Below are 144,179 nucleotides of genomic sequence, written 5' to 3'. Positions count from 1 at the left end.
CGTGTCAAATTATGATTAAATTAAATTTAAAAAATTCAATACTCATTAATCGAATATTATTTAGTGTGGTTATTATTAATCGATTAATACTTCATGATTAATTGGTCTATTTTTATCAATAATTAATTGACTATATTGTTCTTTGAACTATGAATAGGTCTCTTGTGAGACGGTCTCACGAATCTTTATCTGTGAGAAGGATCAACCCTATTGATATTCACAATAAAAATTAATACTTTTAGCATAAAAAATAATATTTTTTCATGGATGACCCAAATAAGAGATTTGTCTCACAAAATACGACCCGTGAGACCGTCTCACACAAATTTTTGTCTTGAACTATTTGCCAAGTGTTCCGTGTGTTGCGTAATATCGGTTTCTATCCTCTCTTTTTTTTTTGTTTTTTTTTTTTTCCTTCGATTGCGGCAAGTCGGGTTTTGTCGCAAGGCATCTATTTTGATATTAGTTTGTTTTGTGAAAAAGTTTGTTTTTATGGGCTTTCTTGGTAATTTTCGTGTTTCTTCAAGGTTGTTAATGTCATCTTATGGGTTAGCTTAAATGAATAAATAATTTTCTCTCATTAATATCTTCAATTTAGTCCGCTAGAAATAGTCCAATAGTTAAGTTATTGGTGGTAGTCTGCTAGAAATATCCCAATAATGAGTGGTTTGAACATTGACAAAATTCATTATAATTTATTTTTATTTTTTTCATTTGTGATTGTCGTTATTAGTTTGCTATATCAAAATCTTATGATGTTCAAAACTGTGTAGATACAATGTCACATTCAATAAAGATTTATGATACATGTATATGATGTATTCAATGTGCTCAAACTTGCCCCACTGATGTATTAGAAATGATACGCTGGGACGAATGTAAAGCTAAACAAATCGCTTCCGCTCTAAGGATCAAAGACTGTGTTGGTTGTAAGCGATGTGAATCTGACCGATTTCTTGAGTGTTCGAGTTTATTTATCGTAAGAAACAGCCCATAGTGTCATATAGATATGATTTTATATCTTGTGTTTTGGTTTCTTTTGATTAACAAATATTATTAAAGATGATGTTATTCAAGTGTATTTAAATAGTATCTAAATTTGTAACCATATTTGCAATTGTTAGTCAAATGTTAGTTGCAAACGTGCACTTTTCTACTCACTATATATACACTAGAGTTGAACAAATCAGATATAATTTCACAAGGATATATTATGAGAAAATCATATTCTTTTCTTAAATAACAATATACAGCATAACTCTTTTCTAAAGAAATGTATAATATTCCTGTATGAATCTTCTGTACAACAGCCTGTATAAAATCAATCCTATGGGTACTAATGCCAGAGCAACAAAGTTTCAATCTAGTGCACAAAATACATCCACCTGAAGGCCGTAAATTTGTAATAGCAGGGAACTATGTCAAGAAAAGAAAGTTTTTAAAAAAAAATAGAGTTGCAGATAGTAAAAAGTACTTATCCAATATCATAAAAATGGTAGAACACCGAAGAATGCAACATGCAACAGTAAAGTTATGATGGCACTCGGTACTATCATCTTGTAAGGTTTGACGGATGCTGAATTATTGTCGTTAAATTGTCCGGCATTGAAAAATTCTGTTTTACCAGTACTGCCGGCGGTGGTAACGTTTACAGAAGACGAACCTGTTATAAGACGTGAAGTTCATTTAAAATGAGCTGTAAAGATGGTAAAGAGAGCTTCGAAAGTGTAGAGCAGAAAGAAACTTACAGTCATAATTCGCCCATCCAATCCTTTGGCCAGCCAAATCATATACAACAATCTTGTCTTTCAGGACCAAATCTGTACATGGGACCAAGAAAATTCATATAATGCATTATTTTTTGAAAGATTGGTAGGCAAACATACAAATGCAGAGTATTAGCGAGCAATAATTGTTCTTATCGTCCTGTGATGCAACGATCAAAATGTGGCAGTCACCTGCTATATGATTCAAAAACTAACCTGCAACTTTTGATGAATCAAAAGGCGTTTAACTGAACAATTGGTATCAAATCTGATATCATATGTTTTATTATCATGAATGGCAAAATCAAACAAAATTGTTGAGAATCAACAATTATCCTTATTTGTCATGTATCCTTCATCTACTGGCACACAATTGAGACATGACGCTTGATATGTAATACGATTTAAATTATTTGAGTTGCACAATTATCAATAACTAAAGTATTTAGTAATGCAACAATGGCATAGTGCTGTAGAGTGCATTGGTATTACACAAAATAATCGTTCAAGATGAATTTATACATATGTATTATATGCTTCATACCTCCTAAAATTGTCATTCCTTCACCCTGAAATTTCTGAACGCCAATGCACCACACTGCTGCACCACCCTGAACAAACAAGTATCACATCTAACAACATTAACAATCAAGAAACTCAGGTTCTTATTCGAGCAAGTAACTTGGGTGCGCAAGGTTTCTAGGAGCATGCAATGTTTACTTACAACAGAGTTCTGCTGCAAGAGGTAATCTTGAGGCCTTAGTATCATTGAGGCACCACCAGCGAAGTTTAAACTAACCAGAGGGAAAATATCTGAGATACTGGAATATAAACAAAAATTAGTTAGACTATGTGACAAGACAGACAAGCAAGGATTTTCATGTGAGAGAAACCTGGAGGTAGTTAGATAGCATTGGGTTCCCTTTGAAACAAGAGGGACGGACAGATTGTGATACAGTCTGTGTAATCTGCCAAGGAAAAATATGCCACATTTTGGACATCACATGGCGTATAAAATTTTGAAGATAATAATTACAAAAAGTGGTTTCTGAAACAGAAACTTACAGCAGTAACAAAAGGGTCATAAGCTTCTTTAGCAAGATAAGCCAGCGTTGTTCCTGAATCAATTATGGTTCCTCGGTTGGGTGATGATGCAAAAACGGAAGGATCGATGGGCAATGTTTGCCCATTTACTGAAATGCTTTGTAGATTTACATTGTAATGGGGCCTGAAATTTAAAACCACTTGAGAAATTGATTATTCTTAAATAAGAACCTACCCTTCACAAAAAAAGATATTTCAATGAGTCCAAAAAAAAAAGGTAAAATGAATCCATTATTTATAAACATGATTCCAGAATTGTCAGTCGTTTCAATTTTGACCTAAATCCCTTTTGATGAAGCTCTTTCAGTAAGTACCTATATGATATTGGAAGGTAGCAAAAATTGAATTTTTGAGATATTGACTATGAAATAAAGAAGCTAACCCTTCAAACATAAATCACGATGACTGATACTGATATAGGCAAAAGAATTAATAAAGTCTGCTGAAGATTCTTGGTAACTAACAGCCTCAAATGTTAGTAATAGAAATGTACATCAATCTAACAGTAGAATAAAATATGTAATTAATGCTTCATTTAAATGACATATTGGAAAAGGAAGAAGACCCTTAATAATTTATGAACAGGAAAAGTACTAACTGTGATGGAACTAGAGGAGTGTAAACAAGATTTGGCTCCACAATCTGCCCAAGCACCAAAATACCACCCCCACCGTTTTCTCCTTTTAAGCAATGGGAAAATGAATTTGGGGTAACTCCCTGTGATGAAAGTTGAGAGATTACGGATAAGCCATTTTGTCCAAAACCAAATATACCATCAACTGCCCTATCTGGCTTCGTAAGATCCCCGGTCTGTGATGTGCTACAGCTGAGTCGAAACATAACCGAGCAACACAACCATGTCAACCAAAAGTAATTTATATCCACCAAGAATGGTATATTGTAGATCAAAGAGAACTCACCCAAAAACAACAGCTGCTGAAGAATTCGACGTCAAAGAATCTCCAACTACTGTGTCCAAATATATTGAATCTGACACATAATATCCCGATGTGCCACTGCCAGTCACCATACTGGAATGTGTATCCACATTGGTTTTGGCCTGAACACCCGGAATCGGATGACTGTGCTCCTAAAGCACATCTTTGATCTGAACATGAGACTGGCGAAGCTGTGTTCGAGCTGGAAGGATCGAAAAACTCTAGCTGAATCTGTTAAAAAAGAAGTATTAGATTTCAATAAAATCATACACTATTTCTACACCTCCAAAAACAAAACAGAGAAATTTAAATTTAAAAAACGAAGATCAGCGTAAATGGAGGAAATATTTACTTGTAGTCCACTTGATGTGGGGCAACCAGCACACGGATTGCAACTGACCCATAGCACATCACTTCCAGTATCTATCTGTACATAGAATTCTTTTGGAGGAGTACCCAATTTAACTCTAGTAAAGTACAACCTAAAAACCAAGATTCACCAGCTCAATAAGTTCTTGAATCGTTAATTTTTCTCCAAATCAAATTCCTGAGTATCACCGAAGAGATTTAAAAAGAAAAGGCGAAAGAGAATGATCAAGAATTCAACAGAACCATAATCCAAGAAATTCTCGGAAACCAACGTCAATTCTTACACAATCATCATATAAACTAAACGGAATTAAATAACACGTATACTGTCGTAAGCAATAATGAAAACCCATCAATAAAAGATCAGAACTTTTACACAAATACATAAAAGAAGCAAATACTAAAACAATCTAGAAGAGGAAAAGGTATGTATATATGCATTTCAAAAGAAAGATAAAGGCAAGAATATAGATACATACCCCACAAGATAAGGATCATAGGTTCCTTCGACAGGGAAATCAACGACACCAAGAGGCTGTTGCTGCAAGAATCTGCCGTGTCTGACCCTGTCCCGGTTCCTGAGTTGACTCAGTTCAATTCCCTTGTGATTCGCTCTCTCAAGAGTCAACGTCACGCTCTTCCCTTCACCAACAACCGCCGCCGGCAACACAGCCACCGCCACCGCCACGGCCAACGCCAAAGGAAACCACGACAGCGTCATTCCCTATAAACACCCCTCCCCTTTCTGTTCTTTCTTTCTCGCCTTTTCTTTCACTTGAAGTAATACAACGGCTATATATGTACACGGATTTTTACGCAATTGTGTCGGGTGTGGCTATATAATCATGCATATGTATGTCTCTAAATACCTGTGTGTGTGTATATATATATATATATATGTATATGTGCGTGTTACGTGTATTGTGTGGATGCGTGTGAATCTTGGGAAAGAGAAGGAGAGGGAATGCGCGAGAGACGAAAGCCGATAGGAGAAGGTGTTAATTTGAAAATTAGATATATTTGCGCCAAACACGCGTTCTCGGGAAAATCCTCTGCTTTAAGTGATTGTGAGTTGTGCAGGAAGAGTTATACCTTGCTTTGACCAGATAAAATTTCGAAATTTTTTATAACAAAATAAAATCTATCTGGAGAAAGTAAAGAAAACTCTTTGAATATTAGTTGGATGTATTAAGTCGTTTTTGTGCTTCTAGATATTATATTAATATTCAAATTCAAAACTCCAGATATATAAGATTTTTCTAAAAATTAATTAAAATAATATTTAAATAATTATTTTAAATTTCTTTTACTTTTATAATAATTTTTTTAAGATAAGTTATATTGTCATTTAAGTTTATATAAGATTGGAACAAATATTACAGTTCAAATGGGATAAAATTAAAATAATTCTATATCTGAGTGAATTATCTAAATATATTTTTTTTATTAATACTAGCTATAAACAGCACACATATTGTGTGTGTTTAAATTAATATTATGTATTGAGTTTATATAATTTTTTTTAGTAATTTAAATTAAATGATTCAATGATTAAAAAATTTAAGGAAGATAATGAATTATAAAAAAAATATCAAGATATGGATAAAAAATTGGCAAAAAATTTGTGTTAGACGATCTCACGGGTAGTATTTTGTGAGACATATCTCTTATTTGGGTCATCCATGAAAAAGTATTACTTAAAAATATTACTTTTTATTGTCAATATCGGTAGGATTTACCCGTCTCACAGATAAAGATTCGTGAGACCGTCTCACAAAAAACTACTCTAAAAAATTTATGGTTTTGACCTCTTTGCTATTTAACAAAGAAAATGAACATATATTTTTCTATAATATATATGTAATTTGGTAATTTGACGCTGATATCATAATAACGAACAAAACGATTAGTATAAATATCTCAAGTTTGATATATAGTAATATGTCACGTCCCGGGACGGGGGTTGATCGACACTGGCGTTGCTCTCCAATTTACATTCGAAAACAACAAGCCTCAGAAGTACAAAATTCAGAAACCAATCTTTTATTCATAATACTGAATATTCATTGTCTGATACAAAGTCTAATAATAATGATTTACATCGGAAATGTAAAACCTATCAGAATAACGTCTTAACAGATGCAGCGGAAAACATAAACTAAAACTGAAAATAACATTCTTCTTCACCAGCCCCAGAATTGAGTCTGCTCTTCCACTTCTAGCAACTCTTCTTCGTTCTTATCTGATATGGGTTTGGTGGGTGAGTGATATGATTGTCACTCAGTAAGCGGGGGCGGGAATAACTCCCAGTTTTCGAAACCAATTATAAACAGAAACAGTAATCCGAATGATATACAGAAATTATTATTTTCAGAACAGAAATCAGTATTCAGAAATCAGCAATCAGAAATCAATATTCGGTAATCAGTAATCAGAAATTATCAAGCAAGCATTGAGCACGTTCGTGAATTTCATGATTAAACTGATATCAGTCCCCTATATGTTCTCTCCTCTAAGGGGTGAGGCCAGTAATCAGTAATCAGTAATGTTCAAACTATATATTCATACCATTAGTTCACTAAGTTTCAGTGCTTCAAAAATCAGATATCAGAAATCGAACATACAGAAAATTTGCTTTAAAACATAAATCATCAAGCTGGATTCAAGATATTTATACATAAGCCCACTTACCGTAATTTGCTGGAGAGTTTCGGTTGAAGTCTGGAAATATGCTTGCTCTCGCTACTGGTTTCTACTGCTCGAAAATAAGCAATCTCTTATCTCGAAAATTCAAGTGATAACTCAAGATTTGTGTAACACCAATTCAGAGGTTTGAGGTGTTATTTATAGGCAAAACTCTGACTGTTAGCCTCCCAATTAATAGCTATAATCTGTCATTAACAGCCTTTATTCCGTGTTAAATGCTTCAGTTACAAGTCATATGCTGAATTAGTAACTGTCTGATGGAATTCTATCTGCTGGAAAAATATCAACTTCTGAAATATTAGCTGATGCTGGAATTGTTAGCTTCTGCTGGAATTTCCCTTTGCTACTGAATATTGCTAGCTGCTGAAAAATACTAGCTGCTGTTAGAAATTCAGGTTCTCACATAATAGGTAAAAGCTTTTATGATAATTATGAAGGATGATAATGTTGCTAACCTAGAAAATTTATGTTATTAAAATTAAATAATTTACATATAAAATCTGCGAATCAGTAAATAAATATAAAAAAAATTGCTTATTTGAAAATAACAAAAATTATCATGTTTAAATAATTATTTCAACTTTATAAGCGTATAACACATGCAAAGTGGTACTTTTATTTTTATAAATTTTAATTTAGGACATGTTAAAATAATTTTTATTCAAATTTGTGTAGTATTTTTAGACAAAGTGTGTAGTCGACTATCAATAAATTATATGATTGTACGAAGCTCATTTGCTACAAGAAAAGACCTAAAATTTAAAAGGGTAAGCATAGTAAATCTATTATAATTTTTTAAAAGAAACCATGTATTATACTTTCATTGTAGGTAAGTCGTGACAATCGGATACTGAAATTTTTGTGCTGTGTTTATATTCCCCAAGGCCACAATTTAAGTCCCGTGTCTTCTAGCTTGCGGCCCCTTCCAACCTGATTGTCTCTTTTAAAGACTGTGAAACATGTCAATTCTGCGTATATTTATAATAAAAAGTAATAATTTTAACATAAAAATTAATATATTTTAATGAATGATCCAAATAAAATATACGTATCACAAAATTGATCTGTGATACATCTTACATGAGTTTTTATATTTCTTATAAATATATAAATTAATAATTTGTGCGACGTTAATTAAAAATATATAAGGCATTTTCACCAAATGCAGACTACAAAAAAAAAATTTTAACTAGTATGATTCATATGTAACAAAACATTTTATATTGCTTCTTAAAGAAATATATATAAAGATGATACCATTCCATATCAACAGAATTGCAGTGAATATTTTTCTCCCCCAATGTCATGACCAAAAATATGAAAGAAAACGTTATTTTTTACAACATGGCGTTGTATTTATTATGTCCTGTCAATTTATCTGGTTGGTTGTAATATTAGTTTAATGGTCATATATATTTTTTATGTCATGCGAATATTATCATTCGATATGTACTAAATAAATCCTCGAACTAAATAACGATATTACAAACCACGTTAATCAAGTAAATCACATTGACTAAACATTGTGTTTCAAAGTTGCCAAATGCTCAACTGGATATCATCGTTTTATATAATTCGTTTTTTTTTTTTTTGGTTTAGGTCATATGGCGTGAGCAACGAGATTTGCGACTGCAAATACCTAACTTGTTAGATTTGAATAATTAAAAGTCTTGTGCCTATTTTTACACCGTCGGACCTTTCAACTGGAGGCACTTCACATTCAAGGACCTATAATTAATTATTAATTAGATACTGATCATAAATTACGATCTATATATTGTTACGCACGCACTGCGTGACATAATTTAAAAGTGGATATATAAATTATTGATTTAGCTTAAATAAAATTGTTTTACATTCACATCTTTTCTTTTATATAAAAAAAATTGTTCATATTTCGTTTCCTTTTGAGAAGCTAATTAAAGCAGAACCCAACATTATTGATATGAGTAAAAACTTGTGTGAGACGGTCTCACATGTCGTATTTTGTGAGACGAATATCTTATTTGGGTCATCCATGAAAAAGTATTACTTTTTATCCTAAGAGTATTACTTTTTATTGTGAATATCGGTAGGGTTGACCCGTTTCACAGATAAAAATTCGTGAGATCGTCTCATAAGAAATCTATTCATAGACAGGAGAAGCCGTTCTTTTTAATTGTTTGGACTAGTAGATATTGTTGCTTTTTAAAAAAAATTTGCCCCGTGACTGCTGAGCACTTTAGCAAAACTTGGTGCCTGATCAATTATTCACGCTTTCACTTTTGATCCTGATACCCCATGGATGGGCCCATTACCCTTGGCCCATCCCTAGCTCAAAAGGAAGACAAGCCCATCAAGGGCCCATGTATTCTCCTATAAATACCAGGTTTGAGTGTTCAGTTATTGGATTCACTATATTATTTTCAGCAGCGCCCTTAGCTGCTCCCCAATATATCCTCAGTCTCTGACTTGAGCGTCGGAGGGGCTACGCCAGGATACCCTCCTGGCCCCTCCTAACGGTCTTATTTGTGATTTCAGGCCCAGGGTAATTTTGGAGCCCGTGTCTGGATTAGTGACGCTTGCGTGGATCGGACCCTAAATTTCCCGTAAGTATCACTTGGCGCCGTCTGTGGGAACTTTTGAGTTAAGACGTAGAGATGGTAGGGAGGAGAGGGAGTGGAAGAGCCACCTCAGCATCATCGCGTCCTCAGAGGGGACCCGAACCATCTCGCGCTGAGGCGGGACAGGAACAACCGCATCTTGAGACGAGACAAGAACAACCTCGTCAAGAGGCCAGAACTGAGCAGCCCATCCACGAGACGAGGGCCGAGCAAACCCGTCCCAATGAGAATGTGGGAAACTTGACCTTGGAACAGCTGGGCCAATTTATCACCCGAACAGTGGATGAGGCCATGAAGAGGAATCAAGAGTCTATGTTTGTAGAGGAACAAGCCGCCCATCAGGAGCGGGAGGAAAATGTTGAGGTCCATCATAGCAGGGTTGAAGAGACGCAACCCCTCCAGAGTGGGGAGATTAGTGAGATGGGAGAGATGTGGAAAGAGATAAGGAGGTTGAGGGAGCAGGTGGGAAGCAGGGCGCCGGTACCCAAGAGAGGAAGCCCTTTTTCACTAGCCATCTTGGAGGAAGGGCTTCCTCCGAATTTCCGACAATCAAACGTTGGAGAGTATGACGGACATACAGACCCTGAGGAACACTTGGGAAGATTTGAGAATGTGGCTCTGTTGCACCAATATTCGGACGGAGTCAGGTGCAGGGTGTTTCTGGGCACGTTGGTGAGGTCAGCCCAGCAATGGTTTAATACCCTGCAGCCCAACTCCATACAATCGTTCGAGGATTTCTCTGCAGCCTTCTTGCACCGATTTGCCAGCAGCAAGAGGCATCAAAAGAACTATTTGAGTTTGTTTGTGATGAAACAGCAAGAGGCTGAAACGTTGCGGGAGTTTGTCCAGCGCTTCAACACTGCAGCACTAGAAATACCATCGGCTACCCCTGACATCATGATAAGTGCCTTTACACAAGGACTAAGGGGAGGAGAGTTTTTTAAGTCGTTGGTCAAGAAGCCTCCGTTGAGCTATGATGATCTGTTGGCTCGAGCTGAGAAATATGTAAACTTGGAAGATGCCCAACGGTACAGAAGGATGGAGAGCCGGCCCGGAGGAAGTAGAGTTGAGGGAGCGGAGAAAGGAGGAAGGAAGAGGGGTGCGGGGGAAAGAGAGGAAGACAGAACTAGTAGTAGAAGACAATTCTCATCCCATGTTCCCCTAGATAGGAGTCGGGACGAGGTGATGGAGGTGAGGGAGCCCGCGGGGAGGTGGAAGAAGTCGCGAAGGGTTGGGTACAGTGCTAGATTATCTTCACGGGATAGACGAGAAGGATCCTCATTAAGGAGTCGACAAAGGTCTCTCTCGCCCCCTAGGCGTGGTCAAGGCCCTCCATGGATAAATCAGAGGATGGGTGAGCAGAGAGGGGAAGGTGGATGTCAAGATGTCCCTCAGGAGCTCGTGGAACCGAGGAGGGGAATGAATGAGGATAACCACCCTACGAGAGGAATGATTCATATGATCTCGGGGGGTGCTACTGATGGAGACTCTGGGCGAGCTCGGAAAGCACATGGGAGAAAATTGGAGAACTTTGAGATATATAGTGGTGCAGACTTACCACAAGACCCCGTCATCAGCTTTGGGCCTGAAGACCTCCGGGGCGTTGTGACTCCACATAACGATGCCTTGGTGGTGACGGCCACCATTGCCAATTATGATGTGGCAAGGATATTTATTGATAATGGAAGCTCCGTGAACGTCTTGTTCAAGAGCACGTTGGATCAAATGAAGATGAGAGGATTTGAGTTTGAGCCGGTATCCACCCCGCTGTATGGGTTTGCAGAACACGTCATCTTGCCTTTGGGTCAGATTGTTCTTCCCCTATCCTTGGGGACTGATCCTCGGCGGGTAACAAAGGTGATAGCCTTCACTGTAGTAGATACCCAGTCAGCGTATAGTGGAATTCTAGGACGACCAGCCCTGAAGGATTTTAGAGCAGTAGCTTCCAGTTATCATCAGAAGCTTAAGTTTCCTGTGGGAAGAGGAGTTGGAGTCCTGTGCGGGGACCAAAAAGTCGCACGTCGTTGTTATGAAAGAATCGTGAAGGAAGAAGAAAAGAGAAGTCACGAGCATTCGCATGGAAGCTTGAGCTCAGTCTTGCAGTTGTAGAGTCATTCGGAGAAGCTTCAAAATGGGTAACTTTGTCCTGTGGAGGTACAAGAGGAGCTGAGAGGAAAGTTGGAGAATGCGCTGGGTAAGGCTCTAAAGAGGCATGGGAACGCTTACCACCTTAGAGAACATCTTTACTTCATTTTTGATGTATTTCGTTCCTGAATTTGTCTTACGTTATCAGTTGATATTTAATAAAGCCAAGTTCTTATATTAAGTTCGTGGTTGTTCTTGTATTATGAGGATTATATGAATTTTATTTTACCTGCTTAGGCTGCGCCTAGTAGAGGAGAAGAGTGGGGGGGGAGAAAAGTTAAATTTTTCCTGCTAAGGCATCGCCTAGCAGAGGACTAGAGGCTGAGGTGGAGAATATTTATTTTCCTGCTAAGGCATCGCCTAGCAGAGGACTAGAGGCTGAGGTGGAGAATATTTATTTTCCTGCTAAGGCATCGCCTAGCAGAGGAGCAGAGTCGGCGATGAGAGGAGCAGAGTGGAAGAGAAGAATTTTTATTTTCCTGCTAAGGTATCTCCTAGCAGAGGAGTTAGAGGGTGGGGGCGTTGAATTTTATTTTCCTGCTAAGGCCCGGCTTAGCAGAGGAGTTAAAGGGTGGAGGTGTTGATTCTATTTTCCTGCTAAGGCCCGGCTTAGCAGAGGAGTTAGGAGATGATGAGGTGAGAGTTTGATTTTTCCTGCTAAGGCCCGGCTTAGCAGAGGAGTTAGAGGGTGGAGGTGTTGACTTTATTTTCCTGCTAAGGCATCGCCTAGCAGAGGAGTTAGATGGTGGAGGTGTTGATTTTATTTTCCTGCTAAGGCCCGGCTTAGCAGAGGAGTTATGAGATGATGAGGTGAGAGTTTGATTTTTCCTGCTAAGGCCCGGCTTAGCAGAGGAGTTAGAGGGTGGAGGTGTTGACTTTATTTTCCTGCTAAGGCATCGCCTAGCAGAGGAGTTAGAGGGTGGAGGTGTTGATTCTATTTTCCTGCTAAGGCCCGGTTTAGCAGAGGAGTTAGGAGATGATGAGGTGAGAGTTTGATTTTTCCTGCTAAGGCCCGGCTTAGCAGAGGAGTTAGAGGGTGGAGGTGTTGACTTTATTTTCCTGCTAAGGCATCGCCTAGCAGAGGAGTTAGAGGGTGGAGGTGTTGATTCTATTTTCCTGCTAAGGCCCGGTTTAGCAGAGGAGTTAGGAGATGATGAGGTGAGAGTTTGATTTTTCCTGCTAAGGCCCGACTTAGCAGAGGAGTTAGAGGGTGGAGGTGTTGACTTTATTTTCCTGCTAAGGCATCGCCTAGCAGAGGAGTTAGAGGGTGGAGGTGTTGATTCTATTTTCCTGCTAAGGCCCGGCTTAGCAGAGGAGTTAGGAGATGATGAGGTGAGAGTTTGATTTTTCCTGCTAAGGCCCGGCTTAGCAGAGGAGTTAGAGGGTGGAGGTGTTGACTTTATTTTCCTGCTAAGGCATCGCCTAGCAGAGGAGTTAGAGGATGGAGGTGTTGATTTTATTTTCCTGCTAAGGCCCGGCTTAGCTGGCTTAGCAGAGGAGTTAGAGGATGGAGGTGTTGATTTTATTTTCCTGCTAAGGTATCACCTAGCAGAGGAATTAGATGGAGGAGTTGAATTTTATTTTCCTGCTAGGGCCCGGCCTAGCAGAGGAGTTAGAGGGTGGAGGTGTTGAATTTAAATTTACCTGCTAAGGTATCACCTAGCAGAGGAGTTAGATGGAGGAGTTGAATTTTATTTTCCTTCTAAGACCCGGCTTAGCAGAGAAGCTAGAGGGTGGGGGTAGTGAATTTTTATTTTCCTGCTAAGGCATCACCTAGCAGAGGAGCGGAGTTTGAGAGGAGAAAAATGTTATTTTCCTGCTAAGGCATCGCCTAGCAGAGGAGAAGAGTGGATGAGGAGAATTAAATTTATTTTTCCTGCTAAGGTGTCACCTAGCAGAGGAGTTAGAGGGTGGAGATGTTGAGTTTTTATTTTCCTGCTAAGACATCGCCTAGCAGAGGAGCAAAGTTTGGGAAGAGAAAAATTTATTTGGTTAGTCGATAACAAAAGATGTTTGCGGGGAGCAGAGTTTACGGGGATCGACCTGCCCGGTCAGGTCGTGGGGGTGTGGGGGCAACGCCCCCATAATTTTTTCAGAAATCACACAACCATTCGCAAGGGAATATATCAAAATTCTCAACGTACTGGACGAGCGCTCGATGCGTTGGGCGAGCGTGAAGAGGCGAGCGAGTGGCGGCGGGCTGAGCGGGTGTGCGAGGCGAGATGGGGGGCGCTGGACGAGCAGGCGCACTTGGGCGAGGGTGGAGCGGCGTGAGGCGTGCTAGGGGCGCCGGGCGAGCGCTTGGCTGGGCGAGCGTGGCGCTCTGCGGGGGCGAGCGTGGCGCTCGGAGGGGACGAGCGCTTGGCTGGGTGAGCAGGCGTGCTGGGGGCGCCGGGCGAGAGCTTGGCTGGGCGAGCAGGCATGCTGGGGGCGCCGGGCGAGAGCTTGGCTGGGCGAGCGTGGCGCTCGACGAGGGCGAGTGCTTGGCTAGGCGAGCGTGGGCACTCGGCTGGGCGAGCTTAGGCGAGGGGGCGAGGTGGCGAGGGCGAAGCTTGGGCGAGGTGCTGGCAGGAGAGGGGGCGAGGGGCGAGCGTGGCGAGGAGCTGGCGCGTGGGCTTGGGCGAGCTCGGCTGGGCAGGGAGACGGCGAGGCGGGCGTGTGGGCCTGGGCGAGGGGCGAGCGTGGCACCCAGCAGGGCGCGAGCGGGAGGATGGCGAGGCGCGACGCGCGGGGCTGGGTGCCTGGGCGAGCGAGGGGCTCGGATGGGCGCTCGGCAGGAGACGAGGGGCAGGGGGCTCGGCTGGGCGAGCGGGAGGATGGCGAAGCGCGGCGCACGGGGCTGGGCGCTTGGATGCGTGGGGCTGGGCGAGCTTGAATGGGGTTTCGGCGAGGGTAGCGAGGCGAGGACTCGGGCATGGGGGGGAGAGCTGGTGAACGAATTGAAGAGAAAACTATAACAAGATTGCGATATGATTTAATTTGTTTCCAAATCTTTGGAGACTGACAAACGACCGGAAGAAAATACACAACTCGTACCCGGTGACCCGAGGACAACACATCTAATCGAACTTTGAACCTACGATTCAGTTCGACTCGGGAAGGGAGACTGGTGATACCCCATGGATGGGCCCATTACCCTTGGCCCATCCCTAGCTCAAAAGGAAGACAAGCCCATCAAGGGCCCATGTATTCTCCTATAAATACCAGGTTTGAGTGTTCAGTTATTGGATTCACTATATTATTTTCAGCAGCGCCCTTAGCTGCTCCCCAATATATCCTCAGTCTCTGACTTGAGCGTCGGAGGGGCTACGCCAGGATACCCTCCTGGCCCCTCCTAACGGTCTTATTTGTGATTTCAGGCCCAGGGTAATTTTGGAGCCCGTGTCTGGATTAGTGACGCTTGCGTGGATCGGACCCTAAATTTCCCGTAAGTATCAGATCCCTACTTTTGTTTCTCTCCGAAAGTAAAAGCGGAGACACGCCTTTTGTTTCGTATCATTCAGGAGCTGATCCATTGTTTCAGTTATAAAAAAATCACAATTTTTTTTCATAATTAGGCATGGACTTAATACATTCAGATCGTGCAACTTATAACTTAATAAAAAAAATTTTAAAATTAATTCATTTAACATACTATGAATTCACCATCGACCTAGCATTCATCATTGGAAATCTTCCATTTTTACGATGTCGTTGGGTTTTGCTTTCTAAAATGGTGGCAGCTGCTTTGACCCAAAAGGAAATAACAAGTGTCCTTAGTGTAGTACACAACATATTTTAAACACGACTATACATCCGGCCATGATCGATGGCAAAGACGCTATCTTCAAAAAAATATCGCTCACATTATGTCACTGCTGGAGTAATGATAATTTCTTTTTAGAAACTTCAAAAGAAAACATAAAATTTATAGACATCCAAATGTATAAAGTTTCATTCAACATATCAGAGAAATTTGTACTTCACAATTCAGAAATGAAATTATATTTTCAATGTTAAAACATCTTCTGCTAGAATATCTTATTGTCTGTCAAATGATGTTACAATATGAATAGACAGACATTTTTTTGTGAATAAGCACTTATTCATTTGAATCATAAATTGATTCAGTTCGAAATAATGCACTTGATCCGACCAAGTGTGTTGGACCAATTAAGTTTTTGTGATTTAATGAGCTAAACTGATAGCATTATAAGACAAATACGTTTAAAGCTTAACTGATATCTAAGCCTACCAAACTAATAACTGGAGACTAATTAGACTAAAAAATAGTTAAGTAAATGAAGAAACATTCTCTGAAAAATTAGTTAGACTACTCAGAGTCAAAAAGCTGAATTATTAGATAAAGTCTTACGTACCGATGGTATCTGAATTGTCAGAAATCTGCGAGCACTACTTACGACGTATGAATTGACAGAAGGGACAATGACGTGAAAAAGATGGGAGTAACGACTATCATATTTGGAACATAAATGATATTTCATTTTACTGACAGTTGGATCCAAGTCTATATATAGATAAACTTGTAAATCAGTTAGGCTCTCTAAAATCATCTCATAAGTTCAAATTATCAAGATTTCTATATCCCAAGTGCTTTCAAGATTTTTTAGTACACGCTTAAGTACTATATCAGATCATTGATGATCGATTTTTGCTTAATATTTCCATTTTGAAATACTTATAAGCTGACAGTTAGTGTATTATTTATTGTTGCTTAATTAAGTAAGCTAAACTTGGAGTTCAATTAGATAGTAATAAAACCTTACTGAATCGGGTTGTTACAAAAGTTGTAATATCCAAAATTTTTTAGTGAACATCATTCCCACAAGGAAGAAGGAGTTATATAGAAGTTATTCAAATATCCGAACATCTAAAAACATATTTGTGTTATTTACATTTTAGTCAACTTACTCTTAATAACTCATCAATTTTTCTTACTTAGCCATTTTTTAGTGTTCAGTCTGTCAGTTTAGCTTCCTTCAGCACAAAACTTATCTGATTAGCCAAGTGACATTGGCTGAGCGAGAATTACTAAATTCAAAATTGTTATCACAATCAAATTTTAGACAAACTAGTGTAATTATTTATTCAACCTCCGTTATAAACAATCACTTTATCCTAACAAATGGTATAAGAGCGAGGCTAGTTCTCGTTTCTGAACACTATCTATTTAATGGTCTCCTTCAGTAAGATTCCCATATTTTCCAAAGAGGATTTTGATGACTGAAAATTCAGAATGAATGCTCATTTAGTTGCACAAAACGATGATATGTGATACGTCATTACTGATAAATCAATGACTATAATGAAGGCTAATACAACCATAGCAATTACTGATGGTGCACCTCAGATGATTGAAAAGACCAGAACTGAATGGGCGAGTGAGGATAAAAAGAAAGAAAACTTGGACAATGTGGCTAAAGACACAATGTACAAAACTTTAGACATAAACACATTCAACAAGATCAAGATGTGCAAATCTGCCAAAGAAATATGGGAGAAACTATTCATGTGTATGAAGACAATGATCAAACTAAAGATAATAACTTTATGTCGTAATACAGAAGTTTGATAGTTTCAAGATGAAGCATAGAGAGTCTATGTTAGACTTTGATGAAAAAACAGCAGCGTTGTGATTGAACTAAGTGCTCTTTGAAAATAATAAAACAATCTAAAAATTGTATTAAAAGTGACGAGATGACTTCCAAAAGAATATGATGTCAAAACCATGTCAATTCGATAATCTAAATGTCTAAGCAAATTGGAACTACATGATCTGTTTTCAAATATCAAGGTTTATTAGTTTGAATTAGAATCAAGGGATGGTGAATAGTGTACCACCCAACTGAAAAAATCCTTGGCTACTACAATAATGGAGCCATCAGTTCCAAGGAAAAATCAGTTGAATAATGATGTCATGTCACATTTTGTAAAAAAAAAAGTTTGGAAAATTTTCGAGGAAAAATCAAGGAAAATTTCAAAGCTTTTACAGAAGATCGGATCACGAGAGATAATCTACTTATGAAGATAACTCATGTTTCACATGTGGAAAGGTTGGTCATTTCATAGTTGACTGCCCAAAGCCCAAAAAAGATGATCGTATACCAACTGATAAGGATAAGAGGTCTTTTGATAATAAGAAAAGATCCAAAGATGACAAGAGATCATTTAAGAATAAACATGATGAGAACGCTATGATGGCCGAAGAAAGTAAGGCCAAAGGGCAGATTCTGATTCTAATTCATCTGAGTCAGAGAGTTCAATAAATCGAAGTGATGAAGAAGAAGTTCAGTGCCTCATGGCTGATTTGGAGTAAGAATATATCAGTGAAGAGGTATTCAATTTTAGCTCAAACTGATTTTACACGAGATTATTTAATCACAACATTACTTGATATGGTAAACGAGTACAAAAGACTTACTGAATCATTCGAGAAAGTCAAGTCTCAAAGCAGAAATTGCAAAGTTAAAAACTGAGAATCAGTGAGTGCGAGTTAAATATCGACCGTTAAGTTCTGAAAATAAGAAGCTAATTGAAATGGTCAACCTCTAGAGCAAGTTATTAGTCAGTATAGTGGAAATACAAGAGTTGCAAAATCATTAGGAGACATGACTGATCTCGGTTTCAATAACAATGAACGCATGCCAGAGTCAAGTATCAAATCGAAACTGAATATGTGCAAAGGGAAATAGATTCACTTTGATATGTCCAATGCAATATATAACATCAGAAGCTTATCTATCAAATTGAAAAACATGTTGAACAGACGAACAAAGGCAAAAAGTTTGGTCGTGGTCACAAACCTGATAATACAAATGACAAGCCTAACTGGTCTGATAACAGATTCAGTTCAGTAAGACATAACTCTGTGAATGGTGAGTCATATCGATACTATAACTGTAAACATGTTCAGAAGAAATATATGCCGATCAATGAAGATAGAAAAAGTAAACAACATGTTGTATTTAAATCACACAGAACATTGCTTACACATGTTCTTGCACAACCCTTTCAGAACAAATAAAGAAGTCACTCTCTCAAACTGATCCAAGTGTGGCTTCTTTAAGTGATTACTCCCGTTTGGACCCAAGTAGGATTGGGTATCGGTTGAATTTTACTTGTGATTGCATATTAAAAGAGATAATTGAAGGAATCACTTTGAACCTTAACAGTGGATGTTTAAGACACATGACTGTAACGTAAATGTGAGATTACTCATGAAAACAGTTCATTCTCTCTTTTTCTTTTTCAAGACTTGTTTTATATAATTATCATTAACTATTTTCAACAAGGTCTCATTTTCTAACCGGGTCCAAGCTTTTTTTATCTATGACATATCAAATATTGAACTAGATCTTGGATATATTAATTGATCTTTTGGAAACAATTCTTTTTAAAAATAACATTTGACATATCGTGACGAGGTTTCACAGACCCCTACCTACTTTAGACACAGTTATGTGTGTTGAAAAGTGTCGTGAGTCGTGATTATTATATAATATTATATAAATCAATTTGTAGATTATGGTGTAAATTAAAAATAAAATACTAAGTAGTAGGATGGTCTTGATTAATTTTTTTTAACGTCACTGCATATGTTCACAACATTTTCTTTGATGAACGAATAAATGATGCTCCTATATATATAGTCCTATGTAACAAAATCGACCAATAAAGATAAAAAGTCAATCGACATTTATTGTTAATCGTTTGGTCGAACGATAAGATGATAACATATATATAATATATAAATAATATTATGTATTGATTTAAATCAATATATATATATATATATATATATATATATATAATATAATAATTTATTACTATTGTATTTCAGATAAAATATGTCACTATTAAAGTCTTATTTGAACTCGAGGTCGTATAACAGGTATAAATTATTTAAAAATATCATACGATGTGACAAAAAAATTGTTACGAAATTAAAGCTTTCTTTTAATGTTTCGATTTGATTTGTTTTATATTTTCGATTTACTTCTCAATGGTTAATATTAAAATGCAAAAATTTGTGTGAGACGGTCTCACAGGTCGTATTTTGTGAAACATATTTCTTATTTGAGTCATCCATGAAAAAGTATTACTTTTTATGCTAAGATTATTACTTTTTATTGTGAATATCGACAGGATTGATCCGTCTTACGGATAAAAATTCGTGAAATCATCTCACAAAAAACCTACTCATGTTAACAATCAACCCAAAACATGGAATGGAACCTTTTGCTGATGTTAGACATACGACAATTGCAAGAAGCTTCTCGCTCGTTTACACACGTCAAGACAAGAAAAGTGGAGCTAGATTATGGTTGAATAGGAATAAACGGTGCAGATCTATCCGGATATGTTAGAATATTCAACGCCAAAATAATTCAAGAGGGACTATGCTACCCCAAAGATTGGGTAGGCTCCAACTCTATTTTAATTTTTTTAAAAATTATTGTTTATATTATATATGTAATTTTAATACAGGTCAATTTTTTAATTATCTCAAGATTTGGTCCAGTTTATTTTTTGAAATATATTTATGATTTGTTTCAGCTCATTTTTTGAATTATATTTTCGGGATTTCCGTTGTTTGATTTTACAAAATTATTATTCAAAGAAATGAAAGAAGCAATCGTGATTTACGCACATAGCGTAATTTAGAAGAAAATTCACGTAAATAATATTAGTTGGTAGTTTCTCCGAAGCTAATATCACATTTAATTTTTTCAATTTGTTGGGTGTAATAATTGTCCTTACTTATAGAGCGATCGAATCGTGGTGCTAAAGCTGCTGTGGGGTTTAAAAGATTTGAATTGCACCATTACTGCTAGATATAGCTTTTGGTAAAGCGACAAGCGCTCGGTCCTACAATTGGTATTAGAGCCAATGTTACGGGTTCGATTCTCATTGATTGCGATGAGTGCAATAATTGAAAGGAAGATTGTTGGGTTCAATAATTGTCCCTGCTTGGTAGAACAATCGAATAGTGGTGCTTGAGCTGCCGTGTGGTTAAAAAGATTTGAGTTGCACCATTACTATTAGCTATAGCTTTTATTAAAGCGGCAAGTGCTCGGTCCTACATAATTTTATTAATGAATTTGTACACTCAAAAATTATAATGATAAATAGTAAACTCCCTACCAAATATTTTTTAAAAATGAAAAAATAAAAGGACTAGGAAAAAAATTTAAGAATGAGATACAAAACTCGTGTATATTTTTTCTCTGAACAAAAACTAATATTTCTATTAAATATAATACAAAAACAAAAAATAATTCATGTGATGAGATTAATAGTCTATAATCGCGAGTATTGAATATTGATTTTACCAAATAATGAAAAAAGCATCTTTCAATCAGGTGTCCGAGTTTGTAGAATGAGTGAACGTTTGGCTAACAATCAAGAGCTCGAGTTCTCGTACAATCACATTTTCAGACGAGCTTGTCACACATGTGTTGCTAGTGTCCGAAAAAATTCTTCATACTTCCCCAACCCTATCTTTATTTTATCTTATTTTGTCGTACTAAAATAGTGAAATTAAATACAAAATTCACCTCAACATATATTATTTTCGGGTAACAATAGTTTATATTTTTTCATGTCACTTGGAAATATTTGTAGTTATTATTAAAAAAAACATCTTTTTATTATAGTTTAATTTATATAATTTTATTTTGTCAATCGGATAAGTCAACCAGGATCAAAAAATTTCTGATTATGCCCCTGGTCAGATATATCTCAAAAGAGAGTTAGGAAGACATATGATTTATTTTACTATTTTATTTTTAAAAATTAAATCTATATATAATTCTTCAACAAATAAATTTTATCAACAAATATAAAAAATTAACCAAGTACTTCTCTAGTACATAATATTTACTATTTTACCGAAAATTATAGTTTGTGATAACGATACAACTCTAATATTTTATTTTATACATCAGTTTAAACACAATAATTCGATCGCTCTCTCAACAATGACAATTATTGCACTCTCATCCCTCTTGTCCCAGTAAATTATTGTTGATTCGACCCCAATAAGAAGAGCGGATTCTCTAAATCTGCTCATGAATTACAATTCTTACTTAAATCATAATTTATCATCAACAATTATCCTTAATAAGTGATGCATGTACATATTGAGTTTAGGCAAAAACTTGTGTGAGACGATTTCGCGGGTCATATTTGGGTCATTAATGAAAAAATATTATTTTTTATGCTAAGACTATTACTTTTTATTGTGAATACGGTAGGGTTGACCTGTCTCACAGATAAAGATTCGTGAGACCGTCTCACAAGAGACTTACTCTTGAGTTTAATATAAACCACACTGATTTTTTTTTTTTTTTTGGAAAAAAAATGGAATTATGTAAGAACTTTTTTCCACTCCAGTTATGTGGTGGTGTTTGAATATTTATTATGTTTTCCCTCACTTAAATTAAACGTTGTGGGGAAGACGTTTTTGAAAAAAAATAAAAATAAAATAAAAAGAGAGTATATTTTAGAGTTTAAAATTTAGTTAGCATACGAATTATATAATTTAACACAGTATAGATATTATCGCAACATTTATTATATAACCTATCACATTTTTAATTTGTAAAATAAAATGGGGATGTGATCGTTAGCAGGTACCGTACAGGTACTTAATACATGGCGGGCACACGTTTTGGGTATGGTACATAATAAATTCACAAAAAAAAATTATATCAATTTTTTGTAACGGATCTTATCTGATCCAACATATGAAAAAAATATTAATTTTTATTAAAAAAAATTACTTGTCATTATATATATATAAATCAGATCGACACATCTTATATTGTATAAATATGTGATACCTACTTTAATAAATTTAGAAAATGACAAAGTCTTATCCTTAAATCGACTTGTCATGGGGTTTGTTTCATCCTGCCTGCACGGGCAATGAACGGTCCGGATCACTCCACATGAGTGATCCAGGCCCACCTCCATGTAAAAAAAAAAAAAAAAATTGGCTCGAAAAAATCCGAGCCGTTGGATCGACCCCTGCAGGCAGTGCCCGCAGGGATAGGGTCGACCGAACCTTGTCATGGTTAGTAAGTCAAAACCTCGTCGGTGGGCTAACATCGATGAATAATTGCGGCGCCTACGAAATTATACACGTGTGCTGATTAGAAGCACCTATTTATTTTTCTCTTCTTTTATTTTTGACTTCTCCAATAATAATATATAATAATGCAATTTTTTAATGACAAAACATGTGTGAGACAGTCTCACAGATCGTATTTTGTGATACAGATATCTTATTTGGGTCATCCATGAAATTTTTTTTTACTTTTTATTGTGAATATAGGTAGATTTTACCCGTCTCACAGATAAAGATTCGTGAGACCATCTCACAAGATACCTACTCTTTTTTTAATATAAAGAATTACAAGATAGTTTTAATACGTTGCAATAGCCTGGATATTTCGCCCTTTTTAGTCCAAAAATGTTTTTTTAACATACTATTTTTTGTTAACAGGGCTATTATTGGAGAGTGAGTAATTATTTGGGCCATGAGGAGGGTTTATGATTTACCACATCGGCCCATTTAGGGTTGGGCTCAGCCACACGTGGTAATTTCTTACAAAAGCTAATAATGCAATATATTATATACTAAATTATTCTTACGACGTTATTAGAATTAGTTTCCATTCGTTTTACGCTTTTGTGACACTTTATTTACGTCATCAACTTTAAATTAATCTCTAAATTGATTAAGTTTATAAAAAAGTATTATTTGCATTAATATACAATAAAAATATGTGATACGGCTTCATACGCTGACGAGCATAACATATCGGTAAAACATTTGGAGGATAACGTGATGATCATGAGTTCAAATCTCATCTAAGATAAAAAGTAAATGTGAGTTAGATTCAAGTGTATATAAGTTATGATCATATCCAGAATATATATCAAAGGTAAAACCGTCATCTCCCAAGATTAATCGAGTGAAACCTAGATAACTAGGTTAAAAAAAAAAAAAAAAGAGAAACATATTGGGCGCCCGTGTGACAAACTTTACCAATTTTTGAAACTATATTGGTATTTTTGTCGATAATCCTTTCCAATGTCCAGCTATAGAATGCATTTTCTATTTTAATTTCATAAATCACACATCAATAGTAGCATTTGGTTATATGCTTCCGATATTTTCAAAAAATTGTTTGCTGGATGTATATTTTAATAGATGAATTGATAAAAATTGATTAAATCTCTCCCGAAACGGTTTCATTGAGCTCTATATCTACGAATAGGTCTACTCGATCTATATCTATAATAAAAAATAATAATTCTGATATAAAAAGTAATATTTTTCATAAGTCAGATCGAATCAGAATTTCGTCTCACAAAATTGATCCATGAAATAGTCTCATAAAAGTTTTATGATAAAAGTTAGGTTGTTGTTAGATCTAAGACCATATGCATAATTCAAAACAATGAGATAAGGAATTATTCTGGACAAATTAAGATGGAATTGTGTTGGGTTTGGCCCAACTTTTTCCAAGCTGATAACCCAGAGCCCATTTCCTTGCACCTTGGCCTACTAGGTTATTAATACCCATTTGGTTCCCAGCAGCAGATGAGGAGCGTGAGATTTCTGAAGAGGCAGTAGCTTGACATTGAGCGCCGTTCTCCTCATTCTTCTTCTAAGCGTAGTGTTCTTTGCTAGGTGCATGTGAGCTATTCTATTCATCTACTCTTCTCCTTTTCCTCTCTATTTCTCAAGTGATAAGGGAGAGTGTGTGTGAGATCGGAAACTCACTCGGTTCTTTGTGCTGTCTCGATCAGTGTCTTTTCGGCTCTTGTTTGAGTGTGCCTACTGTGTGCGGTGAGCTGTGTGCTTAGAGGCTATTTGCTTAGGGTTGAGTTGGTTATCAGTAACCGGGGTTTTGATCGGGAAACCTTTGTGGTCTTCGCCTTGGTTTACTGTGTATTAGGAGAGGCCAAAATCAGTTCGTCTGAGCCCGTTTTTATCCTAACATTATATTCTATTGTTTCCTGTTGTGCTGAAACTTGCAGGTTGTCCAGCCAATATAAAGAAGATACGGCATCACCGATGGGCAATCAACAGTGGTATCAGAGCCATTGGTTGCTGTCTGCCGCCGCCGTCGTCGTCGGTTTGTCGGAATCTGAAACTCTTACTTAGGGTTTCGCTCTGGTATATTGGCTGGAACCTCTTTTACTGCTTTAGAAGCGTAACCGCTTGCCGCGGATTTATGTGCTGAGATTTGCTGCTGGTAGAACGCTAGGTCTTATATGCTTGTTCTTTACTGTTGTGTTTTCATTTCCGTGGCTAAAAGATGATTCCGCTGTGTTCATTTTTATCTTGTGTGATTTAAATTTTTCTGTGTGAAAATTTGTTATTTTTTGATAAACTGTTGAGATTTTTTGAAAATGGCTAAGACTGGATATCATCTCAAACCTTTTAACGGAAAAACAGATTTTTCAATATGGCAGCAGAAAATGAAAGGTATTTTGGTACAACAAAGAGTTTTCAAAGCGATAGACTTGTCATATTCTGCTGCTGAAACTCCTGAAAAAAGAGCTGAAATGGATGAGTTTGCTTATTCGTCTATAATTTTGAACTTGTCTGACTCTGTGTTAAGAAAAGTTGGTAAATTAAAATCGGCTAAGGAACTTTGGGAAAAATTAGAAGAATTTTATACTGAAACTTTGCTGCCCAGTAAATTGTTTTTGCTTGAGAAATTTTTTCGGTTCAAACTTGATTTAAACAAGGACATTGATGAAAATCTTGATGTGTTTACCAAATTAGTTCAATATATTAAGCAAACAGGAGATAAGAATATTGATGATTACACCCCTATTGTTCTTTTAAATGCCATACCTGATTCTTACAGTGATGTTAAATCTGCTATTAAGTATGGTAGAGATCAGGTAAGTTTAGAAACTGTTGTGAACGGCCTGAAAAGCAAAGAGATAGATTTAAAAACCAATAAGGGTGATAATAATTCTGGTGATGTTATATTTGTTAGAGGAAGGTCTCAACATAGATTTCAGAATCAAAAACCTTCAAACAACCACAACCAATCTTTTGTTAAAAATAGAGGTAAGAGTAAGGCGAGATCCAAGTCAAGACCCAAGAATAGAAAATGCTATAATTGTGGTGAAACTGGTCATTACATTAAAGAGTGTTCTAGGCCTAAGCAAAACCAAAGCCAAAACTTTAAAAATCAGCATGATGACCATGCAAATATGGCTACTGGTAGTGAAAACATGGGTGATATTTTTATGGTGTCTGAGGTATGTGATGTGTCTGTGGTGAATTCTGTGCATTCAAGTTCTTTGTGAGAATGAATGACTAGTTGATTCTGCGTGCACTTTCCATATGTCCCCATTTAAAAATCTGTTTTCTAGTTATAAAGAAGTGAATCATGGGTCTGTTTCAATGGCAAATGAAAAATTGTGTCAAGTTGCTGGTCTTGGTGATGTATCGCTGAAATTTGATTATGGTTATGTGTTAACTTTGAAAGATGTGAGGCATGTTCCCGATTTGTGTCATAATTTGATTTCATGTGCTGCATTGGAAGATGATGGTTTCCAGGGTAGATGGGGAAATGTGGTTATGAAAATTATGAAAGGGTCTTTAGTGGTTTTTAAAGCTGCCAAAAAGAGAAACTTGTATGTTTGTCATGCTGCATCTGAACTTTGTGTGCAAAATTCTGTGAATGTTGTCTTAAGTGACAAAACTGATTTGTGGCACAAAAGATTAGGTCACATGAGTTCTAAAGGTCTTGAAATTTTGCACAAAGATGGTTATTTTGGTAGTGATAAATTGTCTTGTATGCCATTTTGTGATTCTTGTGTTCTGGGTAAACAGTCCAGAGTTAAGTTTCCAAATTCCCCTATTCCCAAACACTCTGTCACTTCTGAAATACTTGAGTATTTGCATGCTGATGTGTGGGGTCCTGCTAGTGTGCCAACGCATGGTGGAAACTAGTATTTTCTATCTGTTATTGATGATTTTTCAAGAAAAGTTTGGGTGTTCTTAATGAAAAACAAATATGATGTGTTTGAAAAGTTTAAAAACTCGAAAAACTTGATTGAAAATCAAACAGGTAAGAAAATTAAAATTCTAAGAACTGATAATGGTCTTGAATTTTGTAATCGATTGTTTGACAATTTGTGTGTTGAATATGGTATTCAAAGACATAGGACAGTCCCTTATACGCCTCAACAAAATGGTGTAGCTGAGCGTATGAATAGAACTTTACTTGAAAGGGTGAGGTGTATACTTGCAAGTTCTGATCTTTCAAAAAAGTTCTGGGGTGAAGCTATTTGTACTGCTGCTTATTTGATAAATAGGTCTCCTTCTGTGCCTTTGAATGGTAAGTGTCCAGAATCTGTGTGGTCTGGTACGCAAATTAATTTTTCAAACTTGAAAGTTTTTGGTTGTTCTGCTTTTGTGCATCAGAAAAATGACAAACTTGAACCTAGGTATGTGAAATGTGTTTTTCTTGGCTATCCTGATGGGGTTAAGGGTTATAGATTATGGGTAAGGGACCAACCTGGTTTTAAAGTGTTAATCAGTAGGGATGTTGTTTTCAATGAGTTTGAATTTCCCTGTTTATCTGTTCCTTTACCTACTCATGAACCTGCCATTGCTCCAAACAAGGTGGAGCATTTACTTGGTCCAAGTCATGATTCTGAAAATGTGCAGAATGCTCCTGATGTGAATGATTTACCTGAAAATCTGTCTGAAACTGTTTTTGATAATCAAATTGATGCTGATGTGCATGAAGAAATTGCTGAAAATATTCCTAAAACCGATCTTAGTGATTTGAATGATTATCAATTGGCTAGGGATAGATCTAAAAGAAATATTAGGTAGCCACAACATTTTGATGATTTTCATATGACTTCTCATGCATTTATTGTGTTTGAGTCAATTGATAATGTTGAACCAAAGTCATATGAAGAAGCTTTAAAATCTGAAAACTCTGTGCAATGGTTAAATGCGATGAATGAAGAAATTAACTCGCTGCATGTTAACAACACTTGGATTCTTGTACCTAAACTTGAAAATTGTTCTGTTGTGGACTGTAAATGGATATTTAAGGTCAAGAATGAATGTGAATCTGTTAGATTTAAACCTAGGTTAAGGGCTAAGGGCTTTACTCAAAAGGAAGGGATAGATTATACTGAAATATTTGCTCATGTCGTAAAGTTTACTACTGTGAGAATCATGGTTGCCCTTGTTGCTCGGTTTGATTGGGAATTGAAACAATTAGATGTTAAAACTGTTTTTTTACATGGTGAACTTGATGAAAAAAATTTTATGAGGCAACCTGATGGTTTTGTTGATTCTAAGTATCCTGATCATGTTTGTTTGCTAAAGAAATCTTTGTATGGATTGAAGCAATCTCTTAGGCAATGAAACAAAAAGTTTGATGAATGCATGCTCTCTATGGATTTTACTAGAAGTAATTATGATCATTGCTTGTATTTCAAACACAATGCTAAAATTCCTGTTTTCTTGCTTATCTATGTGGATGATATGCTATTGATTAGTCATTGTGTGAAAACTATTGATCATGTCAAAAATTGCTTGAGTGCTAAATTTGATATAAAATTCCTAGGAGATGCTAAACGTATTCTTGGCATGAACATTTATAGGGATAGAAAACGTTCAGTCATTTTCTTGAATCAGGATACATATGTTAAGAAAATTTTGAGTAAATTTTCCATGTCGAATGCAAAACCAGTCAACGTACCTTTAGCTGGTCATTTTGTTCTAAGTAAAGAGCAATCCCCTAAAACTGATTTTGATGTTAAAAACATGAAGAATGTGCCATATTCAAATGCTATAGGTTCTGTCATGTATTTAATGATTAGCACGAGGCCTGATATTGCATATTCTGTGAGTTGTTTGAGTCGATATATGTCTAATCCTGATGTTTACCATTGGCTAGCTGTCAAATGGCTTTTGAGATATCTGAATGGTTCTGTAAAGCATGGTTTAAAATTTTCAAAATCTGATGTTGGTGTTAAATTGGTTGGATATGTGGATTCTAATTATGCAAATGATAGGGACAATAAAAATCAACAACTTCTTATGTGTTTACATTGTGTGGTGCTTGTATTAGCTGGAAATCTCAATTACAACACATTGTTGCTCTTTCAACCACTGAATCTGAGTATGTTGCTGTCACTGAAGCTTTAAAAGAAGCTATTTGGTTGAAAGATCTTATTTCTGAAATTGGTTTTCTTGAAGGTGAAGTTGTAGTATTTTCTGATAGCCAGTCTGGTATACAACTGTGTAAGAATCCTGTTTTTCATGATAGAACTAAACATATTGATGTTAGATTCCGCTACATTCGTGATGTGGTTGCAAAAGGCATAGTCTATCTTGAAAAAATTCCTTCTCAATTCAATCCTGCTGATATGGGAACTAAGTGTTTGTCTGTTGAAAAATTCAGATCTTGTTTAAAAATTTAAATTTTGATACTTCTGACTGATGTGTTCGGTTTCTGTTCTTTTTTGTAGCTTACTTGGTGTTTGCTATAAATTGGTACTTGTACTAACTTTGTGTTTTCTGCAAGTGGGGCGATGATGATGGCTGTAGGTGACTCTCCTGTCCAGTGAACCGGTGTTGGGCCGAAAGGTGGAGAAATGTTGGGTTTGGCCCAACTTTTTTCAAGCCCATTCCCTTGCACCTTGGCCTACTAGGTTATTATGTCTTATTATATAATACCCATTTGGTTCCTAGCAGCAGATGAGGAGCGTGAGATTTCTGAAGAGGCAGTAGCTTGACATTGAGCGCCGTTCTCCTCATTCTTCTTCTAAGCGTAGTGTTCTTTGCTAGGTGCATGTGAGCTATTCTATTCATCTACTCTTCTCCTTTTCCTCTCTATTTCTCAAGTGATAAGGGAGAGTGTGTGTGAGATCGGAAACTCACTCGGTTCTTTGTGCTGTCTCGATCAGTGTCTTTTCGGCTCTTGTTTGAGTGTGCCTACTGTGTGTGGTGAGCTGTGTGCTTAGGGGCTATTTGCTTAGGGTTGAGTTGGTTATCAGTAACCGGGGTTTTGATCGGAAAATCTTTGTGGTCTTCGCCTTGGTTTACTGTGTATTTGGAGATGTCAAAATCAGTTCGTCTGAGCCCGTTTTTATCCTAAAACATTATATTCTATTGTTTCCTGTTGTGCTGAAACTTGCAGGTTGTCCAGCCAATATAAAGAAGATACGGCATCACCGATGGGCAACCAACAAATTGGAAGCACAACAGTACCATTGGTTGTAGACAATAGTGTGATATCTCCTCGACTAATATCAATACTATTTTAGAATTTTATTTTAATATAAACTATCGAATAAAAGAATTTTTAAAATTACTTTTTTAGTATAAAATAATTCATAATACTAAAAAAAATAAAAATAGGATACAATATCCTGATACACTTAAAACTGAGGTTTTTTTAAAAAAATAAATTTAAAAACATTTTTTTTTCCATAAAAAATGTATAAAATTTCTAGAAAGCTAGTTGTCCAATCTTGACCTGGGAAGTGGATAGGTTCTCCTCAATTCCTCGGAAATTCACATAATCAAATTCACGTCAACTTTATGAAAAGGCTTGAATAATGTCATTAACATTAATATGATTTTTAAATGTAAGACAAATAATATTTTAAAAAATCGATTACTTATTTGAAACAATTATTTTTTTAAAAAATGAAATATCCGATTAATCAGCAAACATGAAAAATCCGCTTAGTTTGAAGAAAGTTTCTACGGAAAAAAGTTTCAATTTTTATATTTTAAATTTTATAATATATATTGCAAAAAAAATATAATGTTAATATGGACTATCACTCGCCATCGCCATCCATACGTGTTTCTATAGGAGTAGTAATTGTCACGCTTCGAGATACACATCATGCACGTCAATAGTGTGATCAAAATTTAATACTTTTAAATTTTACCAAAGAAAAACACCAAGTCAAGTTAACTATAAATCTAACTATATTTATTTTAAATAAAATAAACAAGACAATTGTTTTACAACTCTAAAATAAAACAAAATCAACAGTTTAATTTGTTTCAAAATCAAACTAGTCTACTAGCTAGACTTGTTGAAAAAGCAATATCCAAGTTTAACATGAACACAAGGAAAAACAACTACATGATTCTAAGCCAAAACACCGGCTCCAAAACTCATTCGATTATTGATCTTCAAATTTATCATTTGAAAGGGATGTAAGCAATGAGTGATATAATTGTCACTCAGTAAAATGGAAGGAGCATGTTTTTATTATATTAGTTAAGTTTCGGTGAATTAACAAAAAACTATTGATTTAAAATGATAATTTAATAAGAGCACAGTCAAACTAAATTCATAAGAAAAACCTGAATATTCATGTGTAAAAATATTTTCCCAATCCAAACTGAACATTAAAGCTATTGAACTCAAATGCAACTGACTTTTGGAAGCCAACTGATTTACAAGGTCTACCAAATAATATTTCAGAACTGAATCAGTCAGGTATTCCGTCAGACATTTTCTGAAGTTTTCTAGAACATTCTCTTTAAGATCCAAAAACCAATTGGTGAAATCAGATATGATTTTCTCTGTATCATAACAATTATTTTATTTTTTTTTTGTCAGAGTCTATTCGCAATATTAGGATGTACGATTTGTCAGAAATGAAAGTGATGTGACCCCACGATTACTATATCTGGAATGTGTTTCAGATTCAAAAAGCCAACTGGTTGGATGGAAGCTTATAAATTAATCAATAAGTTGGATATCAGTGATTACAATCCACGATCTACAATCAAGCATTATCTATCTTATATATTATGCGATCAAAGCTTTCAAAGCCCAACTGACGAAGAGTTTATTTCAATAGAAACTTAATTATTCATATTCAATCATTGAGGATCACTTGTGCTAAGTGTATTTTTTGTCTAGAATATTTGTACTTAACAGTAAGAGTCTCACTGATCAGATTGATTGAGTTATGAGATAGCTATGAGTTTCGATAGACTAGTGATGAGCCCTCTTGAAGTGAATTATTGCAAGTTATTGTACATGTCAAAGTTTTCTAATGAAATCTTTCCTAAGTGGAAGAAGAAATGTTATAGGAGTTGTTCAAATCTCCGAACAACCATAAATAATTGTTTTTGCACTTACATTTACTTTCAGTTTTGTTAGCCTAACTGAACTTTAGCATAACCATTTATATTATTCAAACCGATTCAATGAGTCTATTTTCGCATAGTACTGTCCAACTATTGGTTTGCTGAATCCCAACCAACCAGAATTACAATCCCAACCAACAAGAATTACAATTCAATGTTGCTAAACCAATCTAATTAATTTGAGAATCTTGTGATATTATTTGTTCAACTCTCCTTCTAATCAATTTGTTGATCCTAACAATCATGGACTCTAAATGTGAATTGTTAGATATACATTTGAGGTAATATTCTAAGGGTAGGTTGCACTCAACCTTAGTTTTGTCACTCAGAATAAAAATCTCCACGAAGTCGCCCCGACAGGGAAAAAATGTCATTAGTTCAAATCCATTCATATTTGGGATCTGTCAATTTAAAAATAGTTATCAAATAGGCTATATATGTACACGATGTTCTATAAGCCAACAATTAATCAGGAAATAAATCTTGACAAAGGTGGAACTATTATTAGAACTTGGAAGCATACAGTTGGTAGTGGATACCGCTAGGATACTTGGTCATATCGATAATACCAAAAAAAATAGTGTATTCTTATATATGCTGTATGTAAATATAAACCAAAACTTCGAAGAACCATTTTTATTATCCTGCATAAATAATTAATGGATGATTAAAAAAGATTTGGATAAATATTTAAAAAAAAATTAGTAGTTTTAAAAATTTTGAAGTTAGATATGAAAGTGACACTACAATATATTTCTATAATATATTTTATTAAATGAAATAGAGTGATTATATAATTTTAAAAATATATTGTTGGTATTTTAAAAAATTCATCGTACTCGAGATATCTCAACTTAGTATTATACTAAAATATATAGATATATATGTACGTAGTTTGTACTTTGTAACTAATATCATCAATTTACACCACAGGTCCACAAATACAACATTATATATCCTCCAATTTCTTTCTTTCGGAATCAACGCCGAAAATTTGGTTAACCCGGCTGGTTTATAGCAATGGCGTGAATTAGCTCAAGGACTTTTGTTTATCCATTTAATTTTCATGTAAAATCTACATAAAATGATATTATATACTAATTTTTTTTGAAAAACCGAAAGATATAACCATTTAATTTCAAATTATAAATTTTGGGAAAATTTCAATGTTCATCCATTATGTTTGTTTCGTTGCAATTTTAGTTATCGACTGTTAAAATTAGATCTTAGTCATCCACACGTGAGCACCACATCAGAGTTAGATCAACGTCTCGTTGGCGTCACGTGGGAGGAAAGAACAAAACAGCCAACCTTTGATATGATGACCAACACATACATAATATAACCCTCTACCTTGCCCAGGCAAATCGTGGTTGTAAAATCTCACACAAAAATACAAAATAGAAGTTCAACCTGCAGCAGTAGTGCACAAGATGCAACGCATCTGGGCATCATCATATTCTACTTCATCATCAGCATCAGCATCATTTTCATACTTATAAAACGACAACTCATCTTGTGTAGGGGTTGGAGCAGGTTTCTTTTTGCTACCACTAAGTGAATTGATGGAATCCATCAAACACGTCTCGTGATACGCATGACAGCAGTAGAAAACATATATGGACACATTATGTATCGAAAATGGATCAAAACACATGCAACATCTTGCGCCACCTCTGATTTTTGGCTTCACCTCCATGCTTCTGATGCTCAGAGATCGGTCATATGACTGAGAGGACTGGTTTTTATCTGTTTTAGTGCGGGCCTCGTCTTCTTCGTTACTCAAGCATATAGCACGTCTGGCTTCCTTGTAATACTTGATTAACAAATTAACACAATCGGCCTACAAAATTTGCAAAATGATGATTATAAATCATTTCACTTTGACAAAGGCATGCAAGGAACTCTTGAGCAAGGATACCTTCAGGATATCATTACAGCCATGTCTGAGGGAAGTTTCTGTTCTATAGTCCGTGATGATTTTAACTAGACGATCACGCAGCCTGAAATGTTTTGATTTAGAATCGATGAGCTTCATATGTAGAAAAAAATTCTGAAAGGGAACAAGGGGGAGTCTGATGTTTTAGAAATTGGTGCTTCTGTAACCAAAAACAAAGGCAAGAATTTGGGTAAATGGGTTGACTGTTGAGTCATACGAGAAAGGGAAGACTTCACCAGGTTTCAGTGTACGGAAATTCTGGCGACAAGGACCCAGTAAACAGGTCCTATTGGCGGTACCAGAATACTCACAACACATCGTAAGGGATTCAAGATCACACTCTTGTAGCACCAAACTGAAATGAAGCTGAAGTATTATTTCTTACTAAATTTTACCCCAGTGACTACTCTTCCATGTAATAAATTCACCAAATACGCATATTTACTACAAGAGAAACCAAAAGGTCCAAACCATGGAATATTCTTACCGGGGTATCTCCAAACCATTGGGAACCCTATTTACAATATACAAGGGATCAAGATTACCAACGGTATGCTCCAAAAGTACCCCCCTAACTGCCAATTGGACAAATAATTTAATAAAATCAATCAAAGGGGAATTTCTAGAATAAAGTAAATGCAGTCTACGTGCATTCGGTCAGAGGCAGTTGACAACTTACCATCTCCGGTTTGTTTAAACATTGCTTAATAAGTTCTTCCCAGAGTTCATCATCATTCTGCATACTTGCAAATTCTATTGCCTGCAAATAATCAAGAGACGTAAATATCTTATCACAACAACGTTTCAAAACTAATCAATGGACAACGGAGAATTAAGATGGTCACCTCTTCTATATCCCCCAACTTATTGATAATTACAGCCAAGGCTTGCTTTGAGTTTCCCATTCTTCCAAGAATAAAGACTTGCTCTTTTAACAGATCTCGCTTGACACAAATTTCATATGCCTGTGATTGGTTTTCATAAGTCATCTATGGCCAAAAGATAATAGAATATTAGACACAAATAACACGCCCATGAAGCAAACCTTTTCCAGTGTATAATGCTGACTGTTTCGAAGAAAGGAAAGCAACATTTTTGGATCGTAGTCGGCATAGAGCTCAACCTGTTGAATGTGGTCCAAACATGGAAAAACTGTCATCGACACACCGTGCGAAAAATATATATCCATTAAATACATATTGAACAGCTTCTTCTCCAATTGGAAGGCTTTTCCTCATAATATAGGTGGTACTTATTAGCTCATACTGGAAACATATCTAACATCAATACAGAAAATGCTGTCTGAATGGATGTGATAATCATCAAAGACAAAGAAAATGATGTAGACATGTCAAAACATACATCTTCAATCTTCACCCTGAAAGCTACACATCACCTACAGTACTTACCAACACTCACGCACAGTCAACACCAACGGCATCATCACACCAGCCTCCACCATGGATACCATTGCCCATTCATGACACATCACATTGGATTATACCTCTTTCTTTTCACATCAGATTCAATTCACAATGTTTCATTTCTATTTTGGGTTAATTCAAATTTCACTACCCAGAGGGTTTGTAAACATGGCTTTAAATGAAAACTGTTCTTCACTTAGTTTACTTCATATATCGGAACTAATGGTGTTTGGCATATTTCTGATTATCCTTGGCCAATAAAACAAAGTGATTGAAAATTGTTGGCGTGAAGATCATTGGAAGATAAAGCACTAGCAGAGGGGATGTTCAATCTCCACAAACCTGCATGTCATGGAATTCCATTCCAGCATGTGGATTTGACACAAACAGAGAATGCAGATATAGTTGCAAAAAGTATCGGTAATCGCATTTATTCTTCGCAGCCATAAGTTGTGAAACAACATCAGATGGGCTTATGAGATCTCTCTGCTGGATAAAAAATGGAACTGCACGCTTGCAATCTATCATCATAAGCTGTGCAACCTAAAACGCATGTGAAGGAAACGAATGAGTCATAGAACTGTTAACTGTTTAAAAAAAGATTATGAATATGATGCAACATATTTATCCTGAAAATACTGCTCTACACGGTTAGACAGAAATGTGATTTACATTTAGTTCTCCGGTTATATTTCTTACAGCATGACATGAATTGGTGGAATATGCAGAGCCAAATATTTGACTTTGACAGTGGAGCAAAACTACATAAAGAAGTTTTCTGAAGTCTTTTTGGGAAAGAACTGTGGGGCAAAAGAATTTAAAGAAATGGAACCTGAGTTCAGGATCTCATAAAGGTAATGGGGGGATAAAATCTAGCAGGGAGTAACAATAGGTTATTATGATAACGACTCACTCTACCAATATAGGGCTGAAAATACCTTTTCCCGAATGCCATCATGCAAATCATGTTTCTCAATAAAATCAAATACACCTGGCTTCATAAGCTGAAACACATAGAAACTAATGTTAAATAAAGGACAAACAAGTGAATTTAAAGGAACAATAACTCCAATCCCATACTCCGCAATGGCACATTGCAACCATTTGAAAAGGGTTCTGAATGTATTTACTGACCAAACTTGAATCACTATGAAGCACTTACATCGGCATACAGACTGAAGGCTCTCTCATATTGCCCGTCAATTACATAAAGCTCAGCAAGAGCCTGACATGGAAGTAGCACCATATAAGATACATGAAGAAGCATGTGTCGAACAGAATTTCCTGAAACTAACCTCTTTGAGTTCATCAGTCATAGATGACGTATTCAGCTGAGGTTCGATAGCTGAGATAATGGGCAAAGCAGAATAAATTACAGGTGGCCAGGTTTTAACAGTTGATAGGAGATCCTTGTGAAATGAAGTATTTGTTGCCAAAGCAACAAGAGCAACCTAGTTAATCACAGAGATTCAGCCCCAGTTACCAATTTGAAATAATTCCAACACAGAAAAGATGGGAGGCGAACTGTATTAAACACTAGTAATTACACACTTCATAGGCAGTATCACGTAGCCTTGGATTTTCAGTAGGAATGTAGGGAACCAGCACGGGAAGTTGACGGAGATGAGCAAAATGGAAAACCCATCTGAATCAAGTGCCACACCACCAGTTAATGAAACAGACTGAGAAAATGCTTATCAACTAGATAACTATAGACAGATGAATGCATTTACTGTCTTGCCTTTCCCATGCAGAAGCCGATCCGCGCAATAATTTTGGACATAATGAAGCCGCTTCAGCATATTTGCGTTCCACAATTAGATGGTCAAGATATCCTGATCCCACCTGTATGGATTTGATAAATTATTGTATACGTTCTGTAAAAGATTATCCTTACAGTGCTCTGCCACATCACCATTATATCGTGGCTAGTTATTAAAGAGTCTTAACACTTGCATTATAATTATTTAAAATCTACAAGTACATTGCTTCACAAAATCAATTTAGAAAATCTAATTTACAATTCTATCTTTGCAAGAGCTCTACAGCTAAAACAACATATAAAACATTTCCATTCTGCATAAAAAGACTTCTTGCCATAATCAGCATATGAGGATCAACCCCATGCTTCACTGCAGGTTATTATTCTAGTTATTCTGAATATTGAAATTTGCCATACTTTTCCAGCCACATCACAGAGCTCCATGGCAGAAGAAGTAAAACCTCCAGGAAGTCGAACATTATAATTATAAATAATAAAAGAGAAAGCATTGGATATAGCAAGTGCCAAAAGGGCCAAAAGGAGCCACTTATTTACATTCTCAAACTTATAAACAATCATTAAAATTACGTGAATTGCTACAATTCTTGCATTCTGAAAATTTTCAGATTTACACCAATGCAAACCAGAAATACCTGTTCTGGTGTATGAAAATATTATCCATCTTATTATCAGTCATAAAAAGTACTTAAAATATATACACCATGAGTGTATTCAACCTTTTCATGCATTGCAATTATGAACAGCTGTGATACAGTATTACTTAGATGTAACAAAGATCATGATAAATATTCTACAGAGCAATTATTGTTAGCAATTTTATTTTTGTTGACCATTGAAAAACAACATTATAAGCTCCCTGAGAATTTATTCACACTCATCATATTTCACAATTGTATGGTTGAAATAACATATCGAATTTGTAGCCAATAACTTGTCGAATCCATGGTGAAAAACTTAAAATTAGCAGTCTAACTTCACTGCACTTGAAAGGAATAGGAAAAAGAATCTATAAGTATGGTGGTTTCTGTTAACTAAGTTTAGCATGTGTCCAACAGAAGCAAAAGTCACGATCGATGACAGTACGTAGCATCTCTAGCTAAAATAACTGACTAATCTTGGACAATGAGCAACAACAGATGCAATTCAAAAACCTAGCACGCCCAAATTTAAAAAAACTACCTCATCAAGAAGTTCACTCCGTGCCTGACTAGCTTCAACCGCTTCCAAGGCTTTCTCATGCCATCCATGTTGAACCAGCCACGCTATGTGATCTTCTGCATCCCTAACAGCCAAAAAGCAATTAAAGATTCATAGTTCAGAACCTTTGACTAACTTCAAACAAAATGTGAACAAGGTGTGACGACAATAATCAAGAGATAATGACTTCTTATTTTTTCCTTTTGGTAGAATATGGGGAGATTGATTTTCTATACATGCCAGATTTCTAGAAATATTAATCAGAAAACAAGATAAACATACTGTTATGGCTGTGAGTAATGGATTGCATTATGGGGCGATTTATGGGCTGATCATTAAGATCCGTGTTTATTTTAATCAGAGGCTCGTCAGAGAGAACCGTTCGATCTCTTGGTATTGAGGTTTGTTGGGAGAAAACCTTGGATCCCGTAATATAAGATCGTGAATAATGTTCATGATAATTTTATTAATGCAATTCATCTCTATATATAATAGAGTACAATAATTCAAATAAAGATAATTAAATTCTAAAAATAAAATATCATCATATCCTAACCAAAAACAAAAGATCATCATATCCTAAACATAAATAAAACAAGAAACCGGGCACACACGTCGTGTGTGTGTGTGTTTGTACACGTATTGTTTTGAAAGTTCTGATATAGTTAAGATATTCAAAAAAAAATTGAGTAAGATGATTTTTCTTACAATTATAAAATAATAAAATGAAGCATACTCTATAAAATAAAATATGTACTAGATTTAGCAGTTTTGGAATTAAGAAAAGGGCTTCGCCAAAGGTGGTTACTATTCAACCCTCTTGCTTTATTAGTAGCATAGATATCACCATATCCCAAAAAAAATTAAAGATAACGCAAATCCTATAAACAAAAGATGATAGCAGATCAATTTATTCTTTGGGTTCGACTTTTCACTTGCTGCAATTGAATATTACGTGTAAGGCCCATGACACATAATAATGATATAACAATAGCTGCAGCAGCAATATTGATAATAAGTTATAACAAGCCTCAAACGAAATATTATGACAAGACATAATGTTTTTCTAACTCTCTCTATAAAAATTAACCACTGTCAATGATGCTAATGAATAAGGACCAGAAGGAAACCAACTCCTAACTGGACTGACTTAAAATCTTTCCATGCATGTAAATCGCATGGAGTTTCAAGACTTCATACTCCTCCAAGTCACAACAGCCTACTAAAAATTAGTTCAAATTGGTGGAAGATACGAACATGATTGGTCAGCTGGATGGAGCTAATAGCCACATGGCTTTGCTATTCAAAACACATAAAATGACTGACTTGGTGTTAACATATATACATGAAATGTAGTTCCTTCCAACCAACAATGTTTTCACACCATATAAGTGTATCCTAAGTGTTCAAGACATTGCTACTTGGTTATCCTTGCTCCTTTATTCAATTATGGATCTTTGCAATTATACCAGGTGCAATTGTTACAAAAAGGAACAAAACTAAGATAATTAAGCAATATTCACGTTTGCACTAAGTAATAGGCTTTACAAAATAGCATGTCAAAGCTAAGTTATTTTCATGTTTCCAATGCGTCATCTGATATAAAAACAAAGATATCAGGAGAGTATTTGATGGAAAATAAGGAAAAGGCATCACTAACCTAGGTTTAGCAATTACAACATCCTTTGGGGACACAATGTAGTACAAGGGTTCATCTCCAGCAGCCCACTGACCACCAGCATAGCTGCTACCTAAAGCACAGGCACAATGGCATCTTCATCACATATATCATTTTAACTCACAACAAAATGAAGTAGCAAGGGGATAAAATCACTTGTATTTTGAAATTAGATTACATATAAAAACAAGCAAAACCTGAGAAAGGAGAATGAGCAAGGGAATAATCTTTGGCCTTGTAATGTTCGAAGCCAAGAATAGGTAGCGCATCAGTTGCCAGCTCATCATTAGTCCGAGTGACAACTCGCACTTCTGGTCTCTGAGCATTTCCCTATTGTTACAAGATTGACCCACTTAAGTGGTTCGTTCACTCAACTTCATAGAGAAACAATGGGAAGATCATTCTGTCAACATGCAATGTTTTCGTAAACAAGCCAACATATGGTTATGGTAAAGGTGGTCAAGGGCTCATACAAAAATCAACCTCCATTCCTAGAATGTGAAATATCCACAAGACCAATCATAGAAGACTTATAATCCAATCCAAAGACACTAAAACCATAAAAACAAGCCATTAATACTTTCTAAGACAACCAACTCTAACAATACGAGACTAGCATGGATTGACAGAACTATAGATCAGTACAACGAGCATCACACAGTTATTGTTGCACAAAGCAAGCATTACCGTTCCACGAAGTAAATACCTGGCGTAAAGGAACACTGCTGCTAAAGTCCTTCTCACCATCTTCTTTCCCAGGGATATACGCTAGAACTACCAAAGAATCCCCAAAGGGCGCAATTCCTGAAATGAAATAGCTGGTTTGAAAAGATGCCACAATATCCACCTGGTTCATGCTAGACATTGAAAAATGCTTAAATGTCCCCGCAGCACCATTATTTTGGTTGGTTCTAATTGATGCAATTTTAACAGATGTTCCCCATCCAATGACCAGCAGAGTATCATCCTAATGCCAGGATAAAACACGCAATATAAAACGAATCATTATCTGGAATATTGCTAAGCATTTATTTCAAACGGTATTCAAACCTGCCAGACTAAATGAGGGAGCAGAAGTTCAGGGCGTGGGATCCCTCGAGGTCTTTCGATGAACGTTACACGCTGATCATTAGAAGCATCATAAACTTTTACACCAGCATCATTAGCCCAAGCAATGAGACTAGTTCTCCATTTCACTGCATGAATTGGACCTTCACCAGAGTGCAAAATCTGGGAGAAAGATAATTATTCAACTGAGCGGCCATAGTTTCAGAGAGCTTCAGAAAATTTACACGTGAATAAAGCATGCCAGGAACCTAGATATACCTGGTCTCTATATCCTATCCATTTCTTCATGTTGAAGTATAAGTTACCAGCTAAACCTCCAGTAACAAATCTTCTTGACGATTTTCTTGAATAATCTGGGTCTAATGCAATGGCCTTCACGGGGCGATGGTACTCAAATGCCATTCTCTCCTCAGTAAAAAGACTATTTATTACAACAGAACCATCATCAGAGCAGCTTCCAATGTATTCACCTTCTACGTCAAAGGAAAGATCATTTACAGCAGAAGTGTGCGGATTGAATTCTTTAACCTGAAGAAAAAAAGTTATGTTATCCATGTGATTGTAAGGTGAGTTACTACTTCGTCAAATAACACAACCAGGTTATATCATCAACAACTACAGGATTCTAGTTTAAGAGACTCTGATATAATGTGTTCCCTTTACATTAGAGAACAAAGTCATTCGCCATGCTTTTAAATACGCTGAACACCAATCATTGCTGTTAACCTATGAGATTGTATATAGTTAAACAAGTTTTTTAGAATACAAAAGATTAAACTTTTACAACCAAAATACAAGAACCAGACTCACTTGATTACCAAGAAAATCAAGAATGTGAACGGAGCCACCATGAGTACCCAGCGCAATCATTCGTTCGGAAACGGCAATACACGAACCGGCGTCGCTTTGAAGAAGCGTGGGCACGCTACCGCCCATCCTCTGGTACTTGAGGCGAGGCTCATCTTCCTCCTCCTCGGCCTCCGAATTTTCTTCGTCCGAATCTTCCTCTCTTTCGTCGTCGCCCTCCATTCCGTTCTCCGACGGCTTCGGTGACATTCTGGTTTAGCGTGATGCGAAGATAACAGCTAGCTATTTATTTAATAAACGTTGTTATACTCGAAGGATCTGGACTTGGTGGATCCAGTTTATTTCATATACCATTAGACAAATAAAATAATTTGTCATACTTCATTATAATTGTTTACGGGATAATACATCATTACACACCTAAGCAGTATATCACCAAAATTTACATGGTAAAAATTTATGTGAGACGATCTCACGGATCGTGTTTTGTGAAATAGATATTTTTATTTAGAGAAATTATTATTTTTTGTGCCAATGATATTAATTTTTACTGTGAATATCGGTAGGGTTGACACGTTTCACATATGAGACCGTCTCACAAAAGACCTGCTCAGCTTACAATCCCCAACAATGATTTTTTACCAATTTTTTCAAAATTGTCGAAGGGTTGGCCTGCTTAATCTGCAAACCGTCACAGGCCAAGTTATCCTTTTCTTGCAGTAGGCGACTCGTTTGACAGCTCTAACAGACAAATCGGGATATACTAAGGTAACACTGGAAACCAAAGGTCAAAATTAGGAATGTGCCGAGACTATCAAGACATAATGATGTTTTATCACTGCTTCAAAATAATTTGTAAATTTTATGCTCAACAAATTAATAATTTCTATCGTATAATCAATTTTTTTGGTTCTAACTCAAGCTGAAATGATAACTGAGAGATTCTATTATTGAATAAAAAAAAAATTTAGATAACTTTACAATAACGGTTAAGAGTAGCAAAGTATTTGATACACAAATTATTGATAAATCAACAAATTAGTATATAAATTATTGTAAATGATTTAAATTATACACGATCTAATTAAAAACCAAAAATCAATTTTACTCATAATATAAAGTGTTGTTAAGTTCAATTATTATTTTTATTAAATTCAACTAAATACATGTTTTATTTTTTAAAATTATTTTATTCGTAAAATTATACAAACAAATTAAAAATATATTATAATAAATAAGTAGTATATTCTTTATATAAAAATGCTAGTTCATCAACTAATAAATATATTATATTATAAATTTAAAATATTTATAAATATAAAATAAAATGATATGTTTTTCTCTATATATATCTTATAAAAAAATGTGTAACTTATTTAATTTAATAATAATTTGACTTAAAAGCAGTTTAAAAAAATATAAGATAAAATTGATTATTTAACTGATTCATGTATCGATTAAGTCATTTATAATAGATCATATATTGGTTTATCAATTTAATAATAGTTTGTGTGCTAAACTATTTTTTATTCTAACGATTAATATCAGTAAAGTAAAGGTTTGTTAATTTTTTTCTAAAATATTCTGATATTAAAATTTTAAAATGTAAACCCATGCTGATTTTTTATTTGATTACTTGTGTTTTAAATTTTCCGACTCCAATTTTAAGTTCCTTCACAAAAAGTTTTGTTAGTTAATTTGTCACATTTTAGTAAAAGATTATAAAGCATTGGTAGCTAAGCAACGTTCAGACGCCCATTCCAGAAAACGACACTGTTTGGGATTAGAAATTGTCAAAATAGATCAGATCCATCGAATTGGCCATTCTATTTCCAAATAGATGAGTTGAGTTAATAATTTCCTAGTATTGCACAAATGGCAGGACAAGGCATAGTGAGCTATGACAGGTTGATCCTTAACCTGTCCTCACACTATATATAACTAAAAATTGACAAGTCAGCATGGCCCGCCAAGTCAGTTGACAATATTCCTACCCATCCAAACGACGGAACGATCCGAACCACCCAAATGATGGATTGTGGCATGTCGATCGGTTGAGTATCGGACGAGAGTATAAAAGTATTTTTATTTAGAATATTATTCTTAATTTTTATGGGAAAAAAATCATAACTCATCCTCCAAAAATACATATAAAAAAATTATTAATAAAAAAGAGGAAAAAGCCACCAAAAACAAATTGGTCGATATTAAAATGCTTGTGTGACATTTCTTTAAATCATCGTATGTTTTCAAATTCAATACAAATAACAAAATTGAGATCTATGCAACTGGAGACTGAGTGACGCCACGTATAATGTTCAGTGCCACACAGGGCTGGTCCACAGGAACCTGAAATTCAGACCAAATAATGTTAATTTATTATTTATTTGAAGAAATTAATTAATTAATAGTATATCTGTTTTTTATATATATATATTTGTGGAAATTAATAGGGTTGGGTTTCGATCACTGACGATTAATTGGTTTTCTTACACGAAAAATTATTTCGAGATTTTCTGACACATTTGGATACATACACAGAAAATGAGAGCACCAAGGACACGCTTAAGTTAGGGGAGTCAATTCATCCTGTCAATTCTAATGAAATTCGAATGAATTGAGTGTCGTTCAGTAATAATATTATTCAAAAATATTTAATTTGGACTTAATTTCAATCCGAGGTAACTCGAAAACTCTCAATCCCAGACTAGATCCAATCCGATCAACCTGATTAACCCGATTTTGAATTTCTTCAAATTTTTTGAAGAAAATTAAATAAAACTCAATAATTATAATAATAATATTTTAATTTAAACACATAAAAACAAAATATTCTTCTTGTATATTGTTTAAAATTTAAAAGTCTAATGGTAGAAAAAATAAAATATATTTACTAAATCAAATAAACAATTGTTTAAAAAATAAAAAATGTTCAAAATAAATATTAAATTATGAAAATTTATGATATAAATATACGATAAATATTTTTTCAGACATAAAATATATAAAAATGTAGACAATATTTATTAATTATATTTTTTAAAAAAAATTAAAATTTTCGGGACCTGGATTGACCCCAACCCAACCCGATCATTTTTTTCCGGATCAGTTATTGGGTCCAACCCGATCTGACCCGAACCTGAAAACCCACAAACCTAAACCTGATTTTTTTGGGTTAAACCATATCGAGTTGGTGAATCGTATCTGATTTTGACACATCTTGCTTAAGCTGAACATATACAAATTTTTTGTTTTAAAAAAGCTTGTTTTTAAATCCCTAATAATATAAATTCAAGTTTTTATCGTATCAAAAATTTTCACTGTAGTTTTTTATTCAAAAAAAATATTTTTAAACTCCCAGAGCTCATAATTATTATTAAATAAAATTCAATACAAAACATTAAAAATATAAAACATATATATGATATTTCAAAACAAAATAGTTTAGACTTGATACAAAAGATAAAATTTTGAATATAAAATTTATACAATTATATTACTATCAATATTTATTACATTTAGTTTGTGTAATCAAATATCATATATTAGTATTCAGTCCGAAAGAATTTATAATGAAATATCATATATTAGTACCATATTTAATATTTTGTAGCAATTTTCATCAGAAAAAATATTTGTTATTACTAACAAAATTTATTATACATGTTTGGATATTCAAAAATTATATATTAATGTCAAATCTGAAACATTTAATACTCAAATATAATATATTAATATCATATTTTCAAGGTTTTTTAGCTAGTCAGTGAGTTTAGGAAAAAATCGATCTAACTGGTCTGAACACACATTTAACTATTGAGACGAGGATTTACAGACGGCTAAAAAGCATTAAACTCAAAATTTTCATATTCGAGAGAAAACAATTGAAAAAAAAAAAGACTTACAAAGTGTCCAGCTCCAAGGATCCAGTAGAACTGTAAGTTCCTGTAAGATTTGAAATAACCCTTTGTCATCTTTTCCTGCCCACAATAAATTGGTGTTCTTTCCATGCTCAAGAAACTTCTCAGCCCATCCCATCTGCTTCATAAAACAATTACAAATTAGTGATATATATATATATATATATATATATATATATATAAAGAGGTTTCCTTCTAACATATATTTTAAAGATATATTTACTGGTATGTTCAACATACGCCTGGATAGTCTCTTCTCTAACTTACTTGAGCTTTGACACCCAATCTTCAGTTCCTTTTGTTGAGCAAATGACATCTAACTGCATCATCATGGTAACCAGTTCATATAATTTCATTTAATATTTTATTATTTATTTAAAATATATTAAGTCCATATTCTAGGTAACAAATATTACTATTTCCTCAACAAAAACCAATTTGTGTAGAATGAGAAAAAAAAATCAAGAATAGAATTCTTACCTGACCGCTGTAAATGGTCAAATTGACTCCTTTAGCTAGCAACTCACCAACCTGTGACGAATAGGTAAGATAGCATTTAAGCAAAAACAGAACCAAAGAAACCTCTATAACTTGGTGAAACTGGCTTCTGTCGGCTCAGAAGTGGAGTTAATGTAGCTCAAATATTCAGTGAACATACTCAAAAGTCAGAAATCTTGGGCGATCAAAGACTCTAACTAAGCAAGACAAGAACCAGAAAGAAATATTTTCTGCGTAGAGTCCCAAATTTTGTCAAGAAATTAACCGTCTCCTTTAAAAAATGAAAATTTTTGTAATATGAGATGAATCAAGAAGTCAGTTTCACAAAATACTTAAATCTGTCACCTCATCGATCCTTGGCTTCATGAAATCTGCTTCTAATGCAGAGAAAACAAGATCTGATTGCCCTCCCCATCTGCAAACACAACACAAGCCCATAATCAAAATGAAAAAAAAAAATTACTGAACTGCTGAAAATATTTCATCTACAAAAATATCACGTACTGAACATTTTTTGGTATAATCTTCAGTTTCTTTTTTATCACGCCATTCATTAAACTATCAATATCAACATCACCACCAGTGGTAGACCTCAACGAATTCAAATATCTCGAGTATCGCTTCATCGCTATGTGCTGAGATAGCTCCGAAGTTGTCAATGATACAGGGTCCATCCCTGAATCCAACAGAAAATTATAGAAATCCTGCAAATATTCCATCATGAGTAATTAAACCCTTCGAAAATTGAGTCGGTGGAAGGAATTTTAGGGATAGCCACTAGCAAAGAGTCGGAGGAAAAATTAAAGGGACATGGTGAATTTTTACCACTGAGTTACTGCTAGCAGTAATAACATTCTCGAGCTCGCTCCATGATTCGGTAGCCTCTTCGAACTTACCGGCATCAAGTTCTTGTTTAATTTGCTCAGCCAATCTGTTTTCTGAATGTAAATTTATCAGCATAACAACATATATTTTCTTCTGAGAACAAGAACATGAATGAAGCAGAAATAGACCTGTTTGATTTTTCTAGGCCATTGTTGTCTAGCCTGGAGACATCTTTGAGGAGAGGACCCCATGAAAACTGCATTAAACATGTGAAATCTTGGAACATTACTTGACTGAGTTGCAAAGCCAAATATCTACATTTAATTTAGAATGTTGAATTCATACCACAAAATCTTCTGGTGAAATCCAAGTGTCGCCCAATGCAATTCCTAGATACACGATGCATTATAAAAATCATAGAACTCAATGAATTTCAGGATTCAAACTTGGGTTTTTCTAAAACATTGAAATGTTTTATTTTTTCATTTTTGTTCATTAGAGAATAATGATCCACCTCCAAGTTTGAGCTTTAATTTTCCAGATTCTATAGCTTTGAGAACTGATATTCCAAGGGTAACAGCATATTTTCCTCCATAAGATTCTGCAACAAAATAAAGAGGGCTCTTTTGGAGGGTCTGGTTTCTATTAAAAACTTCGATCAAAAGTGTAGTTAAATCAGTCGCAGCTTCATAATCAGTTTTCACGAGAATTTTTGGATCTTCCACAAAACTATATCCAGTTCCAACAGGATTATCCTACACGAAAACAAAACAAATAAATACAACAAAAAATATAAAATTACTGAACAATGAACATTAAGCTCATTCAAAGGATACACAATTCTCACCACAAATAAGAGATCAGCAATGCTTAGCCATGTCGAATTCCTAGGCTTCAAATCTGTATCCAATGGCCCAATTTCTTCAAAATTCCCAATCCCAACTCCAGAAGCACCCTAATTAACCATATTCAGACAATAGTGTAAAATTTCAATCACAGGAAAATGGTATCATCCATTTGATAATGTGAATCACGATTTGTGCAATGATCTTTGAAAATCTAATAAGTAAAATACTATACTGACAGGTCCACCCTGCAGCCAAAGAATGATTGGCCATGGTTTGTTTGGATATTGATCCCTGTTTGGACTTCTGTAATACCACCAAAACATATGGGCTTCTGTTACATACACATACGCAATGCAGGCCAAACAAGACACGAAGTCAGAGCAATAAAATGAAAGCAATTCTCAGCCAAAACATGAGAAATAAGCGGTAAAAATTGAATCTTTTCTATAAAAAGCAGCTTACTGGGCCTGACTTCAACATATCCCCACGCCTCTGATCCATCTCCAGTTCCCGAAGCTTTGGCTGCTGATACTTGAAGAAAAAATGGAATCGAGAACACAAGATAAGCAAAATGAGGTGCAACAAAACGGGACTTTTTCATTACGAAAACAGTAAAAAGGTGAACTTTTCCACTTCACAGAATTTAAAAAATGAAGGAGTGGGCAGTGTAAGAAGTGACCAGTGGGAATGTGGAAGCGGGGTTTTATATGCAAAAAGGGGATCGTGATTGGACGGTGTCTTGAGTTTTTGTCTCGGCTTCAACGGAAATAAGCCAAAAAAGTGGGGGTGCAGATCAAGAGGAGAGGCCAAAGGTATTTGACTTCACGGTTTATTTCTATTGAAATTTTCAGCGCTCCATCCATGTCCCTTTTTTATGGATAAATTATTAAAATTATAAATCATTATTTAGTTTATATATATATATTAATTTATTATCTCAATTTTGTATATAATTTATAATTTCATTTCACAAGTAAAAATATAATGTTTTTGATACGTCGCCTAATAAATTTATTCGAATCATAACGTTTATTTTTTAAAACATAATTTTTTATACTATATTTTTAACTAAAAACTTTTATGTATTTTTGTCAATATAGTGGCATCATTAATTAAATTCATCGAAATAGCTTTTTTTATTATTATTATTATTATTATTATCTGGATGAAGAAGTTAAAGTTTCGATTTGATTTTTATAAGCTATCATTAGAAGTTATTAAAATAATTGCTGAAAAATATTAGTCCATTTTATCAGAGTAAAAGTAAGAGTATGTTTGGACAAATAAAAAAATTGGATTTAGATTTAGGTTTGGATTTTGAATCCATTGTTTTGGAATTCGATTTTGGTGTTTGGTAAAATTTTTAAATGTAATTTGGAATTTGTTTTAGCTATTAAAACTAATTCATTTTATATTAAAAATTCTTGTATTGCTATTTTTTAAAAATGCTTTGTTTATAACAATATTTATATAAATATTTCTATTTTTTTATCAAGGAAAAAATTATTTTCGAACATAAAAAAATTTATTGAACAATTTTTAAAATAAATGTAAAAATTATAAAGTTTATTATTAACAATAAATTTATCAAATTTGATAAATTAAGTTTTTACTATTAAAACAATTTTTTTATAAAAATATTTTATTTATAGAATTTTTTAATATAAAAATATTTAAAATTAGTTTTGAAATAATTTTCTCAATATGTTTATGGATTGATAATATGCATTTTTGGATAAATGCTACTTTATAAAATTTGAGAAGAATATTTAAAATTTATGAACGAGTTATAAAAATTTAGACAAAAACTTGTGTGAGACGGTCTCACGGGTCGTATTTGTGAGACGGATATCTTATTTGGATCATCCATGAAAAAGTACTACTTTTTATGTTAAGAGTATTATTTTTTATTGTGAATATCGGTAGAGTTGACTCATCTCAAAGATAAATATCCGTGAAACCGTCTCACAAAAAACCTACTCAAAAATTTATTAGTAAAATACTTTTATTTGACCCAGGTTCCATGAAATCTGACCTATTTTATAACAATTTCGGCTAGTTAAATAAAATGCCACCAGATTTCATCAAATATCAAGCCCATTTTGAAATTGCATCTTCCCAAACATTAAAAATAGTATTTTCAATTCTAAATCTCACCAAATCCTCTTAATTACGTAATTCCAAACATACTGTAAAGACAATAAAATAATTATGTTTTAGCACATGTATCTTATCCATTGAATTCGATAATATCAATAATTAACGTATATTATTATTTAATTCTATCAATCCACCGATGATACAGCTAGCTAGGATCACCAAAGTGAGATCGTGTATCGTAAGTTTATTATTGGAGTAAACATAATATTTTTTTTTAAAAAAAATTATATTAAATACGGTGAAAATTTACAAATAAATATTTTTATTTCTAATAAAAGAGGATGTGATTTGTTGATCTATAGACTTTACTATATTAAGAAGGCCGTTTTTGACTTTTCTTAGGCATAAAACGAATTTGAAAAAATAGGCTCTCTTAAACGATAAATTATGATATTTATTTAATCAATTAGTTTTTTATTTAAAAAAAACAAAATAAAATTTAAATAAAAAATATCTTACATATTATAAATTATGTCATTCGATAGCAAAAAAAAATCTCAATTTCTTTTACCAAAGTTGTCATTTGAGTAGAGCATAAAAAAAAATTAATAATGAATCATACTCCATCTTTTTCTTTAATACTTGAAGTGACAATTTCATAAACAGTTTTTCCTGAAATATTTCTCAAATAAGCAATCGATAGAATTGTTAATGTCATTCGCAGACTAAAACAAATTTATAAGTAAGTTTAATCCTTAATCATGATATTGAAATAACTTTCTAGAAATATTTTCAATGACTTCTTCGAATATTTCATATCAAAATTTATCAATAAAAATGAAATTAAAAATATTATGAATGAAAAACCAAGATTAAAAAAAAAATTGAAATTTGTTGGCTCTCAACTCTACGTCACATTGTCATCATAACACTACTATATTATATTGTCTACTGTTCTTAACGGATGCTGCTGGTTTTTATTTTCATCGCCACAATTAATTTAGGTTTATCATCTTATCTTATAGATATCATTGCAGAACAATAATTTTTTTTGTTAAATTACAAATCGAAACGTGACATTCGATCTTCTGTACGATATTTTAAAAAATCTGAGTTATATCGTCACAAAAAATACTGATAAGTGGAACATATAATTTTATAAATATTATCTATATTAGAAATTAGACTCTATATAAATATTATTGATTTACGTTAAGTGAGTGGAAAGTTTGCAGCCAATAACAAAAGCGACGGGTTGTGTGAAGTCAGCTCAAAAAATTGTTTGGTTGTGAAGTGCTTTAATATTTTGAAACAAAAAAATATTATATATTAATATATATATATATATATATATATTTAAACCAATTTTTTTAGAAAAACATTTATATTTGCTCACCTTTTGTTCGAGTCGGGGGACCATAAACCAAGTGGTTGCATACAAAGTGTTTTTGTGCCAAATATTCGCATGCTCTCTCACCCACGCCACTAACAAACATCAATGCCAAATCCGATTGAAAGCTTATTTTTATAGAAAGTGCGTGCCCAAAAATATTGACTAAATTGCATCCCATAAATATAAAGCTTGTCACATTTTATTTCTAGGCAAAAACTTGTGTGAGACAGTCTCACAGGTCGTATTTTATGAGACGAATATCTTATTTGAGTCATCAATGAAAAAATATTACTTTTTACGCTAAGAATATTACTTTTTATGGTGAATATCGGTAGGATTGACCCGTATCACAGATAAAGATTCGTTAGACCGTCTTACAAAAAACCTACTCTTATTTCTATTATATTAAAGTAGATATTGCTCTATCTCAACTAATAAATACTAGTTACTCTGCACACGCGATGCGTGTGTGTACAATTTTTTTTTATCATTATCGATAGACTAAAGTGAAATTTTACAAATTATGGAGGGATTAAATTGATATTTGAATTGTTGAAATAAAAAAAATAAAAATAAAAGTGTGTGTTGAAATTGAAAAAAAAAACAAAAGTGTAATATTAATATCATATAGAGGTAAAATTGGAAGAAAAAGTTGGTGTCATCTTTAGGTACTTATTATTATGTCATCACACTTAATAATATAGTATAGAAGTATAGATATTTTAGGAAATGGTAAACACAAATTTTAAAAAGAACATATAAAAAAACTAAACATGAAAATATATTAAAGTTACGTGGATATCTGAAAAAGAGTAAGTCTCTCGTGATACGATCTCACAGATCTTTATTCGTGATACAATAAAAAAACAATATTTTTTTGGGTGATCCAAATAGAATATATGTCCTACAAAATTAATCCCTAAGATTGTCGTACAGAAGTTTTTGTGTCTGAAAATTTTTATGACATTTAAACAAAAACTATTCGTTTTCAAAACAAAAATGTGCATATAAAACGAATGATTATTTTTTTGGTTCTCAATACACACACACACACATATATATATATATGTCATCTCTGTCGGATGGATTGATAGGCCCGGAAAAGAAATATATGGTTCATCTTAGGGATGGAAATGGGTAGCGTATGGGTCGGATTTCATACATCCATCCACATACACATTTATTAAATTCATCCCCATACCCATCCCCATACCCATCGGATATACATACCCTACCCAAATACCCTATTATTATATACAATTGAATTTTTTCAAATTTAAATTGTTTCAATGAAGTTATGAATATTTAAAAAATTATTTAAATGAACAATAAGAAAAATTATGAATGATAAAAATTTACAAAATAAATTTTATAGAAAAAATAACAAAATATTAAAAATAGCCCAAGCTAAAAAAAAAAAAAAAACCAAAACCAATAAAAAAAAATAACGTACATTCCAAACTCTCAAAATTAATTGGTTAGAAAACCCTAAAATGAATTAGGAAATATGCAAATAAAAAAGGAATACAATGAACCATAATCAAGAAATAAAATATTTTTCGATTTTTGAAGTGAAAGGGAAGAGAAAAGAAAAAAGTACCGATTACTTGGATTTGAGAAGATGAATATTTAATATAAATAAATATAATTATTATATATATATTTAAACGGATATTCGGGTCGGGTGTGGGTCGGATTATATCAAACCCACCTCCATACCCGAACCCGAAAATCTCCATACCCGATTACCTAATTATTTAATCGGATCTAAAAATCCCTCAATACCCTCTTTTACTCGGATCGAGTATCGGATCCTCCAACGGGTCTGGGTAATGCGCATACGAGGTCCAATTTATGTAACAGTTCAGCCCTTTAAATTGCAAAGAAAAGAAAAGGATGAAATTCAACTGCTGAACACTTTTTTTTTAACCCTAAAAATCTAATTGTATTTTAAAAAAGTAACGACAATAAATATGTGAACAAAACCTATATTATATAATAGTGAAATCATTTTGTGAGGTATAAAAATTGTTAAAGGTTGAGTAGGTTTTTTCTAGCACTGTTTATTTTTTGTCGACTTAATTCGATAAATCGGATCGACGAGAGGAGAATGAAGTTAATCTTGAAAATTCAAGATTCATTCAATCGCATACCAAGACAACTAAGGTTGCAAAATAATGATGTTTGTTTGGTATTTTTCTTGGCATTTGGTATGAATTAAGTGACTGTAATTAATAATAATTTGAGTTATTTGATTCATATAAGCTAAAGACAAATTTTATACCATTGACAGATTACCTTAACATATGCAAATAAATAACTAATCTATTCTATATTATTAATATTAATTAGATGAGGGATATTGAATGAGAGGACATGTTTAGCACTTTAAATTTATCTGATGAAATTGGTTTTAGGGTTTATCTGATGAAATTTACATATATATATATATATATGTAAATTATGAGTCGTAAATCAACTCATAATATAATTATATACATGTATATATGTAAATTATGAGTTGTAAATCAACTCATAATATAATTATAATTGGAACTGAAATTTGAAATTTTGGAAAATATAAAATTATGAGGGATGCGAGCGTGCTTATGGCCTCTATATAAAACAATTTATTTAATTTTAAAAATAGTGAATTATATTTTGAAAATAGATAATTAAATTAAGGTGACTATTGAGATTTTATTCTTTCAAAAACCGTGTATGATAATTAGTTTATGAAGTTTTCTTAATGGTTAAAATTCTAAAAATATTATTCAAATACCAATTATTCTTTGTTTGGATTTGATGGTTCCAAATCATATTTGTAGATAATTAGCAACCATGAAATATCAAAGATCAATTAATTCACGGTTGCCGTGTGTGTGTGTGTGTATTGTACTGAGCTAATTTTATATTGCAAAATAGTTTTATAGTTGCTTATTAGGTATACAAATTTAAGTTAACTAAGGAATAAAATGATAATTTGAAAATTCTATTCCAAATCAACTCCCTTTAGTTTGATTAATGGAGAATGGTCATAAAAGAAAAATATCGTTCCTTGAGGAAATAGTTGATTCAAGAAAACAACCAATAAATCATGTATTATTTGGTGTTACAATGTGGACTCTTGTATCGTGGTAGTTAACGTACAAAATGTATCGGTGTAATTTGATATATGATCGATTGATCTAAATGAAATTATATGTTTATGTGTCTTATTTGATTTAACGTGGCATACATGACATTAATGATTTATATATCGATATATAAAATTAATATTTTGTTAACACATATCATTTTATATATACATCGATGTATGACATGCACATTAAGCTGTGATCCTTAAATACCTTGATATAATTGGATTTGAGATTTATTATGAGGTTTGTGAAAACGATGTTATGTTTGACATTATGTGATCCATCAAAAATATGATTATTTGTTACCCCTACGTTTGATGGTTTAGATTAGAGATTTGTTGGAGCTTTGTTGATGCTCTCATATGAATATTCTTTTATACATGACTGAGGTCGGTATGCCTACTCGAGCTTTGATATTTGATAGCAATTTGTTTGATTCTGATACATACTTAGTAGATGGGCAATTGGCCTGATACCTCCACGACATGTATGTATTGCATATCATATATCCTTTTATAGACACATGTTGTATTTGTTATGTTTGTTCCATACGTGGTGTTTGCTCATCCCTAAGGGGGATGCTGTTGTCTTTGTGTGTGGACAATAACAGGTACCACATGTCATCAGGAGACAAAGATGATACTTCTGGAGGGACTCAATTTGAGTTGAGATTAAGTCATCTATCCTAGTGAATATATGTATCTATATCCTGAGCATGTCTCAGGGATATATACATTGTTTGTATGTATTTGGTTTCTCAAGATTTTCATATGAGTTCGAACGATACGATGTATCTTTGAATGATCATAGTGGCATCACATATGCAACTAAGAAATCATTTACCTTAAAATACGTCTCATACTCAGGCTAGAGATTTTTTGTACTATTAATTTATCAGATCACATAGAATATCAATACTCATAGGCGAATAGTGAATCTCCTGACTACAATGCTCTGACTCTTACATGTGTCGCCACTATATCTAATCTCTCCACTATGACCCTCACAGAGCCGATTAATGAGTCAAAGTATAACACCATCATGTAGAACCTCAATATTGTATCGGGTCAAAAGATTAATGGTGTACAACCATAATTGCAGAATCCACTCGTTAAATGATAACCATTTGAAAAATATAATGTATGGTTCTTCAATGAAATCATTATATGAGCACTCATTTATATGAATGAACATCTATATCTCACTGCCAAATGAAGCATGATACACAATATCACATACGCTAATCTCGAGCTGGAGCTGTCTTTATCCTTCTTTTAGATAACTGAATCGACTATGAACATATTTAGAATGTACAGTAACTACAATATGTTTTTCATGATAGCTATCATATGTATGACCTCATATTTACTGTATTATATTATATTTAAAGTTTTTATCTATGCAGTTTGTATGTACATATATATAAAATAAATATCAGAATAAGTATAATATAAAATATTATTAAAATAAAGATATTTTGTAACATAAGAGTTAACAAAACTCAACACAACATAGCTAGTTTGTAAGATATCTACTCTAACACACGCAACATGCAAACAACTCACCCCAGACAGAAACGCACGCGCACACACACAAGGTGCTTTCAAATTTGTTGTATGGTACACGCGTATATACTAACACACGCACAACCCCTAGGTTGTTAATTAACATCTCGCAATGCAACACAATAAAATTCATAAAAAAATTTCCATAAAAACCATTAACGATGACTCTCTAGGATTCCTTCAAATAAACGAGATCAAATTTCCTTGTTTTTGCGAAGAGATGATTCAAAGATGACATAGGTATTTTTTTTACTACAGATCCGGACATGCGTACATCTTGAAAACATCTTTAAAATCCAAGGTACATTATGGGATGAAATCGATGACTGAGATTTTTTTCAAAAGTGGGCCCAAAAACCCTTCATTTACTTTTATTTTATTTTATCGAACGTGTGTGCGCTGAATCCGATGATGATGCATATCGTTGAAATGAATGACAACAAAAGAAATAATGTTGTGTGTGAATACACGGAAAGTGGCCATGTGAGGGAGACAAACGGGGTTGGCGGGGAAAACTCCACGCCCATACATACTCCAATCATATGTCCTTTTTCACATATATATAATATAAAATAGAGAGCTAGAAATAATATGCGACGATTTCAAAACGGCATCCTATGCAAATAATTTGTATATTGAAAATTGCAAAAATAAATTTTGTGATGTGATTTATGAGACCCGGAGTATATACGTACGTTTTCAAAAATACTTTTTTGGATATAATTACACAATCTTACCAATATTATATTATAACACCTAAATATTACCCCAAAAAAAAAAAACCCCAAAAATACGTAATTAATTAACCTACCTAGCTAGAATCAAATTTACCCAACCAAACAAACTAGAATTAAAGGGAGCTGAGGGGCTGGTCAATTGGATACATCCCCGTCACTCTAAACTGTGAAAAAATCCAACGAAAACTCAAGCTAAATTTCTACGAGGGTAGGGCCAGCGCATTATTATAAGAGACGAATCAAAATTTTGGAAGAATAATATTATATATTTTATGAAACAAAGTTATATTTTTAATTTGTTTATTTATAAATCATATATTAAAATATCTATGCCTCAGCCTCCATTTCAGCTTCTCTTCCAATTATATGAAATATAAGTGTATTTTTGCCATAAATTTTTTTCTTTTTTAGCATTTAATGTGAACGGCACATGTAAATGTTTTTATCCTTCACTTCTATTTTTGTCATGATAATTTCTTTTTTTCGACTCACCTTGGTCCCTATTTTTTGATCATCTACATTTATATGATTTTACGTACAATAATGGAGTTTGCGAGGTTGACAAAACGTAGATAATTTCTAACTTTTTTGACTTCGAAGGCTGTTTTTATGCAAAAATTATTCTGATTTATTTTAGTATTTTTTATAAAAAAAATTTAAATTTTTTTAAGAATATTTTTAGTACATTGTCCTAATTCCAACAGTCTAATATGTAGGCTGAAAGATGTTCGACAAGCTCGTTTGTCTACTCTTCACTTATCCCATACAAAACTTACACCCGAAAGAGACTTCCATCTCTGCAAGTTTCCCAGCTTCTCTTCCATTTCCGATATCCATGTCTGAAGAAAATCACCCAACCACAAAACAAGATGCAGTTCACATACAAGAAGATGAACAAAAACAAGAAGATGTTGAGCAACCTAAGCCAAACGGCGGCGCTCGTGGCGGCGATGAAGGGTACAAAACTCCAGATGCCTCAAAACATAAAATCCCCGAGTTAAGCTCTAGCTGCAGCCCCCCTCCGCCGCCGAAGAAGAGGAAGAAGGTGTTTCTGCACAGGGAAAAATTGCCGAAACGTGAGTTGTTCGAAAATACAAGCGAGAGAAATAAAGCGGAATTAGAATTGTTCTTCCGATCACTTCCGGAGGATTCTAGAGTTTCTCCGGAGCCAGCAACGAAGAAGCGGAGGACAGACGATAAATGATTAAATTTTTTTAAGGTACTATTTAATTAAAATGCTGTGAAAAAATTTAGGGTTTTGGTAATAATACATATATATGTATATTTCTGTATTTATTTTTATATAATTTTTTGTAAAGATTGAAATTTAAACTAGATGTTGGTTAAATTTACACTATTATTTATGCTCCAAATATGCTCGTGAAGTTCTAATAATAAAAAATTCGTTTTTCTAGGCTTTATCTTCTATTAAATATCCAACCATGATTATTAATTTTCCAATTTTAATTCAGCCTTAAAAGGTATATATACTTTTAAATTATCATGAAAGTTATATATATAGACCACTCCTATATATTATCCTAGGATTCCATTTTATTCAAATTTGAGCCGCCCATTGTTTTTTGTTCCTATTGTCACAAAGCAATAAATGATAAGCATTGGGTACCAAAAAATGTATGTCGATAGAAATAAAATGAACATAAGGGTGCAAGATCCAAATTTTTGTCGTAACTGATAATATTAAAGGCATTTAATTAACTAGTTTTGCTAATTACTTAGTTGGTTCTCGATATTTCTTTTTAATTTCTTTTCACGTATACCACTACTATTTTCAGCTAAAAACATGCGTAAAAGCTATTTCTATGCCACAAGAAATCAGTATAACATGTTTAATCATTCAATATTTTATCATATAAGAATAAAACTTAATTTTTATGATTGACATTGAATGATTTTTCATTTTAAAAATATGATATTGTTATGATCGGTAATGTGTTTAGATGTGTTAATAAACATTAAGATTTTTTCGAGTGGTCTTGATATTTTAGCTGTGCAATACCTGTTTTTCTTAATTATAGGGGAACAGACGAACTAAAAAATAGTGTTGAAAAATGGTTCGATGAATCATTTGATTATTATATACTTAAATGTAGATAATCAACAAGATAAGTAAATGCGGTAGAATAAATGACGTATGGACGTTCGAAGACAAAATTTTTCAGTGTCTCTCCTTTTTCTATTTAGGAATGAATTAACTAGAAGATTTTGGTTTTACAAATCTTTTGTAATAACTCGCTTCAATCTTAGGTCTTATTCACCGCCTAAGTTGAAACATCTAATAACTTTTACAGCGGTTGAGGTGGTTGAGAATTTCAGTCAAACAACCAAAACACAACAGATATAACAAAGAATGAATCTTAAGATTCAAAATGCTTGCAACTTCTCAAATTGTCTCTAGCAGAAAACGGTCGAGTAGTTGTTTTGAAAATTTGAATAATCTTTGTAGATCTGATAAAATCTTGAAGAAGGAGCTGGTGAGCAGTGTATGATATATATGAGAAGTGTGCTCAGAAAATTTTGAGTATGCAAACTTTCTTTTTGAATTTGTTGCTTCAAATGCATCTCTTTTTCTTTCTTTTTATGTATCGAGTTCTCGCTTGCATTCTCTATATATAGTATTAGACTCTTTTTCCTCGTTCAACGACTATTTGTACTATAGTTCGACAATATAGACACATTATTGTCACGTGCTGCAACTTTCATTAAATGTTAATCTTTAATGTATTTCTTGCTTTTATGCTTTTAAAATTCTTTTTTGTACAAAAGCTATCAGACAACGGACTGATGAAATATCTCATGCAGATGAGAATTGGTAGGATGTGCAATATTTCTATATTAAGCTATCGACCGATCTGTTGACTTTCACAAATATCCTTAACTTTGTTCGCTCGACAGTTAATTTAGTATATCTCTAAGCGGTCCGATCGAGTGACAGATTAGTATAGTATAACTGATTGAGTAGCTTTATCGTAGAGAGACTAAATAGATTGCGACCATTTACCCAGCTTTTGAACACCGGTAGCATGTTGCTCTTTGTCTTTGGCAGAACGATCATGTACCTGAATACACGAATAGTAACAACTTATTCTAATACAATAAATTATTGTTTGTTATCACCAAAACTAAGGAATTTAACATATACATGCTTGCTTAATCTTCACAAAGTCTATATCTTGTTTATCTTGACCAGTAAACATTAAGAAGCTTGTGTAAGTCTAGTTCATGCCCCTATGTTGTTTTAGATGAATAAGATTTGATTTCAGAAACATTATTTACATGTAAAGTTCGAAAATGTTTCATTTAAATATTATTAGCCATCTTTACGAGAATAGTCTCTAATTTATATCGATATGTGAATTTAAGAAGCATGCTTAGTATCATCCATCTTAACTTTGCTTAATTATTTTCCTATAAAAATTATAATATAGGATCGAACATTTGTAGTTTTGTCAAAAATATAACTATGGTTATAGTTCAACTCTAATATTTTAAATTGTGCGTCAGTACAAACGTCACATGTCGATACTTCTTCTCCCAATAACAATTATTGCATTCCACGAAATCATCTCCCCAATAATTGCATTCATTTCTGTCAATGAAAATCAAACTTGTGATCATGTTGATTCTGATACCAATTGTAGAATCAAACGATTGTTATTTTACCAAAATGTATAAAAAATATTAACAATCAAACTCGAATATTTTAAAACGTAGAATAACTCAAGTGTCGATCACTCTTCTATCAAATATAATTATTATTAGATATAATAAAATGTATAACAAGTGATAACAATGTTTTAAAACATAAAATATCTCAAATATCATATTCGATCGTTCTCATACTACAGATAATTATTACCAGTATATAATATAATATATTTTAATTGGATAATTATAAATATGTGAGATCAATGTGAGGTTGGAATTATCAATGATATATGATGCATCCAATTATTCTTTGGACTACTATGGCAAAATCTTCGCGCATGAGGAATGAAGAAGCAATGTCACGTAGTGGCACGAGAAATGAGATACATATCGTTTTATTCGCATTTATTTAGGATTTTTTGTCTGTCCATTAAATATATCGAATATGATATGAACCGAGATATAAAAAAGACCGTAAAACCGCAAATAAACCGGACTAGTCCGGATGATCACCTAGGATTCCGTTACTTTGTTAACAGGAACACGCGTAGCCGCCGCCGAATTGTGTCAGTTGATCAATGTAACTCTATTATTTGGTCGACAAATAGTTTATTTACTTAAATTTAAAAATACAAATTTCGATGACATATATATATTTTTAAATAAAATGAGTAAGAAATTTTAAAATAATTAAATTGGCCATGATTTCGGCCCCAATAGTGGTGGAGAAATGTGAATTAATTAGATTAATTTTTTTTGAAGTTAAATATTCATAATATCAAGTCGATAAATCCCGAGTTGCAATATAAGAAAGCCAAGATGGAATATTTCATCTAGCCAAAGTAAATTAAAAGAGCTATTGAACGCTCTATGAGTAAAAAATGTGTCACGGTATTGATCAAACGATGCATATGTTTGATCGACATAAAATGATTAACTAGAACATATAATTAATTTCAATAGCCAATGCACCACAAGATCAGTGTTCAAAAAATCTGGGTTGAAAACTACACAAACCGTCTCTATGGAGTCAGAATAAATAAGAAACACCCACGTGACAGATTAGACATGTCATGTGAATTAATTAGATTAGACACACCATATTCACGTAAATTAAAGCTGGGAGATATATCGAAACATGTCATGTGACAAAAATGATCCATCATTAGGAAGTATGCACGCAACGTCGATAAAAAAAATTGACTAATATTATATATATAATTAAATTTGTATAATAATTTTTACAACACATAAACTTTAATACAAAATCCACTAATAATTTTAATACAAAATCTTATGAGATAATAGGAAAATTTCATGATATAATAAAAAAATTTCATATTATAATTGTTGTAAAATGTCGTTATACTATATTTTATTGTATTTGTAACATTATTATAAAAAAATTGAGAATATTAGGATTGTTAAGCATTTGTTTAGTTAAATGTTATTTCGAAATATAGTAGTTTTCTTGTAAGACGATCTCACGAATCTTTATTAATATTCACAATAAAAAGTAATACTCTTAACATAAAAAATAATATTTTTTCATAAATGACTCAAATAAAAAAACTGTCTCACAAAATACGATTCGTGAAATAGTGTCACACAAATTTGTCTTTGAAATAAATTCATTGTGAACACGTGGCCGTATTCGCACGTGACTGGCCCTCTCTGCCTGCCGGTCCAGCTCTTCAAGAGGGGAGAAGAAGTTCGTTTGGATAACTTAATCTCCTCCACTCCACATTCTAACCTGTTTATTTTTTAAAAATAATTTTAAATTTTAATTGTTCGATAACTCAATTTTACCAAATCAGCTGTTAGTTTCAGTATTATTTTATAAGTTATAATATTACTGCATTTTTTTAAAAATTTTAAATGACTATTGCTTAATTTTTTAATTATTGTGTCATTATTGATGAACATAAATAAATATTCTTGATTTAATATGATGAACACAATTCAGGATTTTTTTTTCTCAAAAAATAAAAGAATTCAATCTTGCTTACGCCATTGAGAAAACAAATAAATATTTGAATAAATATTTTGAAATTCAAATTTATCAAGTACAAAAAGGTAAATTAGATACAAATAAATAACGAAAAAGATTCGTTGTTATTTATACTCATCTTTAAGATTGAAGCTTTTGTAAGACCACACAAATCTGCACAACCCTTGCGTTTCTGCTCCTTTAACTATCTTGAGTTACTGTCCATAAATATGTAGAACGAGTCCCAGATGCCATCTGTAAGAAAAAAACATGTTAAATATGGTAGGGAATGGATGATAAGCTTCATAACCTAACACAATCCATAGGCTTTTTCAGTTGAAAAACGGTTTGATGACTCACAATTTACACATTACACAAACACCTAGAATGATCCGTTCCTGACGATGACTTGTGCCCCATCTGATACCGTAACTAAATTTCGGACTAGGTCTTGGATTCGAGATACAATCCTGAAACCTCTCCCCCAGATAAAAAAAATACTATCTAGGATTGGATCCCTTAATTTTGAGGAAGCAATGACAGCAAAACATGGATTGGGAAAATAGTGAGGAAAAAGAGGGTTAATATACCTGGTTGAAGGAGATGAATCAACTTTCTAGTTACAATTTGCGTGGTTCTACTCCAGCCATTTTCACCTATTTATATAATATATATATGCATCTATTCTGTTTTCCTTCTTCCGTTAGTGGATAAGATAGGCTCGAACAACCTCAACTATGGGGGCTTCACACATGGGACACTTCCCAGAGCCTTGGACCAAACCTTCTGCACATTTGGAACAGGTGCACATGTGCCCACATCTGTAAAAAAAATAAAAAACAGATGCTTGTTCTTAAAGAACCGAAGATGCAGCAAATGATACAAGCGAGTTAAGAATTTTTTTACCTATATAGTAAGGAATCAATGTTGCTATCACAACACAGGCAGCAAATTCCTTTTCTTACAAAATCCCATTTAGAATCGTTGTGTAAAATGTTGCTCTCCCATGAATCTGCCCCTGAGATAGAATCCAACGGGACTGTGAAGCATGGTCAAGATAAGGGGAAAACAAAACATTACTTGGCGATATCTAGTTCATAAACTCAGAAAACAAGGGCGGAGAATCATATCCAATAAATCTAATACGTTTTCATCTTTGCACCAAGGAAAAGACCCATGCCGGATAGAGTATGCTAAGTCTTAGAAGAAAAGGACAGTATAGCGGGCAACGCTCCTGAGGCAAAACCATATTAAAAATATCTTGACATTGTACCAGAAGATTCGTACAAACTAGACACAAAGTACTTGCGTATTAGTTTTTTTTTTGTTTTACATTTTCCATTTGAAAAAGATTTTTCACAGTTATCTGTGTATTTTCGTGATATTATTTTCCCTTCAATTTATTCATTGGTAGTCGCCAACAGTATCAGAACCAGATTAACCGAAACTCACCTCTCGAGAGGATTGACTGATTTAACGCTGCAGAAACCTCTTGATGAACACTACGCTGCAACTGTATTTGCAACTCCATGCATGCTTCCAGCATACTCTGCATGTTATTCATCCTTTGCTGAAGCCTAGCCATATCAATCCTCAAATCGTTGATCACGTCCCACTCCTGATGCACATAAGCATGAAGAGATGTTGAAAAGTGGGGACGAAGCAAGGCATAATTCTTCTTATTATCGAGAGAATCAAAGACACGACATCAGACTAAAGTTCAGAAATCCAGTTCTACAATAGAGGATGCTTGAACATACAGTTCCTATATGCTGATTCGAAGTGATGTGCGGCCAATTTGCACCCGGTAAGACCTCATCCCAAAGGGGCTGGGATGCAGTGATATGAATTGACGAATGATCAAATTCGTTAATTTCGGAGCCATCAGATGGAGCCAAAGTTTGCTCCCCATTTAGCCGTTCCTGGTCTGGCTCAATCAAAGCAGGAGAAGACGTGGTGTCCGGTTCCCAATCACCAGAAGCATGACCTTGCCTTTCCACATGGGATTGTAGCACCTGGTCTAAGCTCTCACGGAAACCACTTCGGAGAAGGTTAGAGACACGTCTCCTACAGCAGAAAGTAAAAGGAAACGTTAGATTTTTAAACAAAGATCGTGGACTGAGTGCAAGAAATCACTCACTCACCAGCTGAAAAGCTCCCTAAGCTCCACGGTTTGAACATTATCGTCATCAGCGAAATAAAATGTGTCCACTCTTCCAACAGATCCACTGACCTCTCCTGTCGGCACATCCAGCCAACTATCTACAGCTTCTTGAAAATTGTGATTTGGCCAGAATTCACGCGACCCTTGTATTTGATCTTGCTCATCATCAGACGTTTCCCGAAACCATTGATTACCAGTTGTATTTTCCCTGCTAGCATCTGTCCATTCCGTAAATGCAATGCCCATTAGCTGGTGCCATGAGTTGTTATCGATCCCGATTCCTGAGTCTTGAGCTTCTTCCTCTAGAGTTAAAGCATCTTGTCTATCAAATGCTTCATTAGTGTTTCCTTCCATATCAGCAGTGTCGCCAGCCACTCCATGAACACGACTTGCATCACTTGGTTCATAATGTTCATGCAAAACTTCAAGGGGTCCACTGTAATTTATTTCAACATATTCGAGTGACGCTTCATTATTGACAATGGCATCGCTCTGGTCAAAACGGATACTATGCTCGCTTGCCTCACTGTCAAATGTCGGCTGCTCAGCACCACGAGAACTTTCTATTCCCAGAGACACTTCTGCATTTCCATCATGATCCAGAGCTGAATCCCCTACTTCAGTTACTCTTGATACAAATTCATGCTGACTTCTGTTTTCGTCTGCATCTATTTCCGATACAGATGCTGTATGAGTCTCAGGAGTCACCCCTCTGATGCATATAGACTCCGCCTCACCGTTAGTTTCATCACTTAAAGAGGAACTAGCCTCAGCACTGTTCCCCGGAATGGAAGTTGAATTGTGCAATTTTGAGAGGAATCCGTCCCTACAGCAATAGATTATAAATAGAAACTTAGTATAGAAATTTGAATAAAGAAGTGTATCAAAAAGATAATAATTTTAATGGATTAAGAGATAAATTCCACTAACTGTGCTGGTTTAAAACCGAAGACATAACATTGGATAATGCAAGTATGCTTCAGCTATGAACTATTACCTAAAATTCGGCACCAAACTCCATGCAGCATCTCTCAACAAGATGATGCACTAAATATTTTTTTTATGAATCATTTAAATTGACGCCAGTGACAAGCAATCCAATTTATATTATAGAAATAGAACATGATACTGTGGTGCTAAAAGTTGGTAGAGAAGAAACTGATTCTAACCACATGGCCACCACTTGAAAAAGTATACAAAAAAGACAATGAAAAAGAGTAGATTCAATTTAGAGTTTTGTTCAAACCCCAATTAATTCCAAGCATAAATCTTTACAATATTTATATCTAAGCATGCGTAATGAGGGCATAGATAATGTGAGCATATCATGGATATTTGATGCTATCTCGATAAAAGATACAAACCTTTATGTAGGATAAAAATCTATATGGAAATAAGTCAAAATGAAACCTAAAATATAATGGTGGATCCTAATTGCCAATAACTGACTCAATAATCTCTCTCGATCTCGATCACATTCACTTTTTCAACATGAACAAGCATATAGCATTAAAATATGCATGTTCACAAATGGTTATCATCGTCTTATATGAAAACAATAACCGAGCATATTCATACAACGAAATTACGGGACAGAATGCAGACTAAAGCGAAAAAATCCATAACACTAAGTTAATTACCTGAGATCAGAAACTGTACTTCTTTGACAGAATGCAGACTAAAGCGAAAAAATCCATAACACTAAGTTAATTACCTGAGATCAGAAACTGTACTTCTTTGCCTTAGCAAACCCAGTTCAGTTGCAGCCATGGAAGAAGGTCTCTTATCTGTGATCAATATTTCATTTCTTAAAAACCTACCTCTAAGTAATGCCTGCAAAATGACGAAGATTAATGAGACAGAACTATAATTCTCGTTTTCAGACACAATCAAATCACCCCAAATAGTCGCATGATATAGCAGAAAATACAGGAAAATCAAATATGTGACGCTAAAGTTCACACATCAAATAACCTTAACCATCACACATATAAAGCGGGTTTTTGGTTGTTAACTAAATATCAGTCTCATGTACATCAAAAATACAAATCTAAAAAGACACAACAATGTAAATTCATAAGTTTTGTGAAATTATTAGCCTCTATTCGGAAAATATTTCACCTGAATGCGATTGCGGTGGGCAAAATCTGACACCGGCCTCTGTTCAGATAAATCCCGAAGTTCTCTATTCCTTTCGCTCTGAGCCTTCAGAAGAAGATCAAGAAGAGTCTGTCTACCGCATAATCTTTGAACAGGCCTTCGGGCACCAATCTCAGGACGAGTAATCCCGTGCCCGTCCCGCAACTGCTCAATTTGAGAACCAACTTCAGCAACTTCATCTCCAAGAGATCCATTATTGTTTCCATGCCGAGCAATGGTTTGCACCCATTCCTTGATGATTCTAACTCTTTCGCGAACATTCTCACCAAGGCATTGTTCTCCCGTATTATTGTTCAAAGGAAATCCATCTGGTGAATGACCCATAGCACCATTGTTCATCCATTCCCGAAAAACTTGCCTCACTCTTTCACGTTCTATATCTCCCAAATCACTAGATTGTCCTGATATAATACTGTCACTATCCTCAAGATTCGTCTCTGAACGTGTCAATATCCTCCCATGATTCTCACTCTCATCAGCACATTCAGAGGTATCATCCCCATTATCACTCCCTTGTCCAACAGAAGCTACAATACTTGTGCAGTCGGAATCTGAACCATTGCTTCTCCGGTGCCTTTGTCTATAGGAAGAACTCACCACATGCTCATCCTCAAGCTCCCGCCACATTTGTAATAGTGAGGATGCCCTAGTACTGGGCCTAATTTGTGGTTCCTCCCAGAGGCTCGACCCCGAAGACTGGGACTCCACAAATAAAGGGCCAAAAGCGGATACATTGTGCAATTCCGCGACAGCCATTTTTTGAGTTACACTGATTTTGACGAGAATTACAATCCCAATTGTGATGACGTCTTTTACGTTCTCGAGATTATAAATCAGAAGATAATTTATAAAAATATTTTAAGGTACACCAGACCTGAAAGCCATTTCATATCATCGTGTCCATGATTCCCATGACGCACAAGAATCAATATATCAAGACCAATCACTGCCTGCAGAAGATTTTTAAAACATAAATCAGTCAATATGAATGAGATCTCAAGGTAAAAGGTCAAACAATTCCTGCTGGTTATTTAGCAAGGAAATCTTATATACCCACAAAACTGAAACTTTATTAAAAGCAAAATAGAAAAGGTCGTGACTAGCAGATCTATCTTGTCCCTAACCAATGTCTATTCATCCAAAGCAAAAGGTGTACGAAAAGCAACTGCCAACACTTGAATTTCCGACAATCTCAAACTCGATATACCTTTAAAAATTCCAAATGGGTCAGAGGATTTAAATGGTAATAAATCAACTAACACAACCCAAATCCCACTTTCCAAGGAAAATCCCACCAAAATCAAAATCAAAATCAAACCAACGATTCATCATATATATATAAATGAAAAAAACTACAAAACAAACTGAAGCAAACGCATAAAATCTGCATCGACTGAATTGTAATAAACTCAGACAGCGGTAAAAAATTACGAAATTAAAATATAACAAGATTTTCGCCCATATCTGCAATCAAGAACAAGAAATTTAGTCATACCTTCCTGCAACTATCATCCGGGCCTGTTTCCTCCCACTCAATTGCAATCTAGAGAGAGATAATCAGTTGCGGAGCAAATTCATCAAGAGAGAAGAGTGTATTATTATTGAATAATAATGGCGAACATGGAAACGTTTCACGTCAGCGGCGTCATTTCCTGGATTTATCTAACCTCGGAAATTTTGCCGTAACTAAAACGGCTGTCTCCTTTGCACCCTTAAAGAAAATTTACTTTTTGTTTGCAGTCCAAATCTTTTTCAAAATTTCGAAATAACCCCTGAATTCTTTAATTAGTGGTCAGTAGAATTCATTTATTAATCTTTTTATGTTCATTAATGGATTTCAATTTTATTTCACGATCACATTTATTTCATTTGAAAAAAAGAAAGAAATTTGAAACAAAACAACAATTACCAACATTTACGTAACAGAAGAGATGGTTAGAAATTTCGTATTAATTGGATTAAATTATGGGAGTTATAGACGTGGATTCAGACAATGCTCCTTTTGAATTAGTTTTTGAGGTTGATTTAGGTTAAGTCTCAATCTTAACATGATATCAGAACTCAGATTCATCATTATTATACGTTGGACTGTCCTATGGACCACTCGATAATGTAAATTTCACACTCTAATTGTTTATTCTTGGAAGTAAGAGGTATGTTAAATATATCATTTCGACTAAATTAATTTTTTAGAGCTTTATATATTGACTTGGACAAATGTTCCAAGTCATATATAATGACTTGGACAATCCTCTCACTTGATCTACTTTTTGGGGTTTAGTTAAGTTAAAATCTCAATTTTAACCTAAAAAGTTTGGTTGAGTCTAAATCCTAATCGAAACAGCTATCAAATCAAATTAGATTTTATTTTAATTGTAGACAATAATTTAAAAAAATACATGAATTTCACCCCATTAATATTTTTTAAGCAAGCAACTATATATTATTTTAAGCATAAATGACTCCTCAAACTTGAACAAAGTTTAATTGTTTTTATAATTTACATGTATATTTTATGTTGGGGTAGACGCGATGATTAAGTCCCAGATAAGCTTATTACTAATATTATTTAATAATCATAAATCTTTTGTTTTTGGCAGAAGAAAAAAAAAAGATCTGCTTTATATATATTAGGGAACTCAAGTGATTTGAGGCTTAATTTTAGAATAAGAAACACATTCTTATTCAATAGTTACAGCAGATTTGTTTGCAAAAAAGTAATCTATGAATATTCATTCATTTATATATATATATATAATTTTGTTAGATTTTGGTCCATTGCATGCTAAATTCCAAACAATGCGTTGATATAAAAAGTAGCAGATTCTTGCTTATTTATTCCATCTAAATCGATGAGAAGTGGCTAATGTTTAAATATATAAACATTAGATTACTTGAAATGATTAAATAACCAAATTAATAATCTAACCTCATCACATTTGCAAAAGATTCAACGTTTTGTTCGAATCTTTAGGAGTCGATCTTTCTTGCATTATTACTAATTACTATCGTTGTTATTATCATCAGTCATCATGATTATGACCAGGACAAAAACGTAAGTGGGAGGAAATCGCTGGAGCATTAGGAGACATATCCATCTGTCACCATATCAGATCGACTTGAGGTCTGGTAGCTTAGGTCCACGCATTTATGAAGTAGTGGAGGATAGCTCTGATCCGCGTAATCACATAAATTTGCTCTGAAATGTGAAATCCATCCAGTTTATATGCTCAAGTTAAAGAGGATAATGACACTGGCCTTTTGACTCGGGTGATAGCAAATGCATCAGACATAATTTATATGTATTTTTGAGCTAACACAAAACATGAGAGAAACTGAAACAACGTTTGTAATTTTTAAAAAAAGTTACAGAGAATGTTTGTAACATCTAAAAATAAGTGTTTTTCGGCTTTCATGTATAAAATTTACAATTAAAAGCTGAATAATCATTTTTTAGAGGTTGCAAACACTATCTTAGTATAAGTTTTTCTTCTGATTTTCATGATGATGACGATGTATTTTCTTTAAATTTTACAAAAATAATATATAGTCGGACCCAAAAATGATCAAGCTCTCATAATTTTAAGCACAAAATTTAATAAACCTAGTGAGGATTGCTTATTCTATCTTACAGGGGGAAAAAATTAAGTATAAAATTTTCGAAAGTATTTATTTAATAAAAACGTATGTAAACTATATGTCTGTTCTTCAATAGTTCCATTCCCCTGCTTGCTCACTGCAAGTCTGCAGTGCTGGCCATGCATCATAGTTTAAATATATAACATTGATCGAAAAATCCTAAATAGGATCGAAGTAAAACATCGTTAAAAAGACGCTCTAATATATTGTAAATTCTTATACAAACTAGACTTATATCATTTGAGGAATATATATATATATATATATATATATATATATATATATATATATGTATATATATGATTAATTCAATAACGAAAGTTTCATGAGAAGAATATATATATAATAGATGTATAGAAAGAGATTAATCATTAAATTCCATGCATAAATATACAAACTGAGGGAACATGCAATCTGAAGAGAGGAAAGCACAACACGACAATATTATTAGTCAGATTATGTCCTCAAGCTTTCGCCTTTATTCAAATGTGTGATTATTATTTAAAGTCTTCATCTCTTGTAACTTGTAAGTAGCTCCCCATTTTTTGGCAAACATGAATCGTGTTTAAAGTCGCAATAAAGTGTGATATATGAAATAGTAAAGATAGGACTGAACATAAATGAGATTTATATATATATATATATATATATATATATATATATATATATTAGCAGGCATGAATCGTGCGTAAAAGCCATATGATAAGACCAAAAGAATTTTGGGAAATTGAAAAGGAGTTGCCGACACAATAACGTCCATTCTTATGAGTTGATTTGGAATTTTTGTTTACTTGAAAGCAATTTTAACTTTCAGAAAAATTGAAAGAAATATTTTCATATTTTAGATAAAATAAAATTTATAAACTGATTTTAGGGAATTATGCACGATGCATGCTGTAAAAGAAGAGATGATCAAATCATATCTTTCATTTCTCCTAAACTATATGCATTTATGACAAAAAAAATTAAGGAGATTGATACATTAATGCTACATCGGTTACATTTGAATATATATATTTATAATTTTGATGTGTTGCACACTTATGTGGTCATCGATATTGAAGTGACACTTACATGTTTGATGTACTATCATATCTAATATGTAAGTATTATCTCATCAGTACTCAAATAATTGTGCATGATGAGTGCATGTACAACACATATATATTATATATATGTATATATTTATATATTTTTCTGAAATTTTATATTTACTTTTTCTAAATATAAAGTATCGTCTCTCTTACTGGTTTCTCCCTCAATTTATCGAATCTGGAGTCTTTTATAACATAGATTAAGTATTGTAACGCGCACATATAATTAGTGGATATTTGGCATAGCAGGACTGTTTTCGTTAACATTTGATACGTGTATTTGGGTACTAAAAAAATATATTAGCGTTAAATCTGAAACAGTTGGTACTCATATATCATATATTAATATCATATTTTTTTATTTTTTATGTCGATTTTCATCCGAGAAAAGACATATAAATTCGAAGAGTGCAAACACATTTTGTCGTGGATCAAAGAGTGCAAACACATAATATTTCTGACAGAGACTCTATGCAAATTTAAGTTTGAACGTGGGGATTCAAAGAAAATTAACCGGAGTTTAAATATACTTTCCAATTACAAATTAACCCGAACTGAATAAATAAATTTATGAAGAAACACACAAAAATTATCACTTCCCAAATAAAATAAATAACACTCCAGAACAATAATTTATAAGATAATAACATATATTGGAGAATTAATCCACATCCACGTCACACTGAACCCTCTGAAACCCCTTGGAACTGGTAAACGGAACCCTCAAGGATTCACAAAGAACCTTAAGCTTGCGATGAATCTTGAAAACCCCAACCTTCAATCTGATTTTAGCCCTGATTTTCACATCCAAGTCCACATCACCAGAGGCCCGATCCACTTTCAAATCCCGGGCCACGGCCCCGTAAACCTTCTCATTCTTAGCTGCCAAATGCAAGTCCAAATGCGTCACATTTCTCCTTGGTTGATAAAACGGAGCAAAACCACCGACCGACAGAATCTGATCCTCGTACAACACCGAAACGTCGATCCTGTCGTAATACAACGAGACCCTTTTGTTAGGATTGTTCGCTCGGAGCACGAAGTGGAAGTTTGCGTTTAGGACGTCGTTTGTCAGGTTGTAGGCACTGATGGAGCCGTGCTCCATCGAATATTTCAATCTTCTTGGCTGGACAGATACCCAGATGATGATGACAGCTAGAATAGTTAAAATGATCAAGCCTAGAGCGGTAAGAGCGATGCATCGCATTAGCCAAGAATGTTGTGGTCGCCCCACCGGCTGCGGCTGCGGCTGCGGCTGCTGTGGTGGTGCCATGGGTGCCAAGGGGTTTGATGTATTAGTGTGATATAATTGTGTCGATGTTTAAGGATAGGGATATTGTTTTATACAAGTGAAATGGGAATTATACAGCTATATGTTATTCTATCCTGTTTGTAGTGGCAATATTTATTTATCACTTTAAGATTTCTTGTACGAAACTCAAGAGATCTACGAGTCTTGGAAGGGAAAAAGGGAGCTGGGTTTCGCATGTGAATATTCTTTTCTTGCAGAGTTTGAAGATTTCTTTGCTGTGGAAGTTTAGGAATCTAATTCTCAATTAATGAGTTGATGATGTTCTTCATTGCTTACGGCTCAAGGTATTCCCATTTGAAAGAAATTGTTACGTTTGCGATATACTATATATATTTGAATTGCTTACGACGACTCACGTAGAACTTTTTAGTATATTTTCAATTATTATATCTTATTAAAGATCTCACGGATCGTATTTTGTGAGACAGATATCTTATTTGGGTCATTCATGAAAAAATATTACTTTTTATGCTAATAGTACTACTTTTTATTGTGAATATCGGTAGGGTTGACTCGTGTCACATATAAAGATTCGTGAGACCGTCTCATAAGAGACCTACTCTATTAGGAAAATATTTTTTGGTATACTAGCTTATTCTATTTTAAAATTTGAAAATAACTTTTAATTTTCGATTATTTTGGTCCGACGTCAGAAAATGATGATGTGACTTTAAAATGATGATTTGTCGAGATGTCATGTTAGCAATAGAACCAAAATAGCCGAAAATTAAAAGTTAATGTAAGATGAACATATTAATGAACCAAAAAAATTATTTTCCCTCATGAAAAATTATTACCAGTTTTTTATATGCGGAAAACTAAACTGCAAACAAAAAAAATTATGGAATAAGTAGAAAATATAGTTCCTGCCACAAATGACATATATGGAGTTATTTAAGGTCATTTTAAATAAACCCGACTTCTATGTTTGACAGTTGTTCATGCAATTAGCTAAAAAAAGAGAGAAGAAAAATTGTTCTTGCACGGAGAGATCTTGAATATTGTTGAAAGATATATTAAATATACAAAAAATCGAACATTTAAAACATTTATTTACACACTAATATTACATAAAGATGGGGTGTTTTAGAAAACAAACGAGTCACGACTAAGAGACCAATATTTGGAGGTTGTTTTACTCTAAACCTGTAAAGTTTAATGGTGGGTTCGAGATCATAAGCATAGTGATCGCGCATATAAAATAAATTACTATCCAGTTTTGTGTTTATATTTATTATGGAAAGTAACAATTTTGGTTTTATGAAATTTTTTAAAAAAATTTGGGCAATAATTTTTTTTTTTTATTTTAGTCTTATTTTATTGGAATGCTAAAATGAAACCAAAAATACTTGCGACTCCAATCAACAATTGAACTACAACATTCTGAAATTAAAAGTAAGTAAATTAATTAAAATCGAAAAATGGACAAATTAGTCGACAAAACATCATTTTCCTATTTTTTTTTCTTTATATATTTCTTATAAAAAGAATAGTACTGATGGGGATTGAGGGGGATATGTATTTTCAGAGGTGGGGTCGGGGGGGGGGGGGATGGGATTTGGGTGTGCTTTGGATATCCTTATGAAATATAGATGGTAAATATTATAATATTTGCAGTTTAATTATATGTATTTTCTAAGAATAATTATGCGTTGTTTTTGACGCAATTTATCATATGTTATTGACAATTAGTTGGGTGCGGTACGTGTCAGTGATATGTAAAAGGATGTTGAGACTTAATGTAATACTAGTTTATTGATGTGCGTGTTGCGTGCTTGTATAATATTTTTATAATTCATTTGATTTATTTTTAAATGGAATCAAAATATATTTATAAAAAATAGTGAGAGTTACATGTAACTTACATTAAAATTTTAACAATTTATTAATATATATAATTATTAAAATAGATCATTATACCAAAAGTTAGTTATTCTAAATATCTCAAACTTAATTATATATATATATAATTTTTGTCATGTTTAAAAAGTTTTCGTCAAACATAATATACTATAAAAAATTATTTATTAATATTTATATATTTATTTACCGTATTCAATAATTAAATATGAATTTTTGCAAAAAAATACAAATTTGATGTCGTTTCAAAATATAAACTACATTTAAGTGTCTGTATTGATAATATCATTTTATTTTTGTTACTTTTATATATTTAATTTTCACTACTCTATATCATATTAAATAAAATATAATTTTTTATATAATATTATGCTTTCCACTTTTTAAAATAGTGTCGTGAATTTTGATATATTGATTGTCCGTAAATTATTATTATTATAAATATTTTTAACATGTCTTAAAATATAATTAAAATTTTTAACAAAAATTTATTTATCTAATAAATGACAAAAGTTTTTATTTTTGAAAAATATTTATTTATTATTTAAAATTTTGATAAACAAAAGATAAACAAAATAAGACATTATTTTAAAACATTGTTTGTATTATTTTTATTAGTAATAAATTCACTCATCTAAGATAAATAAGTCAATTTAACAACAAGATATTGGTATCCTCATTTAAGTGGAACTATTTTCACCCATGTACAACTAGAAAATGTCGAAGAAAGTTTGGCCTATGGGCATGATAAATTACGTGCCAGATGTCACGGCCGCTGTCGTAAAAAGCTGTTAGACTTGAGTATTATTTCGAGGTTGCTTCCTATGATTTTTATTCATTTGTGAGATCCAAAAAAAAAATCATAGACTTGATATATGTAAGAATAAATACGAATTGTTGGTGTACACTTGGGATGATACCCTAAGATCAGGTTGAACTCGACCCACCGCATGGAAAATAAATTATAGGTAAAACCATCGACAATTAGTCAATTAACTTGTAAAATTTTGATATTGGTGCATTTACTTTTAATTTTTTATTTTATTTTTTTTGGTCTAAGTGGTGACGTCATTACAAACATAACAACGTTTTCTGGTACCATTTCAGTAATTTATGGTTCCACGTAAATATTTTAAGACTGTCTGAATAGAGACTGGATTTTTCGTGTAGACTGCACTAGAAATCTTATACAAATTTACGTTGAGACTAGATCGCTGCAATTTCAGAAATCTGGCGGCCACGAGGCAGGATCTACATGGCCTTACAAAATATCTACATGGCCTTAATCACCTAGATCTATATATTATTTAAGCTAAACCACACTAGAAATAAATACTTAATTAGTAAAGTGATAGCATAAACATGTGAAGTAAACTGATACTGAAAGGTGTGTTAGAGGACAAGTGCAATAGTACTTTTTTCACCACAAAAAATTAGGTCAGATATGACTCTCCCAAATTTCTTGTGCCCTTTTAGTTTCACATGGATGTCGGAACTCTTTTGTCCTATTTTTTTTTACATGATATGGCCAAATCTATTCTCCTCGTAAATTTTTCAACATTAGTGAGGAGTACATATATTTTTTAAAAAAGTACATACTTGCATGTGAGACTCATGATGCTACGATAGAATAATACTTCAATTTGGATGCAGTCATCTGCGAAGATGATATAACAAAAATGGACTAAAAGGTGATATGTTATATATATATATAAAGGGAAAATTGCAATTTGGATTGTGTGTATTTTTTTCCCTATCTTTTAATATTTGGCAATTCTAACACTTTTTTCTTAGAGTACTATTGATGCGACGTTAAGTCAACATTATTCAGACGTTACCATTCACATTACATTGGTATCACATTAACAAAACATTGGAGTAAATGACTAAAATTGCAAAATAAACAATTGTAGATGACTTATAAGATTGAAAGTTAACTATACGTAAGACTAAAATCGTAAAGAAATAAAATAAGACATCAAAATTACAAATTTTCCTATGTTTAAATTTAAACTATTCAAAATGCCACGCATTTGCAAACATTTAAAAGGTGTAGTGAAAAGAAAAGGAATAAAGGTGTTGTGACTTGGGATCAATGGTGGATCTGGTCTCCCGCATATCCCTTGGAATTATGCCTTCTTTTACAAATCTATGGGATCGAGGACAAATCTTAGCTACCATATTATAAATTCAATATCCTTGAATCTACTGATAATATTCTCCGGCCATCAACTTATAAATAATCAACCCTCAGCCCTCCGCTGCATCCCTCTCAAAAAATACTTAAAACACCACCACCACCACCATCAACCACCTTCCAGGGATGATTGTGGTGGTGGTGGTGGTGGTGGTGGTGGTGGTGGATTTACACGAATCGGTCAAAATTCGAAAAAGACAACGAAATTCAGGAAAGAAATAAAGGATATTTATTGTTTCTTCAACAGGGCAACTTCAATGAATCCTTTGGCATACTTTCAAGGTTCACAGAGAATAGCTTAGCTAGCCAACTGCAAACTTCAGATGATCATCGGTACCCATTATTAGTTATGCAGTATTCATCTCGTTTTTAATGTTATGTTTCTGAATAGAATAATTAAGCAGAAGATTGACGACCCTGCGGATGCACTTTGCTCCTGAATATTGGAAAATTTGTATTGATTGCTGTCTATGTTTTAGCTTCATGCTTTGAGCTTGTACTTCCATTTCTTTTATCGTACATTTTCTTGAAATTTAATTAGATCGAAGGCTGACAACTATACTCTATATGTTATAGATAAAAAATATTGGCAGAAAAATAAATTACAGAGGCTGAACCAGAAACGTTGGCAGCAATTAATAATAATATATCTTTATTAAATGCTTTTTCACCATCCCTAACGTTGTATCTGTTCTTTCTCCTCTAATTAGTTCTCATTTTAAAGTGATGAATGATGGATATCCAATAAGCCGAGGGCTAATTTTTCATCGACGCGAACAATTATTAAAAAAAGTTGAATTTTTGTATAGATTAGTAAATGAAACCTAACAATTTTGAGAAAGATGATACAGTTAAACCCTGGAAAAAAAAAGCAAGATATAGATTTACTTTGAATTTTGTCTTCGTTCCACATCTTGTTTGAGTTTTGTTTCCTCCGGTACGATTCTTATCACCACTAGAAGATCTACGTTTTCAGGTATAAATTTATCAAAATATTTTCGTAAGACGGTCTCAAGAATCAATTTTGTTAGACAAATCTCCTATTTAGGTCAATCATGAGAAAATATTACTTTTTATGTTAAAAATATTAATTATTATTGTAAATATGAGCATTGTTGACCCGTCTCACGGATAAAAACATGTGAGACTGTCTCATAATAGACCTAAAAAAATTTATCATGTTTATGAGTTCATACATACCAGATAATGTGCATTGATCCATTTGTTACGGATAAATAAATGTTACAGATAAATTAATTATATGTTGGATTGAATTGAAATCTATTTCATTCAGTATTTATGACTAAGAAAAATTGATATACATGTACATTGTATAATTTATATTCTTGTAGAATTCAGTAATATTTTTGTGGAAATCAAACTGAACAAAGAAAGTATATAAACAATTGTATTAAGATCAAACACTTCCCTCTAAATGCGCAACTTTATTTCTCGGCACAACTTTATTTTTTTATACTTGTAACTTTGCAGAGTTAACCTATTTGACTTCTAATGAGTAGGGTTATCATGTCCATGAGTCCGAGGATGTGGGTGTTTATCTGATGGTGATGTATCATATTTCTTAGAGATTAGTTTTACATTTTGCATACCGACTGTCATATTCCATGTAGATATAATATTATTTCTTAAGATCTGACGTCACTTTTTACGGTCCACCTAGTTAACCAGATCAAGCAGTACAACGTCAACAACGTATTACTCTCACTTACGCATAATTTACGCAACATATTGATTTTACCCAAAATGGTTATTCAAAACTTGTATGGAAATGGAAATAAGATCTGGGAAATCATTTTGGGAAAATATGAAATAAATAATACATTAATTATTTCATTTATTTATAAAAACCTTAATATGTAATCATTTAAAAAACCAAACGAGAAAAATAAGTTATTAATTTTGTTGACCAGAAAAAACCTTAATAAATTCAAGTCTATAAAATAAATAAATTAAACATGGGTCAGGTTGGTACCCAAAAAAATAAAAATTAAAAGAATTCTAATGTTTTCACAAGAATTTGTTCCATTTTTTTATTTACTGTAAATTAATTGCGAAGGTAATAAGCCTGAACATGTACACATAATCTTAATGAAGTCAACAATTAATTTAAGCTATTAATCTTTTTTCATACCAAATGATATTATATTATTCTTCTATTGATGATCTATTTGATAAAATTCTGTTAATTATTTCACTTATTGAACAAATGAATGGATCAATTATATATGTCAATTATAATCCATAAACTATTTTCTTTATTATATATATGTGTCTCAGTGCACGTGCATCGCATGAGAATAAAAATTGCTTTACAAAATTATATATATAAATATGTGTGTGTATCAGAGCACGTACATCGCATGAAAATAAAAATGTCTCTACAAAATTAACTCAAATTAAACATATCTCGCACTTAAAATAAAATTAATTAATATCGAAGGTTTGACAAAAATTCGTGTGAGACGGTCTCACATGTCATATTTTGTGATACAGATTTCTTATTTGAGTCATCCATAAAAAATATAATTTTTTATGCTAAGAGTATTACTTTTTATTATGAATATCGGTAGGGTTGGCTCGTCTCACAGATAAAGATTCGTGAGACCGTCTCACAAGAGATCTACTCTGACGATTTTCTTGGGGACTCTGGTTTCTCTAAACTCTAACCAATTTATTATATATAATGTTGCATCCATCACTTTATTGTCTAGGTTTGTCGGATTTGAATAGGTATGATTTTAAATTTCTTCAAAAAAAATTAAAGTTCGCTATGCAAAATTATTTTTTTTAAAAAATTGTTACTTAAAGAAAATTTTAATTATATTAGCACTTTCTCAGCGACTCTTTGTTCCTCTTAACCTTAGTCAATTTGGTACATATATAGTATTTCTCACTGGACATGAATATGATACGACGCTTATATATTTATTGTTTTTTTTATTGAAATTGCGAAAAATTAAAATTGAAAGTTAACATATAATAGATCGAAATTTTAAAACATACCAAACCAAAAATTCAATTTTTAATTTTTTTTTTCCCAATTCACATCGCATGGGTATTTCCTTGTAATACTGGTTTGTAATTTAGTTATGCATGCATATAAAAGGATTTTGGACTGAAAAACTTTGCTCATTCAATATAATTTTCAGTCTTCAAGAGTTGGAAACTCTACCCACACGGGAATTTAGCTTTTAAACTTTGGGTGTAATCACATTTACAAGGAATGTCGTCGAAACAACATGCGACTTCTAATGAGTATCTCTAATAAGAATATATATGCTCATAATATTATTTTAATTATATCATCGGGAACCCTTCGCATTCTTTTTAGATTGTCTTTGATTTATTTTGAAGCGTTCCTTGGGTGTTATATAGATTAAAATATTCATAAGTTGTTTAGAATTGTTTATCTTTGCGAATTTAATGCTAGGCTCTGATTATTCCGGTTTTTAAGTTGATAGAACACTTCTTGTAAATCTCTTGGAACAGAGCTCCCTCGTTTGATCGTCTAACTTGGTTCATGATTAGAGACTTGATTTTTCGTGTAGGTTGCATTAGAAATCTTATATGAATTTGCGTTGAGACTAGATCGCTGCAATTTCAGAAATTTTGCGGTGACGAGGCGGACGGTGGAAGAAGAGGGCGGCCGAAAACTTTTTGAGGAGAGAGGAAGGAGAAAATTTCGGTGGTCAATATTTATGTACAAAACAGTCTTGTTTCAGATGATCCTCAATGAAATATTTATAGAGCTTGATTTTTTATAACACCACGAGTCTTTATCCTATTAGTATTCATAATCTACTCCCATCAGGATTTATTATTTTCATTAATTAAAATTCTTATGTTTAATATATAATGCAATTATACAAAGTCAACTCTTGATAATGTATGATACACACATATTTATATCTACATATATATATATATATATATATATATATATATATATATATAGCAAAACATCTATACATACATATACACAATCATATATAGACATATATGTAAAATTAAATAACTATTATTTAATTTAATAATTAATTTTCAATCAATTATAGATCATTCTAAAATTTTTTATGAGAATCATGCACGTATAGCAGTCAAAATTACTAACATTATTATTTAGTCATTAGATTCTAAATTTACTAAATTAATAATTGTAAACTCGTTATAATTCTGATCGGCGACCAGACAGTGATAATGTATTAAGGGTACAAATCTTGTTCATATAATGAAAATTGAAAATTTCTAAGATCAAAATTTTCACTGATCCATTTTTGGCAGCTGCCAGTTTTGTGAATTTTTTTTCATCAAAACAGACAGTTCCGCTATCTTTAATTAATTAACAGTTAAGCTAACTTCCTTAACTTTCAATAAATGGAATCAACTTATAAACACCTTTATAAGCAATCTGTTTGATCTCCATCAAACTACAGTCGTCAAATTCATCTCCTTGAACTTGACTATCTCAATGGGAATGCAAAATCCGAAACTGGTGTGACCCTTAACTGTTCATTGATACAGCTAGTCGTGAGTTCATAACTTCTTGTGATTCATAATAACATTTATTCTTATTCGGATTTACCCTAATTAGCCACATTCTTTTCATCAACCTCTTGATCAAGAATGTCTGAACTCAAGTCTGATTGTACCCATCAGATCATGGTAAGAGTGTCTCGTTCCCATGATCCCTATGTATCGTTGATAGTTTCTGCAAGAATTTTAGGTTATGGTTAGCGTATAATACTGTCCATTCAACTCATATATCCCGATCTAATCTGCAACCACTGATATATCGAGAGTTGCATGCATTTGAATTCGATAAAGATGTGACATATCTTTGAGTAATAATGGTGACATGGTATGTGCAACTAGGAAAACACATTTCCCTCAAGCACATGTTCTTCTTGCACTATTAATTCATCAGATCACATAGGATATCTTCACTCTTAGGCAAATGATGAATCCCCGACTACAATGCATTTACACCTACGTATTTCGAAACTACACCCAACCTCACCACCTAGTGACCCTCAGAAGAGTCGGTAAACAGATCAAACTATATGCTAGTATGTAGAGCCTCTACGTTGTCCCGGGTCTGAGGACTAATGGCTTGCACCCATAATTGTGAACTATTCCACTAGATAAATGATAAACACTTGGACCGTCCGAAGGAGTGTTGTTCAGTGCATCATCAAATGATCCCTTATCTGTATGAATGAACATCTTCAAATCCTTGCCAATGAAACATGACATTTACATCAGATATATTAGTCTCAAGCTCAAAAGACCTTTATCTTTAACAATAAAAATGTTGCGAGAATGTTTTGATCCAATTACAGTTTCCGGCAATAGCCGTCTTGATCTCATCCCGAACATGGTTTATGGATAAGATGTCATATGTGCTTCACATTTCATATGCCTTGTTTTTGTATGTCGTTTCTCTGAATCTGAATGGGTTAAATGTATGGCTGCTCCTCCAGGAGGGTGGTCAATAATCAAGATTTATGTGGCATGTATTGTGCCATTTTGACCACAAAGTGAGTACTTGTGCTAAAGATAGATTTATGCAGGATCAATACACACTGATTTCATTGGTCAATCAATGGCTTCTTTTATAATTAGAACTTAATTTTAATCCATTTTCCTTACTTTCAACAGCTCGGTCGCGGTGTCTACCGGAATCATTCAAATATTTGGTGCGGAAGTAGCAGAGCTTCTTTTGGTTGCAACAAGTCTTGGTCGCCAGGGCAAGGTGGAGCACATCCACCAAAATAATACCTAAAATATACCAACTTTGTGAATTCTATCGGCCTTGTCGTACTGTCAATCACTCTTCTTTTGCATTGAGAATGTTCTTGCACACCTCAATGTCCAAGATCTTGTGCTTCCTGCTGCCCATGAAGCAGAATCAATGTGGAAAAATAAATTTAGGTTTCAAAACCTTGGCCAAGAACTGGTTGGCTTTTAATGGGGTCTTCCAGAAATTTAAAATATTTTGCATGCTCCTTGTGTCTATTTAAATTTGCAGAAGAGACCCACCCCATGATGGCATTTGACGGGACATAGTCTCTTGCGACCACTAAATTTTTGATCTTGTATTAACAAGGTTTTGTCCGGCTCGTTTTATGGTTTGTGTATATTAAATTTGGCAACAACTTGTGTGAGACGGTCTCACGGGTCGTATTTTGTGAGACGGATCTCTTATTTGGGTCATCCATGAAAAAGTATTACTTTTTATGCTAAGAGTATTACTTTTTATTGTAAATATTGGTATAGTTGACTCGTCTCACAGATAAAGATTCGTGAGACTGTATCACAAAAGACCTATTCATTAAATTTTCTGTGTGTGTTGAATAGTTTAGAGAATTTTTTGAATGTATTAGTTATGAGTTGAGAAGAGAATTTGGGTAAAATTCAGATACATCCCTGACGTTTGAAAGTAATGTGAAAATCATCTCCAATCTTTCAGATTGCTTTAGTCTCATCTCTCATTATTTTTTTGGTGGCCAATTAATTATCCTTTTGAATTGTTTTACTTAAATACCATTTTGGTTAATTTATTTACATTATATTAATTTAAATATTTATTAATATAAAATTAAATTTTATTTTTGTCAACTTGTAATTATTAAATTAAAATTGCATTAATGACTTATGAGAAAAATGGTTTAAAAAAATAAGCATTCAATTGTTTTGCCACTTAAGCATGTATAAGAAAGGTTTTAAAAAGCACAAAGCGTATAGATCAAATTTCAACCTTCTCAAAATTAAGCGAGATTTGGATACGCCTAAACGCCAAAAAATTGTTTCTCATTTTCAATATTATTTAAATAATAAATAAAAAAAGTGTAAAATTACCGTAAATTTAAGATTAAATTAATATATTTTCAAGTTCTAAAAAATAAAAAAATATAAAAATTTCAATAATTAACGATTTCTCAAAAATCTACAAAATAATATAATAAAAATAAGTTAATGTATCTATTAGTGTGTCTATCTATTAGTGTGTCGTATTCATATTTATGAAGTTTCATTAGTTATTTATACATATATATTTATACAAATATATTCATTTTAAAATTTAAATTAAATTTATTTTTTTATAACAATGTGTATAAGTTTATCATTTTCTTACTTTAATGTAATAGTGTCAAAACCAAAATTTTTGATATATTACTTCATATTTTATATTTTTATTATTTTACTAATTTGGTGTATAATTAACAATTAAGTTTTACAATAAAATACTATTGTATCTACTTAATTTTCAATAAATTACAATACTTGAGTTTGCAAGAATAAAATTTTACTTTGAAAAAAAAAGATTTGAATTACTTTTATATAATATAACTGATTTTATTTTTTTACACAAACATTGCTTCATACCTGAAGGTGGTGGCCGGCGTTGATTTTGGAATCGGGGAATGCTGCTGAGCTTTTCATTGAGAACCATAACTGATGTTTGCCACCTTCAGTTTATAAGATCATCTCCAATCTAAAACTCTATTTTAAAATAATATAATTTTTGCACTAAATACAATATTCATCTTTAAAAAGAATATTCTCGAAATAATCTTTTTTATTTGATTATTTAAATTTTTTCTTATTAGTTATTAAATGTCTATTTTTAAATTCAGTGATATAATTATAAATATATTTTATATTTGATATAATTAATATTATATTATTAATAATTACGATAATATTACTAAAATAATTAATTTAATTAGTTTAAATATATTATTTAAATCTATATTATACGAATTGAAATAGAAATTATCAAAATTGGTGAAATAAAATTAATAGATGATATTAAATTAAATAACATATTACAAATACAATTTCAAATATTTGAACAACCATAATTCATCTCATAAATTATCAATTAAAGCATTTCGTAATACATAGTGAGCGTCTTGTCTTTTATTTTTTATATCGAGCGAGAAATTCTCGAAATCTGATATGCTCATTGACAACAGTTTCTACCATTGGAGTCGGTGCTTACCTTAACATATTGAATTGGTGCACTAAGATCACGTTCATCTTTGATTATCATATTGTATTATAGTACATACTTTCATTATATCATTCAAATGATTTTTCTTCCAACCACGTGCTGTAGATGCCACAATCGTAAACCGTGATTGAAAACGTCAAATGCACGCTCCACATCTTTCCTTTATGACTCTTGTTTCATCGCAAATACTGCTTCTTTGGACCACGTGGATTATGAATAGTTTGCACAATAGTTGACCATTTTGGATAAATACAATCAGCTAAATAATATCCAATGTAATTTTCTTTTGTTCCAATAGTATAATGAGCAAGAGAAGCAATTTCTTGTGCAAGATTGAAAAATAGACTGGAAGACTCTAAAATATTTATATCATTATTGGTTCCACGCATACCAAAATATGCATGACATATCCAAATATTGTAATCAGCTTATCGCTTCTAAAATGATTGTTGGAGAAGCACTATGACCTGCATATTGTCCCGCCCAAGCCGTGGGACAATTTTTCTACATCCAATGCATACAGTCGAGACTTCCCAACATTCCAGGAAAACCTCGATGTTTTCCAATATAGAGAAGTCTAACAACATCATTTGGCAGTAGGTTATCTCAAGTACTCCTACGCAAAAACTTCCACTATAGCTCGACAAAAGCATTGCATACACTGAATTGCATTAGATTCTCTTATTTGGATGTATTCATCGGTAGCATACGCAGGTAAGCCATATGCTCACATTCTCACTGAAGCAGTTGCTTTTTGATTATTCGATAGCCCGAGCCGTCCCTAACTATCACTTCTTTGTATGAAATAATCATTGTGATTCTTTACGACATCTACTATCCGAATGAAAAGTTTTCGAGACATTCGAAATCTTCGTCAGAACATTGCTTCATTATAGATTGGATTCTCAGCAAAATAGTCATTAAACAACTTATGATCAGCAATTTCACGTTCACGTCGGATGACTATGTGACCTGAAATTGACGCTTCGTGTGTGAATTTTTGTTCTTGTTGGATTATGTAGCCAGCAACTAAATCTTGTTATCGAGCTATAGTTGACAGAATTGCTCTTCTTCTATTTTCGAAGTTTTCAAAAAATTGAATATCGTCTTCATTGTCTGACAATGAAGACGAGCTAGATGAGTTTGCATCAAATAGATAATACGAATTCATTTTTAACTTAGAAAGAAGGTAAATTTTTTAAGTAATTATGATAATTTAGTTACATTATATAGATATGTCTTTGATTGGTAGATGAGTGTGATTTTGGTAGATGAGTTTGATAGATACATTTTGGACTGGTAGATGAGTTTAATAGATGTATTTTTGACTTGTGGATGAATTTGGACTGGTGGATATGTTTTTGACTAGTATATGAGTTTGGTAAATGTGTGTGATTTTGGTAGATGCATTTTGGACTGGTAGATGTGTTTTTGATTGGTAGATGAGTTTGGATTGATAGATACGTTTTTTACTAGTATATGAGTTTGGTAGATGTGTATGATTTTGATAGATTCATTTTTGATTGGTAGATGAGTTTGGTAGATGCATTTACACTTGTAGATGCGCTTTTGACTGGTAGATCATCTTTTCACTATAAATAAACTTCTTGTTGGTTGATTAAATCATAAATATTACATCTACAACCAAATAATCTCATTTTCAAAGAAATTCAATGGACTCCACTTTCCGAACAAATAATTACGCTATTGAAGAAGATAAAATCATGTGTAATGTTTATCTTGACGTTTCGCGATATCCTATCATCGGAATAAACCAATCCAAAGATCGATTTTGGAGTTGTATTAAAGAAGCTTTCAATGCCGGCAAATTGAATAACATGCAAGTACGCAATATCCGAGCATTGCAATGTCGCATGCAAGTTATCCTCTACGCTGTTAGAAAATTATGTGGATGTGTTATTATAACTGAAAAGCTGAAGCCGAGTGGCGCATCTGAAAAAGATATTGTAAGTATTTATTATTATATTTACATGAATACTCTAAGTCTATTTTTTATACGAGTTAGATATTTATGTGCAGTTGAACATGTCAAAAGATTTAATGATGTAAGATAAAAATTTCACTAAAGGATTCAAGTTTGATCATGTTTGACCTATAATGAAAGATATGGAGAAATTTTGGCCAATGACATTGCACCGATGCCAGTATCCAAACAACATGTCACAAATTTGGATTCATCACAGTCGGATATTCAAGAATCAGAATCTCCAATATCAGGTTCCCCGAATTAAATTCATTTTCAATTAATTTAAGCAGTAATGAGAATGCAGGTGGAACTTCATCTCAACGACCTCTTGGAGTGAAAAAATCCTAAATTAAAGAAAAAAAAAGAGAAGAAAATGTTTCGGAATTAATTTATACGATGAATGAATGACATCGCGAGCTTATCAATGTATTACAAAAAGAATCTATCGATGTGCAACAAAATTATGATATTAAGCTGTTAGCCTTGCAAAATGATCAAAAAAGATTAGAAATTCGTCAACAACAAATAGCATTGGCTAAAATTCAGGAGGAGAATAAAGTTTTGTACATAGATCTAAACACAATTGGTGATCCAGAAATGCATCAAATTGTTCAAAACGAACGAGCTAGAATTATGTAAAAAAGAGATGAAAACACCGTCAACATGATGGCAGCGCATTTGGAAAATATTTTGGTGATTTTGGAGGATCTGGATCTGGATCCGGATCCGATTTTTCAAATTATTAATGATTTAGTTTGTTTATATTTTACTATATTTGCATTTAAATTATCAGAATTCGAATTAATATTTTTATTTTAATTGTGCGTTTGAATGTTTAAATATTATTCAATAAATTCGTGTGTTTGATATTTAATTATAAAATTATTTAAAAATCTTTTTAATTAAATTTTTTAATTTTTATGATTAAATATCTAATTATTAAAATAATATAATAAATATTATACTATTATTTAAATAATATTTATAATTTTTAATACAAATATTTATAATAAATAAAAGAAAAATAATTTTTAAAAAAATAACGAGGAGCTCTACGCCAAATTTGGTGCAAGGAAATGGAGCTGCGCTATTTTGGTTGGAGAATGATTCTCAGCTTTGGTGTAAGGGTAAAGATGTTCTAAGTCAGATAATTTTGACATTTTTTTGAAAGGGTTAAAAAAAGTTATTACATGTGTATTCATTTTACGCTGTTTTTTTCAGATTTTTAATTTTTATTCACTGGTTTATTTTCTCTGTGGAGTTTGGAGTGCGAGTTTCCTCTAGTTATTTGAGAATTTTTTTTAAAAAAAGGATACAATTAGGGCATTCACAGTGGTGGATATAATTCAAGCAATGTCATCCAAATATAATCTCCATCTAAATATTCACAATTGCATACCATTGATTTGTATGACACAACAATACCCGGTTACAAATTTGTAACCAAGTATTGCAATTTTTTTTAATTTCTTCAAGCCAGCGTGATTGAGACGCGCTTGTTTTTTGTGTCGAGGTGGGTCGAGCTTTTTTTTATCGAGTTTTTTTTTTTATTTTTGGTCGAGCTCGACCCAAACTCAAGAGTCAAACTCTTCACTTTTTTAGTGAAGAGCTCCAAGCTCTTCACACTCTTTGAATGAAGAGCTTGGGTGGTGAATTCAGCTTGGGTCGAGCTTCTTTTTATTTTTTTTTCACTTTTTTTTAATATTTATTTAATTATATTTAATTATTATGTGAAATATAAATAGATGATTGAATGGAATCTGTATAACGTTTTTTTCTCAGATCAATTAAGAACGTTGGATTTTGATAAATAATAGATAAAAATAATTAAAGTAGTGAAATGATTTTATTTAAATAAAAATAAAATATTAATTAAAGTGACATTGTGACTCATAAATATTTGGTTGATGTGATATTTGATTGTAAAATATGATATATTTGAGTAGAGAAATATTTGATTGATGATGTGGATTAATGAGTCCACAAATATTTGAAGAAAATATCCTTCTTATTGTGGATGGCCTTAGACCAATGCAAAACTTGTGCCATAAATAAATTTTAAAATTGTCCAATTCTATTTTCAGTGCTATCATAAGCCAACTTTTGGATTTAAAGCATCTAATTATTGAGTATGTCTCTTACGAGACGGTCTCACGAATTTTTATCTGGGAGACGGGTCAATCCTACTGATATTCACAATAAAAAATAATATTCTTAGCATAAAAAATAATATTTTTTCATGGATGAACCAAATAAGATATTCATCTAACAAAATACAACCATAAAATCGTCTTACACAAATTTTTGCCCAAATTATTTGAGAGGAATGGCTCGTTTCAAAAGTTTACCAACTCATGACTTTCATAAATAAGCAATTCATATGTCTTTTTTTTTTTAATTAATGTTTGTAGCTGTCCATTTTTTTTTAAAAAAAAATGCAAAGTTGAAATTCTTAATATAGAAACTTCCAGCTCATGCACTTCCATAATATGTCCAACTTTGAAATTAAAACTGTAACTTCGTGGATAACTCTACTCCACACAACACGTGAACATATGAAAAATATCTCATTGTGTCACACTTTCGTCCAATTAACTGTCCCGTTTAAGCCCCAGCAGCCTGGATTTTTGGTGCAGCATTAAGACATAATTCCAAGAACATCTAATTCCAGTCTTGTACGCAAAGCTAACCTCCGTTCCCATTACACACAATCATTTTACAAAAGAAGAAAGAGGCAGGCGTGTTTCGAAATCATTACATGAAACTGCTTTGAGAATTTAAACTCACGCAATATGATACAGTTGTGTGCTGTGAAGAAAAATTAGTTGGTGGGATTAGAGATTCTTGAATTACCCCAACACATGGCGGTTTCATTTGCTTCAGTTACGCCCATATTCAGTGCCTCTTCGAATGCCGGTAGCAGTAGTCTACACCTCCAGCCCGTTCCATTGCCATTCATTTCTAAGATAACCACTTCACCAAAAAGAAGCAAACTTTTGAAAACTACGATTCATGTAGCTTCTCCGGCAATCGCTCCCGCTACAATACCGGAAGATGGCGCTGAAGACGCAGAACCTTTTATTGAGACAGCTGATTTTGAAGAGATCTCTTCGTCGAAGTTTTCTTGGAGAGATCATTGGTATCCAGTTTCACTTGTTGAAGATCTTGACCCTCGTAATCCCACTCCATTTCAGCTCCTGAATCGAGATCTTGTTATCTGGTTTGATAAATCGGCTGCTCAATGGGTTGCTTTGGATGATAAATGCCCCCACAGGCTTGCACCCTTATCGGTGAATTTTTCTTCATCCTTGTTTTTTCGATAGTTTTGCAAGTTCTTGGAACCCTTTCTTCCTCAAGATTCAATCTTTGTGGAGAAATCTTGTTGACCATCGAAACATGTTCTCAATTTTCTGTTTCGTGGTCATAATTAATTGTCTTGATCTTCAATTTGTTTCCAAATGTATCGCAGGAGGGGAGAATCGATGAGAACGGGCACTTGCAGTGTTCATACCACGGATGGTCATTTGACGGGTGCGGCTCATGTACTCGGATACCACAGGCAGCACCTGAAGGACCCGAGTCTCGTGCCTTTAAGTCTCCGAGGGCGTGTGCTACCAGGTTTCCCACCATGGTTTCTCAAGGCCTTCTCTTTGTTTGGCCTAGTGAGAATGACTGGGAAAGAGCTCAAGCCACGAAGCCTCCAATGTAAAAGTCTTTAAATTTCTGGTTTATTCTTTAATACGCAACCTTGGAGAAATATTATACGGACTATATGAACGATGTTTCCAGATACCTCGGTTGGTTTGGTTTTTTAAGCAATATTTTTTGTTGGAAAAAGAATATTTGACGTTCTCCTGATTGCGGGGAATTGTTTAGGTTGCCTGATGATTTTGATAAGCCCGAGTTTTCGTCGGTGACAATTCAACGTGATCTGTATTATGGCTATGATACTCTGATGGAAAATGTGTCTGATCCTTCACACATCGATTTTGCGCATCATAAGGTAAAATTGGTATATGATTGAAAGAGTTCGATCTTAGTACTATGATATTTTGTTGTTCTGTTGGTACAGCTTGTGTGGATATTAATTCAGTGTTTCAAATGTAGATTATCTCTAAATATCTTACAAGATCCAGAAACTTTTTTCTGTATATATTTGCAGGCTACCAGAAGTAACAAAATCACATGAATGGTTGAAGATGTAGAAGAATGAGTTGATGAAAGATTGATAAATCGAAATATTGAAATAAATTTAGTTTTTAAGAAATGTTTTTTTAAATCATTTGCTGGTGGAAATATTGCAAGTGTCGCAATTCAAAGTTCATGTTGAAATTATTTGGATGTGATTCCTTGCATGGTTGGTTAGTGGAGCTAGATGATTATCTATAACCAAATCTCAAGACATGACCCAAGTCTGTTGAGGAACATGCTGGGTGAGCTATGTTGATTGGATAACAAGTGTGTTGTCTTGAAATTAATACTGCATATATTTGATTTTTCTGCCATAGAGTTCGATTTACAAATATATTTTGCTACTGTTAAACATCGGTTACTGCAGAATTTATTTTGAGATTCCGCGAGTGTGGAAATGAGTTTGAATGTCCTGTACTCCTGTCAAGGCTCTATTTTCAAATAAGCTATATTTACCCCCACTTATGTCTTTTGAAAAACAAGCCCTTTTACGAGTCACTTAAAACAAATATGCATTGACAGGTTACAGGAAGAAGAGATAGAGCAAAGCCGTTACCATTCAAGATGCAATCAACTGGACCGTGGGGTTTTTCTGGCGCAAATGAGGGTAATCCAAGAATTAGCACCAAGTTTGTTGCGCCTTGCTACTATATAAACAAGTAAGTTTATCTGTGACATATCGTACTCGAATAACAATATGTGCAAATTATACTGTGGTAGGATAGGCTATCCCCCAAATCCTTGATTCCAGCGTAAGCTGCAAAATTGTCGCACAATTTTCAAGTGTCTCCAATATGTTCTAGTTTTGTTCCAATATATATGGTTGGCCCTGAGAGTTATTTTACTGTTATATGTTATGAATCAAATGAATAACAGAATTGATCACGGTCTAATTTCTTGAGATATTTGAGTTGCTTGCAGCTGTCTAGTCCTTACCTGCGGCTGTCTAGTCCTTACCTCTATAAAACCTCGTGGTTTTTTTTTTCCTAGCTTGTTAATGTCATTGTCATGTAAAACTGTTGGTGACCAAGTAATTCTAGTAAAATACATCCGTTTTAAGTATTGACAATTTATGGTTTACATGGCTAACGGTGTTTCTCTCTTTCGGTCATGTTTTTATTGTAAGTAGAGTAGCTGTGGAAACAAGACCTTCTGCGTTTTTATTTAGTATCTTTATAAGGATAGATTCATTTTACATGTAGATATGGATATGAGTTTGGTTTCCCTTATATTACCGTTCTGTTGATGCCAGAGTCGAGATAGACACCAAACTTCCGGTAGTAGGGGACCAAAAATGGGTCATATGGATTTGCTCCTTCAACGTTCCAATGGCGCCTGGAAAGACTCGCTCAATTGTTTGCAGTGCCCGTAACTTTTTCCAACTCACTATGCCAGGTCCCAAATGGTGGCAGGTAAGTCCTGCTCCTCTCATTTTCCAGCAACAATCTTAAAAATAATCTATTTTTACCCTTCAATTGATTTTTGACAATAGGTGGTTCCTCGATGGCACGAGCATTGGACATCGAACAAAGTATACGATGGAGATATGATAGTACTTCAAGGTCAAGAGAAGATCTTTCTTTCAAAATCGAAGGATGGCGTGGGAGATGTCAACAAAGAGTACACAAAGCTAACCTTTACCCCTACACAAGCGGATCGTTTTGTTTTGGCATTCAGGAATTGGCTTCGGCGACATGGCAACAGCCAGCCGGAGTGGTTTGGTGCTGCCAATGATCAACAGACATTACCTTCTATTACATTGTCCAAACGCCAGGTATTGGACTTCTTCAATCTATAAAGAATGGAAACATTTGAATCCTCACTCCATGAGACATCAAAAATATTGTTGATTCTGTGTTATGCAGATGTTGGATAGATTTGAGCAGCACACTCAGAAGTGCTCTTCGTGTAGAAGTGCTCATTCTAGTTTCCAGACATTGCAGAAATTCTTGATCGGTACTGCTGTTGTTTGCGCTGCAACGGCAGGGATTCCTCCAGACATGCAGTTTAGGATTGTTTTGGGGGCTGTTTCGATTTTGAGTGCTGGTTTGGCCTATGCTGTAAATGAACTGCAAAAGAACTTTGTGTTTGTTGATTATGTACATGCTGACATTGATTGATTATTAAAAAAAAAGTTCACTATAATCTAGTAAATGAGGTTTTAGGAACAATTATTTGCATCTGATGAACAAAAACCACCCGAATCACAAACCCCATGAAAGAAAACTTCGCAAAATCTAAGCACTTGGAAGATCCCGACCAAACAACTGTCTGACTTTGCCTTGAAGTAATGGTGTGCTTCTTGTTGTATAGTCAGCTAATGGTGACACTATCAGAATAGATGTGTTGGTGTGCTTTAATATTCGTAATCTGGTTTTATTAAATTTTCTCCGTGCGTTATGATGAAAATCCTTGGAAGGATTCAAAATTTGGATTTGAAATTGACATACTTGAAATGCATTACATTTGATTCAAAAGCTAAGCAGTGAAGAATTTCAAATCAAACGATAAATGAATTTATCTAATTAGAGATACTATTATAGATTTGAAATAATTAACTACAAATTCATGTACCTTTAAACTTCACATTGACTGCATTTGAAATGGTGTGATTTAATAAATTCGGACATCAACGTTGTAACTTGTATATATGTATGAAAATATAATGAAAATGGATGTTATTAGATACTATTAGATACAAAAACACACGTACACACCACACGTACACACCACACGTACACACACTAGAATAAACCCCTTCCCTTACTGTATAAAAACGCGACTTCTTCATTTAATGAGTAAGTTGATTTTCGATCAATCCATTTACTTGTAATATGGTATCAGAGCACTAGTAATTGTGGTCTCTTTACCACCAGGGAAAACACCAGTTGGTTGTCGATGGGTTTACAAAGCCAAGTTTTTAGCTAATGGCACTTTACATCGATACAAAGCACGTTTGGTAGCCAAAGGTTATACACAACAAGAAGGGTTGGATTACCTTGAAACATTCTCACCGGTTGCTTAAATGGTCTCTGTTAAAGTCTTGTTAGCTCTCAGTGCTATACACAATTGGACATTGCTGCAACTTGATGTAAATAATGCCTTTTTACACGGTGATTTAGATGAAGAGGTTTACATGTCTTTGCCTCTTGGTTATACAAAGCAGGGGGCGTCTTTACCATCTAATGTTGTCTGCAAGCTGCATAAGTCTCTGTATGGACTCAAGCAGGCGTCCAGGCAGTGGTTCTCTAAATTTTCCTCCACTCTATCAACTCTTGGTTTTGCTCAATCACAGGCTGATCATTCGCTGTTTATTCGGACGCGTGGCAATGTTTTTCTTGCATTGTTAGTTTATGTTGATGGCATTGTGGTGGCTACCAATGAACCTAAAGAGGCTGAAGATCTCAGGTGTTTGTTGCACAATCATTTTGCACTCAAGGATTTGGGTACCTTGAAATATTTCTAGGTATTGAAATTGCTAGATCTCCGCAAGGTATTTCCATGTGTCAACGACATTATACCCTTCAGTTACTGTCTGAGGCTGGTTATCTCGGGTGCAAACCACGCTCTACACCCATGGATCCTACCTTGAAATTAAGTCAGGAGGCTGGAGATCTTCTCCCTGATCCTTTGGTGTATCGAAGATTGGTTGGACGGCTGTTATATCTCACAATCACTCGTCCTGATTTGTCCTTCTCAGTCACCAAGTTGAGTCAATTTATGTCTAGTCCACGGACCACCCATTTGCAAGCAGCTTATTCAGTTCTTCAATATTTGAAAGGAACTCTCGGACAAGGTTTGCTCTATAGCTCAAATTCTGAAATCCGATTAAACCTATTCTGTGACGCGGATTGGGCAGCATGCTTGGATACTTGCCGTTCTACTAGTGGCTATTGTGTTTTTCTTGGTTCTTCGACGGTTTTCTGGAAGGCTAAGAAACAGCATGTTGTTTCCCGCTCCTCTGCTGAAGCAGAGTACCGTTCCATGGCAAATGTAACGTGTGAAGCAATCTGGATTATTTCCCTTCTACAAGACTTGGGAATTTGCATCAGCAAACCAACTACCTTGTTTTGTGACAGCCAAGCTGCCATTCACATTGTATCCAATCCGGTCTTTCATGAGCGTACGAAACTATATTGAACTGGATTGTCATCTTGTTCGTGAAAAGCTCCGAGTTGGTAGCCTCAAACTTCTGCATGTTTCCTCCAGCAACCAATTGGCCAATTTGTTCACAAAGCCTCTACTTCCAGCTCGTTTTCATTTGTTACTCTCCACGATGGGTGTCCATAATATTCACTCTCCATCTTGAGGAGGCGTATTAGATACTATTAGATACAAAAACACACGTACACACACTAGAATAAACCCCTTCCCCTACTGTATAAAAATGCGACTTCTTCGTTTAATGAGTCGGTTGATTTTCGATCAATTCATTTACTTGTAATAGATGTCAACACTACGTAAAAGATAATTTAATGCACAATGCCACATGTCATTAATATTTAACAACAATAAATGAAGAACAAATACAATTCACATTTAAAAGAAGAAAAAAATGAGAAGCGGAGACAATCGCTAATCACACTGGAATCTAGAAGTCTGCAGTCTTCTTTTTTCGGATCTTCTCTTGTGGGGGCTTACACGTTCTGCACTGGACCAATCTATTTTGGTCCAAATTCTCGACAGAAACCAGACTGCGGTGTCAGATAAGATGATGATAGTAGAGCCAACTGCGCACTGAATTGTAGAAAGCGTGTTTTCTGTCCACCAGTTTTTCGCGGGTTTCATCTTCATGGCTGCAAAATTCAACCTTGACAAAGACTGTGAATGCCGATACAACGAGAGTCTCCGACGGGGCGCCAGTTTTAAAGGTCGTGGCTCAGAAAAAAGCCAAGAAAGTTCGGAAGGTATGTTAATGCTTTCGTGTCATGTAATGGGTTCTTTAAGTTATCTTTGATCGTTTCCTGTATTTGAAGTTGCGTTTCTCTACAGTTTTTGTTTTCATTTTTAGGTATATTGAATGAAGGAGGCTGTGAATAAGTTGGGGAAAAAGGGGGAACTTTTAGAAAAAAAGCCAAGAAAGTTCGGAAGGGTATGTTAATGAAAATCAATGGAAGGATTTAAAATTTGAATTTGACGTCAATTGAAGATATAAATTATATTTAATTATCTATATTTATTATATCGTTTCATTTAATTTCATTTATTATTTTGAATTTTGTGTTGTTTTTATGTATTTAGTTATTAGTTATTATAACTATCATATTAAATATTTTTTTATATAATATTATGTTTTTCAACTTTTCAAAAAGTGTCTCGTGAATTTTAGTATATTGAATAATCGTAATTTGCTATTATTATGTTTCTTAATTATAATTTCAATATAAATGTTTTTAAACATGTTATAAAAAATAATTAAAATTTTTAGTCAAAATTTATTTATCCAATAAATGATAAAAAATTTGAATTTAAAAAAATATTTATTTATTGTTTGTAATTTTGATAGACAAAATATCATACGATTTTTTAGATATAATTTTTCTTTTATTTTTTTTATCAGTAACACATCCACTCAGCAAAAATAAGAAAACAATTTAACTCCAGAAGATTATTATCTCATTTAAGCATTATTATCTGGAATTATATAAATATTTTTGATATAATATTTAAAATTTATATATATTGTATTATATCAATAATTTTAATAAAATTTTAAATGCTAATACTTAAAAATTTTAAATATTTAACTTCAAATTACAAAACAAACTCACAAACTATTAAATTAAAAAAAATTATCATATTAAAATCAAATATTTTTTATAAAATTATTATATCATAAGTTCACAACACAACACAAATATTAATAAAAAACAACTCTGGAACCAAAAATGTGCCGACAGGTAGCTAGTATCATATAATTGGGTCAAATGTCTTCACCCGATTAACCAAAGCTAGGTTTAGCGGGTCAAAACCTTTTCGGATATGGAGCCCCAGTGGCCCGGAATTCTCCGGAGAAGCCCATAGAACCTCCAAACCTGCAACAGTGCGTGTTTCAATGGACACCCGTTTCCCCTCTATGCGGGTTCTTGTCCGTCCCGCCTCCACACCACCCCTCCCACCTTACCCACAGGCACAGCCATCTCTCACTCCGCCTGAACCATCGTCTACTTCCCCTCAGAATGGCGTCACCGTCGTAGGGTTTGTCGGGAAATGCCACGAGGATGTGGCTTATCTGATCAACAAAATCATTGACTCCAACGTCTTCGGCTCCGGAAATTTGGACCGGCCTTTCCCTTTTCAAGGCGACTATAGCAACCCGGAGATAGAGAAATGGTTGAGAAGCAGGAAATTAAGCTTCTATCAAAACAAGGGGATTTTGTACTTGCAGTTTTCGACGACTGGCTTCCCAGTGACTTCGAAAGGATTGTGGGAGAACCGGCCAGCGTCGGTCTCGGTTTTCGAGGACCATGAGCTCGAGGATCTTCAGGGTTTGCTTTTTATGTTTTCTGTAAGTTTAGTTTTGCTTATGGATTTCGATATTCACTGTTCGTCCAGTTTAAGTTCTGGTTTATTTGACTTTTGAGTTTGATTCAGTTATGCAAGTAGACTTCGGAGTTCAATTTTAACCGGAAAAAATAAGTATTTCTGGGATTTTTGCGCTTGCGAAATATTTGCATTCAATGCATACAACTGTTTGTGGATTTTAATTCCAATTTTTATGGTACCCTCGTTCTGTCCAAGCAGGCTATGCTGCATGTTGATTTTTCTTTTGTGAAATGAAGCTTCATATTGTTTTAAACATGAAAAGAGAAGTATATTGATGTTTGTTGCTGAAAGACACTTGGTTTTGCTATTCACTCAGATTTATAAAATATACTTAAAATAAATGAATGCTTCTTTCTGAATGAATTTTGAAATGATGTTTCACTTGCACCATGAGAACATTCAAGAATTAATTTGCATAACTTTGAGATTTACCTGATTGAATTCGGCTCCCAGTATTCCTGAAATCTTATTAATGTGTGAAATGATTTTAGGTTTCAGGATTTCGTGATAGGAAGATAACTCTTAAATGCTTTTTGTATTGTGAATGCACTATGTTTTTTCCTTTTTTTGGGCAAAATTGGTATTTTTTTCGGTTTTTCTCAAGGATGTATGAAGCATGAATTCCTTACTCTGATTTGACTCTTCTAATTCATCATTTGTGAATTCTTTAATAAGAGAATGCTTTTTCCTTCGTTCCTCATTTGTAAATTCTTTAATAAGAGAATGTGTTTTACTTCGTTCCTTGCCCTTTTATTTTTCTTGTTTTTGTAGTATGTGTGATATAAGTTTAATCACTAGATTAAAAAATCTGTACGTTGGACTCCATTTTTATAAATGTAATTAAATGAATGAGTACAAACTTTTTCTTTCATACTTTCTTTGTAATCTTCGAAGTTAGTTAAGTAATTTAATCTTTCCTTAGCATTTCAGGTCTGTCACGTACTTGTACTTATTGAAGAGGGGTCACGCTTTGATACTCAGTTGTTAAAAAAGTTTCGGCTTCTGCAAGCTGCTAAGCAATCAATTGCTCCATTTGTAAATGAGCTACCTGAGATGTCTAGGTCACATTCTTCAGCTTCTTCAACAATGAATGCTTTCAGAACTTCAATTAACAATCCCTCCCCTGGTAAAAGTCGAGGTATTCTAAAGCGTAATGCTTCAGCAAGCACACTAATGTCAGGTTTAGGTTCTTATACCTCTCTGTTACCTGGTCTATGTACCCCGGTTGTACTTTTTGTTTTTCTTGATGACTTCGATGATATTCAACACAGCAGCCACGGTAGCAAAATGGAAGAGCCTACAGAAGCCTCCTCACTAAATTTATCTAGTTCGAGCAATTCGGCTAAACCCAGCCTGCCCATGAAAGGATCTAGTTCTGTTGTTGTTCTTACTCGACCTGTGAACAAGTGTGAAGGTGGACTGAGAAAGAAAATGCAATCATCTCTCGAGGCACAAATTCGTTTCTCAATTAAAAAATGTCGTACACTTTCTGGTTCTGAAAGCGGTCATGCTGGTTCAAGGAGGGGGGATATTTTTACTTCAGCCCCTCTATTTTCCCTTGATGCATCAAAGGCTGTTTCACTTGTTGATTTCGGTTCATTCCAGAGTGGTGAATCGCTTGAGTTTGCTATCAGCCTGGTAGAAGAAGTATTAGATGGGAAAGAAACATCAGACTCTCTTCTGCTTGAAAACCATAAACAGTATGCAAACAAAGATGATATTCTTGCCTTGAAGGAGTTCATCTACAGACAGTGTGAGCTCCTACGAGGGAGAGGCAGTTTGGTTACTAGCACCAACGCTGGCTCTTCTGCTGGTGTTGGCATGGTTGCTGTTGCGGCAGCTGCGGCAGCTGCTGCAGCGGCTTCTGGAAAGACAGTAAATACTCCTGAGCTCCCTAGTTTGGACATCTGGTTGTCTTCTTCTCTGCTGATTCTTAATGGAATACTTTCTGCCAAACGATTGTGCATGTATGAAACTGAGATTAACCGAACTCGTGAACAGGAAGCAGGTTCATCTGATCCGTTAGAATCTGCCGTATCTCATCTAGAGAGTATTACTGGACTGAACTCTAGGTTTTCGAACATGTGGTGCCAAAAAGCCTTTCCGGTTGCCAAGAAGGTTTATTTAGATGAATTACCTCGTTGTTATCCAAGTTCTCAGCATGAGGACCATTTAAAGAAGGCCTTGCACGCCTTCTCCTTGATGGTGAAGGGACCTGTTGTGCAACTGTATATAGATAAATTGAAAGATGACTGTACATCTATCTGGAGTTCTGGAAGACAATTATGTGATGCTGTTAGTCTGACAGGAAAACCTTGTATGCATCAAAGACACGATCAAAAAACTCTTTCAGATGTTGTAAGCAAGCCTCATTCAAGTGGATTTGTGTACCTTCATGCATGTGCGTGTGGCCGTTCTAGGCGACTCTGGCCAGATCCCTTTGATTATGAAACTGCGAATGTTGCCTACAGTTTTCTTGCTGATTGCGACAAGTTTCTTCCTGCCATCCTGCTTCCAGAACAAAGCATTAAAGGACCCGTTCGACCCTCGTCATGGAATTTAGTCCGAATTGGAAGTGCCAAGTATTATGACCCTTCAAAAGGTTTACTTCAGAGTGGCTTTCATGCAACACAAAAGTTTCTTCTCGGATGGGCTATATTCCATGAGAATTTAATAGAAGCAAATTGTTCAGTGCTGAAAGACTTTCAGAAAGTTTGCTTAGATACAAACATCAAAGTTGAAAGTGCTACATATGGAAAGACTAAGACATCAGATGGTGCTGAGTCTCTGTTGAGTTCTGGTCAAGTAAAAAGTGAAGAAGAAATGCAAATAGGGCTCTCTTCTAACATGACGGATTCGGGGAGTAGGAACACAATTGTTGGTAGAGGATTGTTCAACTTTACAATGAAAAAGCCTTTTTCTGAAGTCGTTTCGGGATCAGTTGCTGCTCACTCTGGATTTCCTCCTCTTTTTCCTAGAAAGCAACCTATTCCATATGCTGATAAAGTTGTTAAGAAACATCATTCTAGATATAGGGATCTGAATAATATTAGTGAAAGTCTTTATAATGTAGAACCAGCAATTTCTGAAAATATTGATTCAGTTGACAAAACACTGAACTTTAATCGGATTGCTTCTGGTGGCCAGGAGTACGGTAATTCCTTTTCACATGTTGAAAGCAATGTTGGGCAGATTAGAAGTTCCAGTTCTATGGATCATGTTATGGCATATGTTGGATTTGAACACGAGTGTCCCCATGGCCACCGATTTATACTAACCCCAGATCATCTTACTGAGCCTGGTTCATCATGTACGGGGCCAGAAGAGAATGCCGTCCTATCTTCAGTGGTAAAATCAGGACAAAAACAAGATCATGTGAAACATGGTAAAATTGTTAACCATGGTAAAACACGACGGCAGACAAATGGCATAATTAGTGGTGGTGGTGGTGGTGGTGGTAAGGCCAAAAACGTAGAGAAGCCTCGAGAACAAGTAGCTAATGGAAACAAATACACAGGTAAAGCTGTGCAATCAACCAAGCCACATAAGGAACAGTTCAATGGGACAAATGTTTCTGAACCGATGAAAAATCTTGATACTTTAGTGCAATCTACTTCTGTAGATGGTGGTTGTGCCTTCTCCTTGATGAACAGAAGTTTGCCTATTTATATGAACTGTCCGTATTGTAGGGACTCTGAGACCCAGAACGATGCATTAAATATTAAATTTGCTAGCACAATTTCACAATTGCAAAGGATTTTCGTGGTACGAATCCTTCTTCTGTTAAGTTAAGTCTTGGGGCTGTGGTAGCTAAAATTATTAGCGACATGGTTCACCTGAAATTTCCTTTTTCTGTTCATTTCACCCTCACTTGTAAATCATTAAAAACTATAACCTTTTCTGTGTAATCACATGGTGAGCTACGTTTTGAGTGTTTACATGTCCTTTCTAAAAAGACTTGCCAACCGGTGGTGTTTTTGCTTCTTTAGTGTTATCATTACCTAGTTGTTATCCTCTCAGAGATAATTACGGGTCTAGTAATTTTGTCCTTTAAATGATGACTACAAGCAGATTCTATGGATTACAAAGCAAGTACAGCTGAGTATAATTTTGAGAAGTTCAACCCTCTACACTAATAAGCATTTTCTCATACTACTTATCTTTCAAGAATTTTCTGTGTACAGTCAATGTCTGTGCTACTTTACCAATTTCTTTCTTTCTTTTTTGTTTTTTGTATCTCAAATGTTTTGTGTTTTATGCTCTTTGAAAGTGTTTTACAAACAATTGTGTGTATTTTGCTGATTTTTTAAATACATAAATACCATATTATTTTTCTGAACTTAATATTTTTGTGAACAATTTACCATAATTTTTTTCGTGGATTCTAATGTGTGATTAGATTTTTCAACTTTGTCCTGAGCATTCCTCCCTAATAAAACCTGAATGTGAAATCTTGGGTTCAAATCCCACTTTTATGGGTTGTTTAGTTAGCTAGGAAATCTCCCACCCCCATTGTGTATGAAAAAAAATTATATACATGTGTGTGGTTGGCGTGAACATGTGCTGATTATTTTTTGTGTGCAGGTGACACCTTCCTTTCCTATCCTTTTAGCTGCAAACCCAATTATACAATTTGAGGTATGTGTCAGTTTATGAATTGCCATTTATTGTTATTAGTTTTGTATATAGTGCACAAAATACCAATGTTTTTTGGTAATGTTACGTGACTCTATGCACTCGTTTATATTAGTGAAGTAAGCTAGTAAAGTGAAAATCAAGAAGGTAAAAGCATTAGATGTTGAATTTCATTGATATTTTGGCCAAAATAAATCTTCTTCTTTTTTTAATGTAGCTGGGTACAATGAGGAAATACTTGTATTTCATGACTATCTTTATTAGCATCTCCAAAAATTTCACTTGGGAAACTTTTTCATGTTTCATTCATAACCTAATCAATAGAAGCCTTTTCTGGGAGTCCGTATAAAATTAAGGTGACCTCTTGTTTTCATCTGATTTTACTTCCCTTTTTCGCAGTTAGATGACAGTAACAAGATTAACCTTCTACTGCCTGATCTCTCAGAATGAATCATACCGTTCTGAAATCTAGATGTGTCTTTATTGGTGGAAATGTGTGATTTTTTATTCGTAATTTGATAACTTTGTTAAATGTTCTTACCCTCTTTATTTCTCACAAAGTGACTGTTGAGTAGTATTTTGCTTTTATCGTGAATTGTGGAAGTGCATTTAAATTTTTTATGGTTTAGATATGTTGAATTTTTGTTAGTTTTGTACAAGTGTTCTGTTTTCGACAACATTTGGCCTCCTTCAAGGAAGTATGGGGATTCCTGTGATAAAAATTTGGATGCTTTAATTTTGTCTAAACCGCAGGTGTCATGTCTACCTCCTTCTGTTCCTGACCGAGATCAAAAACTACAATTTAGCTTGGGTTGTCCAGTGGTTTTGCCGCCAGATAGCTTTCTCTCTTTAAGGCTTCCTTTTGTTTATGGGTTGGAACTTGAGGATGGAATTTTACATTCTCTTAAGCCTTCTGAAAATCAACCAGAACTCACAGCCTGGATTACAAAAGGAACTACATTGCTGGTTGTGTCAGCCAAAAAAACTTGATTTGGGATTAGTCACATAATCGAAGTGGGAGTTCTGCTTATATCGTGGAATGTTACTAGTTTCAAGTCAAGGCCTCAGCAGTGAAGAATTCCCCTGAGCCTATGGTATATTCCATTTATATTCGAGTATGGATTCATTTATTTTGGATTCTGAGAAGCCTCATATTTAGTTGAAATCTTTCTCCACCTTTCCAGTTGACACATTGCTCGGTCTGCCTTGACTTTTTTTACTTGGTATTTCTTGAAAAAAGGGATATACTAATTGTTAAGTCATTAAAAGACAACTATTACATTCATTGGAGTATATATGACATAGAAATTGAGTTTTGAGCCATTACCTAGTAATGGGAAACTATCAGGGAGTCTGACAGATACTTAGTCGTCATCACATGCATAAGGTTGCTGTGTTTATTCAAATGAAAATACGAGGTTATTGAATGGGTTGGAGAAGTGATTTTTTCCCTTACTGATCACGCAACCTTGAGTTTTCCCAAAGGGAATGCTGGGTGCTTTCCCTCCTCCATGTATATATATTTCCATCTCCATTTTACTGGATGTAATTTATGCTTGTTCCAGACTTAATACTATGCACTTGAGCTCTTTTGCGTCTTTTAGTGATGCAGAAGTATTTAAAGAATATTTTGTGGATCATGTAGTGGGAAGCGTTAGAGATCTTGGATCCATGTGGTGGTGCTTATTTATAACCATGCACACACCACCTATTGCTCCTTGGGTTATTTATGCAGCAATAATTGTTCGTTGATTTTTTTCTGTGGGTTGACTTCTGTGATCACAATTGTCAGATTGTTACATGGTCAATTTTAATGGGTAGACAGTTCGTGGAGAAGGCATAGTTTCTTATTCTATTTTTTATTTTGAATTTTGCCCCAGTTATTCTGCCTGACCATTTCATCTGAATGTTTATGAGTCTAGTTAAGCCTCCATTACTTTCAGGTTTTGTTATCGAGATACTTTACTGGGCTGCTGGGAAGGCTGAACTGGAATTTGTGGAGTTCATCATAATTCAATATGATGACAAGCAGCACGCCATCTTCAGAACTCGTTCAAATTGCTCGATCACTAAACGCTGCTGGTATTTACCGAACTAAAATGGTGTTCCCAAGAACCAATCCAGAGAAAGTTTGTCCAAAAGCAGCGACAATTTAAGCCCTCAACGAGGATTCAGAGTTCTATCTGTCGGTTCCTATGATTCCAGATAGTTAAGCTACCTAACATGTTGAGTATTCCTAAAATATTTAGTTTTATCGATGTTCTCTGGAATTTGTACGCGTGCTGCCTCTCATGTGAGTACCAGCATGAGATTAAAATCAGGTTTTTTTGTACCCCAATAAACCTGTTGGAATGTTTCTATGAAATGACGAGTTGTATTTGAAACTTTGATATATGATCCACGAATTCTGAATCTGCTTGCATCGACTGGTTGTTGAATTTTTTTTCAATGGTTCACTCGACTATAAGGATGAGTGTGCTTGTCGCGCTAAGATTCTGCAACTCGTCGACTCTCCAATATTTCAAGAAAGTGAGTGTCGAGGGGAATGGATTATTGTGTAGTATCGTATATATATTACATACAATGGGATGTAGTTAATTGTAATCAATAACCAAATATTTGAATTGGAGTATCAAACATGGAAGGATTTAGCAGTAGTTGGTAGGAAGACGATATGGCAAAGGTGCAAATATTGTGAGGAAATTGGAATTTTGAAATATGAACCCAACACTATAACAATTAGAAAGAGAAGTGAAACTTAACCCACCAATTCAAATGAAAACCGAGTTCTACTCTTGGATTTGACTACTTTAATCACTGTCCGAATGATTAAGTTAGGCGACAAAGGCCAGGCTGGAGATATAGACATTCACATGTACACCATCAATGCTTTTTGCCCTTTTAACTTCTCCAATTTCTGTCATTTTTTCTTCTCTGTTACTTTTTGGTTGTATATTCAAGAAAATGTGTAATTGCGACTCGACTTAACGTACAGCCGATCAATTTTTACCATCTTTCCGGATTAAGGCGATTCTAGTCTTTCAATATACAAGATTGCATTCAATTATTCTTATTCATTCTTATATATAAGGTCGATGGAAAATGTCATGAACCTCGAATGTAAAAATAAATTCGAATTTTTGGACACAAACTTAGATTTGGGACAACCGTATTTTACATGTTGTTAGAGATTTGGTTTTACGTTATTTATAATATTGATTGAAACAGGGAATAATTATGTTACAAGTTACAAATTGCAGACACCTGATTAACTACATCTGCTACAAAACGTACCAAACATGTGTTTTCTCGGTGTAAATGGTTTGTGGAAGATTCCAAGTATCTCCCAGTTTAATGATTTTTTATTCTTATTTTTTTTGAGAAAAGAGGAATTTTAATTCATATTGTTCAATCTATTTAATTTATTATAAAGTATAAAATGGATAGGTCACGTGGAAATATAAAAAGTTAATATACATTAACTAAAGCGTGGGTTTTTATTATTATATTATTTATAAACCAAGGTTTCAATGATTTGCCTTCTGATTGGAACAAAGATTCTAAACTGCTGTGCGAAGTCAAATTTGTCTAAAAAAAACGTTGTGTACAGTATATATATGAAAATTGTATACAACGATTTATGTGAGACGGATCTCTTATTTGGATCATTCATGAAAATATATTGTTTTTTATGCTAAGAGTATTACTTTTTATTGTGTGATATCGGTAGGGTTGACCCGTCTCACAGATAAAGATTCGTGAGATCGTCTCACAAGATATCTACTCAAAATTGTATGCTATGATATTTTATCAGTATGGATTGCAAATACAACTACTTCAGGAGGAAAATCAAAATGAGATTGTAATTTGTAAATCTGATTTCTTATTTGAAAAATATCTGATAAATAAAAATAAAATCTAAAAGCGTTTGTTTGTCCATATAAAACATACCCGTACTTTTGTCTAGTGATGGAAATTAAAATTGAGTTCAACAAATGCATAGGTCGAAGTGAATTTGATATGAAATAATTACTACAAATTTGGTTAAATATTATACTATTGAATGTTTGCTATTTTATCAAAAGTTATAACTGATGGTGATGATATAACTCTAGTTTTTTCAGTTGTACATCAGCTCAAGTATCACGTTTCGATTTTCCTAACCAGCAGATATAATAATTGTACCAAAAATGATCTTCCCGATATTGCACTTCTTGCAATGAATGAGAATCGAACATGGACATTGACTCTGTTAATATGTTGTAAGATCAAGTGTTTGTCATTTTATCAAAAACTATAGCTAGTAGTGATGATACAACTCTGATCTTTTTTAAACCATAAAATATTTGAGCATCAATGTAACAACGTTTTCATAACCATATTTTAATTGAATCGATCTATCTTAAAAAAAAATAGTTCTAACGGATTGATTGTATCGAAAAATATTTATATCATATAAAATAATAATATTTTTAAAATTCTAAAAATATTAAATATATAATAATATTAATAATAATAAATTTTAAATTCTAAATAATACATGTATAATCAAATATAATTATATCATATTTTGTAGACAAAAAATAAATCAAAATAAGCTCTAACACAAATAAAATAAAAATTTAAATATAATAAATAATTTTTAAAAAAAAAACATATACAAAAATAACAAAATTCTTAAAAAATAAATAAAAACAAAAGTGAACCAAGTCGAGCGGTTTTTAACCGCTTCACGACCGATTTTTTATTGATTTAATAGTAAAAACGGTAATTTATCTTGGTTCGAACGGGACTCGTGGTCGATTCTCAGCCGAACCGGTCAGTTCAATCTGATTAGATCCGATCGAGCACAACACAATAACAGTTTTCATTTAGTGAAGAAGGAAATTTAATTATAAAAATTAGCTCAAATTTGAAATTTTGATGTAGAATGATATATTCATGTGCAATATGGATGTCAAAATCAAACACGATCCACCAACTCGACACGATTCAACCCGAAAAAAATCATGTTTGGGTTTACGATTTTTGGGTTCCGGTCATATCGAGTTGGACCCGCCCGAAAAAAAATGATCGGGTTGTGTTGGGTTTAGTTAACCCGAAAATTTAAATATCTTTTAAAATATATAATTAACAAATATTGCCTACATTTTTATATATTGTATGTCTGAAAAAATATTTATTGTATTTTTATATTATAAATTTTTATAATTTTAATATTTACTTTGGACATTTTTTATTTTTTAAACAATTGTCTATTTAATTTAGTAAATATATTTTATTTTTCTACAATTAGACTTTCAAATTTAAATCATATATATGATACAGATTTTGTTATTATGTGTTTAACTTAAAATAATTTTTTTAAAATTTTATTTAAGTTTCTTTAAAAAAAAATCAAAATCGGGTTGATCGAATTGATTCATATTTAGGTTTGAGTTGAAAGTTTTCGGTTGGCTCGAGTTCAAGTTGAGCAATTTTTAAATAATATTACTGCTCAATCCGATCCAACTCATCTGAATCGACATCTTTCATGTGTCACAACAATTCAGAGATACAGATAGTATCATTTATTATCAATATACGAAGAAGACAAAGAAATATGAAGTGATTGAGGACTTTATCTTAAAAAGTCGGTTCATCCAAGGGACATCTCCATCCTTCACTAAAGCTCAATCCAATATCACTCTTCCGATAATTGGTGAGACAGCTCATTCATTCATTTTTTTTAATAATAAAAAAAATTCATTGACCATGATATCTTCCACTTATTTTTTCCCGAATATTTTTTGAATTCGCATAATGTCATTACCTAAATGAATTAATTTATTACATGGTTTTTGAATAAAAAAAATCGTAGTTCTGTTTCTGCAAAATTTCATGCAAACCTATTAGGTTTGTGGAAAAAAACCAAGAAAGCGAAAATTGAAATTGTCACAACAAAATACAAGCTTTGAAAAATTACACAAATTTAAAATTCGATACTCACACACATTTTTTTAAATTCGAAACAAATATTTGATACTCACTCCATTAAATATTCATGAAAATGCAACGGAACCAAACATTTTATGATGAGTATGTTTTTTTTAGACGGTATCACGAAAATATTTTTTGTGAGATGAGTCAATCTCATACTTAAAGTGAAAAATAAGTTTTTTTAACAGAAAAATAATAATTTTTCATAAATTGGGTTAAATTGGAGATTTATCTTACAAAATTGACTAATAGAGACCATGTTACATTAGTTTATGTATAAAACTAAACACCAATATATACTTCTTGTTTGATTAAAACAAAACCGACACCCGTAGATATAACTTTCTGAAAGGAAAAATAAGTATTGGTTTCCAAGATATAATTTATTCCTTAAAATAATATTTTCCTTAAATATTTTTTCACTATTAATAAAATTGTGTGATATAATCAATTAAGGGTTTTACATTTCTAGATCTTTGATGTTTATGCAAAAATTTTCATAATACGATCTGATTGTTTAAAAGTTTTTTCTTATAAAACTCTTGTTTTTCATATTTTGTAGGACTTTTTTTTAGATAAACTCTAAGAGAAAGTGGGTCTATTAAACAAGATAATGTAGTGGCTGTGAAAATTTTTTTGCACGACTAAAAATATTACCAGAGAGAATGATTAAGTCTCAGAGCGTAGCAAATTTGAAGATCGTCGTTGCTGCTACAATGTGTTGCCGTGATTGTTGGAGACATCTGAAGACAACACTTGTGAAATTGTTTATTGAAGATCGTGTTTTTGTTGTTCCAGTTTTCGGCACACTTTTTGCGATCCTTGAATAATTTTTGATCTGATTATTTGTTTTATGATACAATTTGATTCTTTAACATTTTAAGGAAGATGGTTTTCATAAAATCACTAATGTTGGTTTTTATAAAATCAAGTTGTTTTTATGGTGATTATATTGTCATGATCGCGTAAGTATTTATACTTATGCATAATGATCTCTATATTATTTTGTTTAAGTTATTTTTTTGTGTGATATATTATTATGTTGCGTGTTATCACAAGATGTTACAACTTTTAAGACAACATTCATATTTAATATACACAATTTTTTACCATTTATGTTAAACATAAATCTGGACACTTTCAAAATAAAACAAATTGAACACAGGCATGATTTTGTTGTTTTGAATCCAATACAAACAAATAAAAACAACATTAATACTGCACTTTCTTTTAATTTTCAGAAACTCAATTCCACGTCTCACAATTATAATAATAATTATTTTTTAACATACTATGTATTCTAAAATTTTAAAAGAAGCGCATTATTAGCATTTCAATTACTACACAAAAGTTTAAGTTCCAAATAAGAAAAAATATAAAAAAAAACCACCATTAAATTTTACATATAATTTTGTTTTAAAATGTAAGAAAATAAGGTTAAAAAATCAACAAGAAAAAAACAAAATATAATAATATTTTGAAACGAATCCAAATAAATATTTAAAAAAATAAACCAAAATTTTCCAGTCCTTTTTTTGTGTAAAGGGACAACACAGTAAAATCACATATAGAACATGACGTGGCCCATATCCAGTACGGTCACGACTCACGGGCTAGTCGACTCATTTGGATGAATCTGACACAGAGAGATTTTTTGAGTGACAATAATGATCTCTTCCTCCAAACATCTATTTTATTTCCAATGTTTTATTTAATCAATATTTTGATCAATAATTGACTTTAAAATAATTACAATTAAATAAATAACACATACGATAATTGAGGTATAATAACTGTTTTTCATATAAAATGCTTGATAATAACTGCTTGAGCTATGATACAGTTAAGAAGATGAAGAGTTATCTCGTACTATCAACTATACATTTTGATAAGTTGCAAGTGTTTGATCCTACAATTAATATAAAATTCAAAACTACATGTTTTATTATCATAAATTGCAACGATTACAATTATTATGAATAAGATTGTTGAAATACAATAATTTTTTCTACTAAAATAATATTCGACATGATAATTAAAATGTTATACTAGTTAAAAAATTTAAAATTGCATCGTTACTGCTAGTAAATTGATAAACTTTCCATCTAATAATAATACTTGAAAGAACAAATGTTTGTAAAATTCTCTCATGCACATAGTTTCTATTTTCCGGATTTCAAGAGTCAAAATTCAAATAAATTAAATTTGGAATCTACATTTTGGCAAAAGCTTATGTGAGATGGTCTCACGGGTCGTATTTTGTGAAATATATTTCTTATTTGGATTATCCATGAAAAAATATTACTTTTCATGCTACGAGTATTACTTTTTATTGTAAATTTCGGTAGAATTGACCTGTCTGCACAGATAAAAATCCGTAAGATCATCTCATAAAAAACCTAATATTACATTTTAAAACCATTAGTGTATATACAAAAGCTCCAACCGTATAATATATTTAAAGATAAAATCTAAATTTGTTAATAGAGAAAGGTATATCTTTGTTTTACATTATTATGGCAATTATTGTACAACAAACCACAAACCTACAACTGGCTAATCCGGTTACCCACTAAGAATTTTCCATTATAAGTACTGCGGTGCATCTCCACTCTCATTACACCATTTTCAAACTGTGACACCCTACACCGCCCCCATTTCAAGATTTTCCGACCATGCCGCGTCCGAACGAGTACTTCAACGTCCCTCTTCGCCGTCTAGCCGTTGGGCAACGTGATGAGTTCCAGAAACCTGGCGCCGTGAAGGCTGCTCTAGCAGAGTTCTTCAGCACACTCATCTTCGTGTTTGCTGGCTCTGGTTCAGGCATTGCGTATAACAAGCTTACTGGTGGCGGCTCCGCCTCCCCTCCAGGACTCATATCTGCCGCGATAGCCCACGGTTTCGCCCTGTTCGTGGCGGTTTCGATTTCCGCTAACATCTCAGGAGGCCACGTCAACCCCGCCGTCACTTTTGGATTGTTTGTTGGTGGAAACATCTCCCTTGTCCGCGGTATTCTCTACATCATTGCTCAACTGCTGGGGTCCGTCGCCGCTTGCGCTCTCCTACTCTTCACAACTGGTGGCTTGGTATGCTAGCTTAGACTACAACGACTCTTCTTCCAAGTATTTCTCATGCATTAACAATAACTATAGAATTCTATATATTTGATATCCATGTTTTCAATTTTTGTGAACCCAGGAGCCCCCCGGATTCTCCTTGAGCGGCGTGTCCGTATGGAGCGGTTTAGTATTCGAGATAGTGATGACTTTCGCGCTAGTTTACACCGTTTACGCTACGGCCGTTAACCCAAAGAAAGGTGAAATAGGAATCATCGCACCCATTGCTATAGGTTTCATCGTGGGAGCCAACATCCTCGCCGGCGGGCCGTTCACTGGAGCTTCGATGAACCCTGCGGTTTCATTTGGTCCAGCTTTGGTCGGCTGGTTCTGGGTTGACCATTGGGTTTACTGGGTGGGTCCTCTGATCGGGGCTGGGCTGGCCGGCATAGTTTACGAGGTGTTCTTCATCAGCCACACTCACGAGCCACTGCCCGTTGATTACTGAGAGACGTGTGTTCTCGTGCATTCTATATCCATATTTTTACTTGGTTTTATCGTCTTCTCTTTGATTTCTGCGTCGGATTTTAAATGCACTGCTTATTTTCTCGATCGGAATATGGCTTATTTTATTTTCCATCTCGATTTATTTTCTGGTTTTACTATTAGTAATCGTATGTATCGAATATGTGATTTCTAATTTTAAACCATAGTTTAGGAAGAAGAGTTTACATTTTACTTCTTTAATCGCGAACCACATTCTACACTAGATCAATAATGTTACGTCAGAATCATCTCCGACTCATTGCATACCATATAACATTCTCATAATATTATTTTTAATTTCATCATCAACATATGATACAATAATTTAAACAAAGCAATTATTGATGATTTATAAATAAAGAAATTAGCAACATTAATTAATTTGAAACTTAGGAAATCACATATTTCGAGTACATATCTTTGGCATATTTCATCAACGTGAGGATATGCTCGCAATCCTTTTCTTTGTGGGTACGTGGCCTTGTGTCTTCTGCGTACCAAAATTCCTACGAATAGATTTTCGTGAGACGGTCTCAAGAATTTTTATCTGTACCAAAATTCGAATGAATAGATATTTTGCGAGACGGTCTCAAAAATTTTTATCTGTGAGAAGAGGCATTCTTACTGATATTCACAATAAAAAGTAATATTCTTAATATAAAAAGCAACACTTTTATCATGGATGACTCAAATAAAAAATTTTGTCTCACAAAATATAATGCGTAAGACCGTTTCACACAAATTTTTACTAATTCGAATTATGTTCTTTATTTCGAAATAACGTTAACAAATACTAAAAACTGATATGATTTGTTTGGTTGATGTGATTAAATAAGTATAAATGAATAATCACATACTTATCTAATGTTTGGTTAAAATTTTAAGATATATTAATAATTATTTTGACCCGGTTTAAGACCTAATTTTATAATTAATTATTTGATTATTAATCTAACAAATTAAGTGAATAAGTTATAACACACCACAAATTACATTTTTATCTTCTTTTATCTCTTATGAAAATAAATATTTATTAAATTCTAATTTATTGTGGTTAATGATTACCGTAATATTTCCAAATATATTTTTAATAAATATATTTAAATTAATTTTAATAAATATAAATTATAATTATAAATATTTAATTATCTATTTAATTATTTTAAGAATATTTATAATTATTTAAAAAATAATAATATTATAATATCACTGAACTTTATTTAACATTAAAATTAATATTCAAAATATTACCACTATTTTAATTATAAATATTTAATTATCTATCAAATTATTTTAAGAATATTTATAATTATTTAAAAAAAAACAATAATATTGTAATTATTACGAAAAGTTTATTTAATATTAACGTTCAAAATATTATTTCTATTTTAATTATTAAACTAAATGCATATTTACAAATTTATTTCTAATAAATATATTTAAATTAATTTTAATAAATATAAATTATAATTATAAATATTTAATTATCTATCCAATTATTTTAAAAATATATATTTAATTAGCATTTAGGACATTACAATAAAATTTACAAAATTAATCTATCATTTTAAAATTATACCAAACACCATGTTATTTATCTCACCATACTATTACTCATATATATCATTTTTTTAATCACTTTAATTATTAATCATTTATTTATTCCGATCAGACGTACCAAATGAAGTATTTGAAATATGTGGTCCAAATTTATAAGTTCTTGAATTATTTGGATGCATTAAATTCAAGTTATTATCATCGAATTGATGGAGGGATTTGTTACTAGTTCGAAATATTAATTAAAATTTTAAATATATTATTTGTTAACCATACAATATGAAATTTGATGGTGACAAGTAGAAAAAGAATCCCAAGAAATCTTGGGATGAATGCGACCACATAAAAGAAAATATTGTGGCTCTGCTGGAAAGTGGAGGAGGTCCCCATTGTCACAATAATCAATTACAGAGTACAAAAATATGAAGGCTCCAAATTTTGGCATGCCTAATGTTTCACATGGCATGTAGGTCTATATTAAAATATTCAATTAAATTAAAATAATAAAAAACCACTGAAATAGGTACGAATATGAAGGGTTTTTTTTAAAAATAATATACTTTTAGAACTTATATATTAAAATATTACAAATTTTAAAACTTTGTGAAAGTATGACAATCCGGAGTTTCAAACTCCGGATTCATAATTTTTTTTAAATATTCAATTAAATTAAAATAATAAAAAACCATTGAAATAGGTACGAATGTGAAGGGTTTTTTTTTTTTTTTAAATAATATACTTTTAAAACTTATATATTAAAATATTACAAATTTTAAAACTTTATGAAACTATGACAATCCGGAGTTTCAAACTCCGGATTCTTAATTTTTTTTGAAAAAAAAAATAATTGTGTCACGGATTCAAAAGAATCCCCGTACACAATTACCTGTCTATAATTTGCACCGAGTATTTGGCGAATTCATCAATCCTTCGGCTTTAGTTTTCGGCATCGTAGCTCTTTTTTTTTTCTTCGTTCCGTGGAATTTTTTTGTTAGTTATAAAGAATCTGTGATTCTCCTTCCCTTATATATTGCGTCGATCGTGTGAATATCGGAATTCCTAATTCGATTTGATAGTTTTCTGTCGAATATCAGAATTTTAGATAATTGCGCCGAGTCTCGGTAATTTAGAATTTGATTTAGGAGAATTATGTTGAGTATCAGAATTTGGGAGAATTGTGCACAATCTAAGTCGAATCTCTTTTTTCTTTCTATATTGAATTGTTTTTTGTATATTATTTCTGATAATGCTTGTAATTTATTGCAGATATTAAACTCCGGTAACTGATTTATTTAAAATATTTAATTTACTTTTTAAAATACACGTTTTTGCGTTTAAAAATATTTAATTTACTTTTTAAAATACACGTTTTTTTAAAATACACTTTTTAAATTTTTAATGTACGTTTCCAATATATTTTACTTTTTAAAATATTTAATTTACTTATTTATGTAAAATATTTTTGTGTTATCGCTGTTTTTCTGCGACGATGTGAGAGCTTTTTTAAAAAAAATATTATAAATTAATAAAATCATTATAAAAATATTGTAAATTGAAAACGTTTATAAAATTAGTATATTCCGTCATTCATTGCATCGGAAAGCACGTTTTAACGTCTTCTTGCACAATCTTTGTACATGATACGCTGTCGGTCAAATTTATGTTATAAAATGTATTGATTGATAATTTGTATAAATGAAAGTCAAACTTTTTAATAATAGCTCGTAATAAATAATATACATTGCATATGAATAATACAATTTTTGTGTTATCACTGTTTTTCTGCGACGATGTGAGGGCTTTTTTAAAAAAATATTATAAATTAATAAAATCATTATAAAAATATTGTAAATTGAAATCGTTTATAAAATTAGTATATTCCGTCATTCACTGCACCGGAAAGCACGTTTTAACGTCTTCTTGCACAATCTTTTGTACATGATACGCTGTCGGGTCAAATTTATGTTATAAAATGTATTGATTGATAATTTGTATAAATGAAAGTCAAACTTTTTAATAATAGCTCGTAATAAATAATATACATTGCATATGAATAATACAATTTGTAGCAATTATTTTTTATATATTTTTGTAGGAAAAAGTACTGAACATTTACTGTCTGCACGTGTATCAATAATTTATACAACGTTTCTCCGACACGAAGATCCCAACTTACTCCATACTCTCATTTATTACTACTTTCTTATTAATATTCGTATTAGTAATTCTACAACATAATTAATATTAAAAATATAAAATATAACAAAATTATACAAAATAGTATAATGCAACCGAAAAAATTATAATTACATTAACACAACATAAATAATACAATTAAAATATAAGAAATTATTGAAATTACCTTTTCAAATGTGGTTGTACGGAATTTGTAAATAAATCAGCTACGGAATTTAAGATCTGCAATAAATTACAAACATTATCAGAAATAATATACAAAAAACAATTCAATATAGAAAGAAAAAAAGAGATTCAACTTAGACTCTGCACAATTCTCCCAAATTCTGATACTCAACATAATTCTCCCAAATCAAATTCTAAATTAATGAGACTCGGCGCAATTATCTAAAATTCTGATATTCAACAGAAAACTATCAAATCAAATTAGGAATTCAGATAATCACAATATCGATGCAATTTATAAGGGGAGGAGAATCACAGATTCTTTATAACTAACAAAAAAATTCCACGGAACGAAGAAAAAAAAGAGTTGCGATGCCGAAAACTAGAGCCGAAGGATTGATGAATTCGCCAAATAGTTGGTGAGGTCACGGATTCAAAAAAATCGGTGAATCCGGAGTTTCAAACTAAACTCCGGATTGTCATACTTTCACAGAGTTTTAAAATTTGTAATATTTTAATATATAAGTTTTAAAAGTATATTATTTTAAAAAAAAAAAACCCGAATGTGAAAGGAAACTGTTTGCAGAATACGGACAATGTGAGATGCTATAAACATGAATTTGAATTTAAAAAATAATAAAAATGTAACTTTTATATTCTAACTTTAAATTATTTAAATAAAATGAATCTTAAATTCGAAATTAGTTCAAACTAATATGTATAAAAATAAAAGAAAATTGATTGAAACGATATTGGGAATTGTAGAAAACGAACTTCCAAAGTGATTTTATTTTCATAAATCACTAGGAATCAATGGTTATGAAAGTTAAGATAAACGAGCTGAAATCTGGAATGGAAAATACGTCAAATATTTGGAATTAGACTAAAAAGTTTAATTGATTCAAGATGAAAACTAGAGATTTTGCCGAAATTGGTTTTTGAGTTCAGTTGTGTTTTTTGCTTCTGTCGTTGTTTTCCTTCTTCAATATGGTCTGGGTGGTTTTTCTATTCTTCCATCATTCATTCCATGACCTTCTGTTTACCTGCACGCAGTTTGATTTATTCAAATTATTTTTGAATTCCTTAGGGCTCCTTTATCTTATATGTCCGCTCAAATTATTTGGCTCTATCCATTTTGAACTAAGTTTATATTTTTTGTTGCAAAAAGAGATTGTGGCCCATGTCTTTACTACTCACATTCATTTCGATTATTATAATTTAATGCTCAATGCATAGGCCATCAATCACAGCCCGAGGGGGACTTTTTTTTACCGAGTTTATTATTTTTCAATGGTGATATTTGTTCTCTCTTTCTTTCTTTTGAATCGGACTATCTAGCTAACTTCGAAGACAAACATTTATATGGTACAAAGACATTATTTTATTTGATCTAGCATTACAACTCATTCCAAAGTATGGCATAAATTTGCTTTTGGAATCGATTCGGGACCCCAAAAAAAAAAAAAAACGAGTTGGAATATTCTTGCATAATCGAGTCGAACCCAATCAATCCAAAAGCATTCAATCTAAGAAGTTGATAATGATTCAGCTACCGAGGTCGAAGTCCATAAGTTTGTGTGTAACCATATTCAGTGTGACTCTTCCACTGGGCAGGGGCAAAGACACATGCTTGTTTACCCGGGCTGACCCTATTTTTTTTTTAAAAAAATATATATATATGTAAATTTTGTATAATTTTGGAATAATAAGATATTAACCATGTAGATAAAATTAAAATATTAAAAAAATTATAGAGTTTAAAATTTCAGCATGGACAGAGCCATATTTCTGGGTTTATTTTAAAAATAATATATTTTTAAAACTTATTTATTAAAATATAACAGATTCTAAAACATTATGAAAATATGACAATCCGGAGTTTGAAGTTCCGGATTCACTGTCCCGGTCAGAATCCGGGACAGACTGACACGGATTCTAAGAATACGATTTTAAATTTTTTTTTAAAAAAAAGAGAAATCGGCGACGGTTTAACCAAAAACCGTCGCTATGGCACGGATTTTCTGCCATTCTAACCGGAACGCGTCACATATTCATTTGAATGTGTGACACAATTTCATGCCTATAAATTGCACCGAGTATTTGGCGAATTCATCCTATCCTTCAGCTCAACTTTTCGGTTTCGGCATTCTTCTTGAGCAGTTTTTTTTCTTCGGTCCGTGTCTTTTTTTTTTTGTTATAAAAATTCAGTGATTCTCTTTCCCTTATACATTGCGTCGATCGTGTGCTTAACGGAATTCTTAATTTGATTTGATAGTTTTCTGTCGCATAACAGAATTTGAGGGAATTGCGCCGAGTCTCAGTAATTCCAAAAAGCATATGTATGGATATTGTAAGCTCGAATCAAACCGTCTCGATAAGCCACGTACTGGTACATGCGCAGAGAAGAATAAGCTCCATAAATTCTAGGAACTATATCATAGGTACCAGAACTAACAAAGCAATTTTATACGTCTAAATATCATCTTAATTTAAAAATCTTACCAAAGCTGGAAGGCGAGGATGACAAGCAAGATTAACAATGGGCTTCTTCAAATCAGTCTTTATTTTTGTCGGGGCCTTCCCACCTTCCACAGTGTTAGTATATGGGCTGAATTAATATATGTTGGGCAGCCCATATACTAAAGTTGGTGTCCAGCCCAAGTTGGTGTATCGCTGTTTTAGTTTTACGTATTTAGCTTTGGGAACACGTTTTCTCCCTCGTATTATAAATCCATGTACAGAACATTACACTGATTTTTTGAATTGAATCAATCTTTTCCCAATAGCGGTTAGCAGTTTAACATGGTATCAGAGCCAGGTCGGGAATTCTGGTCGTGATCCTCACCGAAGATTCCCCGTCCGTAGTTCAAGTTCACAGCTGAATTTGTGCTCAATCGGTTGAGGTCGATGAGTATTTCCTCTTCTCTTTGTAAATTCGAGTGATTTTCTTTCCTCCGTTCAGCTGTGTTCATGGCGAACAACACGAATTTCAATGATCCATTGTTCTTGCACCCGTCGGATGCTCCAGGTATGACTATTGTTACTGAGCAATTAACAGGGGTAGAAAATTATAGCATATGGAGTCGCGCTATGCTGATAGCACTCCGAGCTAAAAATAAGATAGCATTTATCGATGGTACTTGTAAACGTCCAGCTATCGGGCATGTTACATTACATCAGTGGGAAAGATGTAATGCATTGGTGTTGTCATGGATCATGAATTCGGTTTCAAAAGATATATTTGGTGGAATTGTGTACTCCAGTGATGCTTCTGTGGTTTGGTCTGATTTAAAAGAACAATTCGACAAAATTAATGGCTCCAGGATCTTTTCTCTTCATCGAGAACTTGGACGATTGACTCAAGGAAATAACACCATCTCGGTGTATTTTTGTAAGTTGAAACAGCTGTGGGATGAGTATAGCTCTTTGGTGACCTTACCATCACGTGAATGCGCTGCAGCACGACAGTACGTTGAGCATGATCAACAACAACGTTTATTGCAATTTTTGATGGGGCTTAATGATAGTTATATACATGTTCGAAGCCAAATTTTGATGATGGTGCCTCTACCAACAGTTGGCCATGCTTTTTCCTTGCTGTCTCAAGAAGAATCTCATCGCTTGCTATCTTCAATTGAACACCCTGCTGCCGTTTTCTACTCAAGACAGGGGCGGGGTGATGAGTGAAGGAGAGATGTGCTCACATGTGAACACTGTGGATGGAATGGTCATGTTAAAGCCAATTGCTTCAAATTGGTAGGATATCCACCAGGACACAGGTTACATAAACCACAGCAAGGGAAAGAAAATTTTAAGCGTCTTAATAGAGATTTCGATAGGCCCAAAGTTGGTGCCATGGCTCACAATGCTACTGGAAATGATAATGAATCACCACCACAAGCCACTGCAGAGGCTAAATCTAATTTTACACCAGCTTTTACACCAGCTCAATATGCTGAAATACTGAAGTTACTGGGCAGTACCAGCATGAATTCTTCAAACTCTAATGCTGCAAATAATCTGTCATCATTGAGCACCAATATTGCTAACATGGCCGGGCATGTCAATGAGGAAACTCAAGCAGATTGGATCATCGATACAGGAGCTAATGAGCATATGACTGGTAATTATTCCCTCTTACATGGTGTTAAGTCTTTGTGTGCTTCTCCTAGTTCCGTGAGGTTACCAAATGGTGATCAACTCCTCGTTAGTGATAAAGGATCTGTGGCTATTTCAGAAAACTTTTTTATCCATGACGTGCTATTTGTTCCTAACTTTCGATACAACCTCCTCTCCGTTTCCAAGTTTACTAAATCCTATAACTATTGTGTCACATTTTATCCCCATTGTTGCACATTTCAGGACCGCACAAGTGGGAAGATAATTTGGACTGGTAAGGAGAGCCATGGACTTTATTACTTATCTACAGCATTGTCCCAGCCTTCCTTCATCCACCGTAATACACCACAGTGTAACACCTTCATTTCTTGTACTTCTGTAAGTCATGATTTGTGGCATCAAAGACTAGGACACATGTCTTTATCTAGAATGCATTTGTTACCTTTTTTGTCGAAGCGATTAGATTTGTCTCACTGTGGGATTTGTCCAAAGTCGAAACAAACACGGTTAAGTTTTCCTAAGACTAGTTTGTCTAAATCGTTTGGTTTGTTCGAATTAGTCCATATGGACATTTGGGGTCCTTTTAGAACACCAACCTATAATGGAGAAAAATATTTCCTCACAATTGTGGATGATTTTTCTCGAGGAACATGGATTTATCTTATGCAATCTAAGATGGACATTCTTCGGGTCTTAAGCCAGTTTATTGCTATGGTTACCACACAATTTTCTTCCAAAATCAAAACAATTCGTACGGATAATGCTTCTGATTTCTTTAAGCATGAATGTGGTTCATTGTTTATGTCACTTGGGATTGTGCACCAAAGCTCATGTCCATATACTCCTCAACAAAATAGGGTGGTTGAAAGAAAGCATCGTCATATACTCGATTTAGCCCGAGCTTTATTTTTCCAATCATCCATTCCTCTTCGTTTCTGGGGAGATTGTGTTCTCACTGCGGTGTATCTTATAAACCGCACTCCCAGCCCACTTATTGCCAACAAAACTCCTTTTGAAGTCATTTTTAGCAAGCCTCCTTCCTATGATTTCTTAAGAGTATTTGGTTGCCTATGTTATGCGACGTCTCTACCTGTCAATCACAAATTCTCACCTCGAGCAAAGGCTTGCGTATTCTTAGGATATTCTGTTCTTCAAAAGGGATACAAGGTTATGGACCTTGACACCAAAAGATTCTTTATTTCCAGAGATGTTGTGTTTCATGAATCTTGTTTTCCATTTGCCACAACTTTTCAGCCCGGCTCCATTTTCCCTGAGTCCAGTCCGATTATTGAATGCTCTCCACTGGAAGACCTTAACTTGTCTAATATTACCGTCCCAGCTGATACATCTTTTCCTCCCTTACGAAGATCATCACGGTTTACTAAACCACCAAGCTGGACAAAGGATTTTTCTTGTCCTACTTTGTCTCAAGTCCCCACCACTTCCTGTACATACCCCATTTCCAACCATATCAATTACTCTCGATTTTCTTCATCCTATCAAAGTTTTCTCACAGAAATTTCTTCTATCACTGAGCCACGTTCTTATCACGAGGCAATCTCAGATCCTAGGTGGAAGCATGCAATGGATTTAGAATTCACAGCTCTTGACTATAACCATACATTGGATGTCGTTGATTTACCTCCTTATGCCAAGGCTATTGGGTGTCGATGGGTATACAAACTGAAATTTTTACCTAATGGGAAAGTTGATAAGTTTAAAGCGCGTCTTGTTGCTAAGGGCTATACACAACAAGCGGGACTTGACTTTCATGACACATTCTCTCCTACGGCTAAGATCACTACCATCCGTTGTTTGTTGAGTACAGCTGCCATCCGTGGTTGGAATTTGTTTCAAATGGATGTTGCCAATGCTTTTCTTCAAGGTGATTTGGATGAAGAGATTTTTATGCACCTTCCCCCTGGCTATCATGTTCAAGGGAAGAACCAGGTATGCCGTCTGCGCAAGTCACTCTATGGATTGAAGCAGGCCTCCCGCCAATGGAATCAAAAATTCGCTGCTGTAATGATCGAAGCTGGTTTTGCACAATCACACCATGATCATTCCTTATTCATCCATCATGATGATCATGCCACCACTCTTCTAGTGGTTTACATTGATGACATCGTCATTACGGGTAGTAGCATAGATGCCATTAATACTTTGAAGACTTTTTTACATTCTAAGCTTGAGCTTCGGGACCTTGAACCTTTGAAATATTTCTTGGGCATCGAAATAGCACGCTCAACCGCTGGGATATTTTTAAATCAGCGTAAGTATGCCTTGGATCTTATTGCTGCAGCTGGAATTCTGGAAGCTAAATCATTTGATACCCCTACTGAACAACATCTCAAACTTACTTCTCATGAGTTTGATCTTTTGTTCACTTCTCAATCAATCAATGCCTCGGATGACATGCTTGATGATCCCGACGCCTATAAGCACTTAGTTGGCAGATTGATTTATCTGACCATTACCAGGCCCGACATCTACTATGCTGTTCAACGGTTGAGTCAATTTATGCATGCCCCCAAACGATCTCATATGGACGCTGCCATCCGCGTTGTCAAGTATCTCAAAGGCACTCCTGGTATGGGCATTCTTTTGTCCGCTAACAGTTCATTACACTTATCTGCCTATTGTGACTCGGATTGGGCATCTTGTCCCATGTCTCGCCGTTCACTTACTGGCTTTTGCATTAAATTGGGCGATTCCCTGGTGTCATGGCGTACAAAGAAACAAAGTGTCGTTTCCAGATCCTCAGCTGAGGCAGAATATAGAGCCATGGCCACTACCTCATGTGAGATTATTTGGATCCAAGGTTTGCTATCTGATATGGGGGTGCTGTTCACTAGTCCTACTGTATTATACTGTGATAACAATGATGCTCTACACATTGCCGCTAATCGTATGTTCCATGAACGCACCAAGCATATTGACATCGATTGTCACCTCATCCGCGACAAGATCAAAGATGGGTGCTTCAAGACAGCATATACTGCCTCTTCGCAGCAACTCGCGGATATCTTCACCAAAGGCTTAAGTGCTGATCAACATCATTTTCTCTTATCCAAGCTTGGTGTCCACAACTTATTCCAAGCTTGAAGGGGGGTTGTTAGTATATGGGCTGAATTAATATATGTTGGGCAGCCCATATACTAAAGTTGGTGTCCAGCCCAAGTTGGTGTATCGCTGTTTTAGTTTTACGTATTTAGCTTTGGGAACACCTTTTCTCCCTCGTATTATAAATCCATGTACAGAACATTACACTGATTTTTTGAATTGAATCAATCTTTTCCCAATAGCGGTTATCAGTTTAACACACAGTTCCAACAACTAGGCAATAATAATGATAATAATAAATTCAATCAAGGGGCCTAACAGACTTCGAAATACTCGACATAGTAAATGTAATTAAAAGATATGTAGAGCTGCATAATACTTGAATTTTTATTAGGGCTAGACCAAACTCCGGATTCATAATTTTTTTAAAAAAAAAATAATTGTGTCACGGATTTTTTTGAATCCGTGACAGACTGTACCGGATTCTGAATCCGTGACATCTGAATCCGGGACAGTGTGTCACGGATTCAGAATCCGTCACCTCACCAACTATTTGTTTAGGAAAGAACATTTCTTAATTTTTGTTTCATGTAGATATGGTTGATTCTGACTTCCCAAATTCTATTCAAGATGTTCATACATGTAGAGATCAAATTATAATGGAAGAACAAGGCATTTCTTCTTTTTTCAGCTGCTTGACAACTTTTTCTGAATCGATTCCAAGTAAAATCATCCTGTATGTGTACAAAAATGTGTACCTTTGATTTTTTTTAAAATTTCCTTTTTTTCCCTCGTCTATTTGCTGCGAAGAACTATGCTACTGACACTTGTGGCATCTCTTTAGAGCTATTGGATTTAGTGGTGTTCAGAAATTGAACCAAATCAAATCAAATCAAACTGTAAAACGAAACCAATTATGGATCGAGTTTCAGGAAATTATAGTCTGAATTGTTTTTAAAATTAATCAAACCGTAAAAATTAGTTTGGTTCAAGTTTTCGATAAAAAAAGGTAATCAAATCAAACCGGTTACATTAATATAGAAAATCATGTCATAAATTTTGTTAATTTAATGTGATTTTTCTTGGATATACATACAAAATTTTTATTTGAATTTTAGTTTGAACTTTATTATCAGAGAGCCTTTTAACATTTCAATTACATTGATAATTTATTTATTGCAGATAGATTTCCGCCTAATTAAACTCAACTACAAACTTAAAAAAATTAGATTTTTCCGCGAGTTGAAAAATCATGTAATTTGCATAAGCATTCTGATATATTATTTTTACTTACAAATAAATTGTTCACTCAATTTATATCAAGTTTCAATTACTACTTTTCCCAAATAACAATATCACACGCATCAATTCACTGTAAAGCACAAAACGTAAAATTGGCCCTCCGAACCAGACCAAATTTAATGGTTTGATTTGGTTTTAAATTTCGTAAATTCTATAAAATACGGTTTTGTTCGAATTTATCTAAAATCGAACTAAACCATAGCTGAAAAACCTATGATCGGCCCTTAAAACGAATCCCATGCAACAATTCACACTCTCCATAGTGTTATGCTCAGATATTTTACTTGACTAGATGCTTGTTCTCAAGAAATGCTTTGTAAGAGAAGAGCCACACATTCATTTTCAAAGGAGATCGTGTTTATCTTTTTAAAAAAGGCAAGAACCCCGTTAGTTGGAACACACACGGGGGTTGTCATTTTTTCCCAACCTTTTGAATATACGGCGAACTACTTCTCCTTTAGTCCTAAAAAAATAAATAAAAATTTGGATAAAGAATAAGAGAAATAAACGTGTTAAAATATTTAACAAAAATTTATGTAAAATATTTTATACATTTCAATTTATTATTTTTAAAAATATGTTGTATAAGATTTTGTAAAACAACGGGCGTCGTGTGTCGGGGCAGAGTCGTTGTCTGATTAGTTGTATAGATATAAAATCGAGTCAGCAAATCCTTAAAAGTGGAGTGAAGATATTATTTATATTCTTTGCGAACTTCTAAGATATTAATGGAAGTAGTGACGTGGAATCTACTCACTCCACTTCTGATCCAACTTTTTCCCTTCGTCGCACTCACTAACTACACTCCCTCCACTATCGCTCTTTTTCTAATGGGTTTTATTTACATTTACACCATTTGCAACAGATAAAAAACGTCAATTTTAGTCTCGTATATACATTTGAAAATTTTTTTACGTGAGACGGTCTCACGGGTCGTATTTTGTGAGACGGATCTTTTATTTGAGTCATCCATGAAAAAATATTACTTTTTATGCTAAGAGTATTACTTTTTATTGTGAATATCGGTAGGGTTGACACGTCTCACAGATGAAGATTCGTGAAACCGTTTCACAAGAGACATACTTTATACATTTTGTATGTCACATTTCATTAAATCAATTATAGTCCTGTATTTAGTTAAATAAATTACTAATATCTTTGTTAAAATTTATACTTACGTTGTCGTAGTTTTTTCTGCTCTTTTTTTTATCCTTATCTTTTAAAAAATGTATGATGGTTAATATTTGGTGTTGTCACAGGAGAAATTTCAATTGTGGATATTTAATAATAAATGTAGAGTTTATTAAAAAATCAACAAACCTAATACATATTGATAAAAGATCATTTTTATATTGAAACTCTCGTTTTTTTTTTTCATTTTTTGATAGTGTCCCAATAGATATATCTCATCACCCGTCAGACAAAAATTTTCGTGAGATAGTCTCACGGGTCGTATTTTGTGAGACAGATCTCTTATTTGGGTCATCCATGAAAAATATTACTTTTTATGCTAAGAGTGCTTCACATATAAAAATTCATGAGATCGTATCACAAAAGACCTACTCTATCCGTCGTCAACGTCAAGTTATATAGCTGTTAATATTATAAATATATATTACTATATTAAAGTTGTTACGTGTAATAAAGACAATAGGTTGACATTATTTATTTGTTACCTGTCAAATCAACATTATTCAATTTGGTAACTATTATTTGGCCTCTTTGTCAATTTTAAGTAATTATCATTTTATAATTTCCATTTACACCTTTCTCAATTTTAACAATTTCCTATTTGGCAATTTTTCTGATTAGCTTATTCTCTATGTTCTAACATAACACTAATTTGGTTAGTTTGGATACACGAAATATTTTTATTTTTATAATATAATTATATATTAATTATTACATCATCAACTTATATATATATATATATATATATATATCAACTGACAACATTTTCTTAGCTCGTATGATCTGGTCACAGCCGGACCCTAAAAAGTGATGTTTTTAAAAAAGGGAGCTTCGCTTCCACTTTTGGTTTGAACTTTGAACTAGGCTGCTGTTTTTGATTCGTTTGGAACCTTCTGTTGGGTTCATCGACATAATCCATCCACGACCATTGTAAAATCTTCCTTTTTCCCGCCTTATAAAAACCTCGGGCTTCATTTTCTTGAATTTATATTCTGTACGTAACCAGCGTGTTGCTCCCTTTTGAAGAAATTCTGTAATTTCAGACGAGAATTCTGAGATGGAGGTTGTTTCTGGGAATCATGGGTACGTTAAAGCTTTTACCTTTTTCTTCTTTTGGGATTCTTCTTTTCTTCGTGTCCAGATGACGCCAATGCTTGAAAATGTGTTGATCGTGCTTTTTCCGATGTGATCTTCCTTTTAATTGTAAATCTCCAAATTTCAGATGCAAGCATTACAGAAGGAGATGCAAGATTAGGGCGCCTTGTTGTGATGAGATCTTTGACTGCAGGCATTGCCATAATGAAACTAAGGTTTGATTTGTTCAATATCGAGGTCTAGCCTTGATCTTATTTTCTACAAAAATATGCACTTGGATTTTTTTTGTTATACTATTTGGTGCTTCTGGGTTTGAATCCACCAACAATTTCCTCTCTTTATTTTCTTTGTTTTGTGGTTTTAATTTGACAGAATGCTCTTGAAATCGATCCCATTTATCGGCATGATGTTCCCCGACATGAAGTGAAAAGGGTAATTTTTTTTTTTAGTCCATGATTCTATTTGTAGTTGCTGTGCATTTGGTTACCAGTATTGGTTGTTAAAAAATTTCAATAATGAAATTTCATTGATTTATTTGCTCATCCCCCAATTTTGCTAGCAATTACTTTGCATTTATCAACGATATACAAAATATATGGTCAGGTGAATAATACGTCAATGTGGAATTCTGCTTGAACTCTTTCAATTCAATCCTAGTTTTATCTTGGTTTTGGGTTGAAGAAAGCACGTTAGAAGATTATATGAGCTCAAATCGTCCATGTTTCGACTTGTCTGACCCCGATTTTACTTTGTGCAGATTATATGTTCTGTTTGCGACGCAGAACAAGATGTAAGTTGAATGCATCTCTTGATCTGTATCAAAGATCAAATTTTGAGAAGTTTACCTTGTAATTTAATTTACTGGTGCTTTATAATTTCCACTTTCCAGGTTCAACAAAATTGTGAAAGTTGTGGAGTTTGCATGGGGAATTATTTCTGCCCAATATGCAAATTCTTTGATGATGACGTAAGATATTCCGTATACCCAGTCGAATTTACACTTGTTCTTCCTCATTCATAAATCTTGAATTCTTACACTTTGCATTTCATGGATTCAGGTTTCCAAGGAACAATTCCATTGTGATGAATGTGGAATATGTCGGTGAGACTATTTGCTTACACTTACCATTTACTTGGCCGATTCAAGCCTGAAAAATCTTGAAAACTTACCAAATGATTCATGCAGAACTGGTGGCAAGGAGAACTTTTTTCACTGCCACAAATGTGGTATGCCGAGTTAACTTCCTCCAGTCTCAAACTAAAGTTTGTCCGGATATCCAAATTCTGTTTACTAAGTCTTGTCATATATTGCATAAATTAGGGTGTTGCTATTCAAATTTGATCAAAGGTGCCCATCATTGTGTGGAAAGAGCAATGCATCATAATTGTCCAGTTTGTTTTGAGGTAATGAGATTTCTTGGAGTTGCATGCTTGGGCGATCCAGGGATGAACACACAGTTGTCCCTCTTGAAATAAATTTTTTTCTTCCTGCATCATTAGTTTATGTTTTTAGTATTTAAGTCGGATTCGTAAAGGTTTGGTTTTCTGTATTATGGTTGCAGTTTTTATTCGACTCAATGAAGAACATTACTGTTTTACTATGTGGACATACTATACATTTGGAGTGTGTCCAGGAAATGGAGCTTCACCATAGGCAAGTATTCTGGTGATTGTATCAGTCATAGTTCAAAACCATTTGAGTCGGCTGCTAGATTTTCATGCGCTAACGGTTTCTTGGATTTTATAACCATACAGATATTCATGTCCTGTCTGCTCAAAATCCATCTGTGACATGTCCAACATATGGAGAAAGCTCGACGAAGAGGTACCCTACTCAAATTCATCCATTTTTGAAACTCCGTGATTAATGCAAAATCTATTGCCCTCATATGTATTGTTATGCAAAATCCAATTGACAGGTTGCTTCAACTCCTATGCCAGAAATGTACAAGAACAAAATGGTAATCATTTTATTTGGAAATATTCAAGGCACAAAAAAAAAACGTATACATACCAAATCTCTTGTTTTTATTGAATGGTTTTTTATATAAATAGGTGTGGATACTGTGCAATGACTGTGAGTCGACATGCGAGGTGCAGTACCACATTGTGGCATACAAATGCTTGCGATGCAGCTCTTACAATACCCGACAAATTCAAGGAGTCACCGCGCCTTGAAGGTGGTCTTTGGTTGTTTAATTCAGAGACAATGGTGCAGAGTGAGGATGGTGAATAATGCAGATTAGGGAAGAACATGAAGGAAGGTTGATTCATTTAATTAATTTACATTATTTGCCATATTGATGTTCTATTTGTATTAGATTATCAGTTTGATTTAATGAATAATAATTTCTTGTCTTTTCTCGCTCTCTTTATTTCAAATAGTTTGTAATGTTTATACCAACGTAGTAATCCAATTCAAAATTTTAACCTAAAAAATTTATGATAAAAACTTGTGTGAGACGGTCTCACAGGTCGTATTTTGTGAGACACATATCTTATTTAGGTCATCCATGAAAAAATATTATTTTTAATGCTAAGAGTATTATTTTTTTATTGTGAATATCGGTATGATTCACTTCGTCTCACAGATAAAGATTCGTGAAACCATATCAGAAGAGACATACTCAAAATTTATTACTCCCTGTCCAAGTTATTTAGTTTTCTTTTTCGATTTTTTAAATATATAATCTAGTTTTTAAATATCGAACATTTTTTGTTTTTATTAATCGATTTTTAGAAATATACAATTATTTCTTGAATAAATTAAATACTTGGTTCTTAACATTTGCACGATTTTCTTTATCTATAAAATTGTTATATATATTTATATAATGTGTATCGATCAACGATCCTTTTGACTTCAAAATTTTGAAGTTTGTGTTGGGTCAACCGTAAACCCATTGAGGGTCAGAGAATCCAAAAACGACTTTCAAGAATCTCTGAAGACGAAAGTAATTAATTACAAGAAAGCATTTAATACACAAACAAACAAACCCACTCCCAATGCTTGCACGTGCTCCAATTAAATTTTCCACACATTGTTGGGTAGACAATTTTTATAAATTTCATTCCATGGCTTAAACATCGTGTGAATTAATGTTCTTGTCTTTTATTTTTACATTTTAAAAAGTTTAAATGTACACATTATTATTGGATTTGATGACTGAGATATGATCATATTACATACTAATTGTGATTAATATGTCCTACTAACAATATCAATTTGTATGTAAGATGTTCTAATTAAATAAGATTTCGACTATCAGCAAATTAAGTTATGCTTGGATTAATGGAAGTTTGAGATTTAAATCTATAATAATGAATCAATGAATTAGTTCACTGAACAATGAAGTTCAAAACCCAAATAATTTTTGGTTGAGTCATTATACGTCAAATCAATTTAAATTATCACATCAAATACTTTCTCGAATCCAAACCAAAACACAACATAAAGGAAGTGAATTGATTGATAGTTGCATTTGAGATATGCCCAAAACCCAAAAATTGGTCTGCCTAAAAATAACATGGAGGTGCATGTATTTGAACTGTAGATGATAATACAAATAATGGAAAGTGAATCACCAAACAAACAAATCTATTAAATTCAGATGATTGAATTCAACAATATTAAACTTAATTTGATAAGATATTCGTGATGTATAATTCTGTCTCTTTTGAATGGAGTTTTTATTTCAAATGAACTAATTGAAAACAACTTGGTTAACTCGAATGCGCACACCATATCAGAATTGGTTATAGGATAATCTTAACAGTAAAATCAAGCGACTCAACCAGTATACCATTGGGATCAGATCATCATTCATCACTCCAAAATATGGCAAAATCTACTACCTTCATTAAGTTAATAATTCACAAAATCTGAATGCAACCAGAGATTAAAAAAAAAAAAATCATTTGACAGTATAGCTTTGACATAATTCACTCGCAGATCCTCAAATATGCCAATTGTCATCAAGGAGTTTCTCTTGCTGTCACATGCTTTGGATTGTATTACAACCCGAGCTCCTGGAGCAAGCCTGGTCAGGAAAAGGAAACAGAAATCTCAAGCTACATGAATAAGAACTGCAGCACCATGCTAAGTTGAGTGGTTAGATTGAGAAGGTATCAGAACTCAATTTTCTTCGCATTTTCCTTTTCATTTCCGCAAGAATCCAGGTTTCTTGATTGTGTTTTCCCCGATGACGGCTCGGTAATCCTCTTGCTTCCACCACTGGGTGTGCCTGGTGTAAGGGTTCTTGAACTTTCCACTCTCTCAGATGAGATTCTTCGTCCATCGGAAAGAGGAGATCTCATTGATTCGCATCTTGGCTGCTTAGTTATAGAAGCCTTGAGTGATCTTGGAATGCACTTCCCACGTGTGGAATTTTCCGCTTCATTGTTCTCAACAGAGCCAAGTTGCTGCGTACTTCTGCATGAAATAGTTCTCTATTTGTCTCAACATGATGAGGGCAAGAAATTAAAATATCTACAAGGTTCTAAGTTTAGTCTAACCCATGAAAGCAAACTCCCGTATCTAGACTGCGATTAATGAAAACTAAAAATTGCTTCAAGGGTTGTTGAAAGTGGCCTGATTAACTATAAACACAATCTTGACTTAATATAAGATCAACGAGGAAAAGGAAAATTTTAATGTCTCAGCATCGAGTTCTCTACTGATTGATGAAAATATCAACAATATCAACTGATGGGAAGATAAAGTAATGACCTGTCAGCGTTGTATGAAGATGATCGTTTCAGAGTTGGTATCCCTTCCTTGACCATATTTGTTTCAACAAAGCTCCCACTAAAGTATTCTTTATCTTCCGCTCTCACTCCAGTTGGACGAGGATTCTCCGAAAGGCAATCGAGCTCTCCAAACATCAAAGATGTCGAGAACAATGGGGAAGGAACTTTGGAATGTGAAAACCTTGGCTTGTAGGTCGGGATCATGCCAAAGCTGGGATCTTTCACTGAAACCGAGCCACAGGAGATCAGTTGCATTATAATATTCGAAGGCTTGAGTTTTGTACCAGATGGCATTCTAAATTCATCCTCTTCAAGAATCCTAAAGCTGTTGAGCTTTCTAGTATCAGATCTAATGAGAGCTTCCAAGGTATCTGTCCTACCACTTGATGATGTACTGGATGTGGATGGAGGCGGCGATGTCAAGTTGCAAATTTCCGAAGTCTCTTTTATTTTGAGACCCTCGTTTTGACAAGTGCTGCATTCAGGATCTAATAACCCATCATCAGTCGATACGCCTCTTGCACAATTTCTTCGAGTTTTGCCTTTACCCTTGGTTTGGGTGGAAGCATCAGCAACACCATCCTTCTTGTTAACCTTGTATTCTATTAGGCTCAAAGAACCATTCCAAGGGGAATTTTTCCCAATGTTAGAGTCTGGAGACACAGCAGAAGTGCAAAGACGCTGAGCCGGAGGTGATAGTTCGTCATCCTGAGAGCTTTTTATAGTTCTTCCATTCAGGCTAGATGAAGACGAAGATTCTTCTTGGCTTCTGAAAGATGGTGGTTCTGGCAATGCTCTCTGATTTTGTGACATGAGATTTCCAGCAGGACTAAAGCGGCCTAGAAAACAAGGCAGTTATTATCACAAAACACATATTGACATGTGCTTACATGCAGTCCATCATCATGATCATAGAAAAATATAGGAAATAAACATAGCATTACATTGCCTCCTTTTACTTATATTTTCGCACAAACGACTTCAGAAATGGAAGTTCCACCGACAGATTTTAGAATTACATAAAACATGCTATAAATATTAATTCTACACACCGCCACAACACCACCAAAGAGTTTAAATTCTACAGTTTCTGAACCCGGTACTCAGCTTTTTCACAATGAAACTTTTAATTTGGTTAATAATTGCAGAAGAAGGATTTCTTTACCGAATCATTGAATCCATATAAAACCTCAAAAAACTTGAAGCATTCAATAATTATTACAATCCCTCTATTCTCATAAAAGGTGCACATTATGCTTCAACATGAAAACGGAAGGTGGTCACTTTACCAGAATTGGATTCTTCAAAGAGCTCTGAGCCCTTGAGAACATATTCGTTCCTGTGAGCCGGGAGAATTAAATCTTCTTCACAAAGATCGTGCCACACGAAACCATTCTTATAACTCCTGCATCCAAAAATTACTCTATAACGTTAAGATACATTTTCACAAAGGCAAAATCACAGTCTAAGAATCGAACATAAAGTCATGGGTCCATATACACCTTTTGCAAGACCAAGCATACATTGATGCCATGCCTCTGCCTCTCAAACCGTTCAGCCTTTCCACCACATCTTCAAATATAAACAGAATTCGAATTTCAAGAAAATCGCGATACTGAATAATGGAATATTTCCATAAGCAAAGCAGCATTGTGGTACCTCTCAAGTAAAGTCCATCAGGGGAGGAGAGGGGGACTTCCATAAAATGTGGGTGCTCGAGTTGTCTATTCCTGCATAGATAGTAAACTACCGGCACTTTGTGCTTGTGCTGTTGCTGCTGCAGATTATTATGTTGATGATTGTAGTGATATTTGGGTGATTTTTCAGTCCATACTTTGGCTCTTTCTGGGCTCAGTTGCTGATATTTCTTCATTCTCCCTTCAATCCGCACGTCAAACGAGTCAGACCTGAATTTTTTCAATAAATATAACTTCTGAAAAAATTCACATATATTTTTCCTAATTTTCTCAAGTAGTGCAGAGCGAAAAATCTCCCATTCTAAGCATAAAACCAAAAAATCCCTAAAAAATTAGAAAAAATTCCATTTCTGTTGTGCAACCGAAAGATGAAGAGGAAAAAAAGACCTCGAAATGCCCGGAAGACTGCCTGCTCATTACACGTACCCGTACGTGAATGAAAATGCAAGTAAAACCAGTTGCAGAAAATCAATAAAAAAATCAAGCCGCAGAAAAATAAAATGGACCAAGAATCGAAGAAAAGAAAACGCCTCACTCGGGAGTCTAGAAAAATGGAGATGGAAAAAGAAAAGACAAGGTACGCCAACCTGGGGAAGAGAGGAGCAAAGCGAGGAAAATGTCGAGCCTCAAATTCAAACGGCACACGCCCGCGTTAAATCAAAATGAAACCAACCCATGAGCCATCGTGATCCCGCCCTCCCCAGGCCCAAAACCGATCCTGCGGATAAAGCATTTAAGGGAGTGAGGTGACATGTCATGGAATTGATAGAGCAGCGACAGAGAATAGGAGTGCATATGGAGGAAGAAAGGGACAGGTGAAAGGAGAAGTTAATATGTAGTACAGAATGGCTTTTTGCCTGATATCGAGGGAGCGAGACTGTGCATCTTTTGGCAGATTCATGGGACTCCTACTGCATTGTTTCTTTGTGAGGCGAGGGCGGGGTTTCTCCCATTGTTCCATCCCAATCTCTCCCTTTTGTTTTCTTCACTAAATTGAACTATTGCCATCGTGACCTTGAGGGGCCCAGAGTCTTTTCCATCGGATCAGTATATAAAGTAACATGACTCAAAACTCTCAAGCTTTACTTCGTTTTTATACAGTAAACCTGCAAATTATGTCCGACGAACAACGTGTAACAAATTCAACCGAAAACATATTAGATCAAATAATCAAACTCATGATCATTGATTTATCAAACCATAAGCAATGAAAATGTTCCAAACTTTCATCATAAATAGTGTAATAATAGTTGTAATAATGAGCCATAATGTGCGACTTTACTACTTTTAAGACATTGATTAAGGTACCCAATGTAATTAAAGCCATATAGTTGGAAGAATATTATTATTATTATTTTAATTATTGTTGTTGTGGAAGCAGATAAGATAATAAATGCAGATTTTTACCATGGGCCATGTCCAGCAGATAATATATATGGGCTCTTAAAACCCGACAAGCCTATATTTTTAGGACAGGCCCTCATAATCAGTGGACCCCAGAAAAATGTCATTTTCAACTCTACAATATATCATACCATTATTGAATTCATCTGCAATTTAAAACATCATTTTCTCACATTAAAAAGTTTTTAATTATTTCCGTGTGGAGGTTTATATATAAATGGTGTTCCACCTTGCCTCGTGGTCCAGTTTTGAGTTGGGTTCGGTCCACATAACCTTCCAACCTCCTTTGGGGCCAAACCTAAATCCACCTAACAATGCACACATCTGAATTCAGGGATGTAGCCAGAATTTTTTTCGGTCCTTCACTGAATGGGAGTACAAACTAATCGACAATAAACTCGTATGATTGCATCTCTTTCATTGATAGGACATTGTCAAATTAGAGTACGCACGACCGAATCTAGTTGAACATAACAACTTACATCACTATAAACTATTTGATACTTGGCTGGATGTTAGGAATCACGATTTGAGATCTCAGTATTAGTTGGAAAATGCTCTTCACTAGCCAAAGTATTTCTTCTGGTTTTAAAAAATGAAAAAATAGTTTCCTTCTTGCCTCTTTTAGCTTCCATTAGAAAAATCAACCTATTACAAAATATAACTCAGTTATCGGAAAATTAACTAAAACCTACAAGAACACAGAAAATCGTGCAATATACCTAATTATAATTCAAAAAGGATTGCTCCCTATATCGCTTATTTTAGTGGTTTCCTGGTTTATGGCTATGTTTATACTTCTTGATGCAATCATGATCCACAAAACCAGAGGAATAGCTGGCTAGAGTATATCAGAGAAGCACACAGAAAATTTTATGCCTAATTTTATTTGAAGATATGAACCTAAATTGATTGAGGTGGTGCCTCTTTCCTCTCACATTACACCATCCAATCCTTTGGATATTTCCTACTACACTCAGCCTAATCTATTGGTCTAAGGTGATATAACAAAAAGGATGAGGTTCACGAAAGCACTCCTCAAGAAAAAAATTGATTCAACCTGCAAATTGTAAATTAAATAAGCAAGGTTAGTAGATCATATGGTCTTCATCAAATTGCAATTAATGAAATTCACATAAAAGTGCCCTAAATCCTAATTTAAACTAGAGTTTCAAACAAATAAATAGAGAATACACGAAGAAAGAGTGGGGGAGGGAAGAACGAAGATGGAGAAGGAGTTTCCGTTACCATTTAAAAAATGTGAGAGACACATCATCTAATGGTATTAGAACGATGAAATATCAGTTGGGTATTTTAGGGTCGTTTGTTTCGAACGATGAAATATTAGTTGAACACATCTTCTTTGACTCAAACTTTACAAAAAATGTGAGTTATAATTAGTATATGTTATCTATATATGGTGATATCTTCATAAGAGCCCGGGTCATGGATGACCCGAAATACTAAATAAATAGCATAAATCATAGTTAATATGCAGAGTACCTTCTTCAGCAGCCAGGCATGGGACGCCCGGGATATTTTCTTCCCAGGTAATCGAGTGCCCGGGCTCTCATGCAAGCTCCCGGGAACTTCTACCCGGGCTACCTCGAGAAGCACGCTGCACTCGAGTATATTGATATGTGCAATCTTATATGTCAGAATAACATGAGTTTGGCGTATTAGAGAATTCATCAGAAACACAGGGTATGAGCAGCCGTCCTACCATACTTAGCAGGTGTGCACTGAAAACAAGGTAATGATGAGATATCCTCCTATAAATAGCATGTATACATCTCATTTACAGATTCTGGAATTTTTGCACTCTCAAACATTCACGTATATCACTATATACAAGCGATTTTCACATTTCTTCTTCCCCTGCTGACTTAAGCATCGGAGTGGATACGCCGGACACTCTTCCGGCGCCCATTCACAAAATTTCCATAACACAAAATTATCCTCATCATTCGGTGGATTGCCCACGTATCTCATACCCGATTCACCCAAATATCATCAATATATATAATGAATATTTCACCATTCAATCCCACGAGCTAAAAGATATATTTTATTTATAAAAATTATGAATACTAACTGATTCAAGTATCTTGAGCTCAAACACTTGAGCATCGGAAGGCACCTGCTATCTGAGCTATTTGAACTCGATTCTAGCTAAATTTTGATCGACTACGACTACGACTACGACTACGACTACGAATACGAGTCAAGTTTCAATCGTTTCTTGCCTCTTTACAGTCCTAATTTGAAGCCATTAGTCGGGTATACCATTAAAAGGACGTCATGCATGTTACTGTGTGAAACATGACGCGAGTTTTCCTTGTAAAAGCTGATGTCGGACAACGAACTTCGGCCGACTTTCGGAAGCAGGCTTGTTGTATCATTGACTTCAAGAGAGAAAGGCCGAAACAGGGAACATCATCAATATGTATACATTTATAATCACAACAATTAAGCTTTGAAATAACATTGTGAGACAACCATTTTTGTGCAGATTTCGTTGATATTTTTGGATGTCATTTAATGGAAAATGCGACCTATGGATTTGCCTAATATGTAAATCATATTTGCATCCTTCATTATAACCTTTTGCAGCATTTTGTGGACAGAGTTTATTACAAAATTATATAATGGGTCAAATCAAGACATGGTACAAACTTCAATTATTTCACACCACTGGCATTATTATTTTGTTTGTTATTGCAACTGATTACTACTGATTACCCCCTTAATGCAAATGGTAAATTGTCACTCCCACAATAATAATTGTACTATAAAAATAAAGAAAAGGAATTATTTTGTGAAGCAATGTTTTTCCAATAACAATAAGAATCACATCATTACAACATTCGCGGGAGATTTGGTGTCATATTCCATGACAATAAACATTTCTCAAAAAGTCACCTAAATTTGAAACATGTAAGCAATGTTGGAAAATTGCTTTAAATCCAATTTTGTTTTTTTTAAAAAAAAAAAATTGCCTTGTTTTATGTAGCAAAAGATTTAAGTTGGCCGTTTATATGGAATAATGTAATTTTAAAATTTGTACCCTATAATACATTTTTGAGATGATTATATGCATTTACTAGCCAGTAGATCTCCTGTGCATGGGCAACGATTTAATATATATAATGATAATATGTGATAAATCCATCTAGTTCATACATATGATAAAAAAAAATATTTAATATGAAAAATAATATTTTCATTCAAATCAACATTTATAACACAATATAATTTTTATAAAAAATAATATTTTTCAATCAAATAAACATATATTATATGATAATTTTTCATAATTAACAAATATGATACTTTTGCACCGAAAAATAATATTTTAGACATAAAATTAATATTTTTCACTGAAATTAACATATATTAAATAATATTTTTCATAACAGAGCTAACAAAAAAATGATATTGTTAAAGATCAAAGATATAGTTTAGCGGTGAATAAACTTTTTAAAATTTTCTTTAAAACTTGAGCTAACATAAACAATTATTAGATGTTAATATCTGTTTCTAAACCAGCTAGATGTAGCTAGACTACTTAAAATAGTTTTTCAAGTACGGAAAAGTCAGGCTGGACTAGTGATACAATAAATATACATACACTTTTTAGCAGTATTTTAAACAAGAAAAAAGTCTTTGGTTTTACAACAAATTGTAACAACTCATTTCAGCTAGGACTTATTCAATGCCTATACTGAAACTCTTGGTATGATCTCTTCTACACAAATGTGATCACAAACTGTATATTAAGCACTAGGTTCAGACATACACAAACACAACTCTTTAACATATATCTTGAGCAACTAGAGTTGGTAAAGCAATATAAGTTGATCTTTAATGATTCGATAGGAACAATATGTGTGTGCTATGAAGCAGCTTGAATATAGAACTATAAAAGAGTGCTTGAAATCCTTGATAATACAGATTTTAAATGCTTCAGTAGTCTCTTTCATTCTTGAATCATGCCTATATATAAATGAACTCTTTCAACGGTCAGATTTTCAACAAATGATACTTGTACTGATGGCCAACATAAAAAAAAGGTTGTCTTTTTTTTTTCCCTTCCTTTCTCTTCGTAGTATACCGCAATAAATGCTCTTGTCATGTATCCAAAAATATCAATAAACGCCTTCTGATAAGTTGATTCAAGAGAGAGGAAAGCTTGTATGTATCTTTGTATTATTAGAAGACATTCTAGGACAACTGAAGATATCGAATAATGCGCATTGATTGGTTTAATGATCTTCTGAAACTTCGAGCTTGTATGTACAAAGATTGACTTGGTCTGCAAGCATACTAAACAGAGACTAATCAGCAGCTTAAGCTTCTGTGCAGTACATTCCGAATTTATTCTTTGAATTAGCTTTATCTTATAGATAGAAATGCAGCCTAAGTACTCTAGCAAAAGGCTTGAATATAAAGCTGTCCTGATTTAACTATAAAATCAAGCTTGAAACATGTAAAGAAATAGTAGCTCGACCTATCAACAACTCGATACTGTTTATTATCCACAAAATTGAGACATTTTCAGACTAACAGGTACTTTTGCAACGAAAATAGTAAGTTAGATAGAAAAGGTAACACTTTTCATATATCAAGAGGGATGAGAGATCCGTCTCGCAAAGTAGATATGTGAAACAATCTTATAAGATCTTTTTATGTTTCTAAGCATATATCGAAACTTAAGACATAATATTTAAAAAATCGTAAAGCTTGTTTCCGAGCATAATTATTTATTTATATATATATAATATGAGTCTTTTTAGCATGAAATTTATCTGCTCCGGTTTTATGATATAAAACATAATATTTTATTGATTTCTTGAATATGAAAATCGTCAACCAAAAAGTTTCTCCTTTTTTACTTTTTTTTTCCTTTTAGGAAAATATGTATTGTAACAGTAATCCTGATGATGAAAGGTAAATTTATCTAAGATTAAACAATTTGGCGCAGATTTAAAAAAGCACAACACTTGATTAAAGAAATGATTAAATATAATAAAGACGTATGGGGTAGAGTTGTCTTGGATCCTAAATTTGATTTGTGGGAGCCCACTAAACCCGACAAACCGGACCGGCCCTTTCACACCTACTTAGTGCCCACCCCCCATCTACCATCAACACCAATTCCACGCATAAATGGAGACAATACCATGCCCTCTCTTTCCATCTCAAAATTTTATTTACTTTCGTATCATTCTACTTGATTTGAAAAATTGACAACAAAATAAATTTTTTTGATGTTTGTTTCAAAATTGAAGACACGAGTTTCACTTTTTGGAATCGAAATCGAAACCGAAATCGGAACATTGTGAAACTAGAAATCTATCCAAGCTTTTTAAGTCCTTAAACCAAGAATGATTGAGAACACTTGATTCATATACATTTGCACGTACTAGACACAAATTATCGACTTAAAATCATTGTCCTATTGAAATAAATTAAAAAAAAAATCCTATTATACATTATTCTTTGATGGAGATGTAGTAAGCACAACATTGCTACTTTAGCGTGACATATATGGCTAAAGATTTGAATATTGCTGCGTCTATATTATGGATGTAGATCTATGCCTTGACAAGGCAAAATAAGGAATACAAAGTCTACAATAAAGAAGACTAATTATATGGTGGGAAGGAGACAATCCAACCAAAATGTTGGCCAAAAAAATATATATATAAAAATAGCTCTTAGTTGGTGATTGGTCGATTTTAGGTCTTCACATCACTTATTCTTCTAAAGTCACTATACAATGCTACATTAATTCAATCTTTGTTGTATGAATATTTGATAAAATAAATTTATGAAACTTTAGGAAATTTTTTAAATTACAAGAATGCGAGAGATATGTATATATATAGTTTTTTTTGGTGTCCACCAACCGTGTCAACTTCTGTGTCCATCAATACATGAAAGTTGGTACGATCAATGGATAAGATGATAAAAGTATATATAATATATATTATGATGTGATTACTCTTCAAAATCAATGATGGATAAAGTATTCATAAAATTCTATGTATTAGGAAGCTCCCCATTTCACAGAGAGCCTTAATCATAGGAGATCGTTTTTAAATACGATTATACAACAAATATTCACAAGATAACTCAGCGTTAAAGGATGAAAATATCACTCTCAACCTAGTGATTCTTCAAGTTGATGGATAAAGACAGTACCAAAAATTAGAGACATATTTTGCTAAATTAATGGTTATTAAGGAAGAAAACCTTCTGATGTTTTAACTCCGTGGAGGTGTCAGATCCTTCAGAAAGACCCCTTTTCCTGTTTACATCGACATCAATGTCGTAGTGCAATGAATCTTGGTAGATGGAAGGATGGGACACTAGCGATGGAAGTGTTGGCAGGGGCGATGGCGAGGGTATAACCACCGGCGGTGGTGGAATCTGGTAGGTTTCAAGCGGTGGTGGAGGGTGGCGCCACCGCGGAAGCGGGCCTGCGAGGAGGAGGGTCTGAAGCAGTGGCCCTGCTTTCATCACTGCTTGCAGAAGCTTACCCTTTTCAGGCAATGGCCTTTCGGGAACCACGGGAAAGTCTTGCTCAGCGTCTGCCGCCGGTTTCGGTGGGGGAATCGGTGGTGAGAGTTGGTGCGGTGACGAAACAATGCTTTCGTCACTGTCTGACGAGGAGAAGGCATTGTTGGAGTCGATCCCTCTTCTGGGGTCATCTTCAACCCCTGAAATCCCAGAATGCGGAGCAGATTGGTGACACTGTTGCTCCAGTTGCTGCTGCAGCAACAGTTTCTCAAAGAAGGCATTTTGGCACTTCTCCTTGGCTTCATCCCTCTCTTCGATTGCCCTGTTTAGCAGTAACTTGAGCTGCAGAATTTGTTCGTCCCTGTTTCTGAGCTCCTCCTGTGCCTGCAACCTGGTTTCTTCAAGCTCCATTGCGAGCACCAGAGAATGCCGTAGCTCATCCATACTCTGTGCAAACAATTTAACACGAAAACCAACTTCAAATTGCTTGTAACAAGCTAGAATTGTATATAGTTCAACGTAACTTGCTGGTAAAAAGCTAGAACATTCTCACCTTTTCTTGGTAGAAGTAAGTCCAGTTGAGAGGAAGACCTTTTTGAATATCCATGGCCCTTTTACCAAATTGTAATTGTAATGGAGAAGTGGGGTTTGGTTGGAGAGTGAAGGAAAGGGTCAGAGTTCTACGCTTTTATATTGACCATCTCTGGGCACTCTTTTCTCTGTCTAAACGTGCATGGACTGAAATTTTAATCACAAAAATTGCATACCGATGCAGAGTATGTAAGTAAAAAATAAAATAAAAATAAAAAAATCAACTCTATATATAAAAAAATTAATGAATTAAAAGATTTATATTTTTATATTGATTGCTGAGATCTCCGGCCGTCATTTTTATGATATGTTCTATACATTTTTAGGTAAATTCATATATTCTGTTGAAACAGGATAGCACAAGCAAGTTGAGTCATTCTTTAGGTAAATTGAGTTGAGTTATGAGAAAAATCCAAAATCTCTGAATGAATATTACATGTAGATTCGACGGAGGTTAACAAAATCATGTGGAAGACAAATAAATACTCACAATAAGTTCAAATTTTCAAACAGTATAATACAATACTTTATATTAATTCAAATCCAAAATTATTAGTAGCCATTGGAAAATAAACAACACGTTAATTTAGATATACTTTTGTTGGGTGTGGGGTGGTTAACTAGCGTGCGACTAAATCAGAAAAAGCCAACAAACTAGACGACCAAGGACAAAAGACTCGATGCTATGAGATGTGATTATTTCAATTTTTTTTTTTTATAGAGTGCAGGGCAAACGGGTGGAGCCATTTTCAATTTATTGTTTGAGGTACAAAGGAGGAGCTTGTGTTGTAGGCATACGAGGCTATGGAATGTACATATCGGCGACATATGCGGGAGTTGTAAGACAACTCTGATCCACCGATTTGATTTTTGGCCCAACTTGGAATTCTCTCCCCCCAATCAAACCATTCCACATATTATATATATATATCTATATATATATATATGTATATGTATATAATATTGCAAAATTAACAATTCACCTATATTGTGATTAAAGCAATGCTATTTATGTATTTATATTGCTTACTAGTAGGAAAAAGTACGAAAAATATTTGATAAAGAAAAAGGTGTACCAACAACACAATATACTTTATAAAAATTAAAATAAAATTATATTTTTTGCATTAAATGCATAAATATGTATGAATTTTAAAAAATATATCCAAAAGTTTTTGGTATAAAATTTAACCAAGTGCCAATAAATGTTAGAGAAGGTAATTGAGTAATGCAGTGCATTCATGGAGTGCAAAAACAAAATCATGTTGCATGAGTCATTGTCAAATGAAGGATCCAAGGTTCCCCGCTCTTTTTGACTTATGCATATATATATATCTTTAGACCAGATTCTTCCATATGCTGGGCTTTGGACTATACCTTTTTTTAAAATCATATTAATAATATTATATGATACATATAATTGATTTTATATATTATAATTATCGACTTTTTCTAAGAATTATAAAAGATTTAATTTAACCAATTTGGTTTCAAAAAATAAATCAGGACAATTGAGTTAATTGACTAGTCATTTCACCACATAAGAATATAGTGCCTAACATAAAAACTATGGTGAAACTGACTCACATATCAATTTTGTGAAACAGAACTTCAATTTGATTTAAATATAGATCGCGTTGACTCATCTTCATCTCACAAGAGACCTATACACTGGCTAGAATATTCCTTGGCCCAATGTGAGTTGGATCACTTAGTCATGCTTCATAATTGGAAAAACGAGCATCGTGGAAATACGTGTCGCTCATCCAAAGAAAGATGATGAAGAGTTGACCAAAATGAGCACTAAAAATTTTTCGAGAGATCTCCTCCAAAGGGTTGAAAGGAGATGCCAAACCTTCTCGTTGATGTGTGCTCTTGTGGAAGATATGCTTATATATCGGACCTGGAGTTGGTCAAGGGAAGGGCCAACTTTATCCACTTCTCCAGTGATCTCAAACAACGTCAATTCGAGCTTGCTCAATCCGTTCAATTACGACCTTATAATACAATCGCATTCTCTGGTCCAATCTCACTGTTTAAGAAGTAACCATAGAAACGATAAAACCCACTATTTTTTAAATCCATTTAATTTATATTTATTTATTTATTTGACTCTGACGTTTATTACCGGTCAGAATTGGATCATAACGGAATTTCGGTCTATACCAGAACCATATATCAAATTGGGGAGGAAGATCAGAATTAGAAGAGCCCATTTGTTTCTCGAGAAGAGATAAGAAACATGTAAACTTAGATATCTAGTATAACAGCTCAATAAATAATGTGAATTTAAAGAGAAAAATATCGTAATTTTTAAAATAAATGTTAAATAAGTTGTTTCAAAACTATTTCTTAAAATGTAAAAAGGAAATAGATTTATATCCAGATATCTTGTTAGAAAACACTTTTTAACTAATTTTATGTATACTTTTTAATGAGAATATGGAATAAACAATAAAAACAAATGCAAAAATAATTTAAAGCAGAATAACATTGAAAATTTTTACATCGAGACGCTACTTTAGATAGTCTATATTTTAAGTAAACAGTGGTTAATCATCATAAGATTAATTATCCATAGACGTGCAGTATTTGGAAGAATGTCGCACATTTATATATTCCAGAAGCCAAAAAGTCCTAAAACCAAACGTTATAAATTAAGAAATAATAGGTATTAGATATTGTTCTTTAATAACTTTTGGTTTAGAAGTTCGAGAA

The 144,179-nt window shown here is 33.6% G+C and overlaps 10 protein-coding genes and 1 pseudogene across 17 annotated transcripts; 4 read left to right on the top strand and 7 right to left on the bottom strand.

Moving 5' to 3' along the window:
- Positions 1–1,209: 1,209 nt before the first annotated feature.
- On the bottom strand, positions 1,210–5,155 carry LOC142553533 (aspartic proteinase 36-like; annotated as a pseudogene).
- A 27,964-nt stretch (positions 5,156–33,119) lies between these two features.
- On the bottom strand, positions 33,120–42,035 carry LOC142553531 (vacuolar protein sorting-associated protein 41 homolog). Of its 3 annotated transcripts, XM_075663860.1 has the most exons (20): positions 41,722–42,035; positions 41,170–41,439; positions 40,894–41,073; positions 40,738–40,810; positions 40,550–40,647; positions 40,041–40,173; positions 39,826–39,916; positions 38,148–38,250; positions 36,927–37,030; positions 36,737–36,830; positions 36,481–36,636; positions 36,348–36,410; positions 36,124–36,189; positions 35,528–35,728; positions 34,807–34,884; positions 34,607–34,726; positions 34,438–34,521; positions 34,249–34,331; positions 33,744–33,825; positions 33,120–33,665 (listed from the first exon to the last, which is right to left on the bottom strand). In XM_075663860.1, the coding sequence occupies exons 1-20, from the start codon at positions 41,965–41,967 to the stop codon at positions 33,231–33,233; spliced, it is 2,760 nt and encodes a 919-aa protein (XP_075519975.1). In that variant the 5' UTR covers positions 41,968–42,035; the 3' UTR covers positions 33,120–33,230. The 3 variants fall into 3 exon arrangements, with proteins under 3 accessions (XP_075519975.1, XP_075519974.1, XP_075519976.1); XM_075663859.1 differs by having other exon boundaries at positions 40,550–40,810; positions 41,722–42,034; XM_075663861.1 differs by having other exon boundaries at positions 40,550–40,810; positions 41,730–41,994.
- A 1,864-nt stretch (positions 42,036–43,899) lies between these two features.
- Positions 43,900–48,634, bottom strand: LOC142553529 (serine carboxypeptidase-like 51). Its single transcript, XM_075663858.1, has 13 exons — positions 48,272–48,634; positions 48,046–48,140; positions 47,809–47,916; positions 47,476–47,716; positions 47,307–47,350; positions 47,150–47,217; positions 46,962–47,067; positions 46,641–46,840; positions 46,482–46,551; positions 46,119–46,169; positions 45,906–45,958; positions 45,624–45,756; positions 43,900–44,067 (listed from the first exon to the last, which is right to left on the bottom strand). The coding sequence occupies exons 1-13, from the start codon at positions 48,408–48,410 to the stop codon at positions 43,999–44,001; spliced, it is 1,377 nt and encodes a 458-aa protein (XP_075519973.1). The 5' UTR covers positions 48,411–48,634; the 3' UTR covers positions 43,900–43,998.
- Positions 48,635–62,454: 13,820 nt separating this feature from the next.
- LOC142553528 (uncharacterized) lies at positions 62,455–68,415 on the bottom strand. 3 transcript variants are annotated; one of them, XM_075663855.1, is made up of 10 exons: positions 68,223–68,415; positions 67,602–67,677; positions 66,689–67,496; positions 66,282–66,400; positions 64,548–65,393; positions 64,164–64,470; positions 63,856–64,021; positions 63,310–63,442; positions 62,994–63,224; positions 62,455–62,658 (listed from the first exon to the last, which is right to left on the bottom strand). In XM_075663855.1, exons 2-9 carry the CDS (start codon positions 67,610–67,612, stop codon positions 63,107–63,109), a joined length of 2,508 nt encoding a protein of 835 aa, XP_075519970.1. In that variant the 5' UTR covers positions 67,613–67,677; positions 68,223–68,415; the 3' UTR covers positions 62,455–62,658; positions 62,994–63,106. The 3 variants fall into 3 exon arrangements, with proteins under 3 accessions (XP_075519970.1, XP_075519971.1, XP_075519972.1); XM_075663856.1 differs by having other exon boundaries at positions 67,602–67,673; XM_075663857.1 differs by having other exon boundaries at positions 62,457–62,658; positions 63,310–63,421; positions 68,223–68,414.
- A 3,621-nt stretch (positions 68,416–72,036) lies between these two features.
- On the bottom strand, positions 72,037–72,835 carry LOC142554498 (uncharacterized protein At1g08160-like). The gene has a single exon (XM_075665167.1). It carries the CDS (start codon positions 72,731–72,733, stop codon positions 72,122–72,124), a length of 612 nt encoding a protein of 203 aa, XP_075521282.1. The 5' UTR covers positions 72,734–72,835; the 3' UTR covers positions 72,037–72,121.
- Positions 72,836–89,459: 16,624 nt separating this feature from the next.
- Positions 89,460–93,190, top strand: LOC142553527 (pheophorbide a oxygenase, chloroplastic-like). Its single transcript, XM_075663854.1, has 7 exons — positions 89,460–90,144; positions 90,324–90,559; positions 90,731–90,857; positions 91,568–91,704; positions 92,298–92,457; positions 92,538–92,819; positions 92,911–93,190. The coding sequence occupies exons 1-7, from the start codon at positions 89,716–89,718 to the stop codon at positions 93,163–93,165; spliced, it is 1,626 nt and encodes a 541-aa protein (XP_075519969.1). The 5' UTR covers positions 89,460–89,715; the 3' UTR covers positions 93,166–93,190.
- A 3,787-nt stretch (positions 93,191–96,977) lies between these two features.
- On the top strand, positions 96,978–104,645 carry LOC142553526 (uncharacterized). Its single transcript, XM_075663853.1, has 5 exons — positions 96,978–97,553; positions 98,522–101,356; positions 102,176–102,229; positions 102,980–103,320; positions 104,170–104,645. The coding sequence occupies exons 1-4, from the start codon at positions 97,101–97,103 to the stop codon at positions 103,214–103,216; spliced, it is 3,579 nt and encodes a 1,192-aa protein (XP_075519968.1). The 5' UTR covers positions 96,978–97,100; the 3' UTR covers positions 103,217–103,320; positions 104,170–104,645.
- Positions 104,646–110,815: 6,170 nt separating this feature from the next.
- On the top strand, positions 110,816–111,873 carry LOC142553525 (putative aquaporin TIP1-1). The gene is made up of 2 exons (XM_075663852.1): positions 110,816–111,291; positions 111,404–111,873. Exons 1-2 carry the CDS (start codon positions 110,881–110,883, stop codon positions 111,767–111,769), a joined length of 777 nt encoding a protein of 258 aa, XP_075519967.1. The 5' UTR covers positions 110,816–110,880; the 3' UTR covers positions 111,770–111,873.
- Positions 111,874–126,181: 14,308 nt separating this feature from the next.
- Positions 126,182–128,860, top strand: LOC142553524 (E3 ubiquitin-protein ligase RZFP34-like). Its single transcript, XM_075663851.1, has 12 exons — positions 126,182–126,483; positions 126,623–126,710; positions 126,868–126,927; positions 127,253–127,285; positions 127,385–127,462; positions 127,554–127,597; positions 127,682–127,722; positions 127,817–127,899; positions 128,058–128,149; positions 128,251–128,320; positions 128,415–128,456; positions 128,551–128,860. Exons 1-12 carry the CDS (start codon positions 126,458–126,460, stop codon positions 128,671–128,673), a joined length of 780 nt encoding a protein of 259 aa, XP_075519966.1. The 5' UTR covers positions 126,182–126,457; the 3' UTR covers positions 128,674–128,860.
- A 1,362-nt stretch (positions 128,861–130,222) lies between these two features.
- On the bottom strand, positions 130,223–133,963 carry LOC142553523 (protein SOSEKI 3-like). Of its 4 annotated transcripts, none has more exons than XM_075663849.1 (7): positions 133,329–133,343; positions 132,904–133,151; positions 132,747–132,816; positions 132,534–132,649; positions 131,225–132,083; positions 130,631–130,927; positions 130,223–130,535 (listed from the first exon to the last, which is right to left on the bottom strand). In XM_075663849.1, the coding sequence occupies exons 2-7, from the start codon at positions 133,115–133,117 to the stop codon at positions 130,361–130,363; spliced, it is 1,731 nt and encodes a 576-aa protein (XP_075519964.1). In that variant the 5' UTR covers positions 133,118–133,151; positions 133,329–133,343; the 3' UTR covers positions 130,223–130,360. The 4 variants fall into 4 exon arrangements, with proteins under 4 accessions (XP_075519964.1, XP_075519962.1, XP_075519963.1 ...); XM_075663847.1 differs by lacking the exon at positions 133,329–133,343 and adding exons at positions 133,529–133,659; positions 133,784–133,962 and having other exon boundaries at positions 130,288–130,927; XM_075663848.1 differs by lacking the exon at positions 133,329–133,343 and adding an exon at positions 133,529–133,963 and having other exon boundaries at positions 130,288–130,927; positions 132,904–133,122.
- A 6,507-nt stretch (positions 133,964–140,470) lies between these two features.
- Positions 140,471–141,603, bottom strand: LOC142554497 (uncharacterized). The gene is made up of 2 exons (XM_075665166.1): positions 141,424–141,603; positions 140,471–141,317 (listed from the first exon to the last, which is right to left on the bottom strand). Exons 1-2 carry the CDS (start codon positions 141,475–141,477, stop codon positions 140,580–140,582), a joined length of 792 nt encoding a protein of 263 aa, XP_075521281.1. The 5' UTR covers positions 141,478–141,603; the 3' UTR covers positions 140,471–140,579.
- Positions 141,604–144,179: the final 2,576 nt, after the last annotated feature.

Source organism: Primulina tabacum, chromosome 8 (genome assembly GCF_025594145.1).
Source record: "Primulina tabacum isolate GXHZ01 chromosome 8, ASM2559414v2, whole genome shotgun sequence".
Classification (NCBI taxonomy): domain Eukaryota; kingdom Viridiplantae; phylum Streptophyta; class Magnoliopsida; order Lamiales; family Gesneriaceae; genus Primulina; species Primulina tabacum.
This window is presented reverse-complemented; position numbering and strand designations above follow the sequence as displayed.

Bases quoted from the DNA above. Each gene is read 5' to 3' on its own strand.
- LOC142554498 (XM_075665167.1), bottom strand. From the start codon at position 72,733: ATGGCACCACCACAGCAGCCGCAGCCGCAGCCGCAGCCGGTGGGGCGA.
- LOC142553527 (XM_075663854.1), top strand. From the start codon at position 89,716: ATGGCGGTTTCATTTGCTTCAGTTACGCCCATATTCAGTGCCTCTTCG. The intron at 90,560-90,730 runs GTAAAAGTCTTT...GGAATTGTTTAG, and splicing joins CAAGCCACGAAGCCTCCAAT to GTTGCCTGATGATTTTGATA. The intron at 90,858-91,567 runs GTAAAATTGGTA...ATGCATTGACAG, and splicing joins TCGATTTTGCGCATCATAAG to GTTACAGGAAGAAGAGATAG.
- LOC142554497 (XM_075665166.1), bottom strand. From the start codon at position 141,477: ATGGATATTCAAAAAGGTCTTCCTCTCAACTGGACTTACTTCTACCAA. The intron at 141,318-141,423 runs GTGAGAATGTTC...TTGTTTGCACAG, and splicing joins CTTACTTCTACCAAGAAAAG to AGTATGGATGAGCTACGGCA.
- LOC142553523 (XM_075663849.1), bottom strand. From the start codon at position 133,117: ATGAAGAAATATCAGCAACTGAGCCCAGAAAGAGCCAAAGTATGGACT. The intron at 132,084-132,533 runs GTAAAGTGACCA...CTTGTTTTCTAG, and splicing joins CTTTGAAGAATCCAATTCTG to GCCGCTTTAGTCCTGCTGGA. The intron at 130,928-131,224 runs GTCATTACTTTA...TATTTCATGCAG, and splicing joins TCTTCATACAACGCTGACAG to AAGTACGCAGCAACTTGGCT.
- LOC142553525 (XM_075663852.1), top strand. From the start codon at position 110,881: ATGCCGCGTCCGAACGAGTACTTCAACGTCCCTCTTCGCCGTCTAGCC. The intron at 111,292-111,403 runs GTATGCTAGCTT...TTGTGAACCCAG, and splicing joins TCTTCACAACTGGTGGCTTG to GAGCCCCCCGGATTCTCCTT.
- LOC142553524 (XM_075663851.1), top strand. From the start codon at position 126,458: ATGGAGGTTGTTTCTGGGAATCATGG. The intron at 127,286-127,384 runs GTAAGTTGAATG...TCCACTTTCCAG, and splicing joins TTTGCGACGCAGAACAAGAT to GTTCAACAAAATTGTGAAAG. The intron at 127,598-127,681 runs GTGAGACTATTT...TGATTCATGCAG, and splicing joins GATGAATGTGGAATATGTCG to AACTGGTGGCAAGGAGAACT.
- LOC142553529 (XM_075663858.1), bottom strand. From the start codon at position 48,410: ATGAAAAAGTCCCGTTTTGTTGCACCTCATTTTGCTTATCTTGTGTTC. The intron at 46,170-46,481 runs GTGACAGATTTA...TATTCGTCACAG, and splicing joins TGAAGCCAAGGATCGATGAG to GTTGGTGAGTTGCTAGCTAA. The intron at 45,757-45,905 runs GTAAGTTAGAGA...TTTATGAAGCAG, and splicing joins GATTGGGTGTCAAAGCTCAA to ATGGGATGGGCTGAGAAGTT.
- LOC142553526 (XM_075663853.1), top strand. From the start codon at position 97,101: ATGGACACCCGTTTCCCCTCTATGCGGGTTCTTGTCCGTCCCGCCTCC. The intron at 101,357-102,175 runs GTACGAATCCTT...TTTTGTGTGCAG, and splicing joins AATTGCAAAGGATTTTCGTG to GTGACACCTTCCTTTCCTAT. The intron at 102,230-102,979 runs GTATGTGTCAGT...TCTAAACCGCAG, and splicing joins ACCCAATTATACAATTTGAG to GTGTCATGTCTACCTCCTTC.
- LOC142553531 (XM_075663859.1), bottom strand. From the start codon at position 41,967: ATGTCACCGAAGCCGTCGGAGAACGGAATGGAGGGCGACGACGAAAGA. The intron at 40,811-40,893 runs GTTTGAATACCG...TCCTGGCATTAG, and splicing joins TCCCTCATTTAGTCTGGCAG to GATGATACTCTGCTGGTCAT. The intron at 39,917-40,040 runs GTTTTGCTTGTT...CCTGTGCTTTAG, and splicing joins TGCTCATTCTCCTTTCTCAG to GTAGCAGCTATGCTGGTGGT.
- LOC142553528 (XM_075663855.1), bottom strand. The intron at 64,471-64,547 runs GTGAGTGAGTGA...TTTCTGCTGTAG, and splicing joins CTTAGGGAGCTTTTCAGCTG to GAGACGTGTCTCTAACCTTC. The intron at 63,225-63,309 runs GTAAAAAAATTC...TTTTTTTTACAG, and splicing joins ATTGATTCCTTACTATATAG to ATGTGGGCACATGTGCACCT.